At 39.3% G+C, this 144,179-nt stretch overlaps 3 protein-coding genes across 6 annotated transcripts in view; 2 read left to right on the top strand and 1 right to left on the bottom strand.

Annotated features, from left to right (window-relative positions):
• ndufa10 (NADH:ubiquinone oxidoreductase subunit A10) overlaps nucleotides 1–39,693 on the top strand; it is a 47,912-nt gene extending 8,219 nt beyond the window's left edge. The window contains exons 2-10 of the mRNA XM_028806958.2: nucleotides 1,584–1,752; nucleotides 2,581–2,796; nucleotides 7,849–7,935; nucleotides 16,125–16,246; nucleotides 25,577–25,656; nucleotides 28,458–28,512; nucleotides 32,969–33,054; nucleotides 37,525–37,633; nucleotides 39,452–39,693. Coding sequence (XP_028662791.1) covers nucleotides 1,584–1,752; nucleotides 2,581–2,796; nucleotides 7,849–7,935; nucleotides 16,125–16,246; nucleotides 25,577–25,656; nucleotides 28,458–28,512; nucleotides 32,969–33,054; nucleotides 37,525–37,633; nucleotides 39,452–39,520 — 993 coding nt within the window. The 3' untranslated portion in view covers nucleotides 39,521–39,693. The remainder of the gene's footprint in view (nucleotides 1–1,583; nucleotides 1,753–2,580; nucleotides 2,797–7,848; nucleotides 7,936–16,124; nucleotides 16,247–25,576; nucleotides 25,657–28,457; nucleotides 28,513–32,968; nucleotides 33,055–37,524; nucleotides 37,634–39,451) is intronic.
• A 26,065-nt stretch (nucleotides 39,694–65,758) lies between these two features.
• On the top strand, nucleotides 65,759–67,351 carry LOC114656551 (jerky protein homolog-like). Its single transcript, XM_028808192.1, has 2 exons — nucleotides 65,759–65,848; nucleotides 65,933–67,351. The coding sequence occupies exons 1-2, from the start codon at nucleotides 65,759–65,761 to the stop codon at nucleotides 67,349–67,351; spliced, it is 1,509 nt and encodes a 502-aa protein (XP_028664025.1).
• A 1,682-nt stretch (nucleotides 67,352–69,033) lies between these two features.
• trim37 (tripartite motif containing 37) lies at nucleotides 69,034–134,656 on the bottom strand. Of its 4 annotated transcripts, none has more exons than XM_028806953.2 (26): nucleotides 133,996–134,656; nucleotides 132,828–132,897; nucleotides 132,527–132,628; nucleotides 125,733–125,773; nucleotides 122,367–122,483; nucleotides 122,124–122,211; nucleotides 121,804–121,926; nucleotides 110,847–110,970; nucleotides 109,048–109,115; nucleotides 108,154–108,278; nucleotides 100,455–100,505; nucleotides 100,167–100,248; nucleotides 99,056–99,132; nucleotides 96,122–96,301; nucleotides 95,791–95,905; nucleotides 95,376–95,567; nucleotides 94,121–94,257; nucleotides 92,617–92,699; nucleotides 92,307–92,489; nucleotides 87,713–88,009; nucleotides 75,653–75,802; nucleotides 71,218–71,416; nucleotides 70,730–70,836; nucleotides 70,416–70,559; nucleotides 70,166–70,223; nucleotides 69,034–70,053 (listed from the first exon to the last, which is right to left on the bottom strand). In XM_028806953.2, the coding sequence occupies exons 2-26, from the start codon at nucleotides 132,846–132,848 to the stop codon at nucleotides 70,050–70,052; spliced, it is 2,868 nt and encodes a 955-aa protein (XP_028662786.1). In that variant the 5' UTR covers nucleotides 132,849–132,897; nucleotides 133,996–134,656; the 3' UTR covers nucleotides 69,034–70,049. The 4 variants fall into 4 exon arrangements, with proteins under 4 accessions (XP_028662786.1, XP_028662787.1, XP_028662789.1 ...); XM_028806954.2 differs by having other exon boundaries at nucleotides 132,828–132,890; XM_028806956.2 differs by having other exon boundaries at nucleotides 132,828–132,890; nucleotides 134,312–134,656.
• Nucleotides 134,657–144,179: the final 9,523 nt, after the last annotated feature.

The raw sequence follows: 144,179 nt of genomic DNA, 5'->3' as shown, positions 1-144,179 counted from the left end.
GCTGGTCCACTGTTCTGCGACCAGGACGAAAACCACACTGTTCCTCCTGAATCCGAGGTTCGACTATCCGACGGACCCTCCTCTCCAGAACCCCTGAATAGACTTTTCCAGGGAGGCTGAGGAGTGTGATCCCTCTGTAGTTGGAACACACCCTCCGATCCCCCTTCTTAAAGAGGGGGACTACCTCCCCGGTCTGCCAATCCAGAGGTACTGTCCCTGATGTCCATGCGATGTTGCAGAGGCGTGTCAACCAAGACAGCCCTACAACATCCAGAGCCTTGAGGAACTCCGGGCGTATCTCATCCACCCCCGGGGCCCTGCCACAAAGGAGTTTTTTGACCACCTCGGTGACCTCAGTCCCAGAGATGGGGGAGCCCACCTCCGAGTCCCCAGGCTCTGCTTCCTCATTGGAAGGCATGTTAATGGGATTGAGGAGGTCTTCGAAGTACTCCCCCCACCGACCCACAGCGTCCCGAGTCGAGGTCAGCAGCGCACCATCCCCACCTTATACAGTGTTGACACTGCACTGCTTCCCCTTCCTGAGACGGTGGACCAGAATCTCCTCGAAGCCGTCCGAAAGTCGTTCTCCATGGCCTCCCCAAACTCCTCCCACGCCCGAGTTTTTGCCTCAACAACCACCAAAGCCGCATTCCGCTTGGCCTGCCGGTACCTATCAGCTGCCTCCAGGGTCCCACAGGACAAAAGGGTCCTGTAGGACTCCTTCTTCAGCTTGACGGCATCCTTCACCGCCAGTGTCCACCAACGGGTTCGGGGATTGCCGCCACGACAGGCACCGACTACCTTACGGCCACAGCTCCGGTCAGCTGCCTCAACAATAGAGGCACGGAACATGGCCCATTCGGACTCAATGTCCCCCACCTCCCTCGGGATGTGGTCGAAGTTCTGCCGGAGGTGGGAGTTGAAGCTACTTCTGAAAGGGGGTCTGCCAGACGTTCCCAGCAGACCCTCACAACACGTTTGGGCCTACCACGCCTGACTGGCATCCTCCCCCACCATCGAAGCCAACTCACAACCAGGTGGTGATCAGTTGACAGCTCCGCCCCTCTCTTCACCCGAGTGTCCAAGACATGTGGCTGCAAGTCCGACGACATGACCACAAAGTCGATCATCGAACTGAGGCCTAGGGTGTCCTGGTGCCAAGTGCACATATGAACACCCCTATGCTTGAACAAAGCAGTTGTCTGATATTTCAAAACGACCCATTTGCCTGAAAGGGTGTCCCCAGCCCATAAATTACATTGTAAAGGTGCTTATTATAAAATACATTTTAATGGTACTCTCCATGAAAAGTATAATATAGCAATAGTGAGTGCCATCGTGAGTTATGCAGTTCATGTTTCACAGCCAGACTTTTAGGATACATTTCTGGATAAAACATTGTGTGCACTTTGCATGGTCTCCCAAAGACATTCAGTTCAGTATCAAATCCAGTTTATTAGTGTGTATGTGTCTGTACCCTGTGATGGACTGGATGGGTCACTGTTACAAATACTGAAGTCAATACGGTTATCTAAACAGGTCTTCCTTTATAATCTATTATTGCTTTTTGTTGCCTTTTTAAGGCCCGGTTTCACCTGAGCTGTCAAAGGAATCTTCAGTATGGGTGGTTGGCTTACATTCTTGGGGAACGAACCACTCCACGGTTCAAGGAGTACAGCAAGATCATCACTGTTGATGGAAACTTAGCATCTGGAAAAGGGATGCTGGCTCAGAAGTTGGCAGAGAAGCTTGGTAATTTTTTTTTTTTTTTGTTTTGACCCATTGTATTCTTTCTTGTTTCTATGTGCCTGTGCTGTACTCCTTTTTATATTCAAGTATCCCAAAGACGTGCTGGTTAGGTTATGAGTGATTGAGTGAGTGAGCGAGGGTATGTTGTATGTTGTACTACTTGCCCACTTTCTGTGTTATGTAGCCAGGACAGGCAGTGGGTCCCTGTAACCATAAAATAGATAAGTGGCATTGAAAATTGAATGGTTGGTTGGTTTGTTATATGTGTAAAAATGAAGTAGATTTTTTATTTTTTTTTTTTAAGAAAAACATTGCTCTATTTTTTTTCTTTTATACTACTACAACAACAACATAATACAAGTACTGTTTAATTCTTAACAGTGGCGCAGTGGTTAGCTCTGCATTCTGATAGCTACTGAAGACCGACTTTGAGTTCTGTGTGGAATTTGCATGTTTTTCCCTGTGCTATTTCCCATTTGGATACTCTGCTTTTCCTTTCAGATACCAAAGAAGCACATTTTTATGTTATCTGGTAACCCTGGCTTGACACAATATGAGTATAGATGTGTGCATGACTATGTTCTGCAATCTACTGCTGTCAAATTCATGGCGGTTGCACATAGAACTGCCAGGATTAGCTGTGGCTTCAACAGTTCTTAATCAGTTTTGAAAATGGACAGTTGGATGAATCTATAGAGTACATTTAAGGGCACAACTATTCGTGTACGAGAGTGAGATTGTTGCCTTTAAGCACATACACAGCAGTCACAGAGGGAGTTTACTCAAGTGTAGCAATTATAACTTGTTTCTAATGCTGTGGTTTGTTTTTAGGCATGTTGTATATGCCAGAGCCAGATGTAAATTACTGGAATAAAAAGACAGGAGGAAACGAGCATCTAAATTTGAAATTTACTGGAAACTGCAGTCTGGAGAAGTTTTACAAGGACCCAAAATGCTTGGATGGAAACTCTTACCGTCTGCAGTTTTGGATGTATGCCATTAGACTCCTGCAATATTCTGATGCTCTAGAACATCTAATCACAACAGGTACATATGTTCTAAATACCTTGCTTACTAAAATATTGTGTATCCTAAAGTTTTAAGTTCAGAAACATAACCACTGTTGTTTGAGTGTAAAGTACTTTTTTTATTTTGGCAGTTTCATCCTCTAGCCAACGTTTTATTACCAAGATATATGTATGTCTTTCTAAATCATTAGCAATGCAATATTTTGCTTGTTGGTATTTGCAGGTAGAGCTTTATAATTTGTGTTTCTTTTTCTTTTTCTCAACTGCTTTACAGTGGAAGATATTAAGATGTCTGTCTTTTTATTTAAAAAAAATCAAGTTTTTATTGTCTTTACAACCACTTTGTGTGTGTGTGTAATATATATATATATATATATATATATATATATATATATATTATAATATGGAGACAATGCCACGAGACAAATGTCAGAATATTTTCATCATATGTTGTTTTACTTTGATATTATTATATTATTATTATTGATCTCATTATATATTCTATTATGAAACTCTTAAAGTATTAAGTAATGTCAGTTGCCTGTGTAAAGAAGGATAAGTCACCAGTAGAGCATTTATCGAAATAATCTATAAAAGGTGCTGATCAAAGATTAAATCAATGGGGTTTCAGGAGAACACAAAATTCGTTAATAATTGTAGTGTGCCTCAGCATTCCCTTAAATTAAAGTGCATCACCTCTTGTATAGTTTAGGTTTTATTTATTTATTTATTTATTTATTTATTTATTTAGCACATTTAAAACAACTAAAAGTTGACCAAAGTGCTTTACATAGAGTAAAGGCTCACATTAAGAAATAAATGCCAAATAAGGAATTAATAAAAAGAAAAAAAATGTGTACATGAACAAACGTATGCCAACATACAAACATAAATAGCTTATGTAAAATATATTAAAAAATAAAATACATAAAATGAATACAGTATGAACAATAGAAAGATTTAAATACTCAAGCTCATAAGCTAATAAGCAAGTGAATAAAAGTGCTTTTTTTAAAAAGTGTGGGAGCTGACCTTATTATGAGGGGCAAACATTCCACAATTTTATGAATAGCCATCACATAGGCACGATTGCCACTCAACATCAACCATGCACAGTAAGCAATAGCCAATTTAAAGACCTCAGCTGCCTGGCTGACGAATATGGAACAAGAAGATCAACTAAGTAAGGTGAAGCTGACCCGTGTAGAGCTTTTAAAACACACACCAGCAGCTTAAAATTCCCCCTGTAACTAATAGGGAGCCAATGAAGAGAGGCCAACACTGGGTCAATGTGATCCCCTTTTTTGCTGCATTCTGCACCAGCTGCAGGTAAGACAGTATCGTACGGAATACCCCAACATACATGGCATTAAATAAATGCAACCTAGACGTGTCAAAAGCATGAATGAGCTTTTGTAGGTCATTAAATGATAAAAACTGCTTGACTTTATTGATCACCCTGATATAGAAAAAATTCATTTTTACCACAGTGTTGATCTTTTTGTCAAATTTAAAACCTAAATCCAAGATCACCCCTACACTTTTAGACCTTTTTACTGGACATGTGCTAGTAATGTTTCTGGTAACATTGGGTTGACCACATAGAATGATTTGAGTTTTTGACTCCTTTAACTGCAAGAAGTTAAGTACCATCCAGTGTTTTATATCGTCTAATCAGTTGAAAACCTTGGTCACCCACTCCATTTCACTCAATTGCAATGGGAAGTAAATTTGCGTAACAATGATATGGGATGTTATACTTGTTTAGTATAAAGCAGAACGGTAACTTGTATAAAGAGAAGAGGACCGGACTTAAGACGGACTCCTGGGGTACCCCACAGGTTACGGAGGCGATAGAAGAGGTTGAGCTACCAACATGCACAGAAAATGTCCTGACTTTGAGGTAACCTGCAAACCACTTAAAAACTGTACCCTGAATACCAAACCAACACTCAAGCCTGTTAATCAGAATGTCATGATCAACTGTGTCAAACTCCGCACTCAAATCTAATAAAATGAACACTGCACACCTCCTCAAATCAGCTGCCAGCAGGAGATCACTTGTCACTCTTAGCAGCGCAGATTCTGTGCTGTGAAATGTTCTGAATCCCAACTGAAACTTACCAGGACTATTGTTGTGCTCAAAAGCTACTAGGAAGCAAGGGATTAAGGTTTGCCTTTTTAAACCAGGGTTGATTCACTACATGCTCTAAGCACAAACCAACAGTCATCATCTGCAAGGAGCTGTTAATAATTGACAGCACATTAGGACCAATTACATCAAACATCTCTTTAAAAAATCGAGGAGGTATAAAATCATGTGGACAAAGACAACTTCATTGAACTCAGTTTTCATCAGGTTCGAAAGAGAAATTGGCTGAAACTGAAGTACAGTGGAGTGAATGACGCTTCCCAACGGATCCTGAGCAACAGGCACAATGTTAGCTCACATACCAGTACATTTTACTGAAAGTATTGCAAAAAGTCTGAACAAGAGCGTGATGACCCAGCATTTGCAGAACCCCCATATGGATTAAGCTCCGCATCAATAATACTAAGTAATACCTGAGGACTGTTAAAGGTGCTTACAATAATATTTATATAAAGAAAAAAAAAAGTTCTTTCAGCCTTCATAGCCTCTTGATAATTAATAAGGGAGTCTTTGAAGATCTCATAGATCTGGAGGTGATCCTTCTTCCACTTTCTTTCAGCCTTCTTACACGTCCTTCTGAGAGAACACATAGCATAATTAACCCACTGCTGTTTTCTAGGCTTATATTTCCTTTCTTTATGTGGCGCTACAACATTCAAAATATCCACACAAGTAGACGTGAATTGATTCACAAGCACATGATTGCTGAGGTCCAGAGAGGAAGCTTCTCCCCTAGATGATACAGAAATTGTTTCATAAGAATTACAGAAAAAACTAGTGAACGCAGAATTTTTTTTAAATGCATATACCTCATTAGTTTTTAATTGTGCAAGATTATTAAAAATCTCCATGATTTGTAGTGATAGTTGTTGAGTTGAATGTGATAACTTCAGGTACCTCTAATTGAAAATTAAATGGCAGGTACCTGTACATGAATGTTTAAGGAAAATAAATCTTGAATTTTCAATAAAGAATAAACTTTTGGACATGTACTGTATGTAGTCAGTTATTAGTAACACTGAGATGTGCTCTTTGAAAATAGTGTAACTTAAAATGCTATCAATGAGGATTATGCCTTTAATTTTTTTTGGTACAGAACAAATCTAAAAGTTGAGATAAATAATGTAGTCATTTCAGAGTTAGAATGTATTTTGGTGTGTGTGTGTATATATAATATACAGTGGGGCAAAAAATTATTTAGTCAGCCACCAATTGTGTAAGTTCTCCCTTTTAAAAAGGTGAGAGAGGCCTGTAATTTTCATCATAGGTATACCTCAACTATGAGAGACAAAATGAGAAAAAAAAATCCAGAAAATCACATTGTCTGATTTTTGAAGAATTTATTTGCAAATTATGGTGGAAAAAAAGCATTTGGTCAATAACAAAAGTTCATCTCAATACTTTGTTATATACCCTTTGTTGGCAATGACAGAGGTCAAACGTTTTCTGTAAGTCTTCACAAGGTTTTCACACACTGTTGCTGGTATTTTGGCCCATTCCTCCATGCAGATCTCCTCTAGAGCAGTGATGTTTTGGGGCGGTCACTGAGCAACATGGACTTTCAACTCCCTCCAAAGATTTTCTATGGGGTTGAGATCTGGAGACTGGCTAGGCCACTCCAGGACCTTGAAATGCTTCTTACGAAGCTACTCCTTCGTTACCTGGGCGGTGTGTTTGGGATCATTGTCATGCTGAAAGACCCAGCCACGTTTCATCTTCAATGCCCTTGCTGACGGAAGGAGGTTTTCACTCAAAATCTGACGATACATGGCCCCATTCATTCTTTCCTTTACACGGATCAGTCGTCCTGGTCCCTTTGCAGAAAAACAGCCCCAAAGCATGATGTTTCCACCCCCATGCTTTACAGTAGGTATGGTGTTCTTTGGATGCAACTCAGCATTCTTTCTCCTCCAAACATGACAAGTAGAGTTTTTTTCATCTGACCATATGACATTCTCCCAATCCTCTTCTGGATCATCCAAATGCTCTCTAGCAAACTTCAGACGGGCCTGCACATGTACTGGCTTAAGCAGGGGGACACGTCTGGCACTGCAGGATTTGAGTCCCTGGTGGCGTAGTGTGTTACTGATGGTAGCCTTTGTTACTTTGGTCCCAGCTCTCTGCAAGTCATTCACTAGGTCCCCAGTGTGGTTCTGGGATTTTTGCTCACCGTTCTTGTGATCATTTTGACCCCACGGGGTGAGATCTTGTGTGGAGCCCCAGATCGAGGGAGATCATCAGTGGTCTTGTATGTCTTCCATTTTGTAATAATTGCTCCCACAGCTGATTTCTTCACACCAAGCTGCTTACCTATTGCAGATTCAGTCTTCCCAGCCTGGTGCAGGTCTACAATTTTGTTTCTGGTGTCCTTTGACAGCTCTTTGGTCTTGGCCATAGTGGAGTTTGGAGTGTGACTGTTTGAGGTTGTAGACAGGTGTCTTTTATATTGATAACGAGTTCAAACAGGTGCCATTAATACAGGTAACGAGTGGAGGACAGAGGAGCCTCTTACAGAAGAAGTTGCAGGTCTGTGAGAGCCAGAAATCTGGCTTGTTTGTAGGTGACCAAATACTTAATTTGCAAATAAATTCTTTAAAATCAGACAATGTGGTTTTTCTGGATTTTTTTTTTCTCATTTTGTCTCTCATAGTTGAGGTATACCTATGATGAAAATTACAGGCCTCTCTCATCTTTTTAAGTGGGAGAACTTGCACAATTGGTGGCTGACTAAATACTTTTTTGCCCCAGTGTGTGTGTGTGTGTGTATATATATATATATATAATTGTTTTTGTTTTTTTTAATAACAAGGGCAAAGATGGATATTAACATACATTTTGATTTGTTAGACTTGTCACCTCATTTTCTCTCCTTCTTCTAATCTTGTTTATTCATTTTTTTTATTTGCTTTTCACTTTCAGGTCAAGGTGTCATTTTGGAGCGTTCTCCTTATAGTGACATGGTATTCCTTGAGGCAATGATGAAGGAAGGCTATATCAGAAAACAGTGTAAGTTCACAGAAACACAATCCTTAATACTTCCTGATGGCCTTGATACTAATTATTAAGTTATAGTAGAAAACCAGTTGTTGCTGTGCTCCTGTCTTGAATGGAGAAAGAACAAGGAACAGAATCGTCCGTTATAAATTGTCGTTGTCTTTGTCTGATTCTGCCTTGTAGAATTAGCAGATTTATTCAATGCAGCTCTGTGTCGTTAAGTACTTTTCTGCTTGGATGTTATTTTATATTGTGCAAAACTTACATTACTTGTATAATGCCTCACTGTGACTGTAGCACCAAAATCAGAAGTTTTCTTGCTTTTTTTGTCATTCTGGTGTGCAGTGCTGTTTTGTATGCAAAAAGGTAGTGGTACACGTACATTACATTTGGATCAACTTTGAGGAACTGTGAAGGTATATGGAGGCTGAGAGTCCTAGTGCTACATTTTATTTCTTGAAACATAATGTTTCAAATTTGAATTTGACTGTCAAGTGTACTGTACTGTATAATATAGCGCTTGCTTGACAGTTTAGAATTTCTGAAACTGAGGAATATACCGGTAATCCGCAAGTCCATACAGGTGGCACAGTGGTAGTGCTGCTGCTGCTTTGCCCTGAGGAGAACATGGGTTCGCTTTCTGGGTCCTCCCGGCATGGAGTTTGCAAAGCCCTTTGAATAATGAGAAAAGTGCTATATAAATGTAATTATTATTAAGTTTATAACAAGTGCTACATTCTACAAAAAAAGTTATGTAGTCCTGCAAAGCAATCAGTGCTTAATTTAAGTTTTAAAGAAAATTACAAATGTGTTTTCATCAAATGCAGTCTTCCTGATTCGCTCTTTGCTTTGAGCGTCAATGGCTGATCATCATCATCCACTTATCAGCCATGAATTAACATATCGTGTGCGAGTGGAGGGCCAGCCAGTCGTATGAAAAGAAGTGCAAAGACTGTGCTTGTCAGTAATGTGGTTGTCACTGGAATAACAATTGGAGATTAATTTGCAAAATCCTTAATTCACAATCACTTGATTCTCAGTACAACTAAGAGTATGCAATAGAGGCTGCGGTTTCTCGGAATGTTTTTCAATGAGGTACTGGCAGAGTCTGTGAATTGCATCTCTTTCAGATAACTAAGTACTAGTTGATGACATGACCAGTTCTTGCGGCTGAGCTGGTGTTTGTTCACTTCATAATGTGTGTGTGTGTGTTTTCATATAATTATTTATGTATTTATCTAACTATGTATTTAAAAGCTTTTGTGTTTTTAAAAAAAAAAAAAAATTCCAAAATAAACTTCTGTCTGTCTATCTATAATAATGTAGATTTAACACAGCCTGAAAAGTAAAATTAATTTAAGACGTAATTATATCTGGCTTGTATGAGTTAGCTTCTTAAGGGCACATTTTTACTGCTGAATATGCACATCATAATTTTTTTTCGTGCCTCAGTACGCAGCCATCCAATTGCACATGCCATCTTAGCCTTTGCAGTGCAAGAAGAGCTAAGATTTTTGCTGATTGCAGGGCTGTGAACTGCTGACTCCTCCAGTGCTTGAAGGTGGTGGTGTGTGTGTGTGTGTATGTGTGTATATATATATATATATATATATATATATATATATATATATATATATATATATATATATATATATATAATATAAAAAATCTCCTCAAACCTGCCTGTGTTTGAAAAACTGAAGGGGGAACTCTCTATCTGAACAAATGGCACACTGTTGCATTGATGACTATAGTAGGTATCCAAATAGAATTGTGAATAAGCTGTTCCTGTATGTGATGCGAGAATTCAAGATGGTAAAATGAAGAGTTACGCAGGTTGCAGAGTGATGACCAGGGTAATTCAACACTTATTGGAGATGTTTACAATTTTCAGTTTAGTTTTGAAACTTCACGTTGTAATACACATTAAAATTTATTTGAAACCTGAAGACGAATCAGATGGTTTTAATCTTCTCTGGTCTCTTGTTTAGACTAGCGACCAAAAAAATATATGCTGTTGATGCTAGCAGCTAATATGAGGTTAGTGTTCAAGTTTGCATTCTGCTTGATACAGTGAGGAGTGTGGCAAGTGCACATCTTGTCTTCATTGGGAAATATTGAGAAAGAACTGAAAACTGTTGTTAAGGAAAGAAAAGTCTTGTCTGTGTTGCTTGCTTGCTTGGTGTTTTCAACACAAGTCTTTGGGACCGAGCAATCTATGGGATGGTAGAAGGCCTGAAAAGTTAGTTTATTTCTTACAGATAATGTGTCAATATGCTCTGCTGGCTCTGAAGACTGATTTACACCAGTTATAGAAGCAGGGCTTTTCAGTAGTTCCATTTATTTAAAAAAAGTGATGAAATGGAATATAAGCCATGTATATTATTGATTTTATAATAAACACTTTTAGTTATTTGGCTTCCATTAATCTGTACCCTCTGTTTCTGCTTTAACTACTACAAATTATCCTAGTGAGAATTTCTATGATAAAGAAAGCATTAGATCATAATGAAATTGTTATGAGTATATCTTTGCTTCTGTTGATTTGTAATAGTTTCCACTTTTAACTAATTCATATATATATTATTGTAAAGAACATTTATCAATAAACTCCTTTTTAATTTTGCTGCAATTTATAGCATAAAACAAGAAACTGGTGGCTCTACTTGTTGGTACCAAGGCCTTAGTCTTGGAACGGTAATCTATATAATGCTAGGGAAATGACCAAGAAGATCTCATATCAGTAATTGATTTACTCAAGCTTAGCAAAGTGGGAAAGTGTTCTTTCATTTACCATGGATAACTGTGGTAAATAGTTTTTCTGACTATTAAAATAACCCACTTTGATATATTTTGGGCAAGAATGAAGATTACAGTGAAGGTCTAGGGGACACGTATTTAAGGAAGTCAAACTCAAGTTTTGTTTAAATTGTTCTTTCACTTTATGTGATGTTACACAGCAACATGGTATAATTGCACAATGCGGAGGAACAGTGAGGTGTGCTGGAGCCAGACACATGATTTTGAAAACCTTCAAAGAGCAGCAGAGACTAGAAACAGAAATGTGCATGTGCAGTCTGGGCTAAAATAGCTAAATTATGAAAGATCAACTGCAATCTGTATATGTAAATTTAGGTGTGCGCCCTTCATGACTGCTTAAACATGCGAGAATCCTTGCCATTAATAGGCTGTACACCCAACTGAACCCCTAGCACATCAGTATATTCCTTCTCTCTTGTACAGAGAAAGTGTCCTGGGTATCTCTTCCACTGCTCACAGGTGGTTTATGTCCTCCTTAACTGATTAACTGAAAGTTAGCGCCTGTTTCACAAGGGGTTATTTGTAGTTTTTGGCTTGATTTTTATTTTGATGTGGATGTCACTATGATCTCGTTTTTCAGTATTAAAGGAAGTTACTCATCCGTGTGCCTTGAAGAAATTAAATGCTGCATGTTGTATAACTGTTGATAATGAAATTGCAACAAACCATAACTCGTGCCAATTGACACTTAAACCCATCTTAAGAAAATTAATCCTTTTAATTTATTTTTGGAAATATTATACTTTCATTTTTGAGAAACCTTGGCATAGTTTCTTATTTTTCCCTTTCTTATTCAACTCACAACTTGTATATCATATAAAGTGAGTTACTTCCTGTTAATATATCCCGTGTCCACTCATTCCTTACCTAATACTGTGAAACTTGTCCATGCATTAATTTCATTCAACACTGACTTCAATAACACTCTATTGGCAGTCTCTAGAAATATTAGTAAAGGGTTTGTGTGTTCAATAATTTTTCATTTTTTCTGTGTCCCTAATAACTAAACAATAAAATGTGTCAATTTCTGGGCTCATAGGACCAGGACACATGAATGTGGATTTAGAGGAAAGTCCCTGATATTGCTTAGCAACTTGTTCTTTAAAAAAAAAAAAAATAAAGCCTGAAGGCGGATTCTCCAATAAAGCTTGAATAATTTAATACGTGTGCAGAATGGTTGATATTTAAATGAAGGTACAAAAGAAATGACCCTAAGACAAAATCGACATTTGGTGGGTGATCAAAGTCTTAGAAGAAATATTATATATCAGAATCTGGCCTGTGGGTCTACCCTTGTGAGCATCTGACCTTCTATAATAGGTAGTGCAATATTTTGAATTGAATGGTTTCATGTACACATTGGAATTCTTTTACTTGTTTAGTATTTGGTTATATTATTTATTTCTCACTTGGTTGCTGTGCCCTGAAGATGATGTGAATCCTTGAAACACATCAGCCAAATTTACAGATGTCTTTGAGTCTCAGGAATTCAGTATATTCGTGATGTTGTATGGTTGTAAACTTTACGATACAGTATCTACTGTTGTGGCCGGATTAGTTCTTTTAGTGGCTCACATTGTTGTTGTCTGTTTCTTTTATGGTGATCTTCTAGGTCACTTTTTTATGTTTATAATTTATTGATTTTTCTATTGATCATTTTTATGAGAATGTACTGTTTTTTTTTTTTTCCCTGTTTTATGTAACTGTTATTGTTATATTGGGTGTTTTATATGATGTGTAATATTTACACATGGCTTATGATTATCTTTTACAGACCATGGGGAAAAAAATATGGAATGTGATGTAATATTTGTACCTTATCGGGTGTACATGTGATAAATTGAATGAATCATGTATTAATTTTGTGCTGTTGTTACATTTAATTAATTGAATAATTAGTACATAGTATATCATTTAAGTGTCTGCTTACCCTTGTATTGTGAAATTGTCTTCTAGTAAGCAGGCGTATCTATTTAATCTTTAGATTATTATGATAACCTTGGGTGTAACAATTTAGCACATTTATGCTGCTAAATCTGCGTTAAGCTGCTCACTTGGAGTTGGAGGCAACATGACCTGCACTCATTTTGCCCAAAGCTTTTAAGCTTTCTCAGACTCCCTTGTGGCCACATATCCAGGCCATTTGATTTAAGCAGAGAAGCAGGTCTTGTAATTTGTGCACTTTAAGTACTTAATCTTCACTCTGTCTGTCTGACACAAACGCACACTAACACACATTCTTTGCAAGTCTTCTCAGGATAGCTCCATCCCTTCCACCAACATCGCTCTCTCCCAGGTCTTCTCTCCCTAAGTGCATTAAGCACATTTTAATAATGTAAAGGGGCCGTGTGTCACTTACCAGTAAAAAAAAAAAAAAAAAAAATTCTTGCAGTGTATAAGTGTGTTTTTTTGGGAGGGGCTTTTTATTTTACATTTTTTTTCTAAATTATTTAGCAGGGTTTCTCTTTAGTAAATTTGATTTAATGATGGTTATTAATTGATCAAGGGAGAGATTGATGGTCAATTATGAAATGCAATAAAAATGTGCAACCCTGGTATGGATTAAACTATGGAGGTCTCAGTAGTACTTCCATCCATCCATCCATTTTCCAACCCGCTGAATCCGAACACAGGGTCACGGGGGTCTGCTGGAGCCAATCCCAGCCAACACAGGGCACAAGGCAGGGAACCAATCCTGGGCAGGGTGCCAACCCACCGCAGGACACACACAAACACATCCACACACCAAGCACACACTAGGGCCAATTTAGAATCGCCAATCCACCTAACCTGCATGTCTTTGGACTGTGGGAGGAAACCGGAGCACCCGGAGGAAACCCACGCAGACACGGGGAGAACATGCAAACTCCACGCAGGGAGGACCCGGGAATCGAACCCAGGTCCCCAGGTCTCCCAACTGCAAGGCAGCAGCGCTACCCACTGCGCCACTGTGCCGCCCCTCAGTAGTACTTATTCTTCATTTTAATTCGATCCATCTATTTTTCAGATTTATATTGGTCCATTCACAATATTACCTCTCCGCTTATGTAATGCCAACTTTTATATTAAGTATTTAACAGAACATATAACAAAAATAATAAAATGGAGTTCCCAGCATTGCTTAAAGATCATATAGTCATTCACATGGGTGCAATTAGTAGTTCTGACACAGAGATGCCTTTTCCCCAAGCAAAATTTCCTAAAAGAATTGGCCATAGATGATACTAAGCAAAAATTAGGCACACAATCACACTCTTATATTGGACTGATTTTGAATGTAGGAGGAAGCCATCAAAAAACAGGGTAGGGGACATGCAAAGTTCACAAAATAGTCACCTGAACTAAGAAACAAATCAGACATTGGACATCTGGCTACTGCGAAACCTGGTGCAAATACGAAAGACAATATCACAGCCACCAACACAATGGCCCGTAAGCATTAACAGGGGCAATCCACCAGCCATTAACATATGAAACTTACATTGGCTTGAAATAGCAAAGCATGCTAATAAAATGCCTAAAATATATTGAAAGTCTGCAAAAACATACAGCTTTTTTGGTACCATTCGACCAAGCAGCACATAAGGTGAGAGTCCTTCTCTCTGATGATATATTATCAGTCAGTTATTTCAGTAGCTAGCAAGACTCCTAATATTATCCAAAACATCATGTTAGCAAACAAGGTTGGAGAGTTGTGTCAGTATGTAGACTGCAAGGTGACAGTCATTGAATTAGAAAAAAAATAACAAATTGCTCAGATGTGTGTCTGGTACATAACATTTATACTGTCCAACATCTGCCCTACAAAGTGGACTTCTGTCCATGAGGAATGGATTTAAAGCTACCACCATCCAACCTTCTGGTGGAGAGGGAAAACTTTTATATCAGAGCAAATCTTGCAATTCTGGGTTAGAATTTCTGTATTATTAACATAAATGCCTTGGAAAAGAAATGTGGTAACTGTAACTTGTGATTACGCTAATGAGTGACTATTGGCTATAGATGGTCTGCTGTATGTTTAACGTTTTAGTAAACTGGTCCTCCAAATGAATCACTTTGAGTATGCTGACTTTTATTAAAACATGTTTTCTTTTAATTGCTTATGTTTTGACATTTTTCTTTAAAAATTAAGAAAATGAAATCTATACACTGCTTAATTTATGTATTGTTGTTCTGCTATCAATGAGACTAGATAAGTCACCTTCACTGTTCTGAAAATCTAAAATGTTGTTCTGTATATTTTGTAATTTTTTTTAAATTTTTTTTTTTTAATAATATAAAATGCCCCCAGGATGTCAGTCAGTCAGTCAGTGAGGGCAGAAATTGCCTTTTAAAAATAAGTATTTCTTACCTTCTGTTGGGGGATCCCTACACTGCCATATACCCTCTGTCAAAATTGCTGACCTCCATGGTTGTAAGCCCTGGCCCTGTTGGCAGAGGAATATTTAAGAATAAAGAGATTCTTGATTTGAGGTGAAATTGCCAATATGTTATGATATCACGGTACAGGCTAGTCATCAACAATATAACTTTTATCAGTTCTGAACATTTCATCTTGTTTGGCATTAGTTAAGGTTATTTTATCCAAAGCATAGTATAGATCTTCAATATGGGATATGATTTTTATATATTATATATATATATATATATATATATATAAGGATTTTGATTTCCAGGAAACCTCTAGTTTGGATCTTTTTGTTTCTACCAGATTTTAGGACTTTCATATTTCAATACTGTGTGTAATAAGGGTACAGTAATCTTATATATGAACATCTAGGTGTAGAAGTGTATGTGTCTGTCTGTCCAGCCTACGAATGTAATGCTGTGATCTTCCCCCTGACAAATAAATGAATAGGCCGCCGTAGCTCAGTGTCAGAGGTGCTTGCTTCAGGCGCTGATATCTGAGGTTCGATCCCCATAAGGGGACAAGGGTTTTATATAAAATGTCATTTACTGTGAAGTTTTTAAGGTGTGTGACATCGAAGCCTGAGGGGACAATGAAAATAATATCATGAGTGCCAACTTAACTGGGCCAGTGGGACAACATCAGAGAGAGATCCCCATCCCTTTTCCAGAGTAATTACTTTCAATTAACTGACATCTCTGCATTTCAATTTTTTGTTCTGGTGATTTCAATAGTTTCTAGGAGCCCAGGCTTTTTACAGCACTGACTTAAACAGCTAGTTCATAATATAAATCATGTTGGGTTAACCGTATGGCCAACACAAAAAGAAAATGTTAACTCAAACAAAATACTGCTGGCAGTGACTCTTATTTCCTATGACAACTAATTCTGTCTCCACACCCAAATCCAGATCCCCAACCCCAAAATTTTTCTTTCATGCACATGTTTCATTTGTCATTTAATTTTTGTTTAGGTGTGGAGCATTATCATGAAATTAAGGGGATCAGTATTTGTGAATTCCTTCCTCCTCATGTTGCCATTTATATTGATGTTCCTGTGGAAGAAGTGCAACTGAAACTCAAGCAGACTGGAAAGGTAGGAATGCACCTGCCACACCTTAACTTTGAAATTAAAGTAGAAACCCCATTTCCAAAACAGTTTGTTGTACAAGTTCAGCACAAAGTGATGGGCCACGATCCATTTTTGCTTGCAACGACTGAGTCTTTGGTGGGCGCTCCTTTTCTACCCAATCTTGGTACCCACTCCTGTTACCAGTTAACCTGCTAATTGAGGACCTTTACAGAGTGTTACTTGTATTTACCTTTACAGTCTCACTTTGCCTCTGTCCCAACTTTTTTGGAGTGTGTTACAGGCATCAATTTCTAAATTTGTTAATGTTTAACAAATAGAATTAAGTTTTCAGTTGAAAACACTGAACATCTTTTCTTTGTCCTTTTGCCTGTTAAATAACAGTTGAAGTGAATTACCAGATTACAGAGTTTAGTTTTTATTGCACTTTTAGAAAGTGTCCCAACTTTTTTGAAAGTGGGGTTTGTAAATATGTTTGAAGAAGTGATCGTGTTCTGAAAAGACTCATTAATATTTGGCAAAAGCATTTACTCTTAGTGTCCTAAAACATAACTGATTATTGTAGCACTATAATCCAGTATTTCTTTGTTACAATAAAATATACAGAATATGGTTTTATTGTAATGTACACATTGAGTTTTCCTCTTTTGAAACAGCTTTTTGAAAATATCAGAATGTGATTGATTCATATTTACAGTGAAATGTTTAAGTATTGGGACTTTGAAGTTAAATGTGAATTTATTTGTATTTTTGTATTTATTTGTACTTGTATGTTAAGTTATTTAGAATAGCGTTTACTGTGTTTTAATCGTGTATAAAGTTCAAATTAATATAAGTAATGGTATACATCTGCTTCAATTAAACTTTTAGTTGCATGCAATAACTGCTTTCACACACTTCCCCAGATCCTTTCTTGTCACCTGTTTTGGGAATTTTCACACATCATATTTCACTTTAAGGTTATATTGAGTATATATTTAACTTGATCGGTTCTGCTTATGGTCATGAAGCATAAGTATGGTATTTCAACTAATGAAATTTTTAATTTGGTATTGATTTGTGAGGCACTAGATTATTAGCTTGCCAATGGCAATGCATTGTTCCAACATCTGTCTGGGCACAGACAAGCTTAAAATGTTTGATTAGTTATATCTGATTTTTTTTTTTTTTTTTTTTTTTTTTTCTGCAATAAGCTTCCATAGTCCCAGTGTGAACCATTCATTTAATTATCTGTGTACTTCTCCTATTACCCTTTCAGTATGTCATTGTGTCTTCGAAGAATTGCCTACATGCTTCAGACCAGTTGGAGGGCAACATTAAAAACCACCCTTCACCCTTATTGTGTGCTATTGTTTACTTCCGTACATGACCTGATTGTTGCAATTTATTTTTCGTTTGATTCTTCTAATTTCCATTATATAGTCAGTTACCATGTTTGTAGGTACAACTGCTTAACAACACATATAGTCTGCTCTAATAAACTACTGATTTTAGAATTTGATACCAGACATGGTGGTTGCAACATCTGAGAAACTACTGCCCTTCTGGATTTTTTCATGCACAGCAGTCTCTCAAATTTTACTGAGAATAGTGTGAATAAACAATGCAGAGATCATAAGTTCTCTGGACAAAAACACAGTGGAAATAAGAGTTCAGAGGCGAAGGTACAGACTTGTCCAAGCTAACATAAAGGTCATGAATCTCCATATAACAGCTGTTTGCAACAGTGGTATGCACAAGGATAATTCTTAATAAACATAATGGTGACCCTTAAAGCAAATGGGCTACACATGCAGAAAACTGCACATGGTCACTGTATTTGGCCTGACAAATCACAATTTCTGCTATGACATGAAAATGGTAATGTCAAAATTTTGCATAAATCACATGTATCCATCTTGCCTTGTGCCAGCAATACATACTACTGATGGTAATGTAACAGTATGAGGGGAGGTTTTTTTTTTTTTTTCTTGACACACATTAAGTTGTTCCTCTCCTTCTCATTTATGGGTCAAGAGCTCTGTCTTCAATTCAATCAATCCAATATGAACGTGTTTCCTGTTTGTCCATTTTGATGTTCTGTCTAACAATATTTTAGCTGAAAATGCACACATTTTGCATATTGCGCACATATGATTAGATCACTTGACACATGTAGATTATACAACATTTTCCTGGGACATTTTTGATATAGTTTTCTGTTGTCCAGCATTGCTTTCCATAAATGAACATTCTATCAGAAACTTTATTTCTGTACTCTATAAACAAACATGAAATTAACGTGTTTTGTTTTTTTTCTCTACCAACTTCACAAACCACACACGGTTAGTAATATAAAGAATTTTAAAGTAAAAGTCCACAGAATTATTTTTTTTTTTTAAATATATTTATTCAAGTGTTAGGAACCTTAAAGAAACTAAGGTTTTTTTTTTTTTAAAAAAAGTGTACAATGGATATTCAAGTAATCTGTCACATTATATACATACCTTCCTCCCTTATTTTGAAATAAAAATAACTGGAATTTTTGTAAATCTCTAGGTTTCTGTTGCCACTGATAATGTTCTAGACAAAACATGGTACAGCACAGTACATAGAATTTTTAAATATGTAAATTTTATGTTAAAGTCCTATCTTGAGAAATCCAGCAAAATGCCCTACACATAAATACACACAAAAATGCTCCAGCCTTTATGAAAATGTGAACGTTGTGAAATCCATCTCGTGCAGGTCACACAAGTCAACTCCCACTGCTCATTCCCAAATTTACAGTCTCTTATGGGATGTATTTGTATTTTTAAATGTGTCTGATGTTTCAATATTTTAATACAGCAACACACAAAACTGTTATTGTTACTCATGATGAAATCTAGTATTAGTGGGTAAGCGGATTATTTTTCAAAACTAAAAACCTGTCTGCCCCGCAAAAACTATGCCATCAGTTCTGAACTGAAAGTTATTGTGGAATGCAGCAAAACTAAATTACCTTCGGAAAAAGGTTATCCCAAAAAAACATGGCGAGCAGAAGCAGAGAGCTGGGCAGATTAGTACAGCAAGTACAAGAAAAGGAAACTGAAGCAGAAGAAAGAGAACGTGCAGTGCATGTGACAAGTGGGTAGTGTTTTGGAAAAAAAAGGGAATGATTGCTGATCTCAATAACAAGGGTGCTAGTGAGAGCCTGAAAGCACCAATTGCTTTAGTAGCAACCGCACTGTCCATTTTATCACCTCAACTTTGTTCCCTGCCACCTCTGCTCCACACAACAATCCAACAGCACTACTCCTATTACAACAGGCCACCCCTCATGACACAACACCTAGTGCTTTGAGAAGGCTCTGGAAACATTTACAGAAAAAGCAAATCTATGTATAGTATTTGTTTTTTGTTCATGTGTGAGGGAGGTCATTTATTTATTTATTTTTTAAGTAGACTATGGAACCTAACATTGGCATGTTCAATAAAGTTGCAGCTTGTCATTTGGTCCCTGCCTTGTCTTTAATACTGCAGAGATAGGTTCCAGGATTCTGCGTACCTGACTTGGATTAAGCAGATACATGAATGACATGATGTAATAAATTATTTTCTGCAAGGTACTGGCACCCTGCCCAGTTATGATTCAGGAAGTCATTTTTTCACATAGTATGATTGCTCAATGACTGCATCCTACACAAATCATTTCAGTTTGAAATATTTTTGAATGTCCTCCTGAGTAAATACAGTATGTTTCTAAAATGACAGATTTGCAGCTGTCTTAAAGCACACATAATATAAATACCTGGTAAGCAAGAACAAACCTTAAAAGATTTTAAGAATCATATAGATTTAGTGAAATAATAAAAGGGCCCATGTATTGTTTGGAGGAAAAAGAAAAAAAAAACAAAGCACAGTATGGAGCAATTTTACAAACCTAATAGCTGAAGAAGTTAGATGTTCCAAATGAAACAGGACAAATGGCTCAAAGATCTTTTCAGGCAAACTGCAACAGTATTAGCCTGCAGTGCACTTTCTGACTTTTATTTATATTTATTTATTTATAATCTTTTTGAAGTGGTGGCATTTTTTTATCTTTTTAGCATTAAGTATAAAGTAACAAAAGCATGCCTGTTTGTTGATGAACACAATTTTCTGAGCTGTTTATGCTAGGAAGAATGAAGAGACTTAATTACCAATGTTGTATACAGTCTAAGAATACCAGTTTTCATCCACCCAAATCCCTAAAAATTAATCTTGTGAGCATGACAATTTTATTTTTTGTATCTCACAATTTTTCAAGTTTAGCATTGACCTTTTCTAATAGATTGAACATGTCTGTTTATGAATGAATTTAGCCCAAAATAAGTTGAGGCTTGCAGCACTCCATATTCATGACTGGGAAACAAAAATAATTTTCCATCTTGACTGAAAGTAGCAAGCCTCTTAAATACATTTTCTGCCTTATGATTAACCTCCATTACAGTGAGGTATTTGCAATTCTAAAACGGCATTGTTGCAGTGCATGTAAGTGTAGTCTGAGCAAGGACAGCAGGTTTAAAGGAAAAACTTAAGCATTAACATTTAGAAGCATGATATTTGGTACCTGAATAGTCGGTGTCACCTTTAAATATCTTCTCCACATTTTCTTCCATGACACTTTCTACCCTTCACTTATAATTTGGTTGCCTGAGGGCCTAAGATCCTTGTGAGATTCTTCAGTCTTCCACTGCTGCTTTAGTTTAGATCTAGCCCTAAAGGATAAGTTTTGACATTTTTCAAGTTAGTTATTTTTCACTATTTTAACATGCTATAAATTGCCACAGACAACTGGTTTCAGTGAAACTATATTTAGTAGATTAAAAAAAAAAAAAAGTCTTGCCAAGTACAGTGGCATGCAAAAGTTGGGCACCCTTGCTTAAAATGTCCGTTACTGTGAATAGCTAAGTAAGCAGAAAATTAACTGATCACCAAAAGTTAAAGATGACAGGTTTCTTTTTCAGCATTTTATGCAAGATTACTGTATTGTTTTAGCTTTGTACAATTGTACAGTGGAAAAAAAGGAAAGGTGCGCCATGCAAAAGTTTGGGCACCCCAAGATATTTGGGGTCTTGGATAACTTTTACCAAGATCTAAAACCTTAATTAGGTCATTAGTGCTATGACTTGTTCACAGTCATCATTAGGAATCCCCAGGTGATGCAAATTGCACAGCTGTATAAATTCTGACTCCTCAAACCTTGTTCCAACCATCAGTAGCCATGGGCTCCTCTAAACAGCTGCCTAGCACAATGAAAAATAAAATTAATTGATACGCACAAAGCAGGAGAAGGCTACAAGAAGTTTTTTTGCAGAAGAAGAGTTTTCAGGTAGCTGTTTCCTCAGTTTGTAATGTTATTAAAAAAGGGCATTTAGCAGGAATGGTGGAGGTCAAGTTGAGGTCTGGAAGACCAAGAAAAAATTCTGATAGAACTGCTCATTGGGTTGCTAGAAAGTCAAACAAAGACCCCCATTTGACTGCAAAAGACCTTCAGGAAGATTTAGCAGACTCTGGAGTGGTGGTGCACTGGTCTACTGTGCATTGACACCTGAACAAATATGACCTTCATAGTAGAGTCAGCAGAAGAAAACCTTTTCTGCATCCCAGCCACAAGATTCAGCACCTGAAGTTTGCAAATTTTGGAAACAAGTCCTGTGGACTGATGAAAGCAAAATAGAATTGTTTGGCCACAGTGTGCAAAGCTTTGTATGGAGAAAAAAGGTGCTGAATTCTAGGAAGAGAACACCTCTCCAACTATTAAGCATTGGGGTAGATTGATCATGCTTTGGACTTGTGTTGCAGCCAGTGGCACAGGGAACGGTCATTGGAAGAGGATAGAATTGATTCAAATTCTGGAAGCAAATATCACACCATCTGTAAAAAAAAAGTTGAAGTTAAAGAGAGGATGGGTCCTACAACAAGATAATAATCTGAAATACACCTCAGAAATTGTAATAGAATACGTCAAAAGGTGCAAGCTCACAGTTTTGCCATGGCCCTTATGGTCCCCTAACCTAAACATAATTGAAAAATCTGTGGATAGAGCTCAAAAGAGCAGTGCATGCAAGACAACCCAAGATTCTTGCAGAATTAGAAGCCTTTTTGCAAAAATAAATGGGTGAAAATATTCCAAGTAAGAATTGGAAGACTCTTAGCTGGCTACAAAAAGTGTTTACAAGCCGTGATATTTGCCAAAGGGGACCTTACTAAGTACTGACCATATCAGGTGCCCAAATGTTTGCTTCAGGCCCTTTAATTTTTTTTTTTTTTTTTTGTGTATTTTGTACCTGTGAATGATGGAAATAAAATATAATCTTGTTTAAAATATTAAAGAAATTTGTCATCTTTAACTTTCTGCCTTTTGGTGATCGGTTCATCTTCTGCTCACTTAACTAGTCACAAACGGCAGTTCCCAAACTTTTCCATGCCACTGTACTCTTCGTTTTGGTCAATAGGGCAATTAGTGTAAATGGGAACCAAAAAGTTTAAAACGGTGTATCCCGTTTAAATCAGAAAATGTGCCAGTGTGCTAAATAGGGCATTGTGATTGTCCAGAACATGAATTGATGCTTATACTATTTTTTTTTTCTACAAATAAAATACCAAGTGGCTGTCTTGTCCACAAATCCCTTTCATCCCCAGAGGTGTGGTTACTAGTTGCTAGCTTTCTGAAGGCTGAAGTTACACATTTATATGAATAGTGATTCTTTTTCTTGCGTATACTTCTTTTTTAGTAGAGTTATATTATCAAGGAATAATCGAGACCAAGTTCATTACTAGGCTAGTCTACACTCGCACCTTAAGATTAACACACAGACACATAAAAACACACACTCAGGAGATTAACTGTGTCTTACACACTTCCTATTAAGGTGCAGCCTAGATATAAATACAAAAGCATAGAAATGTATATGCCATGTGGTATTTATTAAACTATATTAATGCCAACAGAAGAAAATATAATAAAGTAAAATTTATAGCAAAAGCCTGGGGAGATACTAGTCTTGGAAAAGCTTACTGAAAATTATATGTCAAGGGAGGATGTTTTGCTGGGCAACTTTTTAATTCAGCAAAGTGTGTAAGCTACATTCTTTCACGTCCAGATGAAATAGTCACTCTCTCTGATGTGTGTTGGTTTCTGACATGGCTGCCTATGCCGTTCCTCCCTCAGTCCTTCAGACTGGCCATTATTTATTTTGAAATTAAACGTAAGATTCTGGGACCTGCAACATTAAAAGCATTTGATTGGCTAGCTATCCTAGTGATTGATTACTACTCAAAAGCTTTGACCTGTACGTTTCTATACTGTTTTCCATTCCTTTTTACCAATAAGTTGTAAACTGACTGAAAAATATAAGTGCATTAATGATGTAAATTACTGGTACAATACAGGAAGAATGTATAAGAGAGGATGCTTTAAGTATAAATTTCCCCTGTAGTTGAATAGCCTTAATTCTTGCAAATTCATTTGTAAATTAGTTCCTTTATATTTCATTCTGGTTCATTTGAGCAAAATTTTAAAAAACGTAATGTCTGCTGTTTCAGAATATGATTTCATACTTTTTTTTTTTTCTTTTTTTCTGAGCCATTAGACACACAATTAATTGCCAGTTATAGTATCTACGTGTCCTATGGCAAAAATGTATTCTGGCTCACTGACATCAGTGAGGAGTCTTCTGAGTCGGATAAAAGAATAAAGAGAGAGGTGTAATTATAGCAAGACAAAGGAAAATAAATGTGCAGATTAGAGCTGCTGTAAGGATGCCTATCAGTGTGCACATGGGACGCATTCCCAGCATGCATTATTGGATGATGGGCTATTATATACAGTGGGACTTCTTACAGCCTCCATTGAAAGAAATCATACACTTCATAGGTCCAAATATTTTCTTATTTTTAGATGGCTGTTGGAACACAGAACTCTTTGAAAATAGGTCAAGGTTTTGTGTAAGTGGTGTCAAATTACATAGTAGTGGAAATATGTACGGGGTTTTAGGGAGGCGCTTATCACCCTGTATGACAAGTATTTTCAAAACATTTTTGATGTGTCACTGTACTTTATAAAGTTGTTCAGTGACAGTTAAAAATATACAGTATAACCCTTAACTATTTGTAAAATGATAAATTTTAATCATTTGTTTTTTCTGTCCAGCTTTTCTCCGTTATGGCCTTGACAAATGCAATTGATAAGGATGACACTTATTAAAGCTTTGGGCTAAAGTTATTTTGGGCTACATCCTGGATACTGGACTGAGTTCTTTTTACAGAAGTACCTCTCTTGTTTTTTGAAATGCCTTGCTGAAACACTTGAATTTAAGAGGGTGACAATTGTATATAATGTGTGTTTCACATTGTTTAAATTACCTTCTTTGTCTATCAAATTATAATTGCTTTCCTACAGTTAAAGGATAATGTTTCTTCCTTGATTGAAACTTTAAAAATAAATAAAAAATACGTTATAGATCGGGGTTATTTATCTAGTGACAAAAACAACAAATTTGACCATTGATTTGGTAGGTGTTCATTGCCATACAGTGGTGATTTTTTTTTTTTTTTTGTCTGTGAAAGGGAGGACTGCCACTTCCCTTTACATACAAAAGTCAGAGTAGTAGTGGTTTCAAATAATAATCTTCATCTAGCATGCTTTTTATTTTCTTTCAAATAAAGAAGGCAGAAGTAGAAAATACTTTTTCAGGAAATATGAGAAACTTCCCCCAAAAGGACCGTATATTCAAAATTCTATTATTGTGATCCTCCTGGTTTATTGTGAAATGTCCAATTTGAAAAGAAAACAATGCTTTATTTTTGTCTTTTTATGACAAAATTTCTTTGCCCTCTACCTTGGGTGGAGTGGTGGCTCTGAGGCTAGAGATCTGCGCTGGCAATCGGAATGTTTGCTTGTTCGAAATCTGTAAAATGCCAGAAGTGACTCCACTCCATTGGGCCCTTGAGCAGGGCCCTTAACCTGTTGTTGCTCCGTTCCTCTTTATGATGTTAACCTGCATCAGCCCTGCAAGCAGGTCATCCAACTTGCTGGGAAAACATGGGTGTTGGTGGCGTACTGCTAAATAAATAAACCTCACACTGTTCCATTTGAACTTGTGTGGTGCTGAGGTGTTACCTGTTGCACGACTGCGCTAGGGTCCTAATGTGGGATTCTAAGGTGGCATTTCAAGAAAGTGCCTCTTTAATGGCCAAAAGTGTAATTCAGCAACCTGAGAGGAACAGTCAAGTTGTGATGGAATTCCCAGCATTACTGCTGATCTTCTCCTGTTCTCTGTTTTTAGGATCCTATGTATACTTATTGTGCTTCATTTTTTTTTTCTGCAGCCTTATTTACAAAATGTGTCATCTACTTATTTGAAGGCCATTGAGGACTCCTATAAAAAATCCTTCCTTCCAAATATCAGGTAATACACTAATTTCACAACTTCTTTAAAGAATAAAAACATAGGGGGAAATTTCTTCAAAAATGAAAAGCACTGAGTTGGTTTTATCTTAGAGCGTCTTTTTTTCTTTTTCTCCCCACATATTCTACTTTCTCCCCTCTCTGCTTGTCTGCTTTTATAGTCCATTTGCTGTCTTCTATTTTTACAAAGCTACAATAGCCAAGTTGAAGTATCCTGATAGTAAATAATAAATCCTAGTTTTGTAAAGAATGCAAGATTAATATGTAAGGTGTGATGACTTACTGTAACTCTTAAATAATTTTACTGTAATTAACTGTCAATAATAAGTAATTATTTATATACTGCTATTCTAGCTACTCAAAGTGCTTTAATTTACCGCTAATGTGTAGCATCCACCTAGATGATGGGACAGCAGACATTTTTGCACCAGTACACTCGCCACTCATTAGTTGTTAGGTGGTAAAGGAGTGAGAGAGAGAGTGTTATCCAGTAAGAGACAGAATGGATGAGGCTGTAATGGGCTATTTAGCCATGACAATCGGGGTCACCCTGCTCTTTTCAATAGATGCCCAATGATCTTTTATGGCAACAGAGAGTCATGACAGCACCAGTTTTTACAGCACCCTGTCCCCATCCCTGCCCTGGAGCATTGGGATCTACAGTACAAACAGACCACTGGGTAAGTCCCCCCGATGGCCTTACCAATACGTCTTCCAGCTGAAATCCAAGCTATCTTTTGTTGTCTCCCATCCATGTACTAGCTGGACAATCGATGCTTTCAGGTGTCTCACTAGCATCCTTGTTGTCCAGTTCAGCATTAATGTCCTTTTTTCTTTACTGCTGTTTTTTTTCAAACACTACCTAACTGTCACTGCAAGCTTAATTAAGACTTACTATACCTCTAACAAAAGTCTGTCAAAAGAACAGCTAATGACAGGATTTACTGCAGGCTTACTTGGAAAGAATACAGAGGTGTCCCAAAGCAAATTGCTTCGGTTTTGCATTATAAGAGAGGTCATGCAAAATACTGACTTGTTTTAAAAGCACAAGACATTCTTGTTGCTTCTTATTGTATCAGTATTTGTTTGTACAGTACTGTGTTTTATTTTTTTTATGCATTCCTCTTGTCTAGGTGTAATATTCTGCACGGATCCTGGCATGACGCTTCTTAGTTCATTGCTCTTTAACAAACCATATAGAGTTGTACTTTTAACATCCTCTCCTAACTTAAATTACATAATATCTCAATGTTCTAACAGTGTAACATGAGAGAGCCCCCGGCAACTCTTCACACCCACAATAATGACAAGGAAACTAAGACTTATTAAAATAGGTCTGCCTTTTTTTTTTTTTTCTTTTCCAAATCCCCTTACAAAAGCTCTCATAAAGAAGGGATGAACAGAGGAGAACTTGTTGTGCCACAGAAGATAAAGACAGATATAAATATTTCTGTTCCTCTGAGACTTTCTAAATAGGATGTTTCCTTTCTCTTTCAAGTGAAATTTCTTATCTACTTTCTCATCTCTCAATTCCAGTAAAGTCTCACCTCTCTGTCTCTTGCTCTCTCTTCCTCCATCTTTGCCCATTTTCTGTCCCAACAGCCCTCTTAATATCAGCCTCATGTTTCTCTGTAGCAGTAGATGGTTTTGAAACAATTTCAGAATTATTTGTTGGCCAAACCCCTGAATTTCATCCAATGTCGGTGCTTAGCCTACTTTACTAGTTGGAAGTGAAAGGAAACGGCTCCCTCCTGTGGCCCACACACTAAATAGAGTGCTTCTTCAAGGCAGATTCCAGGCTACCTTTCCTCTTATTGTGAACAACACAACACTCTCTTTCCTAGTCATGGACTCCAGATTATCTTTTACGTGTCTGAGGAGTTGCAGTGGTCTCCTTCTAGTCTTTCATGTTTTCCCTCACTCTGCAGCTTTCATAGAACCCGTCCTGGCCATATAACATACTATGCCCTACTTCTCTTTCTGTGTCAGCGCAGGTCTGCTTTGTCTGCAGATGTAAGCTTCTTTCTAAGTCCAGGAGCTTTCCACTTGGACTTTCCTTCCATCTTGGTGTGCACTCTTGCTCCTGGTAATCTCTTCCCAGCAGGGTGGCGCCTCACAATAGTAAAATGTAGTAATCATGTATTTAAAAAGAAGCATTTAGAACCCATTTGCACATGCAAAACATATAAACTATTACACCACTGCAAATATGGTCCGAGTGCATCATGTTGGACCAGTTATGTTTAATTTCTCTGATCAATTTTAGAATTGTTTGTAGTTTAAATTATTGACAGGTAGAAGCATAGCACAACAATTAATAGTGAATAAAAAAAAATGTACAAGAAAAATACTCTGCATTGTCTATACTGTCTTTCACATTCATGCAGCAAGAATCACAGAGGAATTTAATATAGGTAATCAGTCTAAAATAATTTTAATGATTGTTAAATCAATGTTATCTTCTCAACCAATTGTGTGCTTAAAATATAAGTATGTTTAATGTTATTCTGTAAATGTTTTGATTGACGCTTCATTCTTTCTCAGTCTTAAACATACATTGTTTTGGATGTCAGCTTTTTCTGTAGAAGAGTCATTAAAATTTAGTAGTAGACAAAAGGTAATTTAAAAAAGTAGATGTATACATTGTTTTTACCATCTTAAATAAATAAATACCTCAAATAAATTAAATATCTATCTGTATTTCAAAAATGTAACTGTACAGATACTTTAATCTTAATGATATCTGTATTCTTATTTGAATATCTGAAATGTGGTGTTTTTTTTTTTTTTTCTCTTTTTAAGTGAAACATCTGAAGTGCTGGTGTATAATGCACATCAGTCACAAGATATTGAGAGGGTAAGTTCAAACAATGGAAAATTTGCATCATCAGTTCTATAAGCCATATGTGTGTGAGAGAAAAAGCTATAACAAATATAGAGACCCCTTACCCTAACATTACCCCTCTCAGACAATTGTATTTTAAGTGAGATGGCACAACGTTAAGCAAAGGTTTAGTGATAAATGATGGGGGGAAAAAATGTTTGCCTATGTGGCTGGTTTAAACTGGTTTGAAATGCATGGTTCATACTTGTATGAAAAATGAGTACATTCTGCAAGGAAAAAAATTCAAAGAACAACTAAAACTGTCATTACAAATAAATTCTCACCTCTGATTTTTGGGGTTGGTTAACTTGGCACATACCCAGCATCATCCATACTACACTTTGGGATGATCTGATAAAGAATACTGTTGAAATGAAAATTACATTAGATAAACTTTATTAATCACATTGGGAAATTCATCAGATACAAGATAATGTTTTATTCCTAAGAATCACTAATGCAGAAAAATGGAGTATATGGGCGCAAGAGAATTTTGTGGATAAAAAAATTATGGAAAATTTCTAACAACTTTTCTGTGACATTTTACTGAGCATTGTTTTTGTAAGTATTCATTTTTGGTAAAGATCAATGAGGGAAAATGCACCTGTATATCAATTACAGGTTATACAGTAATACCAAAGCCACGTCTTTGTTGAGCATGATTGCATACTTGGAAGTTATCTTTAGTGAAGTGCCTTTTGTCATAAAGAAATCACATTTTTCTCTCCATACTGTGTAAATTACATTTATTGGGGGGGGAGGGGTTGTTCTTAAAGTATATAGCCCAAGAATAATTTATTTTTTGATTCTTTTTAATGTTTACACTTTTATGTATAATTATTGTTTCATTTTTTTCTTGCAGCCTTATTTACAAAATGTGTCACCTGCACATTTTTTAATGTACTACTATTTTCATTTTATCAACAAAAATCTGATCACTAAAAATCATATTTACATTCAGTAATATGTCTGTGTTCGTCTGTCTGAGTGACCAGTCTTCAGTGTCCTTGTCATTCTTTAACAGACTTGCATTTTTTTAAATGCTTGTCATTTTAACAGTATCCTTTTTATGAATATGGTGCAACCAGATGAGAAATGGATAAATCTGATATTTGTAGTATGGGAATGTCTACAATTTTTTTTTTTTCTTTATATATCGTGCTGTGTGATTGAAGACCTGACAGGTGTTTTCTTTCTTAACTATATTTTCAATTAACAGAGTACTTTAAAGTGATTATTTAATATATTCAAAAATTATTTAAAGTGAATTCTGATATAATCATTGTAAATTATTAGCCAGGCACACTGTGTATTAAGAGTTTGTCTTGATAGTATTGGTGCAACATACAAGGACAACACAGAATACAAAAGACAAATATGAGAAGATGCACCATACGAGGGCGATACAAAAAAGTAAAGCAATAGGAAGCTTAAAATGTCCAGGCAGTCTAGTGTGCAGGTATACGTAGATACTTAGTAGAAGCTCAGACTGTGGGGAAAAAACTGTTCAGGTGACATGTTGTTTTAGCTTTCACTGCTCAAAGACATTTGCTGGAGGGAAAACTTTGGAACAGGTGATGCCCTGGGTCAGTCAGATCCGCCATGATCTTTGCAGTGTTTTTCCTTACCCTGGACTCGTATAGGACTTCAGTGTGCAATAAGTTACAGCTTATGATTCTTTCACAAGCTTTGATGATGCATTGCAGATTGTCCTTAGCCTGAACAGAGGCAGCACCAAACCAGACAGTTACAGATGAGGTCAGAAGGGACTCAATGATGGCTGTGTAGATTTGATGGGCTTTCTTAATAATGCATGTGATTTTATTGTCCCACTTAAGGTTTTGTGACAGCACAGTACCCAGAAAGTTAAATGACTCTGTCTTCCCAATGGCTTTTTTTTCTTTTTAATGTTAAGTCCAAATTCTAATGGCTGCACCACAATGTCACATTTTCCACCTCTCGTCTATATATGTACTCATCATTGTTTGAAATCAGGCCTAATAATAGTGTTATGTCATCTGCAAATTTAAGAAGTTTGACAGACAAATTGCTGGAGGTACAGTCATTTGTATAATGTGAGAGGAGTAGTGGCGAAAGAACACATCCCTGCGGTGCACCAGTACTAAGGGTTAATGGGTCACACAAATATGTGTCAAACCGCACGTACTGTTTCCTATCTGTAAGAAAGTCTGTGATCCAATGGTAGATTGAACTAGTTTGAACTGGGTGAGTTTCTTATCTAGGAGCTCTGGTAGGATTGTATTGAAAGCAGAGCTAAAGTCCACAAACAAGATCCTCACATACGCCCCTGGCTTATCAAAGTGTTCGTAAATAATGCTCAGACCTAAATTCACTGTGTCATCCACAGACCAGTTCGCTCTGTGTGCAAACTGAAATGGGTCCAAGAAGGCTTTGGTAGCATTCTTGTGGTAATTCAGAGTAAAGCGTTCAAAGTGTTCATGACCACGGAAGTTATAGCAGGCAGGAACAGCGCACAGATCCAGAGATTGGTTGAAAATGTCTGTAAATACTGTAGACAACTGGTCTGCGCAGTGCTTGAGTATAGAAGGTGAAATAAGGTCCGAGCCTGCAGCCTTTTTAAGATTTTTCCTTTTTGATCAAGCTGCAGATGTCTTTTATAGTAATTTATTACAGGTGGGGAAAGCTGAGAAGAAGAAGAGGAGTGTAGATCTGCTGTATAAGTATCTGATGTTGTGTAGCATCCACCCATAGTGGGAGAGTGGAAGTCTTCATTGCAGATTAGTTTGGTATTGCTGCAGGTACACAGACTGTAGTTACAAAGCTCTTTGATTACAACACACTTAATGTTGCTTAATAGTATAGTTGCTCTATATTCACGTTTTTGACCCTGCTCTGGATTAAGTGGGTTAGACATTGACATATGTGGATGCTACTAGTTGACATTTTTAAAACTGCTTTTGAAATACTGGGAGCCATAATTGGTTCTTTTTAGGGATTACATTTTTCAGCTGTTTTTTTTTTTTTTTCTCATCCAAAGCAACTTCTAAACAGTACACACTACAAATATTCATGTGGTTAAGTGCCAGTGACAACAAACAGATTATAGACGTTATGGCAGTTGTCCTTTTTTAAAATTAGCTACTTTTGCAGAAAACAATGAACTGGTGAGCCACACAGCACAAATCAACATAAAGGTTAACACGGGTGATAAAAATCATTTGTTTGTCTGCTTCATACAACATATTAACCATACCTGTCTACCACACAGCAATATCTCATCTCTTAAAATTGAGATTTGGTAACACATCTGGACAGTTACAGTACATGTGTCTAATGGACAGTTAGAATGCCCTAGCTGACGGCTGTTGTGGCCATTCTTTCTTTTTAGTCAGTCCACATGCAGACACATGTTGGTCAGTCATTTCCAGTGATTTGTCTTTATCATATTTATTGTGGTAAACATAGACTCACAGTGATATATGTTTGCTTAAAGGACATTACAGTTTGCACAGAGAGAAGCCTGGGTCAGAGACAGTGTGACCAGTGCAACTTCTGAGTTCATCTTTCCTGCACCTGCGACTGTACATTTAATTTTGCATTGCAGCACAGGAGTGCTAATTGATGACGGAGGCCTAGGAGTACGTACTTATATAAAAATGCTTATCAGTAAAATTGGAAAAACTCAGTTATGCTTCTCATCCTGGCATTTCAGTTCAGGTTTACATGCAGGAGTGCTTCGTCGTTTGTCAGTTATTTATGATCACAGCTGTCTGTTTTGGAAAGAGAACGAGTTTTTCGTTAAACATATGCAATACGTCGATTTTATTCATGGATTCTTGTAACACACCTGGCACTTCACCAAGGTTTTTTCCCCCTTTCCCTTTGAGCTTAAGATTCAGTGTGTTCTCGTTGCATGTGGTGTTGGTCAAAAAGGCCAGTGTGATAATCCAGTGTGGAGTTTCCAATTCTGGATGTTTCTTCCTCATACAGCAAAACAACTGCATATCCTGGTAGGGAGTGTAGATAGCATTCAAGTACTCTTTTGCAAGACCACCGTCTCACTTCACTTTGCTCACAGGAGCTTTGTAATACCCAGGGCATAAAGTAGAACTGCCAAAAGAGGGGGCATCGCTGAAGTGCAGGCACAAAGCAAACACATAGACTTGAAAGCATTGATTTCAGTAACTAAACGGGTGTTTGCCTTTTTTATGTAAACCGTTTCATGTGTCACTGTAGCTAAAATGGCCGAGCTTGCAAGCTTGGTTTATATGTTGGGAGTCCTGGTGCAATAAGTAACTATTGTCTTAGTCATACTGCCACTTCTAAATTTAAGAAAAGTTTTTGTTTGGCATACAAAGCATGCAGAATTTAGTATTGTATGCAGATCCTGTAGTGTTTTAGCAAGCAATTGTTTTGAATTTATTTTTTGTCTATTTTTTAATTGTAGGTGACAGAAGATATAGAGTTCCTGAAATTTGAAAAGGGTCCATGGTTAGAGCAGGATGATATCTCCTTCCATCACCTCCGAATGCTGTGAGTTTTTTATTCTTTCCTAAAATAAATGCAGGCTCCTCATGCAAATATAAATATATTAATTTTCATAATGCAGGTAAAACATTCTTCCAAGTAAAAATCTAAATAAATGAACTATTGTTAGTTAAACTCTGCATTAAAATATACAAAATAGGGAGCTAACAGAGACAAGTGTAGAAACTTCAAAGAAATGCATTAGCAGAACTTGGGCCCGCCACCATGACACCAGACAGTTTTTACCTGCCGCAGTTCGATTTCACTCTTACATGTGTCAGGTTTTGATGCATGCGTTTGGCAGGAAAATAATTTTCATCTTACAATGAATTGTGCTTAGCAAAACTTGACAGATATTTTGTTCAGGATGAAGAGACGTGTTCCTTTAGCTGAGATCTGATTTGCAGTCTGTGAATGTAAACATATTGTGTAAAATTTAGTTAAACCTTAGGAATTCTTTTCATTCTTTGCTGTTATATGTGTACAGCTAAATATAAGTAATGTAGACCAGAGGGAACAATTAACTCTTTGATGGCCCATTAAAACCAACCAACCTTCCATTATCTAAGACCTTTAGTCCATTTCATTGTCGACAATAACAGAGTCTGGTCGATTTAAGCATCCCTTATAGCAGTCATTTTGACATTAAAGGGTGTATCTGTGAAGAGCGTCTTGTATGCTTAAACAGGACAACCTTCCACGGGCCTAATAAGTTTAACAGTCCATTACCTTTACACATCCTTCTCGCTGTTTTCCCTCTTGCTCAGAGTTCTTCAGTGCCCAGAGCATAACATCACTACATTGGGTACACACTTCCCTTCATATTATATACTGTTTTTTAAATCCTTTCAGCATGTTTTTTACATTTGTTGCTCCTGTAGAGTTCATGCTTTATTAAAATAATATATTTACTCTTTTATATAAGTGGTTTATTCATTTGTCTGGTTAACGTTTAATATTATATAGAAAGAGTGTAACTCGCTGGAATCGAGCAGACAGCAATAATTTGAATAATCACTTTTTAAATTGCTTTGTATAAACATTTTACACATAAAACACTAAATATAAATGGTAGAAATTGGCTTATTTACACATTAGCCAAGTAGAAACAACATTTATTTCCACCTTGTATAGCTCAAAATACTTTCCAAAATGTCAAAGAACAATTTACAAGAAAAACAAATAAAAACAGATAAGAATAATAATGAATAATGTACAAGAATAAACCAATATGCATTTACATAAAATAGATAAGAATTAATAGAAAAGCAGAGACTTTGTATACAGTAATCCCTCCCCCATCGCAGGGGTTGCGTTCCAGAGCCACCCGCGAAATAAGAAAATCCGCGAAGTAGAAACCATATGTTTATATGGTTATTTTTATATTGTCATGCTTGGGTCACAGATTTGCGCAGAAACACAGGAGGTTGTAGAGCGACAGGAACGTTATTCAAACATTGCAAACAAACATTTGTCTCTTTTTCAAAAGTTTAAACTGTGCTCCATGACAAGACAGAGATGACAGTTCCGTCTCACAATTAAAAGAATGCAAACATATCTTCCTCTTCAAAGGAGTGCGCGTCAGGAGCAGTGACTGTCACAGAGAGAGAGAGAAAAGCAAACAAATCAATAGGGCTGTTTTTAAGTATGCGAAGCACCGCGGCACAAAGTTGTTGAAGGTGGCAGCTCACACCCCCTCCGTCAGGAGCAGAGAGAGAGAGACAGAGTTTGTTTTTCAATCAAAAATCAATACGTGCCCTTCGAGCTTTTAAGTATGCGAAGCACTGTGCGGCATGTCGTTTCAGGAAGCAGCTGCACAAAAGATAGCAACGTGAAGATAATCTTTCAGCATTTTTAGACGAGCGTCCGTATTGTCTAGGTGTGCGAACAGCCCCCCTGCTCAATCCCCCTACGTCAGGATCAGAGAAAGTCAGCGCAAGAGAGAGAGAAAAGTAAGCTGGGTAGCTTCTCAGCCATCTGCCAATAGCGTCCCTTGTATGAAATCAACTGGGCAAACCAACTGAGGAAGCATGTACCAGAAATTAAAAGACCCATTGTCCGCAGAAACCCGCGAAGCAGCGAAAAATCCGCGATATATATTTAAATATGCTTACATATAAAATCCGCGATGGAGTGAAGCCGCGAAAGGCGAAGCGCGATATAGCGAGGGATTACTGTATAGTACTTTTTTTTTTTTTTCTCTAAAGATGAATCTGATAATTTTAGTTCAGATTACCAGATAGGACAGGAAAAAAAAAAAAGAACTGGAGTTAAGCTGGAGAAGAAAACAAAATCTGCAGGAGTTCCAAGGCCAAAAGACCATCCAGCCCCCTCTGTGCATTCTGCTGACCACCAAAGGGTATCTGCATATGCAAATGAGCTTTTTCAGGAGGACAGTGCTGTGTGCCTCTAAACTAAGAAGATCTTACATTTATTTATATGGCCGACGCCTTTACCCAAAGACCCTCACAACATTTATGATACAATTGGTTACATTTCTTTTGGTTTTCCAATTGGAACACAGGCAGGTCAAGTGACTTGCTCAGGGTCACACACTGTCAGTCCAAAGCCTTAACCACTGCACCACGCTGCCTGCCTTAGAATTGTTGCACTAACACACCCAATACAGTACAATCCCTCTTCACTGGCCTTGCATTAACCGGCTGACGGATTAACTGGCCTGTTAAAATAAAATTAAAGAAAAAAAAAATTTTAATCCTGAGTTGTTCTCTATGTTATATGTATGCAATTCCTTCTTTCCTGGAAGGTGAGAGGGCTCCTACACTCAGTGATTTACGTTTACATATTCCGTTATGAATTTTCCACAGTGCCGCCTTCTTTCTACCTGGTGGCTTCCCTGCTTCTCCCATTGGCCTTTGCAACAGGGAAGTCGCCCTACCTGCAGGTGCAGCTGCCTTGCACACTGGTCTGGTAGCCCTCTGATCCCTGACTATGTCGGGCTCCATCTTGGGTTCTTTCCCCTGTGGCCAGGACGATCGCGTTTGGTGTAAACCAGCCCAAAGCCTCCACGACTGCCACTGCCTTTCGATGGCCAATCGTCTTCAATACTGGTCACTTCAGTTCCGTGATCGCTCAGCTGGAGCGACCGCTTTCTTCAGCTCCACCGAGTGTCGGCTAAACACTCATCAGCAGGGGTTCATCTCCCAGCTGCCTGCCTTTGCTCCATCGAATCTGCTCTCGCTGACTCGCTCACTCGCTCAGGCTTTCCTCTATCTGCTTCCTGTTCTCCCCCTAGCCGCCTCGCGTTTCTATTTATAACGGGGATGTGGAGCAGATGTGACAATTAGCAGTTCCCAGGAACAATTACGGATGTGGACGACTCCTCACCTCTGCACTTAAGTTAGGATCGCCTGCATCATGAATCCCCCAGGAACCAATCCGCCACACATACTCGCTAAGCCACGAGTGCGGCGATTATTTATTTAAAAAGTGGCCTTTTTAACTTGAGCTGTGGACCCGCTACACCACACTGTCCAGTCGTTGTACGAGAAAAAAACCTGCGTGCGAAATCGTGGATGAAGTCTTGTGGATATGGTTTCTTCAGGAACGTTGAAGAGGTACAGTACATACATACCTTAGAAATATTTTTCTACATGAAAATAGGTATGCGTCGGATTAACTGGGCAAAACGTTAACCAGCCATGGGTCCAGTCCCGAGGTGGCCAGTTAAGAGGGATTGTACTGTACATTCAGTGTAGTGCAGTGATTTTCCCAAACCCAAGAGCTCAGTTAAGTTGTTTCATCTTGTGCCATAGATGGCAGATCAGTGTGAAGTTCAGATCCACCAGTGCTCAAGAAGTCAAAGCTATTATGAAGGCAAATGTGGAATCCACTCTCTTAGGGTGGTACTGCTAAGAGTGTATTTTATGAAAGGCAGTAAGGGGGACAGGCTGGTTAGTTCAATGGGGTTATGCATTTTAAAAAGTATTTTGAGCACTGTTATCTGTGGAGTAGATGAATTTATTCAATGAATATAACAACTTTTGATTATATGTTATTCACAATGAGACAATGATTATTTTAAGATAAATACATGCATCTAAGAGCGGGTCAAGTAACCCCTGTAGCTGGAGGAGCGTTCTCTGGTCCGTCATGGCACTGTGTGTTTTTGGACACTAATGGCTTGCTGTGTATCATGTTGCTTGGTATTCTTTAAAACATTTTACTGTCTGTAGCAATTACATTTCTGCCTAGTAGCTTTTTAAATTGATTCATTTTAGAACGTTTTAACTTTTAACTGTGTTGAATGATGGTACCTGCGTGGTGGCATTGGCCTTTTATGATGGTTTTGGAAAAATAAAATCATGCGATTTCCCTGGCATTTTTCTGAATAATTATTGTAAATGCTGAACTTAAAGTTTACAGATATTTTGAATTTTGTGTATTCATATAGTTTTGAAACTTGATCCTTCTAACAAGTTTTCTAAATTCCTTGCTTTTTGGCTTCATTTTTAGGGTAGAAAATAAGGTGAGGGTGACGGACCTCATTTGTATCCCGAAATTCCTCCCAGAGATTACAATAGGAGCTCATGAATATGATGAAGCCTTTTATGCTTTTAGATCGGTAAGGATGAATGGCCAGAGCTGACTGCCCCTGCAATTCTTGGGTGTTAAATATGCAGTGCAGTATTTGTTCTTCTTAATATTTATTTCAAATTGTTTAGATTAACTTGATGTCTCCCCCATAATATTTCATGATGTACAATTCCATGGAAAGGTCTGATCACCGCAGGCCAAATAACATATGAACATTTGAAGTGAAAAATAGTAATTAAATATAACATCAGCAACCAAATGAAAATAACATTTTTATGAATATATTAATGTACAGTTATGATTTATGTGATGGACTAAAAAATGTAAAAAGATATGAAAGAGTAAATGAGGCATTTGTAAAAGTCCAGGCACCCTTTCAGTTATAAGGTTTTAGAACTCATTGGGTCCATTCAGTTTGTTTTTGTATGGATATCTTCACTGGGTGCAAGTGTAGAGCACATTGTCAAGTCCTCGGATAAAATGAAAATACAAAATTACTAATTACATAATGAAGACATGGGTTTATGTAAACAGACAGGAAAACAAAGAGGTTTTAAACGGATTAAAATTAATGGTGCCCAGCAATATCTGTCCATTAGTTAACTGTTGAACAATGATGGAGAAAGATGATCTGCTTTGGCAACCCTTAACAGGAGTAGCCGAAAGAAGTAGTAGTAGTTAACTGCTGAACAATGGCTCAACAGTTAGCAACAATAAGGTTGTCAGTCTGGTCTGGCTTAGCTTGTTAGATGTCTGGTCAAGAATTGTTTTCTGAATTGTCTGCTGATGACAATCCAGAGCGACTCTTTAAAATCTGTGTAACACTCAACAACCACGGGCTCTTCTAAGTAACTAACTAACTGAAAATCAGAACTTTGAACTCACTGAAGTCTACAAAGCGGGGGAAGGCCATAAAAAGATCTCAAAGTCTGGAATGGCATTAAGGTAAGTCAGTTCTGGGGAACCAAGGGGGTCCACGCAAGAACTGGAAGACCACAAAAACAGATGGGTAGAACAGCTTGTATACTTGGGTAGGAAGGCAAAGCAGAAGCCCCAGATGACTTCAGGGGACCTGCAGGCGTGTTTAACTGAGAACGGAGTGGTGCTGACCTGCTCTGCTGTGCCGCATTACTTACATGGACAGGACCTTCAGAAGGAATCCTCACCTGTCATCTCAGTATACAAAACAACATCTTTATGAGGCAGTGCTGCGGAGGACATCGAGCTCTGGTGGGTGTTGTGTTGGAAGAGAGAAAAGGAAAGGACACCTTGGAATGTTTAGTGGAGGAGCTGAATCTGTTATGCCTTGGGGTGGTATGGCAGCTAATGGGCACAGGGAACTTTGTGAGGGTACAGAGAACAATGGATTCCACAAAATATCAACAATTCCGTGAGGAGAATGTCTGACAGTAAACTGAAGCTAATAAAATGACAACTTCTACAAGACAACGAACTAAAACACACTTTGAATTTCACTGGGAAGCCCCTCCAGAAACACGAGGTGAAGGTTTTGGAATGGACCTCGCAGTTGCCAGACGTGAACATTATGGACAGTCTTCAGTTAGATCTTAAAATGTGCTGGGCATACAAGATAAGACCACCCAAGAACACTGCACAGCCTGATAGAAAATGTTTCCAAAAGAAGAATCCAAAGACGCGTTTGCAGGGGGTGTTGGTAAATACTGACTTGCTAGGATACCCAAACGTGTGCCTAATGCCATATTTACTCCTTTTTTAGTTGACCAAATTGTAACTGTACATGAACATTTTCATAAAAAATTATTTTTTTTAGTTTGCTGTCTAATTTGTAATCTGTCATTTTTCCTCCTTTTTTTTTTTTTTCCAGCTCCCTGGCAAGAAGTACAGTCCTGGATACAATGAGGATGTGGGGGACAAGTACATCTGGCTAAAATAAAGCTGCACCTGCCATTTCAGTCCACGCTGTAACAGGGAAAGCATTCAGCCATCGCAGAGAGTGCTGGACGTCTAGCCGGCTCCCATCCTGTGGTACTGTTGTTAATTTTACACCATTCTGGGATTCTTGATTCCAGCTGTATTATATAAATTAATAAATGAAAATATTGCCAAGTTTTTTTTTCCCCTCTTATTTTTGTTGGTAATGCTTCCTTGCATTTTTGATTCCTAAACTGTGCTTCACGCTTTCAAAAATCAAAGATTTGTTTTGTTACCTTCTACACATTTCTCATTCATACACACACATATGAGGTAATCGTAATATCGCAGCATGCACTCAGGATACTTACTCCTGCTTTCCTCTTTTTGGTGCTGGCAGAAGTAACAGTTCTTGCAATCCTTGATTTTTTTTTTTTTTTTTTTATTAAAAAAACGTTTGAATTGGTATAAGTTTCCCTACTTCAGGGCGTTCTGAAGAAATGTAATGATTTGCTTAATGAGACAGAAGTACGTAAGAAATAAAAAAGATTTGCATCAAATATTTAAACATTTAAATTGAATTGGACATTTTAAAGTCTAAATATTCTCGATTGCAATAGAAATGTGTCGTGTTTTCATGCTATTATAGCTGTCCACAGAGGGCTAGATGCCTAGTAAAGGATCAGAAATAAAAAAATAGCATAATCATAATCACTGACCTTGACATTGTCAACAACAATACCCTGAATGCTTGTTACAATTTGTAATTTTTAACCTTCTGGGAGTGATTCGTAGGGCTCGTTTATACGTCACGCTAAGAACATGTACACGCCCTCATCATGGCTGCCACACATTCCCAGCATTCATTTGACGCATCCTCTAAGTAGGTCCTCAGAAATTAAAGCGATGCGTGCACAAGTTACAGTACCAGCAAAAAGTCGGGGGACGCAGTGTGATCAAGTTGAAACGTGACATCAGAGTCCCTGGTTACAATCTACATGTGGCAGAAAGCCGCTTTGCAGATCCTACGAGATCGATGTGCGCGCTTCGATGTTTGATGTGGTGAAGAAAAATGCTGACATAAAATTACTTTGAGTGATAAAAAACACCATAAAGTTTGAGTCTGAGCTTTTGACAAGAAACTTATCAAGATGGGAATCATGCCTCGCACAAAAGAGCTGTCTGAAGAGCTACAATCGAAAATTGTTAATCTACATAAGGCTGGCAAGGGTTACAAAGTCATCTCAAAGATTTTAGATATTCATCAGTCTACTGTTAGGCAAGTGGTCTATAAATGGAGACGATTTGGTATTCTGTCTAGAAGTGGGCGCCCTGCCAAGACGACCCCAAGAGCACAACGCAAAGTCAGCAATGAGGTAAAGAAGAACCGCAGAGTTACAGCAAAGAACTTGAAGTCATTAGAACTGGCTAACATCTCAGTTCATGAGTCAACTATATGCAAAACATTGAACAAGAAAGGAGTCCATGGCAGGACACCAAGAAGGAAGCCACTGCTATCAAAAAAGAACATTGCTGAACGCCTGAAATTTGCGAAAGAGCACTTGGACACTCCACAATGGTACTGGGAAAATGTTTTGTGGAGTGATGAAACCAAAATTGAACTATTTGGGAGGAACAAGCAGAACTTCATTTGGCGTAAAAAGGGCACTGCATATCAACATCAAAACATCATCCCTACAGTAAAGTATGGTGGAGGGAACATCATGATTTGGGCCTGCTTTGCTGCATCAGGGCCTGGACAGCTTGCTATCATTGAGGGGAAAATGAATTAACAAGTTAATCAACAAATTCTCCAGGATAATGTGAGGGCGTCTGTCTGTCAACTTAAACTCAGAAGAAGCTGGGTGATGCAACAGGACAATGACCCAAACATCGCAGCAAATCCACAGCATAATGGCTTGAGAAGAACAAACTCCACCTTTTGGAGAGGCCCAGTCAGAGCCCAGATCTCAATCCTATTGAGATGCTGTGGAATGACCTGAAGAGAGCCATACACCGAAGACAACCAAAGAATATGGAAGAGTTTAGGCAGTTCTGTAGGGAAGAATGGGCTACAATTCCTCCCACACGATGTGCAGGTCTGATCTGCAGTTACAGGAAGTGCCTGGTTGAGGTCATTGCTGCCAAAGGAGGGTCAACCAGTTCTTAAATCCCAAGGTTCACTTACTTTTTCCACTACCACTGTGAACGTTGAATGCGTTTGTAAAATAAAGACATGAAAGAGTAGAATTTTTGTGTGTGTCACTGGCTTAATCTCATTGTGTATATCAGTACCTGTGACTTAGATGAAGATCAGATGACTTTTTATGACCAATTCATGCAGTAAACCAGATAATTCCAAAGGGTTCACATACTTTTTATTTTGACTGTCTATATGTTACATTTTACAGATAAGTCGTTAACTTCATTTAAATAATGAATATTGATAATAATTAAACATGTTGTGGCAACACGGTGGTGCTTCTGCCTCGCAGGGAGTGACGTCCCTTGTGATCCCTGCCTGGAGTTTGCACGTTTTCCTGGTGGGTTTCCATAGTGTGCTCCAGTTTCTTTCCATGACATGAAGGTTTGGAGATTTGGTGACACTAAAATGACGGTAGTGTGTGTTTGTGTGCTTCTATTCACCTTGCGATTAGCTGATGCCCCATCCAGGGATTGTTTCTGTCTCGTGCCCGATGCTTGCTGGAATGGGCGCATCCCTGGATTGATGGATGTAATCATTAAACATCCTTTTCAGAGATATTGTGGCAAGTTGTCCTCAGAATTTAATGGATGTTTGAGGTAATTCTCTACACAGCGAAGCAAAATGTTTTCTTGCTGTGATGATATCTCACACTACCACCTGGTGGAATCTTCCAGATTTACGTAAAGTATGAACAGTAAAACGCTTGCGTAGCAGTAGTGTCCTCTGGAGCATATGTCGTGTGAAGTATAAACCTGGCCTCAGAGGGACATGGCCATCGGTAAAGAATTAAGTACCAAAAATATTTGTGGTCAGCATCCTCCAAACAGCAATAATGCCTGTGTTACTAATCTGTTTTTTCATAGTCTTGTAGAAAGGAGTAACTGCGACTTCACATCTCATTATGTGGTGAATTACAAAATGTCCTAAAAATAAGGGATTTTATTTTTTTTTTTTTTGTTTTTTGGGTCTAGAGGGCCAAAAATAAGATGGAACTACAAAAACCACTACAAGTCAAACATATTTAGGTTGTTCTTGCACCGGTAACTAGACAAAAAATTCAAAATGAGTGCTTTAATAGAATCCATTTCCAATTTAAACAAAAAAAAAACGTAAATTTAGTTTATACCCACAGAGTTACCATCTTTTCACTTTTTCTTTTCTAAACCAGGCATAGGTTGTGGTGTGCTTATCATTAAAGTTGTATTCTTTTTAAAAAATAAAAACTGAACAGCATAAATGAACACATTTATTTACATGAAAATACTGCAGATGTAGTGCTGTTTTTATAAATTTGAAATCTTCCAGAATTAAAGATTTTAATGAAAATACCTGACACATACTGTTTAAAAAAAAAAAAAAAAAAAAAAAAAAAGTACAGTACTGTGCAGATTCATTGAAAGAAATTTAAATGTCTCAGCATTTCAAATGTTCTCCTCTGTTATATTTATTGCAGACTGAAAATTGGTTGTCTTTTAGAAAATCTCTTCTAGTCGAAAATTAAATCCACTGCTTGCATACGTACGTTTTCTGACATCTGGCTGTGGACGTTTCTTAATGTGATTCATGTGGATTGAATAAGAAAGGGAGGAATAAACATGAGGCCCAGATTCCTCGCAGAAGATGAAGGTATGAGGAGTGAGTGAAAAGCGAGTTCTGCTGGGCTGCAGTTTCATTTTAAAGTGTTGCGCTTTCTCTGGCATTTATTTTCTCCAAGGCAAGTCGTGAGCTGAGAAATCTGGGAGGGGTGCTGCCCACGTTTAACACTGCAGTGGAACGTCTGCTACCCCAAAATGATTAACGTGGCCCAGCACTTTGACTAGTGCAGCTGAGCAGATGGTGGAGTTGCTGAGACAAAACTATTGGACTGAGGTCACCTCTTTAAGTCATAGCTTTTCTCAAGTGTTTTTCCACTAGGATTTAAGTGAATTGAGCACAACTACAAGTAAACTGAATTGTGGTTTCTACTATATAAAAATGAAGCTCGGCATATCGTTTATCATGAGACTGAAGAGTACTCGCCATCCTGTTGGATGTTGGTCAGAAAAAGATACGGAAAAGCAGAAGGTCGAGGACAGAGCCTCCCGTGACAGGAGCGATGCTGGACTTGTCTGTCAGGTAAGCAGGACTTAAACCACAGGAGAGTGGCGTCCTGGACAGTAGAATATCAAATGCTGCCGGAGATCTAACAGAATTAATCTGCTCAGATCTCCAGAGTCTGCTGTCCTAAATTCATGGAGCAGTTTCATGGCTCACCTGTGCCCTGGAGATGGACTGAAATTGTTCCAGTAGGTTATTAGACGTTAAGTAGCTGGTGAGTTGAGAAGCCAAAACACACTTGAGAACTTTAAAGGTCAGTAGTTGAGAAAGATTACCAACATCACGACCAGACATCTTCAACACTAAGGATACAGAAGCGATTTTCAAAGCCACTGGCAGTGTTGTATATATGAGACTGCAGCTTAAAGGCAGCAGTTAGATGAGTGTGGTGGGGATGGAACTGAGCAGTAGGCCTCATTTAACAGAGCATGGCATTGAAAAGTGTACAGCGGGGAAAATAAGTATTGAACACGTCAACGTTTTTCTCAGTAAATATATTTCTAATGGGGCTATTGATATGAAATTTACACAAACATCGGTAACAACCCAAGTATTCCTTCTTTTGGCTGCTCCCGTTAGAGGTTGCCACAGCGGGTCATCTTCTTCCATATCTTTCTGTCCTCTGCATCTTGCTCTGTTACACTCGTCACCTGCATGTCCTCTCTCACCACATCCATAAACCTTCACTTAGGCCTTCCTCTTTTCATCTTTCCTGGCAGCTCTATCCTTAGCATCCTTCTCCCAATATACCCAGCATCTCTCCTCTGCACATGTCCAAACCAACTCAATCTCGCCTCTCTGACTTTGTCTCCCAACCGTCCAACTTGAGCTGATCCTCTAATGTCCTCATTTCTAATCCTGTCCATCCTCGTCACACCCAGTGCAAATCTTAGCATCTTTAACTCTGCCACCTCCAGCTCTGTCTCCTGCTTTCTGGTCAGTGCCACCATCTCCAACCCATATAACATAGCTGGTCTCACTACTGTCCTGTAGACCTTCCCTTTCTCTCTTGCTGATACCCATCTGTCACAAATTACTCCTGACACTCTTCTCCACCCATTCCACCCTGCCTGCACTCTCTTTTTCACATCTCTTCCACAATCCCCATTACTCTGTACTGTTGATCCCAAGTATTTAAACTCATCCACCTTCGCCAACTCTACTCCCTGCATCCTCACCATTCCACTGACCTCCCTCTCATTTACACACATGTATTCTGTCTTGTTCCTACTGACCTTCATTCCTCTCCTCTCTAGAGCATATCTCCGCTTCTCCAGGGTCTCCTCAACCTGCTCCCTACTATCACTACAGTTCACAATGTCATCAGCAAACATCATAGTCCACGGGGACTCCTGTCTAATCTCATCTGTCAACCTGTCCATCACCATTGCAAATAAGAAAGGGCTCAGAGCCGATTCCTGATGTAATCCCACCTCCACGTTGAATGCATCCATCTCTCCTACCACAGACCTCACCACAGTCACACTTCCCTCGTACATATCCTGTACAACTCTTAAGTACTTCTCTGCCACTCCCGACTTCCTCATACAATACCACAGCTCCTCTTGAGGCACCCTGTCATATGCTTTCTCCAGGTCCACAAAGACGCAATGCAACTCCTTCTGGCCTTCTCTAAACTTCTCCATCAATACCCTCGGAGCAAACATCACATCTATAGCTCTTTCTTGGCATGAAACCATACTGCTACTCACTAATCATCACCTCACTTCTAAACTAGCTTCCACTACTCTTTCCTATAACTTCACCCTGTGGCTTATCAATTTCATTCCCCTGTAGTTACTGCAGTCCTGCACATCCCCCTTATTCTTAAATATTGGCAGCAGTACACTTCTTCTCCATTCCTCAGGCATCCTCTCACTTTCCAAGATTCCATTAAACAATCTGGTTAAAAACTCCACTGCCATCTCTCCTAAACTCCTCCATGCTTCCACAGGTATGTCATCTGGATCAACGGCCTTTCCATTTTCCATCCTCTTCATAGCTGTCCTTACTTCCTCCTTGCTAATCCGTTGCACTTCCTGATTCACTATCTCCACATCATCCAACCTCTTATCTCTCTCGTTCTTGTCATTCTCTTTTCATCTGCTCAATACACTCTCCTCACTTGTGAGTACGTTTCCATCTTTATCCTTTATCACCCTAACCTGCTGCACATCTTTCCCAGCTCGGTCCCTCTGTCTAGCCAATCAGTACAGGTCCTTTTCTCCCTCCTTAGTGTCCAACCTCTCATACAACTCATCATACGCCTTTTCTTTAGCCTTCGCCACCTCTCTTCACCTTGCGCCTTATCTCCTTGTACTCTTGTCTACTTTCTGCATCTCTCTGACTATCCCACTTCTTCTTTGCCATCCTCTTCCTCTGTATACTCTCCTGTATTTCCTCATTCCGCCACCAGGTTTCCTTTTCCTCCTTCCTCTTCCAGATGTCACGCCAAGCACCCTTCTTGCTGTCACCTTTACTACATCTGCTGTAGTTTCCCAGCTGTCTGGTAACTCTTCACTGTCACCTGGTGCCTGTCTCACCTCCTCCCTAAACTCAACCTTGCAGTCTAACATTTTTAAACTTCTACCATTTGATCCTTGGCTCTGCCCTCACTCTCTTCCTCTTCTGGATCTCCAATGTCATCTTACAGACCACCATCCTATGCTGCTTAACTCCACTTCCCCCTGCCCCACTTTGCAGTCTTCAATCTCCTTCAGATCAACTCTTCTGCATAGGATGCAATCTACCTGTGTGCATCTTTCTCCACTCTTGTACGTAACCCTATGTTCCTCCCTCTTCTTAAAATTCATATTCACCACAGCCATGTCCATCCTTTTGGCAAAATCCACTATCCTCTGACCTTCTTCATTCCTCTCCTTGACACCATACCTATCCATCATCTCCTAATCTCGTCTGTTCCCTTCACCATCATGTCCATTTAAATCCGCTCCAATCACCACTCTCTTGGGTACACTGTCCATCACTTCATCCAAAACACACCAGAAATCTTCTTTCTCACCCATTGCACACCCAACTTGCAGGGCATTTGCATTGACAACATTCATCATCACAGCTTCAGTTTCCAGCTTCATAATCATCACTCTGTCTGACACTCTTTTCACCACCAAAAACACTTTTGACATACTGTTCCTTCAGAATAACTCCTACCCCATTTTCCTCCCATCCACACCATGACAGAACAATTTGAATCCACCTCCGAACCACCTGGCCTTACTTCCCTTCCATTTAGTCTCTTGCACGCACAATATATCAACCTTCCTTCTCTCCATCATATCTAACAACTCTCTCCCCTTACCAGTCATACTGCCAATGTTCAAAGTTCATACACTCAGTTTCGTTCTCTTTACTTTCCTCCTCTCCTCCTGCCACCGGACATCTCCCCCCTCCCCCCCCCCCTTCTTCTCCTCCTTCTTCGTTGGTCAACGGTAGCCCAATTTCCGCCAGCACCCTGTTGGCCAACAGTACTGGTGGCGGTTGTTGTTAACCCAGGGCTTGACTAATCCGGTATGGAAATTTGTATTGTTGTCCGCATATTGATTTGGCAAAATTTTACACCCGATACCCTTCCTGACATAACCCTCCCCATTTATCTTGGGACTGGCACGAAGAAACACACTGGTTTGTGCATCCCCTGTAGCCAAACAACCCAAGTAATCTACACGTACAAAAAAAATCAAAACAAATCCATAAATTATGTGTAATAAAGTAAAATGACACAGGGAGAAAGGATTGAACACATGAAGAAAAGAAGGTGCAAAAAGGCATGGAAAGCCAAGAAACGAGCTGCAATCTGTTGGTATTTACAAAGCAATCCAGCCCCCTATCAGTGCAAATTAATATCAGCTGGTTTGGTCCTAATTGATGGCCTATAGAAAGGTTTCTCATTACCAAGGAGTCGCACAAGAAGCATCTCATGATGGGTGAAAGCAAAGAGTTCTCTCAAGACCTTCACAACCTTATTGTTGCAAAACATACTGGTGGCTTTGGTTACAGACGTATTTCTAAACTTCTGAATGTTCCAGTAAGCACCGTTGGGGCCATAATGCGCAACTGGAAAACATCATTTGACCATTAAACCAGCCACGACTAGGTGCTCCTTGTGAGATTCTGTTAGAAGAGTCAAAAGAATAAATAGAAGAGTTGTCCCGGAGCCAAGGACCATTCGTGGAGAGCTTCAGAAAGACCTTGAATTAGCAGGTAGAGTTGTTTCAAAGAAAACAATAAGTAACGCACTCAACTGTCATGGCCTCTATGCACACTCACTGCGCAAAACTCCACTACTCAAGGAAAAGCACATTGAAGCTCATTTAAAGTTTGCTGCACAACATTTGAACAAGCCAATGAAATACTAGGAGAACAGAGTCTGGTCAGAAGACACCAAAATTGAACTCTTTGGCTGTTATTGCACACACCATGTTAGGAGAAATGGCACTGCACATCACCGCAAAAACATCACACCAAAACACCCTCCGCCTCATCATCATAAATGCCGTGTAGTTCTGGATGAGCTTTTCATTGGTTATCAGCTGTCGTGCACACAGAGCCCACCCCTCAATCAAAGCTGTTAGATTTTATCACAGGACGTCGCGGATTAGTTGGTCGGCGTCACCGGGTGTGACTCTCTGCACGGGCGACTGCCGCCAACTCGCTCAGATTGCGTAAATGAAAATCGCTGGAGAAGTCGTCTAATGTGACACGGCCTTAACTGGAGTGCTTCACATTCACATCCACATTCGGCCACAGCATTTGTGGTGGGCTGACATCTGGACAGTGATGGACCCTTTCTAAAACACTGCCTTTCTCTTAATTAAGTACACAGCACATTGGAAGTTTTTTGCAACAGTTGTTCATGGTAACTTTCACTTACATATTCTGCAGGTGGCCATCTACGGCGCACGCCCGGGACACTGGTCACCTAATGTGACGTTCCGAGTGACCGAGTCCAGTTAGGCTGAAACTCACTCCGGTAAAATGGAGCTGGTGGGATTTTGGTCTTGAGTCGTACGGATGAGCTGTGTGTGCATGAGAGCGGACAACCAATGGCTGCTTACCTGGACATAAAATTCCTAGACTGCGGCAACGAGGAATAAGACAGGCGGGTGTTGTGGAACTCACGAGACATCAGACCAAGGCCTTCTCTTCTGCTTGCGTTTTACATACCATGACGGAAAAAATAAAAAGGGCAGAGATGGCAGCTGAACCCACCATAGCGGTTAACCCTTTGTGCAGATGCAGGACACAAAAGGGGGAGCACTGGTTACTTTTGATACGCCCGGTGACTTTGAGCCGTTTAAAATGACACCTCTGGTGAGAAGATCAGCAAATCTGACAAACCGCAGGACTAGAAGTCGCGCAGCGTCACTCGTCTTTACTGTGATAGATTTTCAGATTTGATTTGCAGCCCACCTTTAAGGGCGCATCTCACTTCCTAGAGCAGCCCCTTAAATGACACCAAGCTATCCTGGTCTATGGTCAGAAAAGAGGCCGCAGTCCCATTAATTTCATGAATGTGTTGTTAAAACGTTTGCAGCACACTTGGCTGGCGCAGTGACTTTTATTACTTTATTATTTTCCAGGATCTGCTCACTGCAGTTTAACTCGTTTCTTTCTCTTGGGTGTTTCTGGGGGGCTTGACAGGTTGCTGGGAATTCCACATGGCTGTGTATGAGCAGAAGGTACTGGCAGTGAACAGAAGCGAAGTGAAGAACGTTTGGTGAGTTCATTGACGTTGGCCCAGACGGAGCTTTAGGTGTTACTGGAAAAAGATGGCTTGTTCTTTACCTTCAAAATTAAAAACTCTTCTCATTGGGGTTCACTGGACAAATGATTAAAAATAAGAATTAAAAGGAGGAGTTGTATAAATCTGCTGCCATTACCTGCCGTTTTAATCCTCCTGCATCTCCACAGGGGGCTAACAAGTGGAGGCCCTGTGTGCCCCCCTGCAGCTCTCTTGCCGGCCTTGTCGTGGACCTTAATGGCTCGGACTTTTACTTTTCAGCTTCTGTTTTCTTGCAGGATTTGTCCGTGTTTAAAATGTCAGCTGCAGGGCCCGGCTGTACGGCCTTCTTCAAGCATTGCTGCTCCTTCAGCCATGAATGCTTCTCCTGTTGCTTCCCTTCTCTACATTCCTGAGATGAAGGAGCGGCAGGGCCGAGTGCCCCCTTTGTCGACTCATACAAAACTGCAATGTTGAGCCACGACGTCTGCGGGGGCTGCTGGCCTTTTGCTTCCCAGGGTTGAGTGTTTTGTCTGCTCAGCTGCCGCACTATCCGAGTGGGTGGTTGCCATTTTCCCTCAGGGCTCCACTTTTCTTTGCTCCATCTGATGTCAGCCTTTTACCTTGGTATGCTTTAGGTGGGAGTGTCTGGTGAGGAGCAGCATGACACTGTCAAATAAGGGGGACCACCGGCGTGAAGTGCTGCCAGTCTGTCCGTGCGGCCGTTAGTGAGCTGTTCAGCGTGGACACGAATCACAACCCCGATCCCACCTGCCGAGTCCCCTCTAGGCCAGACCCCTGGGGCTGCAGCTTTTTATTTGAAGGAGTCTCACAATCTCTCTGTGATTTGGACTTTAATTATTCTCATTGTTTGGAGGCAAAGATATTCATAAATAATAAACTGCTCAAAAAAATTAAAGGAACACTTTGGAAACAAATCAGATCTCAATGGGGAAAAAGAAACCCTGCTGGATATCTCTGCTGATATGAAACAAAAGGATGGCACATCGTTTGATGGCAATGAAAATTATCAACCTACAGAGGGCTGAATTCAAAGGCCCCCCGAAAATCAAAATGAAAAAACGATGCGGTAGGCTACTCCATGTCGCCAAACTTTCATTGCAGGAACTCAAAATCGTACTCAGTAGTTTCTATGGCCCCTACGTGCCTGTATGCATGCCTGACAACGTCAGGGGGGTGGGGGGCATGCTCCTAATGAGATGACGGATGGCACCCTGGGAGATCTCCTCCCAGATCTGGACCAGGGCATCACTGAGCTCCTTTACAGTCTGAGGTGCAACCTGGCGGTGTCTGATGGACCAAAACATAATGTCCCAGAGGTGTTCTGTTGAATTTAGGTCAGGCGAGCATGGGGGCCAGTCAATGGTATCAATTCCTTCATCCTCCAGGAACTACCTACATACTCTCGCCACATGAGGGCTGGGCATTGTGGTGCACCAGGAGGAACCCAGGATCCACGGCACCAGCATAGGGTCTGACAATGGGTCCAAGGAATTCATCCCAATACCTAATGGCAGTCAATGTGCAGTCGTCTAGCCTGTAGAGGTCTGTGCGTCCCTCCATGGATATGCCACCCCAGACCATCACTGACCCACCACAAAACCGGTCATGCTGAACGATGTTACAGGCAGCATAACATTCTCCACGGCTTCTCCAGACCCTTTCACATCTGTCACATGTACTCAGGGTGAACCTGCTCTCATCTGTGAAAAGCACAGGGTGCCAGTGGTGGATCTGCCAATTCTGGTATTCAATGGCAAATGCCAGATAAGCACCACAGTGCCAGGCAGTGAGCACAGGGCCCATTAGAGGACGTTGGGCCCTCTAGCCACCCTCATGAAGTCTGTTTCTGATTGTTTGGTCAGAGACATTCACACCAGTGGCATTTTCTAGGGCTCTGGCAGTGCTCACCCTGTTCCTCCTTACCCAAAGGAGCAGATACCAGTCCTGTTGATGGGTTAAGGTCCTTCTACGGCCCGGTCCAGCTCTCCTAGAGTAACTGCCCGTCTCCTGGAATCTCCTCCATGCCCTTGAGACTGTGCTGGGAGACACAGCAAACCTTCTGGCAATGGCTCATATATGGGCCATCCTGGAGATGTTGGACTACCTGTGCAACCTCAGTAGGGTTCAGTAGTGACACTGACCATGGCCAAATGCAAAACTAGTGAAAAAACAGTCAGAAAAGATGAGGAGAGAAAAATGTCAGTAGTCTTCACCTGTTAAACCATTCCTGTTTTGAGGGTCTCTCATTGTTGCCCCTCTAGTGCACCGGTTACTTTCATTAACACCAAAGCAGCTGAAACAGATTAACAACCCCCTCTGCTACTAAACTGACCAGAATAATAGCCCAGAAGTTTCACTGACTTGATGCTATACTCAGATTATAAAGTGTTCCTTTAATTTTTTGGAGCAGTTTAAGTTTCTTTTTTTTTGGCCCTGTGCAGAGAAGGGGAGGCCTGACTTCACTGCCATTTTCATTTGTCTGCTCATCAAGAAACGTTTCTTACAAATAAGTACAACACCGGAGTGCTGGCTGCCCGCCACCATTCACATACGATAAGGGGACCAAACTGCGCAGGGAAGTGTGTGTGAGAGGGGGCTGGCTGTGTGAGCCCCACCATGGCCATTACTAATCTGCTACAGCTACATCACGATGAACTCAAGCTACACAGGACCAGCTGAAAACAACCACAGCAAAGTCCTGGAGGGGCCGAGTCACAGTCAACGTCTCGGTGCATTTGGGGACCTTTGGCTCAGCTGACGGGCCCTCGTGCAGCCTGACAGAGTGGAACAACTGCAATGGTGACAGAGAACGGGCTCAGTTCAGCGATGGCAGCTCCCTGGGTAAGCTGGTGCGGCCTTGAGTTTGAGGTCATTTTGAGATGCAGAGCTACAGCGACCACCCTGCCCATTTCTATGGCCCACCTACAGTCTCAGCCCGCTCGTCAGTGCCTAAGTGAGATCCCCTGGCCATCCTGATGGAGGCCTGCCGCTCATACTGGCTCTTCACTCCTCCCGTGATGCTTGGCAGAACTCGTCATTGACTGCACAGCCCTCCATTACCAGCAGCCCCCTGACTTCATTTCTATACCTGCCTGTCTGTCTGTCTGTAGGGGGGCAAAAAAAAAAAAAAAAACCCAAAATGTCTGAATTAGCATAAGCCATCCTACATTGTTCAGGTTGTTCATCAGAAATGTGATGATTTACTTCATGAAGTACACAATGAATAAGAACAGTCGCTTTCGTCTAAAGCAGGGGTCCTCAGTCACAGTCCTGGAGGGCTGCAGGTTTTTGCTCCAACCCAATTGCTTAATAAGAAGCCCTTATTGCTCAAGTGACACTTCTGCTTCATTTTAAGATTTTGAACCCTTATTGCTTATTTTAGTCTTAAACAGCCGTATTCTTGATTTTTAATGGCTCCTAATTAGAAATAACATGCAAATGACAAGAGAGACCAGCATTTCTCCATTTAGCTTGTTACCATTTACACCTTCGTCTATTTATCATGCACTATTAGGTTTAATTAAATACTTGGAAGGAAAGTGAAGAGAAAAAAGTGAAGGGCTGAGAATTACTCCTCCATTTTAGCCTTCAAATCATTTGGATGAATTCCTTAGAAAGGGGAACAAAATCCAGGATATGAGAATTACCTGACATAGCAGAGTTAAAGCACCAACAAGCCATGAAATTAAATTATTGGCAAGGATTATTTTCTAATTAAGCAACAGGGTTAGAACAAAAAATCTGCAGCCACTGCAGCCCCCCCAGGACTGTGACTGAGGACCCCTGTTCTAAAGGTTTAAATATTCCCGATTGTCATTTTTCACCCTCTGTTAGAATCACAGAGGGCTGGATACTTCTTCGAAGGTAATCTAAAGTGACAGCCCACATGCTTACATTTGAAAGTTGACATTTTAACCTCCTGAGTGTGGCTCTTCGGGGGCTAGGACCACCCATAAAGAATCAAATATCAAAAAGAATATCCTATTCCTGATCAACAACCTCAAAATCACACAAACAACATTCCACATCCTTAATTTACTAAACTCCATCCCCCCCCCCCCCCCCCAAAGTTTTGTGAAAAGGAGTAACTTTGACCCCTCATATCCCATTAGGGAGTGTGAACCCCTGAGGACCATCGATGTGGCCTACACAGCTCCTTCTGTTCAGGTTAGCAGTAGATACCAGTTGGTTTACTTCATCATAAGGCAGGGGTCATCAAGTAGGTTTGTCCAAGGGCCAGAATTTCATATAAAATGATATTACTTTATTCAGCGTAATTAGATATTATTGTTTAAATTGGGTGGAATACACCGGTTTTTGGGATGTAAACCTAATGAAGTTATATTAATAGGCCATATCTCAACTGCTTTGGAATGACTCTAAGCAGCATTTTCACCTCTTAACATTTTTTCTGCATTCATTCATTTTTTTGCAGGCTGGATGGGAGGCCTTGGCGGGCCGTCAGTTGATGATCCGTCAGAAGGTGTGTAACTTACTGCACAGGATGTGCTCCAGCAATGACCTAAAAATTAGTTGTTTTTTTTTTTTTTTTGTTTTTTTCATTGTTACATAATGAAATTCGTACCTGTATGTGTGACCACCGTGTCACCATGTCCTAGCACCATGAAACACATCTTTATTTGATGTTGGACTGGAAAAGATCCCCACAATGCTGGCAAAGCCAGATGTTCTAACACCTTTACAGTGAAGCGGACTACGAGGAAGCATGAGACACGTCAGGGTGGGGTTTATTTTAAAACGGCTAAGGAAAGCAACGGCTACGACTTAAAGAAGCTAGTAAGGTGTAGGTCTGGGTTAGGGTCAGTTTTGTCCTGCATGTGTTCTGAAGGTCTGAAGATGAAGGCATTGCTTTATGTAGGCCGCCGAGGGAGCTCCGCTCGTGTTTACTGCCATCACTCATTTTTAGAATGTGGAGGAGCCAACATCCGAGTCTCAATGGAGATGTGCTCTTTCAGAGTCAGACAGGAGTGCTGACCAATAAATGGATCTACAATGTGGTCTTATTAAGAGAGTGTTCATAACGATTTATTAAAGAAGGCACAAAGTGTTTACCAAGCACTCCATGACGCACACATGGTCTACTTCAGGATTTACCAAAGCTGGACTGATAGACCTTCACTCTGACGAGAATGTTGGCTTAAACCTGCACCTCTCCATGACATGTGGTGCTTCATATGGCCAGATAGGCTTGGCAGCACCTGAGCAAGTGGTGGATTACAACCTCCCTGCATCCATCCATCATGAAACAGCCCTTGATCAAGTCAGAGAGCACAGGAGCACTTCTTATATTTATATCTGTACTACCTGTGTAAGCCCGTACCGTAAAAAGCACAGAAATGAGCAGAGAAAACATTGAAATGCAGAGGCGGCGGTTTTGTTTTGTGGATGTGCTCGCCCCCCTTGTCTATCAGCGGCTAAGTGAGTTTGTCTTTCCTCAGCGGTTTGACTCTGGTGATGGAGTTGCTTCTTTCAGCTTCATGCTGTAGCCTCGCACTTCTAGGCCAGACAGACAGACACACACATTTTTATAGAAGACACAGATCATTGGGTTTCCGTGGCCCACTCACAGCCTGTTGAGTTTCCTCCTAAAGTCATGCATGTTCACTGGTGGTACCAACCTGGCCCAGGCATGAGTGAATGTGGTGTGGAGGGGAGCCCAGTGATGGCCCATCACCTAGGCTGGGGGGTTTCCTACTCAAGTCATGTGACCCTGAACTGGACTGTAGAAGCGTTTTTTTTTTTTTTTTTAAAACAATAACAAAGGCAGATGAAGTCCACAGTCATGCAAGTCAGTAGTAGCAGAGATTAAACTATCAGCTCTATGGGTCACAGGCCGATCTCATAAGGCAGTGCCACACTGAAATGAAATCGGATTAGCTCATACTAGGGAATGGTGCTGAAAAAGAGGTTTGTTGCTTCAGAAGCAGGGCCTTAAGGGCTTCCCTTAGCCATTCTTCATCTTTTATGTTGCAAACACAGCCTGCGTTTGCTTGTGTTATGGAGCAGTAAGTCTCTGGGCTAAGGCACTCCCAATGGTCCTTTTTAAATCTCACTAAACCAAATCAAACAGTTATTATGGTCTCCCTCTTCCTGACAGTTTGCCCTATCATGGCCAATGTTTTGTAGCCACAAAAACGTTAAGAATACTCAAGGTTAAAAGCTACACTAAAAAACAACTACAGAGGGAGAGTGGGAGGCTTATGAAATATTAAAGTTCCTTAAATATTTGATAAGCAGCACATTTCTTAATTCATTAAACATGGCTGCAGGCTTAGAAGCTGTAAAAAGTTTACAAGCCATTTTCTTTCCTTGCCTTAAGCAGAAGAGCAAACCTGACATCTTTTGTGTTACCTCCTTATAAAGTGCGACTGTTCATCATTTGCATTCGTTTTGTCCAATTAGAGTTGAGGGGTGGAGCCATTCCGGCAGCAGAACTACAGCAGGAGAGTGCAGGCAAGTCCCACCCACCCACCCCTCCAGCGGCCCTGGGGACCACCACAAAATCATCAAGGAGGGGAGGCAGGGCGGCCACAACAGTCGGCGTCAGTTACAACATTGAAATGCCAGGGCGTCAAATTTCAAACACGATTATTAAAGCCAACGGTCACCCACAGGAATTAATTCGCCATCTATCACTAGCCATTTATCTACCAGACTAGCTTATTCCAGGACAGAGAGACACACAGGTCACCACTCGAGAGACACCATTACAGATTCTCACAGTTAACACAAACACACACACAGAGACTGAGTCACCAATCAGACGAACATGCACGTGCTTTAAGATGTGGGACGAAACTCCAGAAGAACGATGAGCCAACTACTCAGAGCTGGTGAGGTGGCATGTGAAGCAGAGCTCAGTGGGCCCCATTCCAATAACCACATTACATTTGTTGTGCAAACTATGGGGTGCCATTTCTAAAATGGTGTGCTCTTTCTTGATGGCGTCTGGTTTTGCACATTTAAAACAATCCCAATTCAATAAACTTTCATTTACAAATGTATTTATTGGTAGGGTAAATATTAAGTAAGCTTCAATCAGCAAAAAATAAAAATAAATCTCACAGGTCCAATATATGCTCTATTTGTATTTAACAGTTTGGTGAATTACAGTGTTTACACATATGGACACACTCAGTAAAGGTGCCATTCATACATAAACTTGATGGAATCCAAATCATCTGCAGTGAACTCTGGGACCACTCCAGGAGCACCCGAGTCAGCCGGTTGGTGCTCTGCAGTAAGCCATTTAACACATGGCAATCCGTACAAGAGGACTACGTCCACCCAGCTGCCATGCTCAGGTTTATTACAGGGCTATGACAGGCGGGAGAGTCTAGTGGGCAGTGATGCCACTTCAGCCCCAAGTGTAGACACACTCAAGAAGTCTTAACTATGGGAAAGAACCAGGAATCCCTGGGAAAACACAACCTAAACACAAGAAGAACGTGCTCATGGCAGGAGCACCAACCTCGCATCACTGCGATTTGTGTCTCACACACAATTATACAATGCAATGGTAGTGAAAGGTCACAGAGCACAAGACAACTTGGAACGAAAAGGAGAACGTTTAGGACAACATTGGTCATAGAATAGCAATAAACGTGTAAACTGTAGAGTACAAGATGAATGCAGAAGTCACAGAATAATTAAAAAGTAAATGTAAAGTGCACATACAGCCTAAGGTGACATTAAAAAGCTTCATTTCAAAGTATGATCCTGCCTCCCTATGGCTAAACTGTCAGTATTTCATAGAAGTAACAGAGCAAGTATACAAAGTACATAAGCTATGAACTATAAGCTGTGTTGTGCGTGTTATTTAGTGAGGCGTCTTACAGTAACGTCGTCACGTTTTGTTTGCCACAATGAATGTGCTAAAACATTGTCAATGTTCTCTTCTGAAATTCACTGAAGAGGCCTGGCCTGTTGTTTAGGGCTGCTTTATGGCCAGTCATGTCGAGATTACGCAGTGGCCCTTCATAACCCCGAACTGGAGTTATAAATCAGAACATTAGAAAAAGTTTGACGAGAACAGGCAATCCAGCCCAACAAGCTCACGAAACCTATCCAATTCAAGTTATGATAGATCCTAAAGTCCTACTTCTCTACCACACTGCAGGGCGATACAGATCTTCTCATTTTGGAAAAGAAACTTATAGAAGCAAGGGAAATGTATTTGTGTCCATTTATTTCCATTTGTCAAATGACTCTGCAGTAAACGCTGCTCTACGCATTTGCTATTAAAAAGCCAGTGATGCGGATTACAGGCTTAAGATCACAACCTATCCATTTTCTCCAGTTCTGAAAAGTTAAAGAAGTGTCATGGAACCCTTATATTACTCACATTTGACAAAAAGCAAACAGATTAAATATAGTCAAATGGAAAGTGTTTCTATGTTCTGCTTTAGAATTTCAGAATATCAGGCGATAGGTGAATGAACAGCTCCCTCTGCTGGTGAACAGCTAGACTAGGCCGCAGCCTCCAGACCCTTCAGAATTTGAGGCATGTGGGCTAGAATGGGTCTCATTTACATCCAATCACTGAATTCCCTTTTTTTCCTTTGCAATCCATTTGTTTGAATGTCCAGTTACTTTCTGGGAACCATAAGGCATTCCCAGGCAGTCAAACATACTAGATTGTCAATGGTGGCCTGACCCTCTGAGCTCAAAGATTTCAAATTTATAAATGACTATTGCCACGGGTTTACAAAAAAATAAGTTATACAATAAGGCCAATGTACTTACATTCCATTCTTGTTTGATGTGGAGGTTACGTTTTCCAGAGATTTGTCAAATTCGTATCACATTCAGGGCTGCTAAATACAGGAGGGCGTAGCGGGATTACTTTGGCAGAAAAATTTGCAGGAAAAACGGCAGATGTCCTTTAAAGAGATAGCATGCAGTAATAAAAGGCACATGGGAAGAGCCTCCACCCATGGATTAACAGTCAGACCTCAGAGTGCAGCACATCATCCAACCACATCAGGCCCACAGTTCAAGAGGTCTAGGGCAAATCTGACATCTCCGGGGACAAAGACCAGTCGAAGTGGAGGGTGACAAGGAGGAGTTCAGGTAAGATATTGGACAGTTCTTGTATATCGGTTAGAAAGTGAAATGCACTTTTCAAAACAACTAGCCAACCGGGAACATGCAGATCGTGAATGATTAATGAACTACAATTGCTTCCTCTTTATGCTGTCCATCAAATGTTATAAATAAAATAGTGTTGAATGACCAAATAAAGATGAAACCCTTCTGAGCAGCACTTTCAGCACCTACCCTGTGTTTGATGCTCATCGGAGTTTGTCCAGGTGCAGAATTCTATGGGGGCTAGCAATTCAAGAAATCTCCACACCAGTGGCTCCATAAGACTGGTACTCATGGATGTAGCCACACTAAATACAATGTTACGGCAATAATGGAAACAGATAAAAAGATACGTGGAACGGAAATGGACTCATGGTGTTTACTAAAAAGGTGGTGTTGTGATGCGAGATTTTGCATATAACTTGATAAATATTTTGTATGTCTTTATTTGTAATTTAGGCAAAGCAATTTAATTTAGTGTTACTTTGGTGAGAGGCATTCGTGTTTGCCCCCCTTTTACAACTGAATATCTTTGAATTTTATGACAGAGTTGGGGGCAGGGGGTGCTTGACACGGGTGTTTCTCTGCTAGAGTCTTTCAACTTCCCCCCAACCCCCCCCCAAATCCAAAGGAAGCCAGGTTGTCTAACTGGCAAACTTTAACTCAGCAAATGGTTTTGGGGGATGACAGGTATTAAGATGTTGTATTTCCCCATTGGTCTGAGGTATGATTGTTTGGAATTGCCTTGTCTCAGAGGCCTTTAAGTACCATGATGTCCTATTGGCTCTAGGGGTTGGACAGAGAATCTATAAATCTGCTTGCTCAACCACATTCTTTCTCTTACTAACATCTGAAAGAAGCATCTCTTACTAACCAACAACTGATGAAGACCATCACACCATGAACTGAAAGGACAACACAATGGAGACCACAGCTTGGCAGCCATATTTGAACAGGCTTGTGGCCTGTTCTGAAGAAAGTTGAGCACCGATGATGCCTCAACTAGGGACATTTTAAATAACTACAAGTGTGTGCCGCCTGAACTACACATCACTATTTGATCAGGTTGTATGGTTGCCAATATTCAAATGTACTTTGCATATTGTTATTATTTATGACTATTATCAATAATACATTTTTTTTATGTGTAACTTAACTCCTGCTTGTCCTTTTACTACATCTAATTGCCTGAATATAGATATAGAAGGGAAGGTGGGGATAAGTTTTATACTATAATACCTTATAAACAGTGGTACGTCTGTGAGATTTGAGGCATTCTGACAAAGGCTACATATTAATAATTCAATAGGGGAAAGTTGAGCAACATCTTAATCTACCAAGACAAAACATGTGGGGAAATAAAAAATGTGAGGAAGTGGCCATTTACAAAAGAGAATTTCAATAAAAGCCTGCTTTAAACAGGAGATGGGCCACAAGTTAGTACAACTATTTGGGCTAGAATGGAAAACTACAAGATTAATATTATGATAGAGAAGCGTGTTTCATGTCCACCACGAACTGGTCAGTGTCCAGTTGAAACTTCCCCATCTAAACTTGATATTCAAGTCACCCCTGACCATTGGCAAACTCCTCAAACAGCACAAGAACAGGACTTCAGAGATGTAATCAATGATTGATTTGTAATCCACAGACCACTGCATGATAAGGTGAGAACATGGAGAGTCACTCCACCAAAACAACATAAAAGACAAAAGTATGAATAATTGTAGCCAAAACCTGTTGGGCAAGCTACATGACCAGACAGGTTGCCAGCAGTAGCTGCCAAAATCCAAGCACAGGAAGGAAAAAAAAAAAAAAGGTTTGCTACTGAGACCAGCCAAATGCAAAGTAAACATCACAGCCAAGTCGGACGTCTTTTTGAGAAGAACTGTGACACGTGTTTGAGCGACTAGCAAAACAAAACGCACATTTTAATTAATTTCATTAAATTTAATTAATTGTACTATCAAATTGATTATCAGCTCTGAAAATACTCACAGCTTCTTTGAACAAAACCAACAGCAGCAAATACTTTATGCAATAGGGGCTTTGATAATGACAGAGTAACTCGGGAGACAAACTGGGCCAAACATCAAGGATCTGAAAACTTCCTACTAGGCAGTACGCCTTCCCAAATGTTACTTTTGCACATCAACTACATCTGCAGAATTCATAATTTATGCTCGGTGAAAAGAACTGCGTATTAACAGCTAGGGCAACTAAAGTAGCCAGATGGCTATTGGATTCCTTTACATTTTTTGAGCATTCATCACAAGTGAAACATTGACCTATTCTTCTCTGCAAAGCATCTCCAGAATTAGCCAGAAAAATAGAATTCACATTACAAATGTCTAATATGACAGAAAGAGACAATTAACAAGCCACAGAATTAAATAAAATGCTTTGTTGAACAGTAAGAAAAGGCTTCTATTTAAGAAATCAATTACAGCAAAACCCTGCAGTCTTTCTGGCAGCAAAGCTAGGAGGCAAGAGTCACATTTTATACTTCACTGCACACAGACCAAAACCATCAGAGCTGAATTGAAGAGTATCCTGCATGATGTTCACAAGGAAGAAGCTGACAGCTCAGCTGCCTCACAACTACAGAATCCTGGTCACTGTGTATAGTTTGCATGTTTTGTGTTCTTGTTGGTTTCCTTCTATACCCCAAAGCCACGCAGGATCGGTTGACTGACAAGTACAAATTTTACCGCAGTTCCCTGAAAGAGAAGCTTAGTTACTGCCTCACACCAGTTGTAATGGCACAGGCTTCAGTGTCCTAGAGCACTCCTGTAAATTAAATAGGTTAAGAATACTAATGCATGCAAGTTTGATTTCAAAGTAAGGATGCTAATGAAGACAAAACAAACAGTCACGTGGGTTTTTTTGGAACAACTTTTTTTCATTAACTGCAGTTTTTCTCTCACATGCTAAATACAGTAGTTGCATGTAAGATTAAATGGCAACTGCAAATTATTCTCATATGAGTGAGTGGAATCAAGATGCCCATCGGAGGTCTTTATACAGTGCATCTGTAAAGTATTAACAGCGCATCATTTTTTCCACATTTTGTTATGTTACAGCCTTATTCCAAAATGGATTAAATTCATTTTTTACCTCAGAATTCTACACACAACACCCCATAATGACAACATGAAAAAAGTTTACTTGAGATTTTTGCAAATTTATTAAAAATAAAAAAATTGAGAAAGCACATGTACAGTATTCACAGCCTTTGCCATGAAGCTCAAAATTGAGCTCAGGTGCATCCTGTTTCCCCTGATCATCCTTGAGATGTTTCTGCAGCTTCATTGGAGTCCACCTGTGGTAAATTCAGTTGACTGGACATGATTTGGAAAGGCACACACCTGTCTATATAAGGTCCCACAGTTGACAGTTCATGTCAGAGCACAAACCAAGCATGAAGTCAAAGGAATTGTCTGTAGACCTCCGAGACAGGATTGTCTCGAGGCACAAATCTGGGGAAGGTTACAGAAAAATTTCTGCTGCTTTGAAGGTCCCAATGAGCACAGTGGTCTCCATCCATAAGTGGAAGAAGTTCAAAACCACCAGGACTCTTCCTAGAGCTGGCCGGCTATCTAAACTGAGCAATCGAGGGAGAAGGGCCTTAGTCAGGGAGGTGACCAAGAACCCAATGGTCACTCTTTCAGAGCTCCAGAGGTCCTCTGTGGAGAAAGGAGAACCTTCCAGGAGGACAACCATCTCTGCAGCAATCCACCAATCAGGCCTGTATGGTAGAGTGGCCAGATGGAAGCCACTCCTTAGTAAAATGCACATGGCAGCCCACCTGGAGTTTGCCAAAAGGCACCCAAAGGACTCTCAGACCATGAGAAAGAAAATTCTCTGGTCTGATGAGACAAAGATTGAACTCTTTGGTGTGAATGGCAGGCGTCACGTTTGGAGGAAACCAGGCACCGCTCATCACCAGGCCAATACCATCCCTACAGTGAAGCATGGAGGTGGTGGCAGCATCATGCTGTGGGAATGTTTTTCAGCGGCAGGGATTGGGAGACTAGTCAGGATAAAGGGAAACATGACTGCAGCAATGTACAGAGACATCCTGGATGAAAACCTGCTCCAGAGCACTCTTGACCTCAGACTGGGGCGACGGTTCATCTTGAGAGGTGCGGCAAAGAGGAATGGGCAAAACTGGCCAAGGATAGGTGTGCCAAGCTTGTGGCATCATATTTAAAAAGACTTGAGGCTGTAATTGCTGCCAAAGGTGCACTGACAAAGTATTGAGCAAAGGCTGTGAATACTTATGTACATGTGATTTCTCAGTTGTTTTATTTTTAATAAATTTGCAAAAACCTCAAATAAACTTTTTTCACATTGTCATTATGGGGTGTTGTGTGTAGAATTCTGAGGAAAAAAATGAATTTAATCCATTTTGGAATAAGGCTGCAACATAAAATGTGGAAAAAGCGATGTGCTATATATATATATATATAATAATATATAAGAGAGAGAGAGAGAGAAAGAGAGAAAGAGAGATCTCTTTATTATAAAAAAAATCCTGGAAAGAAGAAGCAGGGCAACGATACATGCTCTTCTCAGAAGTTCTCAGAAGACATTTAAAAAGACCCACAACACAAAAAAGACTGGCCACGGAGCATCTCACGGGGACCATAAACATGAGACTTGGTGCCAAGAGATTGACCCCTGTCTTGCGGGGTCGTGGAACATGAGATTCTTGCAAGACATGCCCTTCTTATCACATAACAGCACGGCCAGCAAAATACTTAGTCATTTAAAGGCACGTAGCACACACAGATCCTGTGCTCTCAGCACATATAAAGTGTATAAGGACAATGCGTTCTAGATGAAATGTCGACTAAAAGCAAAGAAGAAAGAGCAGTGCAGAGAAAAGACACCCAAAAGCGCTGGTGAGAAAAAAAGGCAGTTAAGAGATTATGAAAGCAGTGGAATTCTAAAGGCTCAAACAAACGTTGGCACGATACACATGCAGAGAAAGGCAGAGAATATGAAAGCAGTCAAATTCGAAAGTATTGTAGCGTCCCAGCCAAGTTGAAGCCTTTTTTGTTTTAAGTGACTGTTAGGTCCGATTGAGGGAGGGCGGAGTACAGCACAGAAGACTGATAGCGGGGTATTGATTGATGTGGTAAGGGGGGGTGAGACCCGGGGGAGAAGGGGTCGGAGAGAGTGCTAGAAAGTTGTGTTTGGGGTTACGAAGTCGTCGATTGTTCAAGATAGTAAAAATCGCATTAGCGCAAACAGAAGGTAATTAATCATCAGAACAAGGTATAATTGAAAAAAATAGGACAAATCGAGGTCAGAAATAAAAGGCAAAGAGTGGAAAACAAAGTCTTTTCGCCTTCGCAACTTCATAAACACGTTTACAAATGTTGGCGCTATACACATGCAGAGCAGGTTAGAGATTATGAAAGCAGTGGAATTCGAAAGGCTCAAAAAAAAAAAAAAAAAAAAAAAGCATGTGCGATACAAATGTGGAGAAAGTTAAAAAATATGAAAGTAGGAAAATTAGAAAGTATAAAAAAAAGAAAGATTGCAGTAGCACAAACAAACGGAAATTATTCCTCGAAAAAGGGAAAATCACCACCACGGACCAGGTGTCATTAAAAAAAAAAAAAAAAAAAAAGCAGGACAAAGTGAGGTCAGAAATAAGACAGTACAAAACAAAGTAAAACGTCATAAAGAGGTTAAAAAAGGGGGCCAAACACATGCAGAGCAGGTTAGAGATAATGAAAACTGGAATTAAAAAAACGTAGGCGCGAAACACATGCAGAGCAAGATATAGAGATACAGTATATGAAAGCATAAAAAATGACAGTGTCAAAAAAAGAAAGTAATCATTGCATTAGCGCAAAAAAAGTGAAATTATTACTTGGAGAAATAACTAAAAGGCGAAAAAAATTTTAGTTTACTCATGTTGATTAATCCATTTGGCAGATATCCAGTCATATGCTCCCAGTACACCAAATGCATGCATATCAACTAAAATATTGTTTAATACCACATTCCCTTCAGAATAGGTAATCCACCCAAAACTAAGGTAAGCATTTGCAGGCCCGGCCAGTACTTGGATGGCACACCACCTAGGAAAAGGTGTTGGTATGGCCAGTAGGTGATGCTTACCCTGTGGTCTATGTGTGGACCTCAATGACCCACTGCAGTAATGGGGACACTGTGCTGTAAAAATGGTGCCGTCCTTCAGAGGAGACATAAAACTGAGGTCCTGACTCTGGTCAGGAAAGATTCCTGGGTATCCTTCATAAAGAGAAGGATGTATCCAGATGTCCTAGCTAAATTGTCCATTTCATGGTCATTCTTGCTCCTTAATCATCCACTGTCCCTTATCGTCTAATTCTCTCTCTCCCTCTCATCCTTTCACCACCTAATAAAGTGTGGTGAGTGCACAGACACTAAATGGCTGCCACTGCATCATCAAGGTATATGCTGCACATTGGTAGTGGTTGACGTGGCTTCCTGTTCTCTAAATGCCTTGAAAAAACACTGTATAAATTCATTACAGTGTAGGTCCATTAAGCCGCGGGCTAGTAATCCGCGAATTCGCTTAAGCCACGCAAAAAGCTTGGATCCCAATTTTTTGACACTATGGATCGTACGGACCTAAACATGGCCTCTCAAACACTTGACACAGGTGTTGACAGCTGTCATTTTGGCATTTCGAATGTCCGTGATTGACATGCTATGCACTATCGCGGATTAAATATTTAAATGCTGGCTTATAACTTCAAAGAGGTATATATAGATGATTAGTCTTTTATTTATCAATAAACAATAAAATAACTTACAATGAAATTCAAATATTAATGTTTTATCCACGCTGAGCGTCAGCGTTATGGAGGCCGCCATTGTAACCGATTCACATCTTACAATGCTACAAAGTTAATCCGCGGTAAATCCGTAAAAAATAGACTCGTATTTAAAGTATTATTTTTAATTCAATAATCTGATAAAACTTGAAATTGTATAAATATGAATCACAAACCCAACATAAATCACTTCAGTTTCTGAATCTATAGCGAGCACATCATATTTGCTTTAAAAATTTTTACGCCATGAGTAATAAACGTAAACACGCTTCATATGATGTTCAGCAAAAGCTGGATGTCATCGAAAGAATACAAAATGGCGAAACTCGCATTAAAGTAAGCAGAGAGTTAGGGGTACCTGAGTCAACACTACGCGGATGAATCAAAGATGAAAACAAATTAAGAACATTTCTTGACGAGCTTGATGAAGGTGGTTTAAGACGCAAGAGAGCCAGAACAGCAAAAGATCCAGAATTAGAGAAAGCAACTTTTAATGCATTTTGTGAGGCTAGAAACAATGGTATCCCTATTTCTGGTCCAGTCATTCAAGCGCAGGCAGAAAAATTATGCAAGGAAATTCATGGTCCCGATGCAGATCCTGAGTTTACAGTTTCAAGTGGCTGGTTGAAAAGGTGGAAACAGCGACACGGCATTTCACAAGTAAAGATCAATGGCGAGATTAAGTCAGCAGACACTGTAGCAGCAGAAGAGTTCATTCCCAAATTTCAACAATTCATAGAAGAACAGCAGCTAACAGAAGAGATGATTTACAACGCTGATGAAACGGGCCTTTACTACAAAATACTGCATGATAGGACTTCAGCCATGAAGAAAGACGAGACCAGCAAAGAAGGTTATAAACAGATCAAAGACAGGGTGACAATGTTATTTTGCTGTAACTGGATGGGTCATCACAAACTAACACCTCTTTGTATTGGCAAGTTTGGATCCCCAAGATGTTTCCACAACATCAACATGTCATCATTACCACTGGACTACGATCACAGCAAGAACGCCTGGATGACAGCAGCAATTTTTGAGAAGTGGTTTCACCAGACATTCATCCCCGATGTCTGTAGGCACCTTAAAAGCAAGGGAATGGAACCACAAGCATGCCTACTTCTAGACAACTGTCCAGCCCACCCCCCTGCAGAGACGTTGAAGTCCAGAGATGGCAAGATTTTCGTTTATTACCTTCCAAAGAATACAACGCCCAAGATTCAGCCCCTAGATCAAGGCATCATTTCTGTGTTCAAGGCCAATTATAGACGGGAGATGATAAAGTCCATGGTTGAAGAAGAAAAGAGTGTCCCTATTTTCCTGAGGACTGTAAGAATTAAAGAAGCACTGTATTTGTCTGAGTCAGCCTGGGGAGCAATCAAGCCTGAAACAATTCAAAATTGTTGGACTAAAGCCCTTGGAGGTCCCATCACAGAGAACCCCACTACTGTTGAAGACGACGAAGAGGAAGACTTCCTAGGTTTCAGTCCAGAAGTACGGGAGGCAGAACAGAAGATGTTGGCTGTCCACTCAAGCGTACCAGTACAAGAAATCCTTGCAGCATGGTCCACCATAGATGATGACATCCCAATAGCATCCTCCATTTTAGCTGAAGAAAACCACAATGAAGATGAAGAAGAAGAAGATCCTGTCCCAGTACCTCCAACTAGAACCGCTGATGATGCAGTTAAAGGACTTGAAGTGGCCTTAGAGTACTACGAGCGTGTGGGGGATAAAGTAAAGACACTACAGCTGAAGTCTCTCATAAGAGATGCCAAGATGAGAGCTTCTAGGAACAAGAAGCAAGCTGACATCAGCTCGTATTTTACTAAAAAATAAAGATTGTTTGTAACTTGTTATTGTGTAATAACAACTATTACTGTATGTTTAATTTTATATTGGAAATAAAAAAAATAAAAATTTTATTAAAATGTTTATAACATTGTTAATGTATTAATGTGTGATGGTAATAAAAGTGCTTGCGTGTGATTTCGTTTACATGTCAAATAATTACTATTTTAATACTGTATTGTGCCATGCAATGTTACGAATAAATATTTAGTAATTTTTATGAAAAGATGTGAAATAAAAGGATTTAAATGTATTTGATATGTTTTGTTATTCTCAAATAATAATTTATTATTAATTTCAAGACCGTTAATCACGATTTAATATGCAGCACGCAATATCGCGATCGTGAGACTACGGCGCTACTTTCAAAATGGTGACACGCGGGTCAACACGTGAGAAAGGATTGTGATCAAAAAACATTTATTTTTTCATTATTTATTGTAATTTATGCATTATCAAAAAATATTTAAGCTGCGGACCACCTAAGCTGCGGTTAAGCAGTTTGGACCCCAATCACCGCGGCTTAATGGCCCTACACTGTATCTTCTTAAATAAACCAATCCAGAAAAATCCTTTCATGAATGCCTGGGGAGCTCATTCAATGAGACTTGTGCTTTTGAATTAAGATTCAAACACTTTAAGATGGCAAAGCCACTCTTCCTGCAAGATTACATCTGACAATTTAACAGATTACAGTAATTTATCTATATCTATCTCTCTATTATAAAGGAAACCGGCAGCAGAGACACAGAACGTAGTTTACAGCATACCATATGATTCATGTCCAGTGGTATATGTGGGAAAAACATCAAAAACACTTGCCAAATGTATACAGGAACATTGCAATGCAGTCAGAAGAAAGGACCCACGGTCTCTGATTTACACACATACAAGTTCAACTGGACACACATTTGAATGGGACTCAGTGCAAGTAAAATTCAAGGCCAATGCTAAAAGTGCCAGAGAACTGTTTGAAATCTAATGAAAACGCCATTAACAGACGACATTTGAACATGAACCCATCATATGCAGGCTTGAAAAAAAGAACATGCACATAATAATAATAAATAATAATATTATAATAATTCATTACATTTATATAGCGCATAATGAGTAAGACTTTATGACCAACAACCTCTGAACCCCATCTCATCATCCCTCCACACCACACACATCTCCTCCCCTCCATATTTGATATATATTGTCATTTGTATCTGATGATTCCTGGTACAAACAAAGCTTAGGAATAAAAAAAAAATAAAATTTATGATATGCGATTCATTGTCTCCCTTTGTGGATTTTCAGCTACAAATATGCAAACAGACCTTCACTTCCATATGTATATAAAACCACAACACAAAGACATGTAAACATAGTTATTTGGAACCCTGCTTGTGAGCTGTGCAAGAAATACTAGCTTTAAGCTAATTACATGAAAGCAGCAGCTGCCATATATTTATTATTAAAATACTTTAATCACTTACTTTTCCATTAATTTACCTGCTCTGCTGCACTTCAATTTTAGGTCACAAATAACCAAAGACCAAAAAATGGGACACATCAAAAGAACATTCTTCATGATTTCATACAAAAGCACAAGGTGGAGATCCAGCCTCAAATCAGCAGAACTGCCAATAAAACTTTGCACAGTTCAATGTAACACACATTAGTTAAATTAACTTAGTTCTTTTATTAGCATATAACAACAAAAAGTAAACATTCACAAAAATTCCCATTACAGTTTAAAATGCAAACAGTTCAAAAGCTTATTTACAGAGTTTGGATTGGTCTGTTCATTTTCTTTCAGTATGTTGAAATCCACAGGTAAGAGGAAAACATTACACTTTCCAGCATTATAATCTATTCATGATTTCAGCTTTAAAAGGAGCAAAATCTATTTCTTAATGCGCAATTCAATTGTTGGTTAAAGGAGGATTGGGGGGGGGTGATAAAGAAGGTGGAGGATGGAGGTGTTGGGCATTCTGCAAACTAAGGCAAAGAGGGGAAAAAAGCAAGAGAATATACACCCATCATTAACTGGCTTTGATCAAAAAGATATTCTACTTGCACTCCTTTCAAAACAGACCAGTTGAATTTGTTCTTGTTCTGCTCAAAGCCACCTACATCAAGACATATCATGCTGTACACAGAGGATGCAACATATTTAAAAGGATGAAGCAAATCTGGGCATGCCTTGTAAAATATCCAAAAATATTATTCCTTGGCATCCATCCCTCTGTTCATTTTACTTTACTTTTACCCGAGTGTGCAATATTATAAGACTGCAAATAGGTTTCCCCAGCATAACTTGATAGCACTCAAACTGTTGCAATTTCACAGTATAATAAAGTGAAGATGGAATAATATAATCCCATTTTCACATAACCACACATTAACATGGCAAAAAGGGCCTATTTCAGTCACATTGTTTGAAAATAAATTAGTTTATAAATTTAATCTCTATAATTATTAAAAAAAATTAAAAAATGTACTCAACAGGACCTCCAGATCCAAAGACATAATGTACACAAAATGCAGCAAATACAGGCTGTTTTTTTATATCTATTGATGCATACATACAACACATTTAAAAGACAATACATACAAAAATCCAGGAAAAAATTGCATTTCCAGAGAAGAGATGCTAGTCACCAGTGAACTCATGTTCATTTCATGACCTTCAGTCTCATCTGTCCAAAAATATAAAAGTTGGGGCACAAGTAGTAAATACAAGTCTCAAAACAGCCAAAAAATAAATAGTAATACAAAAACCCTTCTGGGCAATCACATTGCTCTTCTTACCTCTCTGCTGCAGCAGCACCATCATTGAACTTTGTATCTTCAGTGTTTTGCTGGTCCTCTACACGGAGGATATGCATACATATACAAGAAACAGAGTGAACAAAATAAGAATTATTGTTTAAACAATTTAAATAAATAATGAGCAGCAGTATGAGTAACTATTACTATTTAAACACTTCTATATGAATAAAGAGCAGAACAACATCTTTATAGGAGTACAAAAATACATAGCAGATTTGACTAAGTTTACCTGGCACTGGTGGCGAAGCATCATAGTGCAATGCCCGAGACTCCGAGGCACCACTGTCTTCTTCATTCTCAGTATCACATTCAATTTCGCTGTCACTGCTCATCCCAGGTAAAAGATGAAGAACTTGTTTTTGACACATCAGTCCTGTTTGTGAAGAAGGTCAATGTACTTAAATGGTAAATGAAAAAAAAAAAAAAAAACATCGATCTCCAAGTCCTGAGCAGCAAAAACACATTATCCAGTTATCAATGTTTGCTGTGCAGATAGATTCACAAAAAGCAAAGGAAAGGTTTTTGGGGTTATATATATCATACCCTCTTCCATCCTTGAACTTCTCTCAGAAAGTGCTAGCAGTGATTCTTGAATGCCATTGCTTCCCTCTCGGTCACAGTCCAAGTTACCATCCGTTAACAGCCCTGACCTTTAAATCAAACCAGAAACAAAATGCTGATAAAAATGCAGACAGCATAATCAATTTAGTAATTTAACATAATAACTATTCAGTGTTCTCACTTGCAATTACCTGAGTCCATAAAAGGAAAAATGTGTAAGACATTCTATTCTATTTATATACTCCTGCACTATTCTAAAGAGAAATGCTGGATAGCCAACCAGACAATATACAGTTATAAAGGAATCTAGTCAACTATGTGGCAACAAATCCCTGAAATTCACTTGAGTTAACTGAAATTTGAGAGCTTTGTTTCAATAAAGTCTCATCTCCAAGATTCTGAGTCAAGATCAAATAAAGACTACATACAGTACTTCTGAGCTGCATACACCTAACACTTTCAGTACATACCCTGCATTTGAAACTCTATGAAGTTTGTCCAGGTGCAGAATTCCATTGAGGCCAGCAATTCCAAAAATGTCTGTACCAGTGGCTCCATAAGACTGGTCTTCGTGTTTTGTGGTAGATGGTTTTTCACATGGACTTGCGCTACGAAGGGCTGTAGGGGAGCTATGTGAACTGCGAGGCTTTGTGGCACCTGGTGAGAAATCTATCTTTAGTATTGGCAAAACCTGCACATCTCTGCTCCTTTATTTTAAAATTTCCAGATCTTATTAAAGAAGTTTAAATTATGATACATTTTTATATAACACCAACACAGATCAAGAAAATCTTGTATTTTTTTTATTTTTTTTTTAATATTTAGTACATTAACACTGAAAACCTGGGAATCACCCAGAAATTAATTTTTGATAGAAAGATACCTTTAAAAAAATATATATCAAGAAACCATCCAATTAAATTAAATAATATATACCCATGACTTTGCTGCGCGCGAGAGAGAGAGAGAGAGAGAGAGAGAGAGAGAGAGAGAGAGAGAGAGAGAGAGAGAGAGAGAGAGAGAGAGAGAGAGAGAGAGAGACTGACTCTGCCAGGAGACAGACAAATGACAGCTGTAAGTCAGGTTAGGGACATCGGCAGAAAACCTGTGAAGGACACAAGCAGGTTGTTTTGGTAAGTGCTGATGTCTTCTTCTTTTGGCTGCTCCCGTTAGGGGTTGCCACAGCGGATCATCATCTTCCATATCTTTCTGTCCTCTGCATCTTGCTCCGTTACACCCATCATTTGCATGTCCTCTCTCACCACATCCATAAACCTTCGCTTAGGCCTTCCTCTTTTCCTCTTCCCTGGCAGCTCTATCCTTAGCATCCTTCTCCCAATATACCCCACATCACTCCTCTGCACATGTCCAAACCGACACAATCTCGCCTCTCTGACTTTGTCTTACAACCGTCCAACTTGAGCTGACCCTCTATTGTACTCATTTCTAATCCTATCCATCCTCGTCACACCCAATGCAAATCTTAGCATCTTTAACTCTGCTACCTCCAGCTCTGTCTCCTGCTTTCTGGTCAGTGCCACCATCTCCAACCCATATAACATAGCTGGTCTCACTACCGTCCTGTAGACCTTCCCTTTCACTCTTGTCACAAATTACTCCTGACACTCTTCTCCACCCATTCCACCCTGCCTGCACTCTCTTTCACCTCTCTTCCACAATCCCCATTACTCTGTACTGTTGATTTCAAGTATTTAAACTCATCCACCTTCGCCAACTCTACTCCCTGCATCCTCGCTATTCTACTGACCTCCCTCTCATTTACACACATGTATCCTGTCTTGTTTCTACTGACCTTCATTCCTCTCCTCTCTAGAGCATATCTCCACCTCTCCAGGGTCTCCTCAACCTTTCCCTACTATCACTAAAGATCACAATGTCATCAGCAAACATCATAGTCCACGGGAACTCCTGCCTAATCTCGTCTATCAACCTGTCCATCACCATTGCAAATAAAGGGCTGCGTAATCAATATGGTTACAGAACCCGGAGTTTATAAAGTCACTGATAACCAGCCAATTCTGACATGAATTCTACGAATATGTAATTATGCGAGTGTTTAGAATGATGAAGATCCAGCATGATGTGACATGTGCGACTATACCGCCGACATTACCAGCTGCTGGATGGGACATCTGATTTTGTCAGCATTCTGCCACTTAGCCAAGATGTCCTAATGTTTCTCTCTGTCCTAAATATGTATACAGGGTTATGCATTATATTTCCGGGAATGAATGTTACCTGTTAAAGCAAATTAAATACGTCTCTTTTTGTGTCGTAATTTCTCTCTCTTATAATTATTTCCCGCCTGGGTACAGAAGGTATAGTATTTGGGTTCTAGTCAATTCTGCATCAAGAAACACATTCCAGGGAGAAAGAGCACTCTCTGCTGGATACATGGTCTTTACTTGGATTGCAAGGAACTGGCATCCATATAATTCAGCTGTGGGTTGAAAAATAGCCAAAACAAAAACACCTTTCTCTACAAACACATCTATTGTGGTTCTGCAAAACTAAAAGGTTATTCTATGTAATATATTACCAAGCAAAAGACAATTTCATGCAAAGGTGTCCACTACTGTGCTGAGAGAGTAAAGCAAACTGAATCTAACCAGGACAGTAAAGAGAGGAAGACCAAGATGCACAACTGCATAAGAGGATACGTACATCAGAGTCCATAATTTCAGAAGCAGACACCTCTCTGGTCCTGATTGGCTGCTTCCTTAAACAGTCTATACCAACTATCAATGTCATAGAAAACAAAGGTTAAAATGCCTTTTCAACATGCATCAGAAGACGAACTACTGGACAATTCTAAAGTTTTATTTGAGTTTCAAATATGGCTTTTTCTTTGAAAATCTGCCTCTAAGGCCAGTATGCCAAAATCTGCTTTTCATTTTTGCACACTTACGAAACTCAAATGGAGAGGTGGTATTTATTCTCATAAATTAAAAGTAAAAAAAACAGGTGATCCACCCATTTCCTATACAGATGGAGACGATCAACACATAAGAGGCAATGGTAACATAACAGACTGCACCTGAGCAAAGTGAGAATTCTATTTACAAAGGGTATGAATACTTTTTTAAAAAAAAAAAATCTCACAATTTAGATTTTTCCTTTTTAGTAACCTGTTAAAACGATTTTCAGTTTGTTTGTTTTGATTTGGCATGATGTACACTGTTTTCTAATATGTCATAAATTTGCAATCCAAGACAATAAAATGTTAAAACAGTTTTGGGAAAAATAAGTACACCCTCATAACAAATGCATAATAAAACTTCAAAATGTGTTTGCTGAGGCTAGGAAATGGTAATTGAGCATTAAATGAGCCTGCTGAAGCATTATACTCTGTATAATCTGCTCCCATTGTGTAGTTCTTTTCTTGAGTCATCTGAGAAAAGTTTAGGTTAGGAGACTTGGCAAAAGGTCACTTAACACTAGAATTTCCTGAAGCCTATGAAAAAAGTTGCAATCCTGGGCCACCTTAAATTCCTTTGCATCTCTCTGTTAGCGTGTTCTGTTTTGCAAATGTGTTGATAAGCACTGGCAGCAAGTAGCCTGCTATCCCATCTCCCACCGATGCAGCTCAAGTCGGACAAAAAGTTCTTCCAGCTCAAGTCTGTCTATCTGGGTGCGAGGTGACTAGAATTGTAGAGGGTAAATAATATATCTATTTGGAAAACATGCATTTCATGTGTGTTCCATGTCTACAACGATCTGAGTAAATGTAGGATGACAGGAAATGCGAGGCAGGAAATGCTGAACACATATCTAAAACAGAAACTTTTTCATGCTATAGTACTAACAACAAGATGTTGACATGAAGTATATAATGTGTGAAGACTGAAGTCCAAATATTAAACACTTTAACAAAAGGTATAATAAAACAAGTGTTCTTTTATTCAAGAATATAACCGAAGAAAAAGAAAATCGAGTTAGAACTGCCAACTCATAATCAAGAAGTTATGGGTTTGATTCCAGGCCCTTCCTGCATTTCCTGTTTTGAGTACTGAGCCGCTCTTATTGTTATTATAGAAAAAAATATATTCATTTGATCTGAGTCTGTAACAGCCAGCGTAAATTTATGGTACTTGTGAAGGTTTTCTTTTTTTTTTTTTATTCTGTTTTATTCTCTAAGTCATGTTCACGCTTCCCCCGATCTGACACTGCTAGTTTTCAAATAAAGACTTGCTATAACAGAGGTGAACTCAGACGAGGATTCTACATCAGAGAAAGAGAACAGAAGCCCTCCCTGCAAGAAACATCCAGTCACACATAAGAACAACGCAGCTGCACCAGGTGTAAAGGTGAAACATGGCACCGTTTGGATGCAGCAAGAGGTTGGGAGTCATCCTGCCAGTGAATCTGCCACACATATGTCCTTCAATGAAACAGTAGGGCCTACAGAGCACACCAAGGTATCGTGCAAAGTTCCGTTTGTGATTATGTTTTTTAATGGTTTTTATATGAAAAACATTTATGTGTTACTTATATAAATGCCACATCGAATGTTGTTTACCTATATTTATTTAGTTATCTTCCTTCAGCGTAAACTCACAAGAAGACTGCAGAGCTTACTGTGTTTGATCGACATGGGCATGCTGATAAAGTAAACGTGCAATGTCACTCCCTATTAAAACACATTTTACATACATGCAAACCCAAATAAATCTTGGGAACTTTGGAAAGTGTTGGTGGAATTTGCTCAGATCCTTGATCCTAGCTTCATTCACACATAAATTCGAACTTGGAATTTACTGGTCAATTACAGGAACTATGTGAATGTGGGTAAGTAGATAGTATAGTCTAGTAATCTGAAAGGTGAACTACCTTGCAAATCGCTATAATTTAATAACACATAGATTCTTTGAAAGCAATACACACCTTCAGTTATCGATAAGGCTTCTGTAGGCCATGATCTGCCTTCACCAGACGAGCATGCAGCTTCCTTCTCAGTACTATCTACAGCCCTCCTGAGAGAAAGACTACGTGCCACTGCAGCAGATTCTGGCTTTGAAAGAGAGGTCTTTTTGTCTGCAAAACAAACAAATGATTATATTGTAGTCTCAGTCAAGGTTGACTTATTTCCTTTACTTTAATAAATTAAGCTGTGGGAGTCAAAGTCCATCAACTTGAAAAATTTAGTGTTATCCATGGACCTAATCTTCACTTCTTGAGATGTTTTGGGAAATCTGAACAGCAGGGGAAAGTCCCCATTGATATTAGTGGGGAAATGTGCAATGTCAACACAAATGGTTCACAAGATTTGATTTGAAATAGAGGGTGATGAACCCTCTTAGGTCCACAAACATAGCAGCACAGGAAGGGTTATGAGCTGCCACTGTAGCCAAGACATGACCAACGAATGTGAGTTTGACTCGGGTTATCCGATGTACCTACCTTCAAAGGAGATTTTCTAAATGCAGAATACAGAATAAACTGGCACAGACTAAGGAAAACTATATTATATACAAAGCTGATTTCTATAGATTATCTGAACAACCTGAAATGAAATATTGTTTAAAACACTGTTTCAGGGGTGTTGATCTGGAAGCACAAGACTAATTTTGACATAAATCTTTAATCAATAATGGGATTTTGCAGCAGTCCATTCGGGTAAAGGAGTAACTGTAGAAAACTGAGCTGTATTTCTATTTAAGTTGTCTCTGACTTTCATAATGTGAAAATGTGTAGGCTTACATAGGAGCTATTAAAAAATGTGAATACACAAACAGTACACACTAATCAGCCACAACATTAAAATTACCTGACTAATATTGGGTACGTCCTGCTTATGCCACCAAAATAGTGGTATCTATCATCAAGACGTTAAGCATCAGATACCTCAAGTTTTGTCAGTTGAAGATGTGGCCTCCATGGTTTAGACTTATTTTTCCAGCACATCCCACAGATGCTCAAGCAGACAGAAATCTGGGGAACTAGGAAGCCAAGAAAACATACTGAACCTCTGTCATAATCCTTAAATCATTCCCAAACAACTTTGGTGGAGTAGCAGGGTGCGTTATCCTGCTGAAAAAGGCCACTGCCATCAGAAAATCGCATTGTCATGAAGGGGTGTAAATGGTCTACAACAATTTTTAATTAGGTCCCTTGGCCAAGACCCAGGTTTTCCCCAACAGAATACAGTGGAACTTTGGTTTGAGAGCATAATTCGTTCCGGAAACATGCATGTAATCCTATGCACTCATATATCAAAGCGAATTTCCCCATAAGAAATAATGGAAACTTAGATAATTCATTTCACAACCCACAAATATTTATATAAAAATGATTAATACAAAATATAAAGTAAAAATACCTAAAACAAATTAACCTGCACTTTACCTTTGAAAAGAATTGTGGCTGGTGCGAGGGAGACGGAGAGGGAGGAGGAGGGTTATTGTGTAGGACGACTTTCACTGTAACTAACGGAATCACTGCTATCTGTTGGCTCACTGGAATCTATTTTTTGTGTGAATTTAACAAGGAAACCTATCCAATGCCAGTTGCTTTTGCCTGAAGAGTCACTACACTTGGCCACAAAATTTTAAAAAATGCTTTACGCACTAAGGTTTCTGAAATTATTTGGGATTTCCCTGCAACTGGACTCACACGTTACAGCACACACATGTGGTCACCATGCTATAGTAAACAGTATACGCTCATACGGATGTTGACTATATGAGTGAGGCACACCGACTGAGAACGAGCATGGGAGACAATTATCCACAATCCCCATGTGACGCTCGGTGGATAAAGCGTACACGTACTACTCTTACTGCAAGACCTCATTTGTTTATCAAGTTAAAATTTATTAATTTTAGCTCGTCTTGCAAAACACTTGCAGACCAAGTTACTTGCAATCCAAGGTTTTACTGCATTTCCCAAACCATCACAGTGGCCTTCTTCCCATGTCACATCCTGATGCCATATCTTGCCCAGGCAAACAATTCACACGCACTTGGCCAACCACATAATCTCAAAAAAAAAACAAAAAAAAAAAACATGATTCACCAGACCAGGTCACCTTCATCCAGTTCTGATACTCTCGTGATCACTGCAGGCACTATTGGCAGTGGAAAGGGATCAGCAGGGTCACTCCAAAAACACAGCAAGTATGTAAATCTGCAGATTGGTCTAATCCCTTAGAAGAACTACTGTAACACAAATTGCTGAAAAACTTATTGCTGGACATGACAGAAAGATGTCTGTCCAGACGGGTTGGTCTTTGCTTCCCACATGCTTCAATGAGTCTTGGGTGCCCATGACTCTGTCACTGGTTCAACAATTGTCCTTCCTTGGAACCCCTTTAGTAGGCACTAACCACTGCATACAGGGAACACCCCAAAAGACCTGTCATTTTGGAGGAGCTCAGCTCCAGTCACCTATCCATCACAATGTCACCCTTTTCAAAGTTACTCAGATCCTTATGCTTGCCCAGTCTTCCCCAGTTTCAACACATCATCTTCAACAACTGACTATTCACTTGCTGCTTAATGTATCCCACCCATTGACAGGTGCTATGAGATAATCAATGTTGTTCACTTCACTTGTTAGTGGTTTTATTGTTGTGGCTGATTGATGATCTACATACTATATGAATGCATCATAGACTGAGTAAGATTTTTAGTGAGGAAGGAAATTTATGATTAGTTTGTAGTGGTGCAATTGACAAGAATAATTCTGATTTAATGTCATATGCACAAACTAAGTGTTAACTGAATCAAGAGATGTCAAATGTGTGTTTTTCAGCAGAAAGTGTAAAGTACATAAAGAGAGATGTTTAATTCCCTTTCCAAAGTCAGTCATGCAGGTAATGCTTCGAAATGGATTAGTTAACTCAAGAGTTTTATAGTCTAGGCATCTGCTACCAAACACTACAATTTAATAACAAGAGACAGGGCTAGTAGAAACCGGTCATAAAGACTAAAACAGAACCAGGGTAAAGTTACAAAGATACCACAGGTATAATACAAATGTGTTATTTATATTGGCTATACAGTATAACCATAAAATTAACCAAGTATTACATTTAGCAATAGAGCAAAATAAATAAAATAATAAAGTACAGCTAAAAGCAATATACAGTACATATTTTTGAAAGGGGGAACAAAAATAATGCCATGAAAGAGTTCTGTCCACAATGGAAGAAACAATGTTACTGTAGAAGTGCAAGATAACTGCAGCAATGTGCCCTGTAAATGTACTTTGCATAAAAAAAAACAAAAAAAAAAAAAACCATTAAGCAGCAGCACCAATATTAACCTAAAAGAGAGACAACAGCCAAGAACACTAAGAGGCCTAGTCACCCCTGCTAACTGCTTGCAAACATAACCCTTAAAGAGATAATGAAGGATAGGGAGAAAATGACAAATATGAAAACTCATTCCTGGCTACTAGGATATACGTGGTTCATGAAAGGAACATACAAGACCATGTTCTTCCTCATGAAGGGCAGGTACCTGGGGTGCAGTCTTTGTAACATGGCCTTTGAAGTCATCTGAAAGATCATGGGTGAAAGGACAATAGGAGCTATAAGAGCTGGTGCAGCCTAGTAAAGATGGAGCAGAAGAAAATACTAAGCTAATGATTCAGTATTGTTACAATATAAAAAAATCAAGTAAAGACTAAACCATTTACATGCCAAAACATTACTCCTTAACGTGGGACAAAATGCTGCAGCAATTCATTTATATATGTGATAAGTGGTCCGTGGCACTATGCTAATCGTAAATAATCGCATCCTGGGAGGTGTAGGGCTCTAATCGGGCGACTGTGAATGTGCTTTGCTCCAGGGGTCGTTGGGAGTGCCTGGCTGATGGAGAGGGCACGTGCAAACGCATGCATCAGTCAGGTGCCTCATTATTGCCTCTAAGGGAGGGGCATAGTTTCACACCAGCACTCAATTAGGAGAGGCAGGATAAAAGGAGCTTGCATGGGACGGAAGGGAAAGGAAACAAAGAGAAAGAAAGGGAGGAGGTTAACAGATGGAGGAAGAAGGGCTAGAGCGAGTAAGGTGCAAAAAGGGAAGCAGCATGTGGATGGGAATGTAAGCCTGGGAGAGGATTGTGTGGTTGGTGCTTGAGGGGGCGGGGTGTTGGCAGCAGGATTATCAAGAGTACTCCGGAGGGACAACCCCCATGCCCTCCCGGCAAGGGCGAAGATGACAGAGAGATCAAAGGGGTGGAGTGTTGGCGGTGCCCCATGGAACATAAGCCACAACCGAAGGGTGTCTCCTCCTGTTGGAGGATGTCTTTCCATGCTGTGAGATCAAAATAGGATAAGCCGGATAGGCGCAAGTATAAAAGGGATGCACTCTGGAACAAGAGATTTTAGAAGACTACTTCCAGGCTTCAAGGCTTGTTTTAACCTTGGGTTTTATGGATATTTATTCAGAATTTTTAAACCTCCAGTGAACACCATGGATTTTATTGGATCATATATTTGCAAAAGATTTGTCTGCACTGCACTTTGAGCACGGTTTGCTTTTGAAATGGTTTTTAACAAAAGTACTTTGTACCTACACCTTGTCTGGACATATGCATCTTCATTTCCCTGGCTCATCTCTGTAATTTTAAAAATCGACAGTGGTGGGTTCAAGAGGCTTCTGGAAGGAACTAGTAGTGTGGAGCCAACCCACATAGTCACAATATAAAAAGAAAAAAAAATGTAATCATAGATACCATATTAAGAAAGTGTGACATGAGATAAAAAAAAATAATAATGCAAAATGTTTTAATAACAAAAAGCATGGGTAAGTCCCACTTGCACCATTGGTCACACTGGGCAGCAAGATTCCACCAATTAACTCTGTCTGCCGCGGCTTGCAACCTTACTCAAATCAATGTCAATGTCTGTGAGATCTTCTTTGCAGGTCACTCACCAATTTGAGAAAAAAATAATTAAACTGAAATTTACATTTCAGTAAAATGAAATTTGTTTTAACTTGTTGTATGAACGTTTGTTCTGGCTAACAAAAAGTATCTGTTATTCTGAAAATTTCATTACTTCAGTATTTGCTATAACAGGATTGACCTGTATACTGTATAAACCCTTGATGTGTATTTTTCAAAAAACACTGCACACTGGTGAAATTTGAGACTGGAAGATTAGAGATTGTAAGTTGGCAAATGTCCTATATTATAAAAAAAATTAATAGAAACATATTACTAATAAAGATTAAGCAAGACATGCCAAGAAAGGATGTATTAGTAAAAAAAATCTCCCCCATCTAAAACACATACAGATTATGTTTTACTAATAGGGTAAGATTTCTTTTAGCAAGCAATTAAAGCACCATATCATTGAGCTGCATATTATAAACTTTTCTAAAAGGTTTCAATAAGATGCCACATGAGGCACTTTTGATCAAACTAAAAGGAAACAGAAGTGCATGGCTCAGTGTCAAGATGGGTGGCTTAAACATAGGAAGGAAGGGGTTGTGCAAACTGGGACTTTATCAGAATTATGTGAAAAGGGGTCATGGCACCTTTCAATATATTCTTTCATACCACAATATTTTGATTTTTTTGTGTACACACTCAATGTGTATATTTATACCAACATTGTATTTTAAAAATCCCTATCCACCTTCAGTAGACATTATACTGAAATATGAGCAACTGATTACTACAATTATTAACTATTTCAAACAAAACAGTTCATCTATAAGATGCATGTTTTCAAGTCATATGGGAATGTTGTGCAAACATGTAAGCGTAACAATGTCTGATTATAACACACAAGATGAATTTTACCAATTCAATTTATTTGATCCCAATGATCCTAGGAGCTCTGTTGTCCGGGGCTTCATGCCCCTGGTAGGGCCACCCAAGGCAAATTGGTCCTAGGTGAGGGATGAGACAAAGTGCGGTTCAACAGACCTTCTATGATGAATAAAAAATTTGGACAGCGTTTTCCCCTCGCCCGGACGTGGGTCAACGGGGCCCCCCTCTGGAGCCAGGCCTGGAGGTGGGGCTCGATGGAGAGCGCCTGGTGGCTGGGCTTGCACCCATGGGGCTCGGCCAGGCACAGCCGGAAGAGGAAACGTGGGTCCCCCTTCCCATGGGCTCACCACCTATGGGAGGGGCCAAGGAGGACGGGTGCAGTGTGGGTGGTGGGCGAAGGCTGGGACCTTGGCGGTCCGATCCTCGGCTACAGAAGCTGGCTCTTGGGACGTGGAATGTCACCTCTCTGAAGGGGAAGGAGCATGAGCTAGTGCGCGAGGTTGACAGGTTCCGGCTAGATATAGTCAGGCTCACCTCGACGCACAGCTTGGACTCTGGAACCAAGCTCCTTGAGAGGGTCTGGACTCTCTACCACTCTGGAGTTGCCCCCGGTGAAAGGCTCTGAGCGGGTGTGGGCATACTTATTGCCCCCCGACTTGGAGCCTGTACATTGGGGTTTACCCTGGTGGATGAGAGGGTAGCCTCCCTCCGCCTTCAGGTGGGGGGACGGTTCCTAACTGTTGTTTGTGCGTATGCACCGAACAGCAGTTCGGAGTACCCACCCTTTTTGGAGTCCCTGGAGGGGGTGCTAGAGGGCATACCTTCTGGGGACTCCCTCGTACTGCTGGGAGACTTCCAGGTCTCACTGTCATTGCCCACGTGAGCATTGAAGGGTGTGATTGGGAGGAATGGCCCCCCCCCGATCTGAACCAGAGTGGTTTTTTGTTATTGGATTTCTGTGCTCATCACGGATTGTCCATAAAGAACACCATGTCCAGCATAGGGGTGTTCATATGTGCACTTGGCACCAGGACACCCTAGGCCTCAGTTTGATGATCGACTTTGTGGTCGTGTCGTTGGACTTGCGGCCACATGTCTTGGACACTCGGGTGAAGAGACGGGCGGAGTTGTCAACTGATCACCACCTGGTGGTGAGTTGGCTTCGATGGTGGGGGAGGATGCCAGTCAGGCCTGGTAGGCCCAAACGTGTTGTGTGGGTCTGCTGGGAACGTCTGGCAGAGCCCCCTGTCAGAAGTAGCTTCAACTCCCACCTCCGGCAGAACTTCGACCACGTCCCGAGGGAGGTGGGGGACATGGAGTCCGAATGGGCCATGTTCTGTGCCTCTATTGTTGAGGTGGCTGACCGGAGCTGTGGCCGTAAGGTGGTCGGTGCCTGTCGTGGCGGCAATCCCCGAACCCGTTGGTGGACACCAGCGGTGAGGGATGCTGTCAAGCTGAAGAAGGAGTCCTACCGGTCCCTTTTGTCCTGTAGGACTCTGAAGGCAGATAATAGGTACCGGCAGGCCAGCGGAACGCGGCTTCGGTGGTTGCTGAGGCAAAAACTCAGGCATGGGAGGAGTTTGGGGAGGCCATGGAGAGCGACTTTTGGATGGCTTCGAGGAGATTCTGGTCCACCGTCTGGCGTCTCAGGAGGGGGAAGCAGTGCAGTGTCAACACTGTATATGGTGCGGATGGTGTGCTGCTGACCTCAACTCGGGATGTTGTGGGTCGGTGGGGTGAGTACTTTGAAGACCTCCTCAATCCCACTAACATGCCTTCCAATGAGGAAGCAGAGCCTGGGGACTCAGAGGTGGGCTCCCCCATCTCTGGGACTGAGGTCACCGAGGTGGTCAAAAAACTCCTTGGTGGCAGGGCCCCGGGGTGGATGAGATACGCCCAGAGTTCCTCAAGGCTCTGGATGTTGTAGGGCTGTCTTGGTTGACACGTCTCTGCAACATCGCATGGACATCAGGGACAGTGCCTCTGGATTGGCAGACCGGGGTGGTGGTCCCCCTCTTTAAGAAGCGGGACCGGAGGGTGTGTTCCAACTACAGAGGGATCACACTCCTCAGCCTCCCTGGAAAAGTCTATTCGGTGGTTCTGGAGAGGAGGGTCCATCGGATAGTCGAACCTCGGATTCAGGAGGAACAGTGTGGTTTTCGTCCTGGTCGCGGAACAGTGGACCAGCTCTACACCCTTAGCAGAGTCATTAGCATGTGTTTTGTGGACTTGGAAAAGGCGTTTCACCGTGTCCCTCAGGGAATCCTGTGGGGGGTGCTCCGGGAGTATGGGGTACCGGACCCCCTGATAAGGGCTATTTGGTCCCTGTACAACTGGTGTCAGAGCTTGGTCCGCATTGCCGGCAGTAAGTCGAACCCGTTTCCAGTGAGAGTTGGACTCCGCCAGGGCTGCCCTTTGTTACCGATTCTGTTCATAACTTTTATGGACAGAATTTCTAGGCGCAACCAGGGTGTTGAGGGGGTCCAGTTTGGTGGACTCAGGATTGGGTCACTGCTTTTTGCAGATGATGTCCCGTTTGCTTCATCAGGCCGTGATCTTCAGCTCTCTCTGGATCGGTTCGCAGCAGAGTGTGAAGCGGCTGGGATGGGAATCAGCACCTCCAAATCCGAGACCATGGTCCTCAGCCGGAAAAGGGTGGAGTGCCCTCTCAGGGTTGAGAGCGAGATCCTGCCCCAAGTGGAGGAGTTCAAGTATCTCGGGGTCTTGTTCACGAGTGAGGGAAGAATGGAGCGTGAGATCGACAGGCGGATCGGTGCGGCCACCGCAGTGATGCGGGCTGTGCATCGGTCTTTCGTGGTGAAAAAGGAGCTGAGCCGTAAGGCAAAGCTCTCAATTTACCAGTCGATCTATGTTCCTACCCTCACCTATGGTCATGAGCTATGGGTAGTGACCGAAAGAACGAGAATGCGAATACAAGCGGCTGAAATGAGTTTCCTCCGCATGGTGTCTGGGCTCTCCCTTAAAGATAGGGTGAGAAGCTCAGTCATCCGGGAGGGGCTCAGAGTAGAGCCGCTGCTCCTCCGCATCGAGAGGAGTCAGATGAGGTGGCTCGGGCATCTGATCAGGATGCCTCCTGGATGCCTCCCTGGTGAGGTGTTCCGGGCACGTCCAACCGGGGGGAGGCCCCGGGGAAGACCCAGGACATGCTGGAGGGACTGTCTCCTGGCTGGCCTGGGAACGCCTCGGGATTCTCCTGGAAGAGCTAGAAGAAGTGGCCGGGGAGTGGGAAGTCTGGGCATCTCTGCTCAAGCTGCTGCCCCTGCGACCCGACCTCAGATAAGCGGAAGAGGATGGATGGATGGAATTTATTTGAGCCATCAACTGGGAATAAGGGCCATGTCAGCAAAAGAAGCATACATACAGTTCAGAAGGCCTAACAGTTAAGAAATGCCTTAACTGCTTTGTAAATGCCGTTAAGTTCCTTAAAAATAAACCACGAATGGGTGTTAGAGAAAAAAAAAAACACAACCAAAAAAACAACTCAAAAACCACATCAGTGAAATACAGAAGCAAGTACATGAAGTAAAAAGCACAATAAATCATGTTACTCTATGCAGGAGGTCAATTTCAGCTTAAAGTATTACATTTTGTAAGGTTACTGCTGTGATTTTAATTTTAAATGACTGGCCTGGAAAAAATAAATTTCCCTAAACCAATCTCAAAAAAAAAGTGACAGCCAGAAATTTAAACTGATAACCAGTTTTGTATTTGCCATGTTAGCAGCTGGTGTATGATCATATTCAAAAATGCTGAAATGTTTGTGAAAGCTAGTATGTCATTGATTTATTAGTAATGCCTCTGGTATTTGAGACGTACTTTTTGAAATATTCCTGTATGATAGTCAATCACCAGAGACTAATACGTTGGGAGGGGGTAAACCTACAGCTCTAAACTCTTAAGATTCGAGTGATCAAAGGACACATCTCACTGGGATGTCTAAGAAAACCTTTCAAATGCAGACTCAGAGTATGTCATTACATTATTCATTTGTTCACCAGTATAACTTTGTTAAAAGATTTAGTTTTGAAGGTAACATACTGCAGAACTGTACTGGCATTGCTGTTTTTGCTAGTCAGAAATGAGTTAACTGTGGTTGTCATCTGGTTCTGAATAAAAGGTAAATTGTGCAAGGCATATAGCGTTTCCTATTGAACAGGCATGTCAAACTCACTACCATTGGTGGGCCGCTTTGGCTGCCATACGTGCATCAGCGGGCCGCACTGTAACATACTGAAAACTTTAAAAAATGTAACACTTTAAGTTTAAAGAAAAGCAATTTATTTCCATACAATCTCCATACAACAGCGTACAATTAGAGTCTTAGTCTCTTAGCTAGGTCCTTATATTATATTCATTACATTATATTCATTGCTTATATAGGAGTCTTACAGTGTGAGATCTATTTCTTTTGTCCCGACACTTGGCATCTCTGGTTAGTAACCAGTTCATCAATATCAGGCTTGAAATCTTGTGCAGCTGCAACTTTTATGAGGGATGAAAGGTGCTAGACGGTAAGTCTTGAGCGATGTGGGGTTTTGGTAGCTTTCATTAAGAAAAACAATTGCTCATAAAAGGTAAGTGCTTCCGAACATAGACAGTACTCTCGATGCCAACTTACGGATCTGCACACACGAGGGTGGCATGTAAGCATACAAGCCTGGCACACCAACTTCGTTGTATTTTGCCTTCAGAATAGAATCCGACTGCAGTTCAATCAATTCCATTTGGATATTCTCAGGCGCATTCTCAACGTTGTAAGAGTATGGTGACGTATACAGCACAAAGTCCTGTTTGTGTGAACTGAAATTACGAAAACGCTCACTGAATTCATTGCTCAGTAATTCAAGTTGGAAAACAAATCCTCCAAAAATCAAATTTTACTTTACTAAGTTTACTTCAAAGTTTATATTGTAAAATAAGCCGATATCCAAAAAGCCCCCTGACCTACACTAATTTTACAAACTCAAAATCACAAAAATTTGTTAACAACTCACCAACTTCTCGCATCCACTTCAGATCTTCAGATGTAGTCTGCACCAACTGTTCGTTACAATACTAACACAAAATTACATAAAACTAGAGCAAAAAAACGTGAAAATATGCGAGCTATTACTACTCGTGATGGTCAGTTCTGCCCAGTGGCCAGTCTCAGCAGCCCAGCCAGTAGTGTAGCCTGCCAGGGACGGCTCTAGGCTCGTGGCGGCCCTGGGCAAAGAAAGAATCGGTGGCCCCTTCGCCCGCCAATGTCAATAGGGTATCTTATGCACGGCGGATGGCCACATCCGTTGCGGACACTGCATAGCCGCCTCGTGTTCATGACATGCTTCTATATGCGCATGTCCGTAACTTGAAAATCAAGCAGCAGCCCATGATATTCTCATTACGGCAGAATGTTATAATACTACATATAGCTTACTGCTCCGACTCGAGCAACATTAGTAAATACAGCGTACTAATTAACAAGAAACAATGTTTTTCGGCCACATTGCCATCAGCTGTGTCGTTATTTTCTCTTTCTGTTTTATATTCAATATATATTGGCGTGGAGGCCCTGTGCAGGTGCACAGTTTGCACATGCCGAAGGCCACCCCTGCTCCCAGGCTGCAGCAGCCTAGCCCTTCAGTTGCGACGTCGCGGCTCATTAACTTTGGACAAGGCTCGAGGCTATACTAGCAGATGACGTTTCCAGTACCGTAATGCCATGGGAAAACGCACTTTTGTCAGAAGGCAAAAGTAAGAAAAGTCAATAAGTAATGCCGAAGACGCAGAATGATTCAATCACAAACGATTGCAATCATTTTGTACAAGTTTAGTGCCGACTAGGATCTGTCATGTGGGCCGCATGTTTGACATGCCTGCTACAGAACACACTAGAATCCACAGGGTCTTTCAGAAGCACATTGAATTGGCAACTTTCTATGAAAAACAAACTGTCTCCCTACATTTGTACCTTTTCTTATAGAATACCAAAAAGCAATTTTAACCGCATATTGTATAATTCTGAAATAGAAAATGCGTCTTAGCTTAGCATGTAAAATAAAAACCCTAAACTTTTTGAAAAAAAATTATGTAGAATTCTTACATCCTGAACAGCAATGAGGTTACTCCATAGAATTCCTGCAGAAGCTTAGATTAATTAATAAACACAATAAAACAACTTTTGAATAATACATCTCCCAATGAGAGTTATACTCACTGCTCCTGGAGTATTTGTTAAAGGTAGCTCCCTTCGTCAGCAGCTCCAGATTACCGAGTTTTCTGCTGGGCACTTCAGATTCACTTGTAGATCCCTGATCCAGCAAGCATTCGGATGCTCCTGACCTGGGGGGTTCCACAGTACTTACTCCTCCTCTGGCTTCCAACTTGTTCTTCACATCACACATTTTACTCCGCACCTCTGCCATCTGTGCTTTCAAATGAATCAGCACCCCAGAATCTGGGCCAGACTTTCTCACAGCTTGCGGTCGCCGCTCACGTTCTTTTCTCGAATGTCCTAAAGGAATACACAGGTTGTTCACATAGTAGCCGAGATAGTCATAAAACATTCAGTTTAAAATACAACAGCCTGCTATTACTTGCTAAAATGTGAACATTAGAATAATTCTGAAGAGGAAGGGCCATTTAGCTAAACAAAGCTCCTCAATTCTATTTGTATAATTTCTCTAAAATGACACCAAGTCAAGTTTTGATAGTCCCTAAAGACCTACTGTCAACCAAGCTATTTGTTAACTTTTTCCATGTGTCTATTGTTGTTCAAGTGACAAAAAAGGTTAAAATAACATTTGTCTGAAACTAAGTTTCCATTTGTGTCCCACTATTCTTGTTAAAAGACTTTTTCAAGTACCAGCTTGTATCTACTGTACTAAATACCATTTTAATTTCAAACAATTGTCACGTTCGCCTCTTAAACTTTACTTCCCTAAACTAAAAAGGTTTAACTCATAGATAATACCTTGCAGTACTGGAATCAGTCTACTGTAGTTACTATTCTCTTGATATTTTTTTTTGTGCTTTTTTTTTTTTAAACTTTTGGTACTCCTTACTAAGACTATAAATAAAAGATTTAAATGAAGTTGATTAAGAATATAAATACCAAGCCAGTTATGCATATTAAAGAACAGCAGTAGTCCAGAGGGGACAGCCACTTTGAACATCACCCAATTTAAAAGATACCTTGCACCCAAACCTTTTCCTTTCTGTGCTTAGTCGATTTTGCACAACTATAAACATTTTGCCTTGAAATCCCACTTTTTGTTTGATCACAAGTCTTTCATATGGAACCTTATCAAAACCTCTCAATATTTCTCTGATAATACACTTTTGTTGCTTCTTCATAGAATTGCAGCAAATTGTAGTTATATGCAACAGCTAACAGATAATGGGGGGGGGTTGGGGGGAGATGAGGAAAGAAAAACCACACACCACACAAAAGTACAGTGGGTATAGAAAAGAACCATCCCCGTTACAAATCTTCACATTTTGTTGTTTACAGTCTAAAATGAAAACACACACAAAAAAATTCAGCTTTATTTACTCAATGCAACCTTTAAACATCCATGTAAAATATAATAGCAACAGTTTGAAAAAATAAATAAAAAATAAGAATTTCTGAGATTGATAAAGGATCCCTCTACCCACAACCAAACAATCCTTGTAAATTCAACCAGATGTAAGTAATCACCTTCTCCATTGTTCACCAAGATAATTGGCGTCCATTTGTAGTCCTTCTGATTCATTCAGCTATTCCTGGAGTATCCAAGTGCTCAGTAGTGCAACTAAAAGCAAACTATTGACTAAGGCTGGCAAGGCACTTTCTAAAAACCTCATGGATAAAGTTGTGGACAGGCGCAAGTGAGGAGATGGACACAAAAAGATTTCAAAAGCTTTACCAATCTCTAGGAGTGCAGTAAAGTCCATAATTAACCAGTACAAGGTGTCTGGTGCTACTAGGACCCTCCACAAATCAGGTCATCCATCCAAACTTGGACGAACAAGGAGGAAACTGTTCAGAGAGGCTGCCATGAGGCCAATGGTAATTTTGAAGAAGTTACAGGACTTTATGGCAAAGAACGGTCATTGTGTTCATGAGACAACAATATCAAAAGCACTCCACAAAAATGGCTTGTATGGGAGGGTTGCAAGAAAAAAGCCACTTCAATACTCGTTTTGAGCTTTACCAAAACGCACCTTGAACATTCTGAAGCCTAGTGGAAAAAGGTGTTACAGTCAGATGAGGCTGCTTGTGGTGATCGACGCATTTACAAAACAAAAGATGCTGACGGTAGAGGTGCAAAGGGATTTAAGGTGGGCCAGAACTACAAGTTTTTTCGTAGGCTTCAGGAATTCTAGTGTTAAAACTCTGCAAGGTTACTTTGGCAAGGAGTTTGGAATCAAAACAGGTTCGCTTGTAGTATTTGCTTACAACACATTCTCCACCATTCATTCTTCTAAAAATTTAACAAGATGGCCATTGCTCAATTATGAAAATCAGCCCCACGGCATATTGTTTTGGACCATGGGTAATATTACATCTGTACCACACACAGCTCTTTGATCGCTGATCAAAAAATGATCTCTTGGTCTAATCAGATTATAAAATATAAAATGTTATACCTAGATCTTTTTAATGCTTTTGGCGAACATCAGACTTGTTTACACATGTTCTTTCCTAAGTAATTTCTTCAGTCGTGCCACCCTCTTATGAAGAGCTTCTTAAGAAGGCTAATCATTTACTCTACTCAAATACCTGTAAAATTCTGCAGCTGCTTTGAAAAGATTGCTAGCTTCGCAGTAGTCTTTACAAGTGTTATTCTTATTTGGGTAGAGAGTTTTAAGGGACAGTCTTTTCAAGGTAGTGTTTGACATAGCTCCCGCTTCCTGATAATTAAACCAACCATGCCCCTGGGGTCATCCAAACACTTGGGATATTGTTGTAGACCTTTCTCTTGAATTGTACATTTGTAGCTCAAGAAATTAGAATATCATCCAAAAATTTCAGTAATTCAATTCAAAAAGTGAAACTCATATTATATAGATTCATTACACACAGAGTGATATATTTCAAGCGTTTATTTCTTTTCATTTTGTTGATTATGGCTTATCGCTAATGACAACTCCAAATTCAGTATCTCAGCAAATTCAGTATCTCAGAAAATTAGAATATTGTGAAAAGGATCAATATTGTATACTCATAATTTTACACTCCACTCCGCTAAATAACCCAAAACACCTACAAAGGTCTCCTGAGCCTTTAAATGTTCTCTCAGTTTGGTTCAGTAGGCCACACAATCATGGGGAAGACGGCTGATTTGACAGTTGTCCAGAAGACAGTCAGTCATTGACACTCTCCACAAAAGGTCATTGTTAAAAAAGCTGGCTGTTCACAGAGTGATGTATTCAAGCATATTAATGGAAAGTTGAGTGGAAGGAAAAAATGTGGCAGAAAAAGGTGTACAAGCAGCAGGGATAACCACAGACTGCAGCTGGAGTCAGTACTTCAAGAGCCACCACACAGATGTATCCAGGACATGGGCTACAACTGTCACAATTCCTTATGTCAAGCCACACCTGAACCAGAGACAACATCAGAAGTGTCTTACCTGGGCTAAAGAGAAAACGGACTGGACTGTTGCTCAGTGATCCAAAGTCCAGATGCAAAATTTACTTTCATTTCATTTGGAAATCAAGGTCCCAGAGTCTGAAGGAAGAGTGGAGAGGCACAGAGTCCAAGTTGTATGGGTTACAGTGTGAAGTTTCCACAGTGATTTGGGGAGCCATGTCATCTGCTGGTGTTGGTCCACTGTTTTATCAAGTCCAAAGTCAGCGCACCGGTCTACTAGGAAATTTTAGAGCACTTCATGCTTCCTCTGCTGACAAGCTTTATGGAGATGCTGATTTCATTTTCCAGGAGGACTTGGCACCTGCCCACACTGCCAAAAGTATCAATACCTAGTTTAATTGCCATGGTATCATTGTGCTTGATTGGCCAACACACTCACCTGACCTAAAGGTATTGTCAAGAGGAAAATGACACCAGACTCAAAATTGCTGACAAGCTGAAGGCCGCAATCAAACATCCCGAGCTTCCATAACACCTCAGCAGTGCCACAGGCTGATCGCCTCCATGCCACACTGCTTTGATGCAGTAATTCATGCAAAAGGAGCCCCAATCAAATACTGAGTGCGTACATGGACATACTTTTCAGTAGGCCAGCATTTCTGTATTAAAAATATATATATATATATATAAATAAATAAATGTCTTATGTAATATTCTGAGATACTGAATTTTGAGTTTTCATTACCTGTAGACTATAAATCGGCAAAATGAAAAGAAATAAACACTGGAAATATATCACTGTCTGTAATGAATCTATATACCAGTTTCACTTTTTTGAACTGAATTACTGAAATAAATTAACTTTTCAATGATATTTACTTTTAAATCTTGCTCCACCGTTTTCATTTTCATTGCTGTTCTTCAAATTCAACACCTGACAGAATACAATTGTGTTCTTGTTAGCTGTCTTTCACAACACAGGGACTAAATGTTCATGGAAACAACATCATACACCCTAAAAAGTAATTCTGGGTTTTAGTGCTTTGAAGAGGAAGAAGAGGGGAAAAATCACTGGAAACAAAGAGCCACAGTGGTATTTGTTATTCTATAAGAGAGCTGGTCATACAAATAAGTGCATTTTAGAAGTTGTAATCTAAAGTGTTCTCCCATATATTTAACCAAAAATACTTTGTAAGTAAATATAGAGAAGAAATAAAACAATGAAGTTTACCTGTACTTGTTTGTAGTAAAGAAGGAGGCTGCAGACTCCAAAATGATTCTACACTGCTTCGATCCTTCAGATCCAGTAGCTGAAAAAGTATAACTGGATCAATTTCTAAAAGACTACCACTTGTTGAAGAAACTATGCCAGAACCACCTCTTCTTAGGCTGCGTAGGCTTGAAGTTGAGCCACCTGTAGAAAAATATTTTATTCATTCATTTTTTTTTTTTTTTATTTTCAAACCTAGTTCATGGGTGCAGGGAACATAATATGCAAAATTCAAGACACTAATAGCTATACTGTCATTTGACCACTTTACCTGCAGCCCCGGCAAGATCTTCTAGCAGTTCCCCTTCCTCCATGTCCACATTACTCCTATACTCAACATCATTCTCACCTGACCTAAAAGTTAAAAAGTACATGGTAAACCATTCTTTGTGCCTAATAAAATATTTTATCATACACACACACACACACACACACATATACATATACATATACATATATATATATATATATAAATAAATATAAATAAATGTATATGGTTTGAGATTTCAAAAACAAACGATTTTCTGAGACCCTTAGACAGGTGCACGTACAGTCATGTGCAGACTTCCTTACATCTGGGATCGGCCATTGGGCCGTAGGTCAAATTCACAAAGGAGTCACAAAGGATACAGATAATTGTAATGGAGGCTCTGTTCCTCTAGTGCGAGTGACTGGTATGCGTACTTTAACAGTCGGTACAGCGGTGCATAAATTGACCTTCAAGTCTTGGCATTCGCATGATAAGGCAGTTTCTCAACTACTACACTGTGCCACCAGATGGGCACGGGTTGCTGTCATTGGTTTATGACTAGGTCTTGGCGGGTCACCTAAGCAATCAGCAGCAAAGTGTGATATGTGTTTCCCAATTTCTAAGTAAGCTTGTTTCACTAAGGGAACCCACAACCACACTCATTTCATCAAGGGAGCAGTTTGCAAAAATGCTGCTAGTGAGTCGTCAATGAACTTAAAAAGGGAAAACTGGGTCACAGGAGTTCAAACCATAAAGGCTGGGAGACACTGGTGTAAGGGGAGATGGTGTGGGCTAAATGCATTAGCCACAAGGAGTGGCATTGATCTAAACAAATCTTATGGAACTCTCCAACACTCCGAAAACATGAGACCCAGTGAAATAATGATAATAATGAAAGATTAATTGCTGCCACTGGTTTTGCCAATTTCTACAACATTAGACTATTGTGTGCCTATGGCACTCGGCCATAAATACCGATCACCTTATATCTGCTAGACATTAATCCTTCTATGCAGTCATGCCCCGATTTAACATATTGTAAAATTAGACAACTGTTAAAAAAAAAAAATAATTTTCAAAAAATAATTTAAAACCATTTTATAAAACACAATTAGTATGCTGTAACACTATGTCCTAGGAGATGTTCACTTATATGTTCTGTGATATCAGCAGCAGTAAAAGATCTCTACTAGTAACCCTGAGAAATGCTGAAGGATAGTACCTTTCTTGGTGCATGTAAGAGTATGAATGTTTAAATTCCACATTGAGGATTTTTATTTCATTGTTGTATGCCTACTCCAATACCTGTACATTAAATAGTACTTTCACAAGAAAAGGAGGAAAATTAAATTGCTGTGTAATTCTGTAAGCCGAGGGAAATCACATATAAAGTAACAGAATTATATGAAAGTAACAAATATGAATGCAAATTTGATTACTGAACTAAATCTAACGTTTTCTTCATATAACATGTAAACATGGGGATGGACAGTGGGTGATGTTGAAAGAACTGGTAAAAACGTACATTGTCTCTTCATCAATATCATTCTCTTCAGTGTTACTCGTAGCAGTGGAGCTCCCAGATGTGCTGCTCCCATCTAGTGGATTCACATCATCATCAACCATTAGAAAACCAGGTTCCAAATCACCATCTGACAGTTCCTGAAAAGAGAGGAAAAGACCAATCTGAACCCAGAAGACTGTTAAGTAAAATTACTTAGTAACTCCATTTTTGCCCAGAAACCCCCCACTCCCAAAACAAATTCAGCTTGCAAACTTTTTGTTGCCTTTTTTTTTTTGTAGCCAGCTACGTTGTAGGAGGCTTTGAATTTCTGTTTGGGAAATTTTTAAATCCTCTGTCAGTTGTTTATAAAAGCCTATGATTGCAGAGTTTTGCAAACTGCTAAGAGTCAAAGAATTTATTAGGCTCTGGAATTTTTATCTGTAGAGAATTCTTAACCAGACTAAGATCTAATGAGCAAAGCGAGATGAGACTAACAACCTAATGATTTCTGAGACCTTACAACTGAAGGGGTGCCCAAACATTTTAAAACAGAACATTTAACCCTTTATTTTGTGATTTTTTTTAGTTAAAAAAAAATTAATAACTGCACATTCATACTTTCATAAAAATGCCATTAACCTTTTTGCTGTCGAAATTTTATATACTATTTTTTTACTTCAATAGTCAACAAAATATGTAATTTGGCCAGCGGAGTCCAAACCTTTACAAAACGTTTTATACAAAACACAAACATAGTAAATACACACATATATTACATATAATTTATATAAATTACATTCATAAATAAAAGGACCTTGTATGCTACAAGGTACAAATGTTAACATTTTGAGTTCACTGTGCTTTCCTTTTACATAAGCCAAATCAAATATTGCTAGAGTAGAGGAGTTAGATTGAGAATGTAATAGCAACAAATAAGTATTCATTTTCACTCTCTCTAATTAATTGTATAACCAAAACATTCTGTTGACTGTGTATGGTTTTCAACCCCATTGGTCTTCTCATCAACATAAAATTTAGCATGAAATAAACAAACATCAAAAGGAGAGTTCTAAACCAGGTCGAAGTGCTAGTGTCCAAGTCCTTTTAAAGAACTTCATTACAATTAGAAGTGGCAGGAATTAAATCTGTCAAAAAACACTGGTGTGGCGTGGGGGGGGGGGGGGGGGGGGAGTGGGCGGAGAGAAAAATATCATAGTCCATACACACTTAAGGTAAACTATAAATGATTTGAACCAGAACAAAGGTTATAGCTTACATGCGAATCATCTTGATGAGTTTTTTCTTCCTCTTCCTCCTTTAGCTCGCCTCCACTACACTGTGAAGTGCCCTCAGGCACTGACACTTTCCCAGGTCGGGGGGCTCTTTCTGAAGCAGAGGCACATAGACGCTGATCAGGTGGAGAGGCACTGCGGGATTTCTGCCTTCGAAGAAATTCAATGGCTCGCCTCTACAGAAAAAAAAAACAAAACATACAGAACTGTTACAGCAAAAGTTTAAGCTATAATACAAACTTTTGTACTGTAGAGAGATTTCTTAACCAAGAAGGTTGAACTTCAATTTCAATTTTTAAGACTAGTTTATTAAATATGCACTTAATAGAAGTTAAAAATTAATAGTTATTGAGAATTGTAAATCCAGTCTGTAGCAAACTAACAGTTCATTATACCCACCTCTTTAAGGTTGTTTATTTGTTGAATATAGCTGGCCTGTGCTGCTTCCAATTGATTAATGTACCAATATTGGTCCCGGCACTTCTGGAAAAATGTGGGTGAACGTACCTGATATCTATAATGTAAGAATGACAATTTTATGGTTTGGCTACAACAGACTTTTCAATCTGAAACTCTTTAATAAGTGCAGGAACTATTTTACAAACAGTGATAAAATTGATAGACTATAAAAAAATAAACATCTTGCCAGCTATTTAGAAATAAAAATACCTACAGTAGCTCTAATGAAAATATCAAAATGTAAGACAAACACTTGATGTTACTTTCTTACCTCAGCACAACTGTATCTGTCTGCATGTTCAAATAACCTTCAGTGGCAAGCAAATCCAACCTGAAGAAGCGGTTATAGCCCCAGCACTCCCCCACTTCAAAGTCTGAGGCAAACTCTCTAATTATGTTTTTAGTTGGATCATTCGAAGCTTGATGTACCATTTCCACTCTATATTCATACCTTGAAAATAAGAACTAGATATCAGTTTTGATAATGCTCTTTACTGACCTAGGTACTAGTGTGTTCCTCATAGCTTTTATTTAGATTAGTGTATCTGGGATTACCAAACAGCTTTTCACAAAGTTTGCACAAGTCATTAAGTTTATATCTGAAAACTGGCCTTTTACTCTTTTCACATGCAGAAACAAAGAATTATGCCAAAGTTCATTTTATTTGTAGGTCATATCTGCAGAAATATTATAAAATATGGTTTGGGAGTTTTACAACATCAAAAAAACATGAAGCAAGACAGCTCTTCAAAACAAAAGAACTGAAAAGATAAAGAATGAATGATTTTGGAGTGGCCAAGTCAAAGTCCGGAAATAAATTCTACACTAAATACTGGCTGCTATTCTAGCATTTTTCAAAAGTGTCAGAGACTAAAAAGACAGAGTGCAAGAGACAGATTTTTTTTTGCACTAATGCAAAAATGTTGTTCCTTTAAAAGGACATACTTACCAAGTTACCATATTGGACAGCAGCAGACAACTGCAAGGATCAGTGCTACCTTTTATTAGTTTATGCTATCTTTGATATACAGCTATGTCCATAAATATTTGGACAGAGACAACTTTTTTATAATTTTGGTTCTGTATATTACCACAATGAATTTTAAATGAAACCACTCAGATGCAGTTGAAGTGCAGACTTTCAGCTTTAATTCAGTGGGGTGAACAAAAAGATTGCATAAAAATGTGAGGCAACTAAAGCATTTTTTTTAACACAAAGTCTGCACTTCAACTGCATCTGAGTTGTTTCATTTAAAATTCATTGTGGTAATGTACAGAACCAAAATTAGAAAAAGTTGTCTCTGTCCAAATATATATGGACCTAACTGTAGCTATACCAGAGAATCTACTAATACTGAGAAAAAAAAATATCTAAGAAGCCATTACTCTTAACTGAGGTACCTTAACTTTAAGTCCACATGCACACAGCTTTTGTATTTCATGTGTTCAATGAGGCTCAATGGTGCATTGCTTTGTGTTTCTGTGCTGTTCCTAGGTCTCACACTGTGTGTGTGTGTGTGATTCACATGTACTCCCAATGCAGAGTTCTCAAGAGTAATCAAATTTTACTTTGAGATGTTAAAAGAGGCTAATATGTAACTCTAAATTAACACTGTGTGTGTTTGTGCAGGAGTGTACCTCCAATGGGCTTTCACCCTATCTAAGGCTGGTTAATACATTGCACATAATGCTTCCAGGTTACAAGTTAAATGGAGGGACAGGTGACCAATTTTCGGTTTTAGAGACGTGTAATTTATGCCAGTTTATTTCAATTAGTTGCTTAAACAAGTAGAATCTTAAATGAAATACTTAAGGATACTAAACTCAATCAAAATGTTTTAGAGACGTGTAATTTATGCCAGTTTATTTCAATTAGTTGCTTAAACAAGTAGAATCTTAAATGAAATACTTAAGGATACTAAACTCAATCAAAATGTTTGTAAGAAAACAAAAAACAGACTAACAAGCTTGAGGCAACCTTACAATTCAAAATACTATTTAAAGGTAAATTTGAAAAGTGACTGAATCACAAAACAGTGCATGTTGGCTAATGTTTCAATAACAAAAACAGAATTTATATGTTGTTTCACAAATAATCTCATTTTCATATGAGAATATCTACTTTATCGTCAAACGTGGATGTTCATAAGTCAATTTAGTATGTAAGCCAGAACTTCTACCGAAAATGTCCACTACTAGGAAATTGTGAAAAATATATAATGCTTTATTGATTTAGCAGTGTATTAGTAAAATAAATGTTAGTGAAGACAAGATTAATGTAGTTTAAATTATAACATACTTTACAAATGATAATGCAAATCTGTCAACTTTACACATGCTACATTTTTCGTAGTGATACAGTGCCTCATGGAACTGGAAAAGGCATAATCATTGCACGTAAATCCGCAACTTAGTGATGATTGTAATACACATGCTTGTCTTGAGCGCTTTGAGTAGTGCTATATAAATGTAAAAAGAATTATTATTATTTCTGCAGAGGCATTGCAAAGAGTTTTGCTTGCACCTTCCGGCATCTGTACTTCCTGAGACAGCACAGCTAGGAAGCATACTTGGGAGAATGGGAATTACGTCCAGTAGGTTTTGTCACTCGGCTAAAATAGCCAATCTAGCTAGTTGCTTAGGACAGTCAACACTGTACATGCTTCGGTTACAATTTGTGGACACATATGAATGAAAGCATGCAACGACTGAAAACTGTAACAAAGTATGCATACTATTATACTATTACTGTACTACACCTTAGCATTAGTGATGGCTGCTATGTCTTCAACCACATTAAAACTAGTTTACATCATTAGTAAACAAAAAACAGAAGCCACTAGTTGAAGTTAAGTGAAATACTTGGTTTTATGTATTTGTTCCTTTCTGCAGAATTACTGTAGGTTGAGACCGCAACAACAGAAGACCCACTAATATTGTATTTTAAATATATACAATTTTAAAAAGAATAAAAAAAACACCTGTTACGTTGCTCACCTTCAACATTTAAACAGTTGATAAATTTTAAGAGGTACTTTAACACAGTCATTTTTTTTTTTTCTTAAACCAGAAAAAGACTAAGATAAAAAGGTGGATTTTAAGACACACATTCAGGCTGATAAAAGATATCAATTTATAACACTGTACTGTAGTGGGTTTATTACCCTGTTCTCAAAGTTTATTTGTGTGCTAGTTAATTACATACTTGGATGTTTCTGGAAGTCCAGCAGAAAGTTCTAGAAATACGGAGAGGTAGTTTCCTCGCACCACACCATTTCCATCCTAAAGGGAATTAAATCAAAATAATTAAAAAAAAGCTATCACTACAGACTGAAATCTTGATTTGAATTGTGCAAAAATTCAATAAATAAGTAATATGTATTCCAGTGTGTATTCAAATATTTACAATGCATATTGACATCAGCAATCATATGTATATGTATAAAAAAATCTAACTTTTGTCAAAACAGAACACACAGAAGATGATTTATTTTTATATACATACTGGCATATAAAGTGGTTAATTCTGTTCCTGTGACTTCTCTACAGGGGTGAAGAAATTAGTTCCTCCAGATGCTCATTCCAAAATAAAAATGTATTTAACATTTCAAAACTTCCACATTGGCCAGATACTGATATGGGTCAGGTCATTACTGAAGCACAGAGAAAATCTCATGAATAAAATTAATTTGTATAACTGAGATGCACATTTAGTGAAGCTGCAAAAGCGACATACTAAATTGCTGAAAACAGATCAGCAAGACACAAAAATTTGAGCAGTAAATTGGGTTTTTGAAGTAAAAGTTTAGTTTCTATACTAATGAACATAAATGTAACAATGTAATGAAACATATTTGAATGGCAAGCAAGTGAAAGGGGATGAATTCTCCAGTTACAAGCATTTACTGCAGTTAGAGTCAGACAAGTTCAATGGTTCATTTTGCAGTGGCACACTGGGACGAGCAATAACAAAATCTGATTACTTATGTAAGGCACCTTAGAATCAACAGGACAAAGGCTATTTTTATAGGAATTTTGAAATAATGGATTAATCTTCAGTCTAGAAGTTTGATTTAACAGCAATAGTCTTAAAGTTGAGATAAATTCAACAAATTTGGAAAATTCAGGCATCAGGTGTTTGTGACATTTTAATTTTTTTGACTTGTCCATTAAATATTAATTTTTCTATATGTGCTCTTACTCAGCATTTTCCTCCATATACTGATTACTACAGTGACACAACAGTGTGAAAAACCTCTGGGCTAATGAGAGAAGTACCTCCGTGCTCAGAAGCAAGAAAAATTAAATGAACTCACAGGGTAAACTTTCAGCCTCCAGCAAAGTCCCGATATTTGTAGAGGTGGACTATAGACTGGGTCTGCTCTCTGACGCAATGTACTGTACACACAGAAAATTAAGTCAGTTTAAAAATGGAGTACAATAAAGATTTTTTTTCAAACACACATTTCTAAAACTATTAATAGCTGTCTTAAATTATGTCACAACAGTACTACTTATTTAAATATTTATGGTCAAAATATGACCTATTAAAAATAAAATAAAAATACCTATTAAAATATGTTTCCATTATATAATGCACTCACCTAAAATTTACCAGAACAAAGGTGCTTGAATCATAGGCTGGAACCAACTCACTAAAACAGAAGGATGGAAATTTTTTAGAGGGAATACAGACTTTGGAATATATTCATGCAGATAAAAATCTGAACTCTTAAGTTTAATTAATGGAAAGAAAGAAAGTAGAAGAAAAAAAAAAAAAGGATCAGCACAAAAGTGCAAAGGACATAAAGCAAGAAAAGGTCTTAAAAAAAAAAAAAAAATATATATATATATATTACATACATACTGTATATATATATATATATATATATAAAACCGACTGTTACAGTGGTGGGGTACATCTACCAACCCTTTCTCTGTTCTCAATGTACTTGAGGATCGTCTCAATTAAGGATTTAACCACTGGACAATCACTTTGCGCTCTGTCTGGTTCTAGCTTTGTCTTGCCTGCAACTCTCCCTCACGTCACCTTATGAAACCCAATTTGGCCACCCTACTCTCTTTGTAAGGCTTGTCATCAGTTTCTTAATTAAATTCGACCAGGTACTCTATAGGACCTATGTTATGCTATATTACTGACATATGGCACTGCACTGAGAAAACTACGGTTTCCTTCATTAGATGACACACCTGCAATCCTGTCTTTCATAACTCTGCTTTTTTGAATAGTGGCACATTGTGCATTTTTCCCATCTTTACTGCACATATTAGTTGGCCTAATCAGCTACTTGATTGATAGCTCGGTCATTATATTCCAGTCTTTACAGACTTGCATCAATCTTTCTCGCTCAAATTTATTCACTTTCAACTTCAGTTGGTGTTCAGGACATATAGAATTTCTCTATCTGCCCATCTTCTTTCCCACCCAATTTACTCATCATTGCAATCTTTCACCTGAGATAATGATATCTCCACTCTTTACTCTGAAATGTACCCTCCAAACTTTTGTCTCTAATTTCATTCTAGCCCAACTCTCTCCCTCTACTGATTTCCCCTTTCTCCTGGCGCAACATATACCGGAATATTGAATTTTGCTAAAGAAATCTCAACTATCCACACAATTTAATATAATTCAGGCTTTAAACCTTCCCTCAAACACTTTCCAATGAATCTCTCTTCTGATCTACTTTGCCACTTGTATTTCCCTTGGTCTACCATGCACCTTTCTATACATCCACCTGGTCTTTTTTCTACAGGTACAAGTCTGTCACTCTCTCTTCATTCCTTTCTGTGAATATTACTCCAATTCCCCAGACCATCTTTTGTTGGGCCTTTCTACAATCACTCTTATTTCTCACCAATGTGAGCGGTCTTGTCTTGGCACTTCAGCTGCCAAATTACTCATTGCCTCCCGATGGAAAACCCAAAGCCTTGTCACTATACAATTGGTGTTATTTTCCAGAATAATTAGCCTTAAACTACCACCATCATCCATTAAATCTACCGAGACCTGGCCAACCTCTGCTCGGTCAATTAAAGCCTCGTTATCAGGGTCCCACTGATACAGTGTTTGTTCTTCTGCTTGGTGGTGCAATTAGCTCTACTGTTCATTTTCCCTTTATCCATGTATCAGTCCATTTTTGTTTCTAGGTTCTTATTGCAGAATTTATGGCTTTGCATGCCATGTGGCTTAGTCTCGTCTTCATGTTTATTGCTGTACACATGTTGATTTTGATTGAATTAAAAAAATAGCTACACAAATAACATATTAAACAATGTATACATTCCTGTTTAAAAATGTAAGCAACATGCAATGTGTTCCAGAATTGGTTAAGTAAAAGATATAGCAGAATCTACTGCCAACACTCATTTTTTAATGCAAAATTACACTAACATTACTAATTGGCAGGATTGGATGTGTTTAGAGAATGAAAATAACAAAATGTTTCTGGAGAATGTTTTGTCATGTGTTTCATGAAAGGTACTTTAACCTCTAAAGTCCTTTTCACAGTCAGGTACACAAGTATGTACAAAAAAAGTGGAAAAGTGGAAAGTGGCACAACTTTCATAATGTTGGCTCTGTATGCCACAACAATGGATTTGAAATAAAGCAATCATTATGTGATTGAAGTGTAGACATTTAGCTTTAATTTAAGGGGCTTGCCAAGTATATCGCATAAACCATTGAGGAATGACGGACATTTTTCTGCACAGCACACCCTCTCCCCCCTTTCCAGGAGCTCAAAAGTAGTTGGACAAACTAACAATCATAAATATAATGATAATTTTTAAAACTTGATTGAAAATCCTTTACAGGCAGTCATCTAGAACCCATGGTCACCTCAAAGTATCACTAGGGTGGAAGCCCAGGACTTGGACAGGCCTTTACTGCAACTCTTAAGGTGCTGCTTGGTTATTGGACTTTCTGCCATCGGTTTTGTCTTCAGCAAATGAAATGCATGTCCAGTTGCCTTGAGGTCCGTTGACTGCCTTGGCCTTTCAAGAATATTCCACTACTTTGCATTGAAAAGCACTTGATTTGCTTTTGCAGTATATTATGGCTCATTGACCATTTGTACTGTGAAGCACTGTCCTATCAGTTTTGCAGTATTTGGCTGAATCAGCACAACAGTATAGCCCTATACACTTCAGAATTCAGCCTGCTACTTCTGCCAACATTCATATCATCAACATACACTAGTGACCGACTTCCACTGGAGTCATGCATCTAAACATGAGGAATTTCTTTTCTTCTCCATACTCTTCTTGTTCCATCATTCTGGTAGATATTGATCTTAGCTTTCTTTAACCAAAGAAAATGGTTCCAGAACTGAACAGGCTTTTAAAAAATGTTTTCTGTCAAGGTCTAATCTGTCCTTCCTATGCTTGGTTTACCGGTGGTTTGCACCTTGTAGTAAACCCTCTGTTTTAGTTTCATGAAGTATTCTCGATTGTAGACTTTGGCAGTGATACTGTAGATCTACCTCCCAGAGAATAGTTTTGCTTCGGCTAAATTTTGTGAAGGGGTTCTTCATCACCAAGGACAGAATTCTGCAATTATTCAGAACAGCTTTGCCTTCCCGACCTTTTGGTGTTAAGAGAGTTCACCAGTGCATTCCTGGATCTTTTTACAAATGTACCAAATGGTTTATTTGACCACTCCTCATGTTTCTGCCATCTCTGTGAAGGGTTTGTTTAATTTTCTCCACCTAATGATGGCCTGTTTTTACTTGCACAGACAGCTCTCTGGATCTCATATTGAGAGTTTACAGTGACATCTTCCAAATGCAAATTCTACACTTGGAATCAATTCCAGACCTTGTACCTACTTAATAGTAAATAAAATAAATGTTACTTTTGAAACCTAGAAATTGGGGTGGGAGTGTCTATCTGGGCTTCTATGCAGAAAAATGGCTGTCACTTCTAAATGGCTCAAACAATATTTTTAGTAAACCCCTTAAATCAAAGCTGAAACTCTACACTTGAATCACATAATGATTGCTTTATTTCAAATCTATTTTGGTGGCATACAGAACCGAAAATTTGATAATTATGTCACTGTCCAAAAACTTGATTTTATATTGGTGGACAAGTTAATAGCTGGGACATTCTAGATCATTTCCTTTGAAAGGACGGTGCTCGAACAGAGCAATATGGCTGAGGCTAGTTAGCTCACCTTCAATACTTTAGCTGGGGGCACAGGCTCTCTACCTCATTGTTACTGCTGAAAGGGCACAATTCAAACCTAAATAAACATGCAAGACATACTCCAACAAAGCCTAGGATGTTCTAATGTCAGATTTTCCTAAATGCTACTTTTTAAATAGATGAACCAAAAAAAAAAAAAATTAATCCAACAACTACACTGGAGCAGATGGTCTACACAAGGCAAGTTTCAGTGAGGTAATACTCAAACTTAAAAAAAAAAGATTATTATTGTTTATTTGCAGATAAACTAGCCATTAACCGATAGAAGTCAAAAGTAGAACATACAGGCTGATCAATTCAAATTAATGCCCAAGAGATATCTATGTTACTTAGTGAGCACATTCTTTTTAACCCAACTAAGGTATTCTTTAAAGCCATGTTCCAATGTGAAGTCTAAGTTAAGGCACATTTTAGGTGGCACTGTACTGTCGTTCTCAGACAGCATAATGATTCAATGCATATTCTCAACAGCCTAGGATCCCTCTTTCTTTCACACCAACACTGTGTTCTCACATTAAAAGCTATGTAACAACTCCATTTCATCTGCCTCTCAAAAGCTGCCGTTTCCATTATGCTGTGGCTTGACAGCTAAAAGTAAGAGAAATTAAAGTAGCCATCAACTAGTACAAGATTGGTACCAAAATTTTGACTTTGTGAACGTTATCAGCATTCAGACCCCCAAGTACCAGTACTGAAGAAAATAAACCGATAACTCTCCATAACCCCCCATCCTATTGTCACACTAGCTAGCCTACCTGGTGCACTATACAAACATGTGTTGCACCTCATAAACGGGTGACTCTCTACTTTGCTACTAGCTATAATTTCCCTTTGAATTCTCTAGTATGTCAAAGTTTCCTGCCACCCACAGAATCTGCTGCGTACCAAAGAAGGGGAAGAGTGCAGTGGTTTGTCCATCTGCAGAGTATTAAGCATGTCAAAAGAAAGGGGAGTTTAAAAGGACTGTAGTTCAAACCTGGTTTTTAAATGGAAATGTCCACCCACACTGGAATTTTTACATCGTTTCCAAAAGGAACCCGGACTATACTGAAAAGCCCAAAAATCACATATGACATAGACCTTCACCAACACTGGGCATGCTCGCAACAGCAGGAAACTCCATAGTGAAAAAAAAATTAGAGCCCTGTGAAAATCAGATTCCTGTGTGCTTTATGTGCTTTTAAAACCATCAGCACACACAGGACTCTGAAATCAAGCTCACAGCATAGAAAAAGAAAATTTAAGAAGCCACAGCGAATTGCTCCCGTGTCAAGTTAATAAGCGCATTATAGCTGAACTAAAGTTTTCAGAACTGGCGACAGTCATCTTGCCATTAAAAGAATAGTGAAAATGTTAAAAAAACAAAACTTGGAAGAAGAAAGAAATAAAATAATAAAAAAAAAAAAAAACAAAGTGTTTAGGTCTATGTTCATTGGCAAAAGGATTGATTATAAGCAATTCACAGCAATCTGGGTACATCTTGTACCAAACAACAATTGTAAAGCTAACACAATAAGGAAACATACATTCATGTCAAATTTCAAACAAACACGTGGGGTATTGTCTAAGACTATCTCAAGGTCAGTGATAGGTTACTTTTGGTCCTTTAACTAGCTACAAAGCCCTCTAATAAAGGGTGGAAGATTATAAATAATTGCAAACATTTAGACTTTAAACATCATGAAGTAAATCGTTACATTTTATTTATGAACACCCCAAATTAGGGTGCCTTACCCTAATTCAGAGTTTATCTAATTTTTGGATGGTAAAGTCAAAAAGAAAAACAAAAGAACCACCTTTGAAACAGGATGTTATGGTTCAAAGATATTTGTGTTTCAAGAAACTAGTGTAAATCAGTGCCAAAGGCATTCAGATCAACATTAAGATCAATTGTGATGGTATTTTACATAATGCAGTGGATGAAACTTAATTTTTTTCTCCCCCAATAAAAAGGTCTTCCAAAGAGCTTCTTTTCAAAATGCGGGAATAATTAAGAACAAGTTTTAGTTACAAATACTATTATCTTGATGACAATTATATATTAATATTTTATATATATAATTCACTAAGTCCATGGCAAGCAAGACGCACGCAAGACAGAGACCATGGGATACACACAACAGGGCCATGCCCGCCAATTCACAGAGCCCTGCACACCAACTCTAAGACCATGGGATACGCATGACAGAGCCCCGCCCACCAACTCTAACCCTTCTCCTGAGTCCACCCTCGCTCTTGAGGCACGCAGCACCTCACCAAACACCGCCTCAGTCGCTTTCGTCTCTGCTACAGTCCATATGCACCTCTGAGCCACGTTGACTTTTCATTGTTCTTTTCGGTTCCGGCTGCTTTTCTATATATAATCCACCAAGTCACCCGACCATGGGATACACACACGCACGACAGAGCCCCGCCCGCCAGCTCTAATCCCCTCCCGCGTCATGGGGTACGCATGCCAGAGCCCCACCCGCCAACTCTAACCCTCCTCCAGCGTCATGGGATAGGCACGACAGAGCCTCATGTGCCAGCACGCAACACCTCACCAAACACCGCCTCAGTCGCTTTTGTCTCTGCTACAGTCCACATGAACCTCTGAGCCACGTTGACTTTTCATTGTTCTTTTCAGTTCCGGCTGCTTTTCTATATATAATCCACCAAGTCACCCGACCATGGGATATGCACGCACGCACGCAAGACAGAGCCCCGCCCACCAACTCTAACCCTCCTCCCGTGTCATGGGGTACGCACGACACAGCCCCGCCCTGCAACTATGGCACCTACTGTCGCCGGTTGCATTAACAAGCAACCTTTGTGGCGTCACATGCATGTACTTACACTGACGACAAATATGACCGCTCTTCCTCACAAACAAGATTTCACAAGACAGGAAAAACAGAACACCTGCAACAGTACCTTCACATAGTTGTTGAACGGGATCAGAAATGAAAACAATGTGGCGACATCCTCGACTTCTCAACTGTGACTCCGGAACAACTCAGTACGCGAGCTATATTAAGCGTCACCAACGAAGACTCGCTACACCTTAATAAACAGGTACTGAAACTTATCCCTACCAACGAAGTAACTTTCACCAGCGTTGACTCCATCGTCACAGACAATCCCACACATCAACTTTCATTCCCCGAAGAATTTCTTAGCAGTCTTACTCCCACTGGTATGCCTCCGCATAAACTCAAACTTAAAATTGGTTCAGTCGTCATGCTTCTCAGAAACCTCACGCCAGCAAGAAGTCTCTGTAAAGGCACTAGACTGACTGTTACCAGCATTCACCACAATGTACTAGAGTGTAAAACAATCACAGCTGCTACCTCACAAACTGTTCATATTCCCCGGATTTCCCTGACCCCATCAGATTCAAATTTGCCTTTTACTTTTGCACGCAGACAATTTCCTGTTAGATTGGCCTTTGCAATGACAATTAATAAGGCGCAGGGACAAACTTTCAAAAAGATATGCCTGTATCTGCCAAAACCAGTTTTCAGTCACGGACAATTGTATGTTGCTCTCTCCAGAGTTCCATCTTTTCATTCACTCACTGTCGTATCCTCAAACCCACCCCATTTGGACAACTGTCTTTCAGGAAGTGTTCATCCATCAATAAATTATGCGGCATGCTAGTTATTAATATTGAACTATACAAATTTCAGAGTTCTCATAACAACAGTAATCAAAAAATAAAAATCCCTTCAAACATCTACCCTGCAAATTGACGACAACAATATTAGGCTGTCCAGCTCAAAATTATTCAGTGCCTAGTTCCACAGGTAGAATTCCTAATGTGCCAGCTTTCATAGACCAGATTATAACTGCTGTTAGAAGTTTGAAGTATGCAAAAAATAAATAAAACCCACACCTGGGGGAGCACTGGAAAAGAAATCTGAAACAATTTCTTATTACAACCAAGCTCACTCTTCTTAAATGTTTCATCTACAGATGGATCTGTACATAGAAACATTCTAGAGATTTTTTATTAGAAGTCAAAATTATCCTAAAATAAAAATACCCAATACTACACACGGCAACAACAGACTGCCACCAGCTTATACGGTTTACCTTGTAAAATCAGGAGGCACTGGTGTTGTTACAAAGGAGGCCATGGGTTTACGGTGCACCTGCTGAAACATCAGAAGAATCTCAGGACTTTTGCATATCAGTTCACTCTTACTGCAGGATCTCAACTGTGGAGAGATGGACATTAAAATGTCAGTGAAGCATTTCTTAGTGAAAATTGTTTAATACATTAACATTTTTCTTTCACAAGGGAAAGCCACATTTTTAAGTTCCTTTACACGGAAGGGGCAAAAAAAACAACCCATGACAATAGCTAAAGGCTTAATCTGAATGTTTGCTATTCTGCTGCAGTTTGCCTTTTTTTTTTAATTATTAAAGTTAAAAGGTTTTCAAATACTTAAAAGTTAACAGATTCTGTTAGACAAAAAAGTGTCACTTTGGCAGAACTCCGGAAACTGTTTGTGCCCAAAGAAGTGTGAAGACATAGAGCCACTGTCACCCTGGTAACATACACTTAATTAAGCAACTCGCATGGTGGTATTCTGGCAAAAGATATAAATCATGGTTTTATGTTTCTGTAAAGATAGATGTCATTTTAGAACTCCTTTAACAAAGACGCACTTTAGTGCATTACTTTCCATATTTTCTCCACAGACAAATCTACATTCACTTCACACCAGCAGTACTTTACATACAACACTAGTTCATATAAAAAGTTCATATGATAAAAATCAACATTGTAATACCAAGTAAAACCACAACTGTGTTTACTTCGACACTATAATTTTAAAATATTTCAGAGAAAATCCTCCTGTAGACCAGAACACAGTAAGTTATGCTCTTTAGCAAAATAAATAAATGTTCAACTGAACATAACATGTTGTGGATCAAGAACACACAACATTAAACCAGAGTTATGCAAGCCTCTCAAAGTACCTGATGTTCCACCTCTTGTAGTAAAGATTCCAGCAGCTCAGTTTCTTGTGTCAGAGAAGTTTTCTGTCCTATAGAAGGAAATTTTACACAGTATGATTTTTGCCGATAATAGATTATGCAATCTACAGAGGTCAACCTGAATGCACTTTGGACACCAATACATATTAGCAATATAAACATCCATTACCAAGAACAGAATCATGTAGACTGAAAGGTTGAACCCACAATCTGGCTATCATTTTCAACAAAGAGATAGGAACAAAAATAAATGTTTAAGGGGCCAGCGCAAAAATTTAATATGAAAATGTGCTGAAGTTGGATAATATGAAACGTTAAAAATTTAGAAGCTAATATTTAAAACATAGTTTGTATATTTTTGAGATCTTTCATATACTGATCTAAGGGAGGAATGGCGGCTCTGAGGCTAAGGATTTGCGCTGGTATCCGGAAGGTTGCCGGTTTGAATCCCTGTTACTACCAAAAGAGATCCTACTATTCTGGGCCCTTGAGCAAGGCCCTTAACCTGCAACTGCACCAGGGGCGCTGTACAATGGCTGACCCTGTGCTCTGTCCCCAAGGGGTTTGCGAAAACTAACAAATTCCTAATACAAGAAACCACGCAAGGCAAAATAAAGAACGAAAAAAAAAAACCAAAAAACTATTAGCATGAAAAAAGTGAACTATCTAACCACGACTTGAAAAACAACAAAGCCAGGGATGATCTGGTTAATTCAAGATAGTGATACTATTTCTATGATGTGCTCTAGTTGTCATTGTGTACTTTAAAACCGTACATTAACATGTACACAGCACCACTAAATTGGACCAAAAAAAAAAAAAAAAAAATCCATAAAGCATCCTGGTGAATTTTTATTTCATTAGGAGCAGCTCATCAGGTAGCACTTTAGTATGTGATTTGGAATAATTTAGGATACAAATAACAATTATTTTGAAAACATTTTTGCAGCATTTAATATAAGGGGAAAAGAACTCCTTCAATTTAGGAAATAGCACTAAATTAATAAAAGCTGCCACCATATATGCAACAGGGTGTGTGTTCTGTACAGCTAGCTACCTCAAATTATTCCCACTCTAGTATCAGAAAGCAAGCCCTACTCTTTTCTGAAGTTAAAAAAAAAAAAAAAAAAGAAGAGGCAAATGGTCATTTAGTCGTAAGAGCAGGAAATTGTTATGTGTCTCCCCCAACACCACACCCCCGATCTGGGATTAAATGTTACTGGTAACAAACATTCATCATATTTTTGTTGTTCCTTTAAAATACATCAATCCATTACATACTTCTTTAATGAGGAGAATACAAAAAACAAACACAGGAGGCTTTAAACATCCAATAAAATAAAGAATTACCATAATATGTTCTGTATCTCTGTGCCTTATAATAGATATTTGGAGCAGGGGTTATTTTAATAAATGTTTGGTGCTCTCTTCAGGGAGCTCAGGGGTCATACCATTTAAGCTCTCCTAGCTTTGTCTGCAGAGTTGTAAATACATTGGCACATTACATAGCACCTTAAACAGGCACTAATATTGTTTTAGAAACTCAGTTTTGAAATAAATTTGATAAGTTGTGCACATTTCTGTTTAAATTATTATAAATTAGAAATTCATCAGATCATTTGCAGAATACCTAAAATTCACATAAACTCAAAGCAAGTTCCAAAGTGCACTAATGCATTCAGCTGCTTCTACAGAAAAGTGTTTTTCCAAAGGACTTCATTTTACTCTCCTGACAATATGTTTACAGACATCACAATTACCAATTGGCTGTACGTGCTTACCCATGAGAGTAATAAGCTTATTTTTTAGCTGATTATCAAGTCGAGCAATCATCATCTCCACTGCATTACGGATTTCTCTCACTCGCTCATCCTTTGCCCCTCGTACTGCTTCCACATTTCGTTCCTGTAGACAGATAAAAAGTTTATGTTTAGAAGTATTATACGCATTTTCCACCTCCAGCTCTGCAAAATTATCAAAGTTAACAAATACATCTTATTGCCTTGATCATCCAAATCTTCACACCTTGCATAACTACAAATTTAAGACAATACCATACTATTTATTTAATAATACTACTACATTAAAAAACACAAAATGACGAAGTCAGTACAAAATACTTTCCCATGAAAGAAGGTATGCCAAACAAGGAGCAAAGAAAAAACAGAATTGACAGAGCATAGGTTTGAAAGTATCTTTTAAACACAAATCTTGGGAAAATGACATACAGAGTTAAAGAACTGATGTAGCAACACATTACATACAAGTTGGCGGAGTGGTGGCTCTGAGGCTAGGGATCTGCACTGGCAATCGGAAGGTTGCCAGTTCGAATCCGTAAATGCCAAAAGGGACTCTGCTCTGTTGGGCCCTTAACCTGCAATTGCTGAGCGCTTTGAGTAGTGAGAAAAGCGCTATATAAAAATGCAAAGAATTATTTATTATTAAGTTCGTGTACTTTTCAAATATGTCTAAAGATTAAAATTCAAGAAAAAATTTGCAGTTAATTGAAAAAGCTGGGAGTTACATAAAAATAATAAAGTACCCATTTTTAAGTTTAAAAAAAAAAAAAAAAGCAGAGACAAAAAACCTTTATGCAGTGCATTACAGAACACTAGAACACTCTTCATGAAACTGTAATAGGAGTAGAAAGTTTTTTTTTTTTTTTTTTTTTTGTTTTTTTGTTTTTTTTTTTAAACTCTTGCGATTTGCATTTAACATTAGATTTTCAAATCAAAAGTAAATGCATGCAAGTTTTCCATACAGTGATACAACATATTTGCGTCCAGCTATGATCTGAATCAAATTCTAACTGAAGAATCTATACTGGCCTAGAGAGAAGAAATGTGTTATAACCATTTTAATGTTCCCTATACTAGACCTGCACCCCTTCCTGGGCGGATTCCTTTAAATGCTGCAAGAATAGGTTTTGGCTTCCTACAACTATGTAATGGATAAAAATTAAAAACTGAAATGCATGCTCAAAGCTTTTTTTTTTTTTTTTTTTTTAAAAACACCTCTTACCGCATGTAACATTTTTTTTGAAAGGAGCCCACTAATAACAATTTGTTCTTTTTAAATTAATGATATATCATAGATACATATTTTATTATACCTACGTAACTTTTATCGACATTTATCTAACTCTATATTTATTTTTCTAGTATCAGAGTGTATCCATCCATCCATCCATTTTCCAACCCGCTGAATCCGAACACAGGGTCACGGGGGTCTGCCGGAGCCAATCCCAGCCAACACAGGGCACAAGGCAGGAAACAATCCCGGGCAGGGTGCCAACCCACCGCAGGACACACTCAAACACACCCACACACCAAGCACACACTAGGGCCAATTTAGAATCGCCAATCCACCTAACCTGCATGTTTTTGGACTGTGGGAGGAAACCGGAGCGCCCGGAGGAAACCCACGCAGACATGGGGAGAACATGCAAACTCCACGCAGGGAGGACCCGGGAAGCGAACCCAGGTCCCCAGGTCTCCCAACTGCGAGGCAGCAGCGCTACCCACTGCGCCACCGTGCCGCTATCAGAGTGTAGTTTAAGTTAATTTTTTTTGGCTTCAATAGATGTATTTTTCATATTTTTGATTGTTGTTTTCTTTTTTCACATTTTTGCGCCCCCCTTTTTGTTACTTCGCACCCCCCTAGGGGGGCTCGCCCCACAGTTTGAGAACCACTGTACTAGATCATGCCTTAGGGTCTACAATACAATTATAGATCTGTCAATGCCCAAAAGCTTTATATCTATTGATACTAAGTGGCAGTTATTTCTGGAATGATCTGCCAGAAAAAAAGAGAAACTGCATGATCCTGTTTCTTTATAAAAAGAAAGTATTTTAAAATAGTATAGCAGGCTTGCTAGAAGATGGTTATTTTGAACTTTTAGATTATACATTTTAACATACCCGAACACTACAGGTGCTGGTCATAAAATTAGAATATCATGACAAAGTTGATTTATTTCAGTAATTCCATTCAAAAAGTGAAACTTGTATATTAGATTCATTCATTACACATAAACTGATGTATTTCAAATGTTTATTTCTTTTAATGTTGATGATTATAACTGACAACTATTGAAAGTCCCAAATTCAGTATCTCGGAAAATTAGAATATCAATTAAGACCAATGCAAAAAAAGGATTTTTAGAAATGTTGGCCAACTGAAAGGTATGAACATGAAAAGTATGAGCATGTACAGCACTCAGTATTTAGTTGGGGCTCCTTTGGCCTGGATTACTGCAGCAATGCGGCGTGGCATGGAGTCGATCAGTCTGTGGCACTGCTCAGGTGTTATGAGAGCCCATGTTGCTCTGATAGTGGCCTTCAACTCTTCTGAATTGTTGGGTCTGGCGTATTGCATCTTCCTCTTCACAATACCCCATAGATTTTCTATGGGGTTAAGGTCAGGCGAGTTTGCTGGCCAATCAAGAACAGGGATATCATGGTCCTTAAACCAGGTACTGGTAGCTTTGGCACTTTTGGAAAATGAAATCTGCATCTCCATTAAGTTCGTCAGCAGCAGGAAGCATGAAGTGCTCTACAACTTCCTGGTAGACGGCTGCGTTGACCTTGGACCTCAGAAAACACAATGGACCAACACCAGCAGATGACATGGCACCCCAAACCATCACTAACTGTGGAAACTTTACAGTGGACCTCACGCAACATGGATTCTGTGCCTCTCCTCTCTTCCTCCAGACTCTGGGACCTTGATTTCCAAAGGAAATGCAAAATTTACTTTCATCAGAGAACATAAGTTTGGACCACTCAGCAGCAGTCCAATGGCGAGACGCTTCTGACGCTATCGCTTGTTCAAGAGTGGCTGGACACAAGGAATGCGAAAGCTGAAACCCAGGTCTTGCATACGTCTGTGCGTGGTGGTTCTTGAAGCACTGACTCCAGCTGCAGTCCACTCTTTGTGAATCTCCCCCACATTTTTGAATGGGTTTTGTTTCACAATTCTCTCCAGGGTGCGGTTATCCTAATTGCTTGTACACTTTTTTCTACCACATCTTGTCCTTCCCTTTGCCGCTCTATTAATGTGCTTGGACACAGAGCTCTGTGAACAGCCAACCTCTTTAGCAATGACCTATTGTGTCTTGCCCTCCTTGTGCAAGGTGTCAATGGTCGTCTTTTGGACAACCGTCAAGTCAGCAGTCTTCCCCATGATTGTGTAGCCTACAGAACTAGACTGAGAGACCATTTAAAGGCTTTTGCAGGTGTTTTGAGTTAATTAGCTGATTAGAGTGTGGCACCAGGTGTCTTCAATATTGAACCTTTTCACAATATTCTAATTTTCCGAGATACTGAATTTGGGACTTTCATTAGTTATCAGTTATAATCATCAACATTAAAAGAAATAAACATTTGAAATACATCAGTCTGTGTGCAATGAATGAATCTAATATACAAGTTTCACTTTTTGAATGGAATTACTGAAATAAATCAACTTTGTCATGATATTCTAATTTTATGACCAGCACCTGTATTTGCCCTTTGCCAAACAACCTCTGTATGTTGATGCTTAAAAGCAGAGAAACTGCATAGTTATAAACCAATACCAGAAATAGAACAGCAACAGTATTGCAGCATTTCTCGATATGATCCCTGCTTTGTGAACTCCAAGACAACAGGCTTTCATGCTTTACCTATATTGTTTGCAATATACAAGTTTGCTTACTAAATTTACTAGTTAAAGAAAATGACTAGCTTTTTATAGTTTTTATATGTCTTGAGAATTTTGCAATTGGTGCTGAAGCACTCCAAATTAGATGTTGGTACAGATTACCACATATAAGACATACATTTTAATGGCATACGATATAAAGAATACCATTAAAACTTGGGTCGCATTACATGGCACCAAAAAATCAATTAAAGCAAGTATACTTTTAAAATGCTGATCCAGTTTTTGCTAGTTAAGTTGATTATAAAAAATGTTCTCAGGGCAGCACAGCAGTAGTGCTGCTGCCTCACAACAGGACGACCAGGATTTACACCCCACCTGCTCCCTGCGTGGAGTTTGCAGGTTCTCGTGTCCACATGGATTTCTATTGGGTGCTCCGGTTTCCTGCCAGTCTAAAGAAATGCAGGTTAAGCAAATCGGCGTTGTTGAATTTGCCCTAGGGTATGCATTAACATGCATGGTCGCCCAGTGATGGGCAGGAACCTTGTCCAGGTGTGGTTCCTGCCTTGTTCCCACTGACTGCTGGGACTGGCTCTCATATTGGCCCTGTCCTGCATAACTGGGTTAGGAAAATGGGTGGAAGGAAGCTCTCAAATAATATTATAGCCTAGCAAAAAAAAGAAAAAAAAAAAGAATTTATCAATTTCATAATACATCAGGCTTCTTTTATTAAATAAATAAATTTTAAGACAGCTGGATTAAGTAAGCTTAAGAAAACAAACATTATTCATGGGTGCAGGTGTTTGGTGAAAGTCTATCCTAGCAGCACTGGACACAATAGTGACAAGAGCCCCAGATAGTGCAGCAGTCAATTGCAGATATTATGCATCATCAAAACTGAATCTGCACTAGGGGAGTTCAGCTGATAATGTCCAAATCATTTTTGTAAAGAATTTAGCAAAAGTGTATATTATTCAGAATTTCTAAACTTCTTTATATACTGCACTCGTTTCCTTTTTATTAATAAAAATGAAACTGTTTAGTAATGAGCACGCAAATAAAACTGAAAAAAAAAATATATATATATATATATATATATATATATATATATATCACTTCCTGTTTACAACACAATGCCTTTTGACAGTTTTCTTTATTTAAAAAAATGATTTCTCAAATGAAGGCAGTAAACTGTTAAGAAAAAGAAACAAAAAGGGTAAAGGAAGCCTATTGTGCTAAACTAGAACAAACACATTGATCCATTCATTTTATAAACTCCTGCCTTGTAAGAGACAATATTACTAGCTTATTGCACTTTGTAACTGGACATTTGAACCAGTGAAATGAACTTGTGTTGCCTGGAGTTTTCATCGGAGGGAATGTGATAGAGACTTCAAAGCTTACAAAACCAGAGTGTAAACATCAAAGAAATGTACAGATAACAGATGATGGGTAGCTTAATGATCAAGGGAACATTCACAAAACAGGACAGCGTGTGTTGTGGATACCCACATCTCTACAAACTGCAATAAAAAAATATCAAAAGTTCTTTTTGCCTCTCACAAAAACTTTATGACTGAAGTAAGCAGACCTATTTCGAGCAGGTAATTCTTAGAAACAATTCCAAGATATTGTCACTAAAAGGACTTCAGTTCTTCCAAGCTCTTGCTAATTAAAAATGGTTTTAAGAAAGGACAAATCTGATCTGCTTTTTCTCTTTCCAAATATTCTAGGAAAGGAGTCTGCCAAAGGAGTCTGCCACAGCTATTCTGGCCCTTTGCTATGAACTTAAAATGATAATACATAGTGGTTAAAATACTTTAAAATTTAAAAAATTCTTTTAATTACTAAATGTAAGAACCCTAAAAGTTGAAAACCCACAAACTCAATTTTGTAAAATCTCTCATCAAAATGTTTCAGAATAAAGAATTTACTATGATGTCAAATACAAATTAACAAATATTTTCCTTACTGTTGATCCTACCAGAACAACCACCATTGCTATTTCAAATATAATCAGAGACAGAAACGGTTTTGAAAACAACTTTTAAATTAGAAGTAACTACTGAAGTTAACAGAACATGTCATTTAATTAATTAGAGGACTTGTTCATGATCTTATTCTTTAATATTTAATCCAAAATGTTCAGTGGAAACAGTGCTTTAAGAGAAGAAAACAAAATTGAACTATACTGGACATAAAACTAAAAAAACACAATTTCGTGAATTACATATAAATACATTTTTGATATCATCAGTTTGTTCACATTACAGCAAAACCCTTCATAATGAAATTCAAAAGGTTCAGAAATATAAAACTATGTGAACCAATGTATGGTAATACCAAACACCAATATATTCAGACATAGTTTTTCCTCCTTGTTCAGTGCCAAAGCATTTAAAAAAAGGGAGGAGATAGTTTTGGGTGTTGTTTCCTAAACAAAAGTACAAGTTTCCACATACAGTGCATCCGGAAAGTATTCACAGCGCATCACTTTTTCCACATTTTGTTATGTTACAGCCTTATTCCAAAATGGATTAAATTCATTTTTTTCCTCAGAATTCTACACACAACACCCCATAATGACAACGTGAAAAAAGATTACTTGAGATTTTTGCAAATTTATTAAAAATAAAAAAATTGAGAAAGCACATGTACATAAAATAAGTATTCACAGCCTTTGCCATGAAGCTCAAAATTGAGTTCAGGTGCATACTGTTTCCCCTGATCATCCTTGAGATGTTTCTGCAGCTTCATTGGAGTCCACCTGTGGTAAATTCAGTTGATCGGACATGATTTGGAAAGGCACACACCTGTCTATATAAGGTCCCACAGTGGACCATTCATGTCAGAGCACAAACCAAGCATGAAGTCAAAGGAATTGTCTGTAGACTTCCGAGACAGGATTGTCTCGAGACACAAATCTGGGGAAGGTTACAGAGAAATTTCTGCTGCTTTGAAGGTCCCAATGAGCACAGTGGCTTCCATCATCCGTAAGTGGAAGAAGTTCGAAACCACCAGGACTCTTCCTAGAGCTAGCCGGCCATCTAAACTGAGCGATCGGGGGAGAAGGGCCTTACTCAGGGAGGTGACCAAGAACCCAATGGTCACTCTGTCAGAGCTCCAGAGGTCCTCTGTGGAGAGAGGAGAACCTTCCAGAAGGACAACCATCTCTGCAGCAATCCACCAATCAGGCCTGTATGGTAGAGTGGCCAGATGGAAGCCACTCCTTAGTAAAAGGCACATGGCAGCCTGGAGTTTGCCAAAAGGCATCTGAAGGACTCTCAGACCATGAGAAAGAAAATTCTTTGGTCTGATGAGACAAAGATTGAACTCTTTGGTGTGAATGCCAGGCGTCCCGTTTAGAGGATACCGCTCATCACCAGGCCAATACCATCCCTACAGTGAAGCATGGTGGTGGCAGCATCATGCGGTGGGGATGTTTTTCAGCGGCAGGGACTGGGACATTAGTCAGGATGAAGGGAAAGATGACTACAGCAATGTACAGAGACATCCTGGATGAAAACCTGCTCCAGAGCGCTCTTGACCTCAGACTGGGGCGACGGTTCATCTTTCAGCAGGACAACGACCCTAAGCACACAGCCAAGATATCAAAGGAGTGGCTTCAGGACAACTCTGTGAATGTCCTTGAGTGGCCCAGCCAGAGCCCAGACTTGAATCCGATTGAACATCTCTGGAGAGATCTTAAAATGGCTGTGCACCGACGCTTCCCATCCAACCTGATGGAGCTTGAGAGGTGCTGCAAAGAGGAATGGGCAAAACTGGCCAAGGATAGGTGTGCCAAGCTTGTGGCATCATATTCAAAAAGACTTGAGGCTGTAATTGCTGCCAAAGGTGCATCGACAAAGTATTGAGCAAAGGCTGTGAATACTTATGTACATGTGATTTCTCAGTTTTTTTATTTTTAATAAATTTGCAAAAACCTCAAGTAAACTTTTTTCACGTTGCCATTATGGGGTGTTGTGTGTAGAATTCTGAGGAAAAAAATGAATTTAATCCATTTTGGAATAAGGCTGTAACATAACAAAATGTGGAAAAAGTGATGCGCTGTGAATACATTCCGGATGCACTGTACATTCCAAATGTGCTTGCAGAGATGCACTGATGGAGCACCATATCCTTTATTTTCTGAATCTACTAGGGGGCTCCGCCCCCTGCTCGCTTCGCTCGCCAACCCCTGGCGCTGGGGCATGACAAAGAGTGAGATGTATGAATTAGATATAGAATAGTGTGCAGGTTTGGATGATGCCTATATAAATACAAAATAGAGTGTTTGGCATAGAGTAATGTTTTATTGGAATATTTCTTTGTATACAACATTAGTAGTAAAGATGGTGTCTTGTCTTTGAATGAGTCTTCCTTGGCATGGATCATTTTTAACTTTAACGTGAGATGAACGTCGAACACATGAGAAGGCAACATAAAGTTGTCCATGTCCAAAAACGGGTTCAGAGAGGTAGATGCCAACCTTGTCCATGGTTTGTCCTTGTGATTTGTTGATGGTCATGGCAAATGCAGGTTTAATGGGGAACTGTCGGTGTTTCAATGTAAAAGGTAATTCTAGGTCAGAACTCGTAAGGTCAATTCCAAGAATGAGAACAGTATTGTTAGCATGTGAATCTGAAAGAACTGTTGCTTGAATAACATCGTGTGTTATGGTGTTGACGACTAACCGTGTGCCATTGCATAAACCCTGTTTAGTGTTAAGGTTTCTTAATAGCATGATTATTGTTCCGTTTTTAAGGGTAAGGTTGTGTTGTGGTCATCCGTCCGGGTTAATAGTGTTCAAATATTCTAAGGGGAAATTCAGATGTTCATTGTCGTCATCAGAGTCAACTTTGTCAGAGCTTAGAAAGAGCCATGTCTCTCCAGGAAGTAATGAAATGACCTGGTTATTAATGTGATTAACATTAATATTTTTTGGACATAATATAGTGCGTTGTGTTAACCACATATGCGAAAGCAGTATGGGCCATTGCCTTTTGGTGGCCTGATATGTACTCCGGTAGATGCAAAAGCAAATGAACTATTGTAGGATCTAATGCAGTTCATAAAGTTTTTACTTTCAGGCACATCGTTAGTTAGAAGCTTCTGTAGATATTCAGGATATGAATGTAAAGGAGGCAGTCTAATCTGCCCCTTTTGACAACAACATGTAAATTCATTATTTGTATTGCCAGTTGTTTCTTCTGTGAAGTTAAGTGAATGACAATGATTGCAAATGACATTCATTAATCCCAATGAATTTTCCTCAATAGTGGACTCATTATTGAAAGCGTTGTCAGCCAACTGGCGTAAGCGTTTAGCAGACGTCTGGCGTTGATGTCTGCGACTGGCATGTTTTGCTTGTGGTGTTTGAGTGCCGCGTTGTTGCATGTCCATTATTTGTGACGCGCTATTTTTGATTTTTAATTGATCCGCCTCCGCTTTGCGCAAAGTCCATTTCACTCTACGTCGTGCATTGTTTGTATCGTGCCTTGTCCGTTTTTGTATGTCGGTCAGTTGAGCTTTCTGCTTTTGGAGTCTTGCTTGCTTGTTTTCTGGCCGGTCATATGCGCGTTGCTTTGCTCCCTTTTTTGTATGTCTGAGACGCGAGCTCTTTCTTTTGAAATCGTGGTTGTTTCGATGCAGCACTTTGAGACGCGCGCTGTATGCGTCTACGTTCAATGTGTCTGTCCATTTGGGCACGTCTCTGTAACGGGGTTACTTGAGCTTTGCGTTTTTTGATCCGAGACATTTTTTCTCACGTATTTTCCGAAGCGCGTTGTATGCGCCGCCGTGTATTTTTTTGGTTTCATTCATGTTCGTGTGTTTGGTCCCGTTATCCGATCCGAATCGTTTTGTACCCGTGACCGTGTATGCATGACTTGTTTGTTCCTCAGAATTATGGATAAGTAATAAGGAGGATCGCACTCACTGTTAATATGGAGCCTTTTCTCCAGTTGAACGGTTAATAGTGCTTTATTTTAAGGAGATCCACCTATGCTGTCTAGTGTGAAGGTTTTGAGATGACGTATGTTTAATATGGACGTTTCCTTTAGATATGTGGCTTTGGGTGTCACTTCTTATTGATGGGGGTGGGTGTGGGTGAGGATTGTTGTTGCGCGAGCGTCTTCTTTCGTTTTGTGTTCCAGGGGCTTGTTGAATCCCCCTCTTTGTGTGTGTCCCGTCCGTTGCTTGTAGGGTGTGTGGGGTGGTTTTGTGTTCTTTTTTTTTGTGTTCCAGGGGCTTGTTAAATCCCCCTCTTGGTGTGTATCCCGTCCGGTGCCTGTAGGGGGGGAGCCTTGCTGTTGTGCGCAAGCGTCTTCTTTTTTTTTTGTGTGCTAGTTTCGTGTGCAATGGGTTTCGTGCGGTGCCTGCCTTTGACTACATTTTTCTTTGCCTTTTCCTTTTTTCTGTGCTTGCGGCATCTCATTTCTTTGTCCTCTTTTTTCTTTGCTCACTCCTTTTTTCTGTGGTCTTGTCCGCCTCTCGCGGCCCCTCATCCGCCTCTCGCGGCCCTTTCTTGCGCCTGCGCAGTACGTCTTTTTGCGGCTACTGCCCATGGCCGGATGTCCCTGCGTCCATCCGGTTTAGCATTCTCGGTTAGTAATATGGATGATTGCCCTTCAAAGCTTGTAGACCCCAGGTAAGTAGGGGTGCTCAAGTAGGAATTTTACTTGACCAACAACTGTGGCATGACATAGCTTAACATCGCTTTTCTACCTGCAAAAGTTATATCGGGGGTGCTCCACCTATTAAATTACACTGTAAACATTAATTCCAGAGGCCACCTACCACTAGCAATGCTCCTGGGGTTCTGCAAAAGATCTTTTGCTTTTATTTATTCTTCTACTACATGAAATTGGTGGACCGCTTTCACAAATATAGAGCATTTTTGTGGAACTAGTATTTTCATGAAAATGGTGCAGGAACTTTCTCCCATTTCAAAGATGGATACGAAATGAGCTTCCACTTTTGACTGCTATTAAACACATTTGACCACCTTATGGCTTTAAACATAAATACAAGTTAAAAGACACGCAGCATGTTACATTGGTTTGGAAAACTTTTTTTATCCCCCCCAAAGCTTACCACTTCCTGGACTAAACTGATCAGTTCCATAAGCCGACGACGAAGTTTAGCAACTTCTTCATTCACTTTAGTGACATGCTGTTCATAGATTTCAGCAAGTGGTTTAAAAGTGTGTCCACCATGCTGTAATGGAAAAATGTTTAACACAGAGGATTAACGGTCAAAATTAGATAAAACGTAAACACAACATAGCAAGTGAGGATATCACAAGAAATGTTCTGCAGTTTGATCTGCATAACTTGCATTAACTCTCACAGTAAACCGTCAATAAAAATCTAGATAAACTTGCTTTTCAACTCTAAGTTAAAAGATTCACTTACCATGCCTCCCCACAAAGCACACTGGTGACAGATGCACTTCTTACAGGTCCAGCAGAAAACACTGAGTTTTTCATGATGATTTTCACACCTACATTACAAGGCAAACAATCAATCCCAAGATTAAAACTTACACTTGCTATAAATAAACTAAATAATGTTATTTCCTTAAAGGCAGGGAAAGAAGAAAAAAACATCCTTAGGAAAACCTACATAATACACATTCTAAAAACATGGTACTCTTACTTGTCTTTGTCATTCTCTTCATGCTTTGACAGGCTACACATCTGTAATGTGTCAAGTTGTTGCGTTACTTCTTCTGCCCAGCGACAGTTCACTAACTCTCTCAACTGCAGAGGGGCCCTACTCAGAATGGGAGAAAAAAAAAAAAAAAAAAAAAAAAAAAAACAGCTCACACATTTGGACACCTTACTTACACATTTATAGATGTTTTTTTTCCCATCATTAGAATAAAATACATCTTTGATGCCAACAGTTTAGCATGACATAGGCCAAAAAAGTCAAAAGGATCAACATACAAAATCCCTCTATGTTTTTGTACATAATCTTGAACTCCTGTCTAACAGATTGCTGCCCATAATTTTAATGACTCCATGGAACTTCTCTTCCCACCTTCTTTAACCTAGCAAGTAATTTTTCCCCCAGTGATACTTCGTCTGTATGCCTTTGACATTACAGAACTTTCAACTTCCTCCCTGAACCAGATTCAGACAGAAATTCCCTTCCTTTGTTTACTCACAACAAGCTAAAAAACTATATAGGAATATTTCAGATAAAATTAAATAAATGCACATCTAAGAAGTACTGTACTGTGAAATGTGACAAATAAATAAACACAAGTTAAACAATGTAAGAAATGCATAACACTCAGGTACGTTCAGGGCAATTAAGTTAACAGACATGAAAGTTGGTTTCACATTTTTAATTTACTTCATCCAAGTGTCAATTATTACGTTATTTATTAAATAGTTTTGTAACAATGAGTCATATTCAAAAGTAACAGCGATAATAGAATGTAATTACATGTGTTAGCATATTACATTAAACAGGTGCTTTTAAATAGCACTTTACAAAGGACTTAAAAATGGAGCACTGATAACTATTGTTGAGCCACCACAAACCTTTCATACATAGTAGTTTGCAATTTAAGTGATGCGAAAATGGCATTAACTGATGTGTGTTAGTGGTGGTAGGTCTAGGACTAATTGTTATTCAGCTTTCTTAAACACAACCTTTTTAAAAACTACACCCAGTAGAGTAGTATCAAATAATTTACAATTGAAAAATGTTTATTAATAAAAAGTAACCAATTCTAGCATAAAATCAGAAGCATTATTACCCTATGAAAGGAGAAAAGGGACTGAAATAAGTTCCCCATCTAGCTATTTACTTTAGTTAAAATACAGTAACTTGCTAATTATATAAATAAATAATAACCTAGAAAGAAACTGATTTGAGAGCAGAAACAAAAAGGGTACACAAGGGCAAGAGGATCAGGAGCTAGGCGCCAGAGATCGAGGATTAAGCCAATGGAGCTTCCCATTACCACTGTCCATTTCTAAAATCACTCTAGGTTTATATCAGTTAGGGCAGCTGCACCTTTATCGTGTTATTAATTAGTTCAAACACCATTTAGCTTCAGGGTGATAACATCAGTTCTTTACAATAATAATCTGTAGATAATATTGTTAAATCAATTCAGTTTAATGTATGTGCACATACTGTAATTATTTCCCATTCCATTTATTTACAGAATTTTTTTTTTGTTCTCGACTAGTTAATCTTGGCTAAAACGGCAGGAGAAGAGTGCGGCTGTGCAAGCTACTGGCGTGCATGGGCGAATCAACAGAATCACTTGCAAAGGGGATCTAAAGAACTGTCTGCCGAATAAAACAGGATATCTACAAAAATATACAAGTTCAAAACCACTGCTCTCAAGGTACGGTAAAGCTGAAACAATAAATAAATTCCTAGTTGAAATCACACTGAACATTTCTCCATTATCACTTGGAGGAGTTCTCAAATTTTACAATGCTTTTCCACTTTAAAACTTCTCGAGATGCGATATAGGTTTAAGATATTTGAATGAAAATGTAACCAGGTCACATCTGAACAAAACTGGTCCACGGGGAACAGAGTTGTTTCATTCAGAATTTGCAAATGTACCTTTAAAAAGCACAGGAGCATAAATAAATGCGTTATGGAATGTGTTTTATGTTGCTGATCTAATTTGGTCTGTAGTATTCTTCTAAAACACAACACAAAATAAGTCTAGAATTTAAAACGTTCGCTTATCAAACATGAAGGGTGGGCTCTAGCAACAGCGAGGTTCAGATATGTTCAATACATCATGTCAATTACTAAGTTTTAAAATTTTTCATGTTGTGTTTGGACTAATATATTTTAACAAAATAAAATAGCACCAAAAAATATTCTGCGACACATTTGAGAATGAAATGTGAGCAAATTTTTTTTTCCTTTTTATTGTCACATTTTCACAGTAGTTTTAATTTATTTGCATATTAAATTTTTATCCAAAACATTCCTCCATGAAAAACTCTTTCTGCAAGTCTAAGTCAAATATTTCCAATAAAAGGCGAGGAGTCTCATTTACAAAACTTTTGCAATTAAAACAAAAAAAAACAAAAAAAAAAAAACCACCAACACCACTTGAATCCACACAATCACAGGGCTGTAGAACTTCATTGGCTCAGAGAGTAGTCTCAATCCTGACGTATTGAGACCATGCCACTTTCATTTAAGACTATATGATTGTGCTCCAAAAGAGTCTGTGCAAGATCATTCACAGCATCGTGGTGCCTCTCCCCTGTGTTCTGGGAGTTGGGGAAACGCATAAGATGCCAACGTCTGAGCAGATTGCCACTATTACCTGGCACATGTAATGACACGATTGCTGTGGCAATGAATACTTAAAGCCATATGAAACACTAAGGGTTCAGCCAATTACATTACCAACAAGACAGCCACCACTTACAGTACCATGACATCTGCCAAAGCTACTTTGCCTCAAAAATAAATGAATCATGGGTTGACCCATGGAAGTAAGGACTGATGCCGAGGGTTCAACCAGGATGCCATCAATGTATAGTATGTTTGTCACATCAACACACATTATAACAGCTTACTGATACAATTATGCATGCGAGTAGTCACTTAGTGGGAAATTGTGACACCTTAATCAAGTAGGGAAATCAGGCCAAACCATCTTTCACCAAAATATTGTGTACAGGTGGTTTAGAACGGTCATAATTATAAACATGTTCTTCAGTCAGGATTTCTGTTTTAAATCTCAATGTTTTGGGTGGAAAGCTACATATACACACACCTTGTGTGTACTCACATTTTATAAATCTGACCCCAGGTTTTTCAGGCAGCCTGCCTTACATGTGAAATACTGGTCTTGCCCTTGCAGATGATTGTGTGCTGCTACCCAAAACTCTGACCCATCAAACCACCAACTACATATTCCCCTACTGGAGGGTTCTTCCAACTGAGGTAGGCAGATTTATGAGGCTGCCTTTCATAAACACACACATCAACAGATGAATTCTGCCTTGGCTTTCAGCTTACCGACAATGTGGACACTGTGCTCGTTGTTCAGTCAACCAACGCTGTCAAGGAAAAAAAGGTTAAGATTAGTAGAGGTGAGGGAATGGATTTGAATTAAGAAAATGCTTCTAAGGCGACTAAAAATATTACACTAGAACACATAACTCTAATACATAAACAGTTGAGCTAAATTTCACTATCTTGATATTGACTTTTCAAAAATTTCTCAGCTATGACTATTCATACAAATTGAAAATTCAAGTATATTACTCCTACATTTCTCAAGCCACTATTCTCAAACACAATAGGAAACTAAACTAAATAAAGCAAAAAAGTCAAGGCAAATAGTAGTGCAAATAGTGCAATAAGACCACAGAGCATTTGCAGAGATTGTTGCCCAAGTTCCACTGGTAAACAAAAACAGGAGCTCAATTACCACCCACAGAAAGCAGTAGAGTGTAACAGAATTTACCACTGAAAGATATGTTTTTCAAAAAATAATGAGAGTTGAACTTCATTATGCATTTAGAGGCTAAAAAGGACAAAGATATCAATGATTATAGTAGTGGTGACTGAGTGGACCAATTATGTGAGGAACAGCACTGCTTTAACACTGTACACAGGTGAAAAACTACTGTAAAAAGTTAGGAATTGTGGTGAAGACTAAGGGGCACCCACAAACAGACTATAATGAATCAATACAGTCTAACCGAGAGCATCTGCATCAAAGAACTATTTTTATCATGTGCCAGATAAAGGTTTTTGCACAAATATGTCAGACTGCCATAATGTTTTAATTCAGGCTATAGTCCCTACTCACATACATTACCATATTATTCTTTAAACATTATATATAATCTCACACAGTAATATTGGGCAATACCAAACTAAAATTGACAAGCTCAAAATATAAAAATATAATGCCTAGGTTTACCTGTTCATTGTAATGCAATTAAGTTTAATAAAAAATGGTAAATTTACACAATTTAAATAGAAGGTAGGTTTCACAATAAGCTAACAAGTTAATGGAAAAACTTTAATGCTCTGCTATATTCTTTATTCGGACAAAAGAATGCTTTCAGATTGAAGTTAGACAGCTGGAAAGAAACAAACTGCTGGACAGAAAGGCATTAGGGCATATAATTTTCTAATTGTTACCATTATGTGTGTATAGTCCTAGTGTAAATGATAACATACAGAAACTTTAAGAAATGTACCCAAGGAACTTGACCCTTAAACATCATAGACAAGTTTGTGTGTGTGTGTGTGTGTGTGTGTGTGTCTCTTTTATCAAATTCGTTATCAGTATCATTTATTTTTTGTGTGAATTGCTTGCTTTGAATTGGACTTTTTTCTTGAAAACAGACACTTGAAATGTGCCGTCTTTTTTTTTTTTTTTTTTAACATGAATCAAATTAACTGCTGAAACCTTTCTGGTAGTTGTATCTTGAACTACTTGGAAACCCTTAAACACAGCTACAGCAATTAAAATGTAAAGGAGAGCAATACTTCTTTCTCCATTGCACATTTCACTTTTCTAAGGCCCTACCATAACTACTGTGTTATATATGTAGGACATTGTAAGTTAAATTTGAGGTTGTAAGAAGTTACAAATTTTCTGAACCATGGCAAGTCACAGACTTTTAGACATGTTAGTTTCAACAAATTAAACTTGGGCTTTGTGTTTTTTGTGTTCAAGTGAGTTTATTCCTTAAGCTGCTGCCCTTTTCAAACATGGATGTTAACCTTTGCGGTCTTGAAATATGTGGACTTGTGGATGTGTGTGCGCTCCGATTGTTAGCACTTTTTAACCTCTCTTTTCCTTTGCACAGAAACAGGTTATAGGCCCATTTCTGACGATTCTGTAGATAAATTCTAAGGTGTGTCAGGTTTTAACTCAATCTCTACTGCATATAAATGTATCTGGATCCAAGACAATACCCCTACAATTAACACTTTCAATGTGGCATTCAAAAAATAAAAACACCTGTACTGGGCTTTGTTATTTTCTATAAGCCAAATGAATATTTGGGGACAGCTCTGTAAGACAAAGGCCAGAGCAGAGATTAAAAAATTAGGTAACAAATTCTACTGTGAAGGGTGGCACAGTGGCAGAGTTGTAGCATTGCTGCCTTGCATCAAGAAGGCCGGTGTTCGTAACTTGGGTGCTGCCTGTTCTCCCCGTGTACATATGCATTTCCTCTTCCGGTTTCCTCTTAAAGGTCCAAAGACATGTAGGCTAGTTAACTAGCACTGCGAAATTAATGTAGTGTGTGTTTTCACTGTGATGAACTGGCACCTTGTGCAGGCTTTGTTCCTGCCTCACGCCTGACGGGGGCTGGGGCAGGTTTGGGCTGTCCTGGGACCCTGCCCTGGACAAGCAGGTTAGGAATGTGTGTTCTCGACAGATATGATCCTGAAAAACAACAGGTGAACTTGGGAGGTAAAGGTCTCCCAAGCTTGAATCAAAGCCACATTTACCTGTATTGATGGAAGCACAAAAACATAGTATGTAGTGTCAAGGCTTAGAAGTAGCCAAGACTTTAATTTTGTCACTCCACATGAACAGACACAGAGATCAGGCAATATTTGAATGAACTGCCACAAAGACAGAAACAGCCTCTGAAATTATAAGCTATTTATATACAAACTCACATTTTCTAAACCCATATGCCTACTTACCTAGAGCAGGGTCTCAGGGAAGCTGGAGCTTATCCCACCATGCCTCAGGAGCATGGCAGGAACAATATCAAGACAAGGTGAAAGACGATTGTAGCAATATAAAATGAGCCAAAGCATTTTGACCACCTGCCTTATAGTCTGCTGCTCCCGTGTCAAAACAGCTCAGACTGGCTAAGGAATGGACTATAGAAGAACTCGGAAGGTGTCTTGTGCTATCTGGCAGCAGGATTTTATCAGCCGATCCTCTAACTCCTGCAGGTTGCAAGGTGAAGTTGCTGCAGATCAGACTTGTTGTACCAACACATCACACAGATATTCAATTGGACCAAGAAGTGGAGAATTTCATGTTCCTCAAACCATTAGCAAACAATTTATGTAGTATGGCTGGGCACATTATCCTGCTGAAAGATTCCACTTCTATTGGGGTATACAGCTGCCTTCAAAAAAAAGACCTGGTCAGCTACAATGTTTAAGACGTTTGTACAAATGAAATAAATGTCCACATGACTGCCCAGAGGCAGGATTTCCCTGTAGAACATTGGATGGCGTGTGATGCTTTGGGCATGGTTCTGTCCTCTTTCTGGTGTGATCTTTTCCCTGAGTAAATGACGTCCACATATCCAGCCATTCATATGAAACAATTGAAAGTGAGAGTTATCCGACCAAGTTTTTTTTTTTAATTAATCCAAGGTTTAGTTTGACATTCCCACTGTAGGTGCTTACAAAAGGTGGACAGAGGTTAACATGGGCACTTCAACTGACCAATTGATACACCGTGTGCTATGGCACATTACTCATGGCATCATCATTAAAATAATCTATGATTTGTGCCACAGAAGTCCTTCTACTGGCTCATACCAAATGGAATAGTTTTTGTTGACCTCTCACTTCAATGAGTCTTGGCCACCCTGCATCCTGTTGGTGTTTTGTGGTTTAACCCTCCTCAGATCATATGTACCTGACAAGCCTTGACATTTTAGAAAGGCTTGGACTCATTCATCTGTCCATAATGATATGACCCTTTAGTTACTCACACATTCTGAAGATGCATCATAATTTATCGGTTGAGAAAAATCATCACCTTGGTATGCTTCACTAACACTAGAATAGAATTTAATCGTGCCACTACTGTCAATTTCTGATAAACCGTCACTATTTTCACACAGAAAATTGCTTTCTTCCTCACACGCTTTAGAGAGCTGTATCAATTTTTCTTTGTCACTGCAATGGAGTATCATCACTCAAACTACATCACTAGCCACGGTTCTCTGGATGATGGTATGTGTGCAGCTCATGGTGAAGGAGTTATCAGGGATAACGGCTAAAACGTTTAGAGAAGACTTGATTGCAGAAAGGGGAATATTTATTTGAAAAACAAAGAACAAATATTTTGATTAATTAATGGTCCAGGTTATCCCTTGCTAAGTTTAATTGTAATGAAAACAAGAAACATTTTTATGAATTATTTAATTTGTTAGTCTTTTCATCTGCTTTAATGGTTTAGTTTAGTTTTTCATTTTAATGTTATTAAATTTAAGCATATCAATAGATTATGTCTTTGTTTTAATATTCATTTACCATAACCTTGCTGGACAAGGTTCTTGAAGGTAAAATAAGAGTCAACACAGAAGTTAATGCAATGTGTGATGTGGTGACAAGAGTCCCATGATAGAATTCCCATGTTACTCATCATTTTCCATTTTGTCCTTTGGAAGCAATCATTCAAAACCAGTTCAGCTTTCATTTCCTCAAAAACCTGGTGGTAACAGGCTGTCATCTAATAACAGGCTTATAGGTGGGAGTATGATGGATCAGACTGTGGGTGGAGATGCCCTAAGGTGCCAAAGGTTTACTTTTAAATGCACCTTTTTCACTGGAACAGAGCTGATTCAGCTTGTTTCCCCTAACGGAACAGGACACAAACCGATTGAAGCTTGTCATTGTTCCTTTAAAAGTCACATGGCTGAAGTCGCCATATACGTATAGCAACTTCAGGGTCAGAAGGATTCATTATTTAAGTGTTGATAATGTTGATGATGGGTGTTGTAAATCATTTCCGATGCCAAGTATCCATTTGAAGAAGGAAAAATATACACATTCATAAGGGTGATACATCTGAAAAAATACTTTGTATCAAGTCCGACCTTGAAATATTATCTGTTGGAGTATAAATATTAGTTTTGGCTGTAATATGTTCCCGTTTAGCATATTCTTGCCTCACAATATTCAGAGATGTAGACATGCTGGGTTTCAAAAATCCTAACTGTTGAATTATTTCCACAGTTCTGTCATCTTTTAAGATTTCTCCCATTACAAGGCTGAGGGTGGAAACCTTTTGTCACAAATAATACGTGAGGATGAAATATGGATCAGTCAAATTGACTGAGACTAGAGAACAAAAGGCATTCAATTGAATGGCATCATTTAGTTTCTCTTTGAAGGGAAAAAGTTTAATATGTCTCTTCAGGAGATCAAAGAAAAAAAAATGATTTTGGTAGACATTATCTAGTAGGCCACATGGTCAGTTAACTCAAACCTATGTATCCACACTCTTAAAACTAGACAATCTGTTTAAGAAGAATTCAGGCACACCAGAAAGATTACTGATATTCTTCTTTAATACTACAATACACACACTGTAAAAAACACAAAACCGTCACAATAAATTCTGTTAAACCATTCTTCCTCAACCACGCTACATACTGCCACATCTTTGGCATCCTCAAAGATGTCCAGTGTGGGAAAATATTTGGGAGTGATAAGGTTACTGAAATGAAGTGCTACAAGAGCAGGCTTCGGAATTGTAGAAGCAGATGCATTTACTGGTATTTCTTTGCCTCAAAGCTTATGATGATGGAGATTAAATAGAGAAATGAGGAGCATTAGCAAAGAGATATTATCATCATATGATAATGATTGAACACTTCTTCAATCACTAGTAAAGGGAAAAAAGTTAAATACTGCTGTAAAATGTTTTGGGCAACTCTCATACCAATTAAAGGATATACTAAAACACTAACCTTTCATGTTGTGTTTGCAAGGTGTACAGTATTTATGAGGTATTCTCCCACCACAAAACCTCATTTCAAAAGGATTTAGGGAAATTTCCCAGAGTCACTTTCTCATGTTAATGGACAATATTGATATTTTTAACCTTCTTACTTACAAAATTATAAAAGACCCCATTTAATCGGCATTGTGTATTTGAGTGTATTTTTGAAATCTATCCACTGAAGATCTAAATGAAACAGAAGCCTAAATTTTTGCAACTATGTAAATGTGACTAATAGATCTAAACTTTATTATAGCTTTATTAAATTGTCAATTGCATGTTTATATAATGGGCGGCACGGTGGCGCAGTGGGTAGCGCTGCTGCCTCGCAGTTGGGAGATCTAGGGACCTGGGTTCGCTTCCCGGGTCCTCCCTGCGTGGAGTTTGCATGTTCTCCCCGTGTCTGCATGGGTTTCCTCCCAGTCCAAAGACATGCAGGTTAGGTGGATTGGCGATTCTAAATTGGCCCTAGTGTGTGCTTGGTGTGTGGGTGTGTTTGTGTGTGTCCTGCGGTGGGTTGGCACCCTGCCCAGGATTGGTTCCCTGCCTTGTGCTCTGTGTTGGCTGGGATTGGCTCCAGCAGACCCCCGTGACCCTGTGTTCGGATTCAGCGGGTTGGAAAATGGATGGATGTTTATATAATTAAAAAAAAAATTTTTTAGAAGTGTAGCCTCTAAAGAAATCTATTATGGTTCTGTCTTTGGATGTACGAGAATTGCTAGTTAATATCCATTTTTTCTACAAAATGTATCCACAGAGTGAATAAAAGAAAAAAATCTTCATATTTTTGTGGATTTTTAAAAACACCAAATTATTTCTTTACCGGCTTTTCCCCCCAAGGTTAAACGTTTCATTTAACTCTACTGTGAGCAACAAAGGAAACTTAATTTTACATAATTTATGAATGGTGCATAGAAAAAAATACATTTGCTCAAACAAGGTTTATAAACTCTGAAAGAATATTAAAATCTCTATTCGACTAAATTTCAGTTAGAATATTAATAATACTGGATTTCACATAAATGTTTCCTACTTTCAGAATCACTCCTATAGACACCAACACAAAACAGCAAAAACTCACCCGAATACAACTAAAACAGCAGAGTTTTGAACAGTGAGGACAGAGCCGTGCATCTCTTAACTTCTCCATGCAGATGAAGCAGCGAAATACCTCAGCAATGCTCTAATGAAACATTTTAAAAAAGTAATAAGGCTTAATGTCACTGAGGATTGTAAATATTTTTAGTTCACAATATCAAAAGAGAGAAAGAAGGAATATCATAAAAACAAATCATCACAGAATTAAAGTCTAACAGCAACAAACCTCATGCAAGTAGAGTTAAATGTAAAAACAACAAAAGATCACATTATGTGAGACTTACTTCAACACTTTGTTCATCCATTTCAGCCAATTAAATATCTTGTACACCAGTGTAAAACAGTACCTAAAAACTAAAGCAAAGAAGAATTTGAGTAAGACTCATCAATATAATGCAGCATGCTGCTTAGTACATTATCTCAGTGAAGGCTGAACTTCAAATCTGTAGCACCAGTTATATTTATTGCTGTTAGTCTCAAATAGGCATGGAAGCAAGAACAAAAAACTTCAGATATGCTAGTCTGTTCATAATTGTTTAGGTGCTTTAAGAAAGGAGAGTCAGTTTAGAAACTCCTTAACATTATTCTAATCAGTTGACAGTGTTTAATTCCTGCAACTGCTGAAAAAAGAAAAAGGTATGTCAGGTTATTTCACAATAAATTATTCTTCAAGTACCTTTTACACATACTCCATGAAATGAGATCATATTCACCGTTTCAGCAATCTAAACAGATCTTTAAAAGCAGCACAAATTAAAATGCACCTACCAGTGTTCAAAAACTTGTGCGAGAAGCACTTCTCCCAAAGTTATGCTTTGGAGGGTGGAGTGGATGAATCTTTGATGGGTTTATTCTATTAAAAAGTATTATATTTTTCTCACACAAAAAAAGGCTATCATTGATCAGGGAAAAAAAAACAGTGAAAGAGCAAAAAAAAAAAAAAAAAAAATCTATATCAAATTGCCATCACTACTGGTATGAAAATTCCAGGTGTGCCTTTCACAACAGTGTCACTGTGACCTTAAGGATATGCCTGTCAGATCTAGATGGGCATGGGAAGCCCTACAGAATTGTAATACTATTAAATGCTCAAGACTCATCAGGATCACTGTCCATTGGGATAATAGGGTATATGATACTGTGGTTTAAGAAACAAACAAAAAAAACAAAAAAAAAACAAAGCATAAAAAACAACGTTCTTTCTGCCATTTGAGTTTAGGTGGATTTGCAGGATTATTTTAATTGCCTATGCTTGGTGATGTGCCTGATGAATATAAATGTACATACAAGGCAGTTGGAAGCACTCAAGTTTCCTTCCAGGAATCATAATCTCCCTTCTGTCAACATAACATTATTATAGTGGAGCACTGCATCATAATAATAATGTGGGTTAAAAGATTCAAAGGAAAACGATCAAACCGGTTAAAGTAACCTCATAACTGAGATACTTACCAAAGTTCTGAGGGTTCAGGAGCCCAGACACCTATATAAGCACAGGACTAAATTTTTTTTCGACGTTTGCGGTGCTTCTACAAGAAAAGTTACCAATACAACAGCTTCAGCAGCTGAATGAGCAGCGATGGAGCCTCTCTGTGCAGGCCCCTATGTGACAGCTTCAAGGCAGTGGCAATGTATTGGTTTCTGGGACAGCGTCAGACCGGTGAGGAAAGCAGACGTTGCCTTCAGTAACGCACAACCACGGACGATGATAAAATAAAGTGCAGCATTCTCAGCTCCAAAGCTACTGTGAATTACGTTTGGGACTCACGGTTAATCGGCACAACTCGGGCCAAGGGGCGTCCTGTTGTCCGAGGCCGCAGGTACTGTTACATTCCACGCTGCCCCATTAAGGCCAATTCTTCAGAGGTTGTTTTGCCATTACCTCCGCGCGTACATCCTCGTACAATGCTAGTTAAACTGCAAATTGCCCTCGTTGTCCTACAAATACCCTGTTCTCAATCACTTTTTACTGCAACATTTTAGTAATGCATATTTTAACTACATCTGTTTTACAGGTACCAGCGCCAAGCACAGTTCACGGATTCGCTTATAAATTGCAGCTGTCTGTCACCATTGGAGACCTTTCCCATGCGCTCTCGCGAGATGTGACTGTCCCGCTCGTTTCTTGCAGCCAATACAAAAGGTGTATGAGTTTACAGAGGCGGATGAGCGGGCTGAAACTGGCCAATAGAGTACAAGCAGTTCCGTTACCAGGAGAGACGGCGTGGAGGCGTTTCCAAGTTCAGTGTGGTTTGCGCGAGATTTCAGGAAGCCTAGCTGTTTCATTAACATTTTTTATTTACTAAATACTTTTAACCCCCACTAAAGTATCCATCTATCCAGCAGTGTATGGGTCGTCAGACGATTCAGACTAATAAAACATAAAATGTATTTGGTCATACAGCTATCAATTTTGTAATCTGGTAGGGCTAAGATTGAAACACTGCACAATTCAGGGTCACAGTAAGCCCGTGCCTACCTAGTCAACATTTGCCACAAGGCAGGAACAATCGTGGTGTATCGCAGACTGGGCACACGTACTCATTATAATACTTATTTTTAAATGCACTACCTATCTGTAGTGTTTATAGCTTGACAAATTTGCAATAGTAGCCTTTCTTTCACCTTCCAGGCATTCATTTTCAAACGTGCTTAATCCATCGATGAGAATGAGAGAGAGAGAGAGAGAAAGAGAGAGAGGAGGATGGGTTGCCGCACCCACCACTAGATGAATCACCCGGATTGAGACCCGAGTGCAACCGTGCAACGGGTGACAACTCAGCACCACGCTGGATCAGTTTGAAGATTTTTTATACAGTGGCTGGAGTGCCAATCCTGCTGGCCAATCCAACCCCCGAGTTTTCCCTGCATGTTGGAGACCCTGCTGCAGGGCTGGATGCAGGTTAATGTCATACCCAGGACGGAGAAAATGCAGGGTAAGGGTCTTGCTCAAAGGCCCAGCGGTGTCACTTCTGGCGATTATAGGTTTCGAACCGGCAACTTTCTGATCACCGGCGCAGATCCCTAATTGAATTCAAGTCAGAATTGACATCAAGATCAAAAACCACTCCATTGAAGATCCAGTGACCCTCATAAGGCCAAATTATGCTCGTGTTTCAAAACATGCAAGTCTTTAGATTTGGGAAGAAAAAAGCACATAGATAACACGCAAGCTCAAAACAGACATTTAACTGGTTGTGAAATTTAAACCTGCGAGACAACCTCGCTAATAAGAGTGGCACTCTGAACAGAATTATAACAATGAAAAATGAACAAATATCAACACAAATACCAAACATTCATTCATTCATTCATTCACTCATTCACTCACTCATTCATTCATACCAAGACAGTTTAGAGTTGCCAATTGCCTAACACATGTCTTTGCAACAAGACAGAAAGTGACTTCACCTTTAAAGTCAATTTTAAATGAAATATTTGTTTAAAAACATATTTAACCATGAAAACCATTTTGTAAAATGAAAAGAAAATGGGAATTGCAAAGGTGTGGCTCTGAAATGTAATGTCTCACCAACTGAGACTGTCCATCATTTTATTTTTCATCCATTTTTCACCTTTTCAGATTCATGTTGACATAGCCTTACTTTAATTAATTCAGCTCTCCAAATAGATTGACAGTTTAAACAATTATTTAATTAATCAAATAAATTGATAATTTCTCAGATTACATGCTCTAATATTATGTATGTAAAAACAAAGACATATATTACAAAATAGGCTCCAGCTTTCCTACAACCCAGCCCTGAATAAGCAGAACAGGAAAGTGGAGGGATGGATTTCTTTAACATTTTAGTAGCTTCTTTGCAATTTGTTTCAAAAGTTTTCTTTCATCTTTCAATCTGTCAATCATCAGACTCATTTGGGTAAATTCAACTTTGCTTGATTCAGTATGGTGCTGAGGTGTCACCCATTGCACAGCTGCATTTGGATCTCAATCCAAGTGGTTCGCCATGTGGTGGGTGCGGCAGCGTGTTCTTATCACCGCATGCTCCCAACCTCTCTTGATTAGTCCACTACAAATCCATTATCACAAAGCAGCTACAGTATATCTTCAAGGCAGTTTTACTCAAAAGACTCTCCACAGAAACTTGAACATCCTCTTCTGTTACATATGTTTGAGAATTATATTGTGATGTAAGCTGGCACTATGCCTGCATTTGGCATGTCTTATTGCTAGGCAACAAGTTAGCAGTCAATCCCAGATCAACTCACTTTTGATAATTCATCCCATTATTTCAATCTGACATTTCTCCTTTCCTTGAGTGGACTGCTACCAAGTCCAGGATGTTCCCTACCTTGCAGCCAGGTAAGGTCAGGTTGGGGAGCATGCACTAGTACAGCACATTGCAAAACCCCTACACGACAAAACAGCCCGGGATCATGGTTGGCAACGCCCCAGGTAGACACATAGTCCAGTCCCCCCACCCCAAAATGACCATCTATCTGCTGCAGGCAGGTGTTACGTGGGTGTCCCCTTGGCCTGGTTTAGCCGCTTGGGTCCTCAACAATTAGGATCCTGTGAGCATGATCACCCTCGAGGAATCGTGCCACATGGCCATAGTCCCATAACTGACACTCCTTCACAATGCCAGTAATGTGCCTCATTTGGGACTCCTTGAGCAACACTGGTTTGACACAAAATCAAACCAGCAATACCCAAGGATTCTCTGAAGAAACACAGTACCAAAGGAGTTCAGTCTTCTTCTCAGGTTACTGTAGCAACTGTACAGCAAAACAGGAAGCACCAGGACTCTAAAGACTTAGACCTTTGTCCGTTTGCAAAGATGTCAGGAGCGCCACACCCCCCCCCCCCCCCATGCTCTCCCAATCCATTTACTGACTTCATAGAAAGAGTCACCAGAGACATGAATGTTACTGCCGAGGTAAGTAAACCTCTCGACAAGGTCGACATTTCTTCCGCAGACAAGCACACTGCTGATGGCTGTGCCCAAGAGGTCATTAAAGGCCTGGATCTTGGTTTTTATCCAGGACACTTGGAAGCCCAGACACTCAGACTCCTCACTCAGTCTCTTGAGAGCCGTGATCAGAGCCTCCATTGATGCCGCGAAGATCACAGCATCGTCGGTAAAGTCAAGATCAGTGAATCTTTCTTTGCCAACAGATGCCCCACAGCCGCTGGACCCCATGACCCTTCCCAACACCCAGTCCATGCAAGCATTGAACAGAGTAGGAACAGAAACACACCCCTGACGAACTCCAGAATCGCCTGGGAAAAACATACAGGTTCTGCCTCCACTCTGCACTGCACTCACAGTACCAGTGTACAGGCTGGCCATGATATCCAGCAACCTTTAGGGGATCCTGCGAAGTCTCTGGATGTCCCACAAAGCAGCAATATTCATGTTTGCACTCCATGAGAACTCTCAGAGCCAGGATGCGGTCAATAGTAGACTTCTTTGGTGTAAAACCAGACAACTCCAGTCACTGGTAAGTGAGTAAGTGATCACAGATCCTATTGAGGATGACTCTAGTAAGGACCTTACCCTGCACCAAGAGCAGTGTTATCAGATAGGTATGGCAAGACCTGTTTCAAATGAAATCAAAGTTTAAATTCCATTCTTGGACATCATCTGAGTAGATCTTGTATGTTCTTCTTGTGTTTGTGGGACTTTTCTCCCGCATTCTCAGAATCTGCTTATCAGGTTTATTGAATAACATTTCAATTTGTCTCCCTATGATTAGACCTAGAGATGAAGTGTCTCCTTATTCAAAGCCAATTCCTGCTCTATGCTGAGTGCTACTGGGTCGTGGTTCCTACTCCTGTTGATCCTGGATATGATTAAATAAATTTAAGGGTTTTGTGTTTTTATCACTATGATTATGAGAGAACTGGCTGTTATGAGTACATTCCTATTCTCTTTCGAAACTCCAGATGTGGCATTGTGGTGTCACAGCTTCTTAAGATACAGACTTTGATGAGGTTCATGTGGCCATTGATATTCATGGGGTTGCTGAGGAGTAACCTTAAGTTCTTAGGGGTCAGTATCATTGAGGTCCTGTCACATGACCAGTCTTGTTAAGGAGACACAACAGCTCCCCAGTATCGTGTATAGATGCATAATAGAGAACTTGCTGATTAGAGTAATCTCAGTCTGATATGGCAACTGTACTGTAGCAGACAGCAAGGCCCTGTAGCAGGTGTGTGGAGGAAAGTAGCACAAGTGTACATGTACAGTGTCCATGTGTATACTTTAAGTGTAACTTTGGTATAAATTTAAGTATAAAAGTAACTGTGTAAAAATAACCCACTCATCACAAGAGCCACACTCCCATCCATAGTGGACATTGATGTCAAGAGTGTCTTTGGGAAATCAATGTCCAAAATATTTATCCTTTGGCATCCAGCAAATGAAGTCATAGGATCTGACGTCATACAAATAGATTTGCAAACGTTTTTTACCTGCAGGCCATTAAACTGTTAGTTCTCACGGAGTCATCTGCTTGACACGTAAATGTCTATACATCAGTCACTTCTGCATCTCACTATTGGTCTGTCTCATGTATGTTGTATGTTTAGAATGCTTATATGCATTTCTCTGTTTTTAATTTGATACATTTATGAGTTGAAAATCAGAATTTCACTGTCCACAGTACATGTTAAAAAACTACTACTATTATTGCTATTATTTATTGTTACCAGTTAATTGTATTATTGAGTAGGACAAACTGGGCATTGCCCATTCTGCTAGGCTGTAGTGGCACACCAGGTCTGTTAAGGCAGCAGATTTAACAAACATCCAAACTAAGTGATTTAACTCCAGCTTGTATCAGGACCTGCCTGGACTTCATCTGATAACAAAGGTGTGAATCAGAGTTTAACTGACATCTCTCCACAGACCCCTTTGCAGACTTCTTGAGCCAGAAGGCCTGAAATGGACTCAAGCAAGAACAAAGTTCTGTAATTCAAGGAAAGACAGCTGGGGTGGACAGAATAATTAATCTATGATGAGACACTGATTTTGTAATTGGAAGTGACTTTAATACAATCATGAGAGGATACACATTCCTTAAAAACTAGTTACACCCATATTCCTAGAAGAGGAACTCTGAGAGGAAGAGAGCGACACACTCACTGAATCCCCGGGAAGGGCTGCTCTCACTCTCCAAAATGACTGAAAATCTCTGAAACCCACTCTCTCCCTGAAACCAGAAACCTGATGAGCATCTCCCTTAGGATCTGGAATTGACACTTTCTTCTCTTTGTGGACCCAAAATCTGAGATCCAGTCCGCCAAGCCAAAGCTGTGTGCCACCATTATGTCAAGAAGGGAACTTCAGCATCTAAACTCTCATGCCAGAAATATTAATTCTTTTCCTTATGAAGTTGCAGAAGACACAGCAGAGCGTGAGCTAAGAAACAAGCATTGCAGAACACCACAAACAATGGATCAATGAAGCAAAGCAAAGAAAAAGAGTGCTCTCCAATGCAAGAAGAATCCTCCACTTTGACCCAGAGTAGCAACAACTACACACAGCATTGAACATCATCTTTAAAGACTTGGTATTGTGAAACTATTTATCTGTGCCAAGATAGAATTAGAACTCTAGCTCTAATTCTATGTTTGACGTTTGTCTGTCTAGTCTGTCTGTGTCCTGTCTTACATATCAACATATAAATGCATTTATCATAATTCTATAATCTTTGTGTTTATCAATAAACTGTATTAATCTGTTTCTTAAAATGCATGTGCTTCAGTTACCCTGGTGTAAGTCTAATGGCTGGAGAGGACCTCCTAAAGAGAAACGTAAGGTAAATAAACTAGGAGCCTTACCAAATTATTTATTTAAATATCAGCACTGCCAAAGGCAGGACAGAGAATCGCTGAACGAAGTGAAATCTCTCCTCACTTCCTACAGTTGTCATTGTTTCTTTTAGGTTGGAAAGGTTAGCATTGTTGCCTTATGGATCCAGCATCCTAGCTCTGAATGCCGATGTTGCCCTTGTGGAGTTTGTATGTTCTGCTAGTGTCTGTGTGGGGTTTTCTCCATGTACTCTTCTATTCATTCCCTTACCCAAAGACATGCATGGCAGGTTGATGGGTGATTCTAAATTGGCCCTGTCTGGGTCAGTGGGTCTGTAATGGACTGATGCCTTTTCCATGATTGGCTTCTGCTTTGTACACAATGCTGCCATGATGGGATTCAGAACTGCCTTCAGTCTGCTATGGAATATGAATGTTTTCATGCCATTGGAATTAGTAACAAATGCTTTTAATTGTACTGCCAGATATTATTTCAATAAATGTACTTAAATATTTAAGCTCAGAGTACAGAATTTTCACAAGCATGCATGAACTAAAGAAGGGTTATGGCACACAGTTTATTGGTCATACATTTAGTGGCTTGAGGGGTAAGAATAGAACAAGAGTGCAGTTAATTTGCAGTGGATGTGTTCTGTAATGGTGTTAGCCTAAATTAAATGAACACACATTGTGTACTGTATGTTATGCACCACATTTCTATAGTGAACGCCATCTCAGGGGGCTTTACAATTACAAAGCCGCAGTACCATGGTTCATAGGCATTTTTAATCTAAGCAGAGGTAGGTAAAGTGAGTTCCTAAGGGCCATGCAGGCAGATAGAGGCAAAAAAACATTCACAAAGATTGGGGATTAAAGTCCAAAACTGTAACCACCACCCACTGTAAGACTGCAAACTCAAAACTGTAAAGCTGTGAGGCAGCAGCACAAACCACAGTGTGATCACACTTTACTGGTCCCAGCTAACAGAGGGAGCAAGACATGAGCAAACCCTGGAAAGGGTGCCAGTCCATCACAGGGCAAGCATACACACACACACACACACACCAAACTGGCACTAGGGTCAGTTTAGCTTCACCAATTCACCTAATCTGCGTGTCTTTGGACAGTGGGAGGAAACCCACGCAGACACAGGGAGAACATGCAAACTCCACGAGGGGAGGACCTGGGACACAAACCCTGGTCTCCTTCCTACCCTTAATTTGTTTCAGTGAGTTGGCTCTAAAGGCTATAGTACGTACAGTACATTTCAGAAAGACTTGTATTACTGGACAAAAATAACATTTGAGTTCAGACAGGAGATGTTTTTAAATCATAAGGGCAATGTCAGCTTATCACCCTTGACTGAACTAAAGAGTGTTATGATCAGCTGCTTTTTATTTTTTTTAGCTTTCCTTTGGCTTTTTTTAAAAGGTTCATGTACAGAACAGAGAGGTATGAAGCCCAATGGTTCTATTTCTGATGTTTGTTTTTTGTTCTTGATTAATTTTCACAATATTACACATTTTTAACATTGTCCTGCAGTGCCATTTTATTTTTCCAAAATTTCTGTTAACTGTTGCTATTCCATTGTTAGACTGTGCCAAACCAGATAGTGAAAGAGGATACAGTATCAGGAGGGTCTTGTTTGTGGCTCTGTAAACCTGGACCATTACTGATGGGGAGACATGCCATTTTTTTTCAGCTGGAGGATGATCTACAATATCTTCTATACTTTCTTGGTTGAGTTAATGACATGATTATGCCATTTCATTTTCTTGAAGATAACAGAACTTAAATGTCTCCACCACATTAAGTGTCACTTTTATTTAAGGCTGGGGAAGTGGAGGGCTTTGTTTTACCAAAGTCAATTATAATTTTTAACTTTGTTGAGCTCTAGAAGGTTTTTTTATAGTTCACCTCACCTCTCCTTGCCACTAGTGACGAGACCAATGAGTTGTGTATCATTTGACTATTGGACTGATGCAGCTTCAGAGGTGCAGTCATTGGTATACAGGAAGAATAATAGAGGGGACAGCACCCAGCCCTGTGGTGCACCAGTGCTTGTGGTGCAGAAGTCTAGGAGTTGAGGGCTCATCTCTGCATATGGTTACCTGATTGCCAAGAAGTTACAGATTTACTGAAAACAAGATGATTTAGTTTAGTTTATTTTGAGATTAGTTGGGTCACATTTACAGAGTACAGTCAAATTATTACTTGAATGGCTAATCAACATGGCAGCATGTCACTGCTCTCTGTCACCTTAATCAGTAAGTACAGCTAGTCAAACATGAATGTTTCCTTAAAACCTCTGGATTCTTCCTTACCAATAAGTGATTTGCTCAAAAACTAACCTGTGAAACCTCAGTGATTCCAAAGGATTATTGCAATAAACAGAATGTGTTGATTAAGACTTTTTTCAGCATAAAATAAGGTGTCGTTGCTGAAAATGCTGTCTGGTCTGATGATTTTTGGGTTCCTATTATTCGCACTTATAGCAGGATCAGAGTGTGGTGTAAGCTCTAAAAGTCCAAGGATACATCCATTTATTTTATCAAGTTTGAAGTTAAGAATTTGCTGAGATTATTATATTAAAGCTGAGTTCATATCAGCCAACAGAATCTCTGCATATGTGCCAGGAGTGTGCAGATGTTGCAGGTTACAGTGAAGGTCGACATTGACAGCATTCTTTAGCTGTCTCTAAAAAATGAAGAGGGTCCAGAAGGTGGCATGTGACAGATTTCAGAGAAGACAGAATCATACACTCAAATGTTTTAATAATTTAAGATATGTAGGCAACAGGTCTGTAATGATTACGTCCAGTTATCTTGTTCTTCTAAGGAGAAGGAAAATGGTGGATGATTTTAAACAGAGAGGAACTCTGTTAACCAATAAAATGATCAGTAAACATAGTGGCTAGCTGATCAGCATGGGGAACTGTGGATTGTAATGCTAATAGGAGAGTCCAGGCTATTCATATGCTGAAGAAGTACAGGAAGAAGCATGGTGGGAGAGGCCAGATGGCTGGAGAAATGAATTGAGGTCATTGGGTGTCTGATTGTACAAACTACTCACTAAAAGTTATTGGTTTATCAGATCTGCTGTAAAACTCACATTACTAAGGTTTGATGGGTTAGCAGTTTCCTGAGGCCATTTTTATTTGTAGCTTGTAATTGTTTACCAGCTCCTCCAGAAAGCAAATGAGTCGTTTTCAGCAAACTGTTCCTCCAGATTATTCCTGTATTGTGTTTTTGCAAACTGGATTGTGTTGTTAAGTTTTGATCTTGCCAAGGGCCTTGCAAAACCACGCTGAGAACACTGCAGGTTTGAAGGGCCTGTCCAACCGGTTTGGAAACAGGCCAGCGGCATCATTTCAAAAAATCTCACATATGCCAAAAACTATTTTTTTTCAAGATAAACTAATTAGATAGATTAATTTTTTGCAAATCAGTGCCATCTGCTGGGAAATGGGGCACAGGGTTCTACTTGCCCTGAATACAGAGAAACAACTGGTACCTTACCCATTTTTTTTCTAAGAAACCGAAAATTACAGAAAGAAAAAAACGACAATGTGTATACAAAATATAACATGAACGAGAGTGCAGAGCTCTCCATCTTTCTGCCTGGATTGTGAGTCTTTACAGTATATCACTGGTGAGTCCTCAAGCAGCAGTCTGATAAGTAAATCACATATTTTCCACAAATAATGTGAAATATCCTGAATGTTAAGCCACTCTCCTCTACTAACTGTAATGCATTTGTACATAAAAAAAGTTACTTGACAAAATTAAAAAACAAATGAAGACCACCCAGATCACTGTGTCTGCCTGTCTCAGTGCCATCCTAAAGACATTCA

Source organism: Erpetoichthys calabaricus, chromosome 8, assembly GCF_900747795.2.
Source record: "Erpetoichthys calabaricus chromosome 8, fErpCal1.3, whole genome shotgun sequence".
NCBI lineage: Eukaryota > Metazoa > Chordata > Cladistia > Polypteriformes > Polypteridae > Erpetoichthys > Erpetoichthys calabaricus.
This window is presented reverse-complemented; position numbering and strand designations above follow the sequence as displayed.

Excerpts from the sequence above, each read along its gene's own strand:
- LOC114656551 (XM_028808192.1), top strand. The coding sequence starts at position 65,759 with ATGAGTAATAAACGTAAACACGCTTCATATGATGTTCAGCAAAAGCTG. Across the intron at positions 65,849-65,932 it reads ATGGCGAAACTCGCATTAAA|CTTGATGAAGGTGGTTTAAG; the intron begins GTAAGCAGAGAG and ends TTTCTTGACGAG.
- trim37 (XM_028806953.2), bottom strand. The coding sequence starts at position 132,848 with ATGGATGAACAAAGTGTTGAA. Across the intron at positions 100,249-100,454 it reads TTTGTTCTGGTAAATTTTAG|TACATTGCGTCAGAGAGCAG; the intron begins GTGAGTGCATTA and ends CTGTGTGTACAG. Across the intron at positions 70,560-70,729 it reads AAGTTCAAGGATGGAAGAGG|GACTGATGTGTCAAAAACAA; the intron begins GTATGATATATA and ends CTTCACAAACAG.